Raw genomic sequence first — 144,179 nt, forward strand, 5'->3', positions numbered from 1 at the left:
AAAAAGAAAAGTCAATCTAGCCTCCATCCAATTAAACCAAAATTATAGTCATATTTAATTACACAGCAAGAATTTCCCTAAACTTCTATTATTATTATTTTTAAATTTCTGCTGAGCCCACCTTCTTCAAGTCATTTTAACATAAGAATTAATAGCAAATGTTTCAGCTATCAAATAGTCACAGATATTATTTCTCTTACAGCATATTACTTCAATTCAGGACTGACCATAACTCATATCACAAAGCAAAACAGAGTGGGATAGATCAAAAGAACAAAGGAGCTATCATCTGTTGTTTCTACAGGGACACAAGCTATGAGAAGTCATGTTATACCTCAAAGTAGAACAGCTGTAGGAGACATATGGAGCTTCTGTGGAAGAGAAGACCCCTGGTTCGTGGTGTGAGACCCTAATCAAAGTGATTGATGCTGAATAAGATGCAGAAATACAGAAGATACTCTTCTGAAGAGCATTGCTGTACAGATATGTACAAAGGGCTTTAATGTAGTGCCTGCATTTCCCCTAGGTTAAATACAACTTTGTTTTTTATATTGGCCAAAATTATCTTTCTTTCTGTAATATAAAATATCCAGTGAAATGGAAAAAGATACTTGTATCTTTGTCATAATCAGACATTTATCTTTAGAATGATACTTATTAGTGTTTTCAAACAAATAAGCACATCAATCAGAAATGTGAAATTTTCCCCATGAATGTTTGTGAATGCCTCTTTCTTTCACATTTCAGCATTATTATTTTACTCATTGTTCATATCCCAAATATACTTAATAGACATAACACGGAAGATAAAAATATAATTTTAAATCCTGGACATTTAAACAACCAATACAAATGGCTAGTTATTGTACCAAATCTACATAAAGAAATTATAAAAAGTGTCAGGAAACTACCATTGTAGTGACTGTGTACCATGGCTTCCATTTCCATTTGTAAACATTGGTACTACTGCTATATTTAGGCTATACTTAGGCTTCCATAAACTCTGTTATTCATAATGACCCTTTCCAAGAAAAACTACAGACTGGAAGTAAATCAGTTATAAAGTAAGTATAGTTAAATAAGGTATGCTTCAAAATATACCACATTACTCCCAAGATTCTGACTTAGATACTTCATTAGATTATGTTGCCGCACTTATATTCCATTAGTATCGATTATCAAAGACTCACAAATATACATGCCTAAGATGAGTTGAGTAAGCTACAGTAAGTAAAAACAAAATAGGTTATAAATCAAAAGAGAAACAGATAAATGTGCAATATGAATATCATGATATCATCATTTTTATTTTAATTACGGGAACCTGAAGACATCTTACTAATGAGCCATCAATTTACTTAGACATAATAACTAAGAAGTAAAATGAGATTCCTTTGGTACTTTAATTGTACTGATGTGCATAGGGATGCTAGGATAGAAAATGACCCATGAGCATAATTATTGGAATTACAATTAACATTCTCATATCAGGAGCACACATTTTCTCATATTAACATGAGGATATGTGGAAGTGTATCTTACCAGTATCGAAAGTGTTAATCAGTTAATACCACTGTATTTAATAATACAAAATGATTTGATAATTTGTATAGAATTTTGAAATAGCCTCAAAAATGCTGAATCAAGGTATCATGACTATTATGAAATCCCTCTTTGTGTCTAAAAATTAATACCTAGTACATAGATTAAAAGAAGAACTAAATTTGGTGACTATAATATTGTGCATTACACAAAAACCTATTAGATTTACTCCTCTGTTATTAGTAGTAACAATAAACATTATACTAAGGTATTTATTAGAAACTTAGACATTTTAACTAAATTAGCACACTAGTAGTTTATTGATACAAAGTTTTGTGATAAATGTAACCATGAAAAAATATACATGACTTTTAATATTAATAATATACACATTTATTATTGCTAATAAGCAACACATGTGTCATATTGATCTATTGTAAATAACACAAAGTTTCAATTACACTAATTATGTTTAGGTATAAGACTGAAAAAACATCTAGGTTTCCTGGGCTTGAGACCTCAGCAAGTAGAGGGAAGCAAGAAGGTGTGCTGCCATGGGATAGAAGAGTGTGTAGGGGAGGAGAATGGAGAGCTACCATGGGCTAGGGGCCAAGCTGGTTGGAGCTAAGAGCAACTCATATGAGATGTAGTAAGTAATAACTTGCATTAGGGATAGGAGGTTGGTTCTAAAAGCATGGAGGTTGGGCAGCTACCCAGATATTGTGCTGCATAAGGAATATTTTAAGAAACAAAAGACTAAAAACATCGAAATGGTTATAGAGACTGATCAAAATATTTCTTTCAATGTGGTTTGCAGACTAATATAATAAAAATACACCAAACACATCAACTTATAGCAAAGAAAAACATGATTTACCAACATATTTTTTCTAGGTTAAAAAGGGAAAGATCTAGATCTAATGGTAAGACAACATTAAATGATTCTTTGAAAGAAACTTATTTATGTAAACTTAATTAACTCCTGATTTCATCTCTATTACTTACTCAAAGGAGTTTGTTTAAATTTGCTCAAGGTAATTCATGTTAAGGTTAAATCTATCCTAAAATATGCATGAGGAGTCATGGACAAGTATTTAAATTAGAATACCAATTTTATTTAAATTAAATACTAATGTTAAAATGTCAATCTAATAGAGTAATGATTCATAAGTCATGTACCTTATTTACACAGCCAATGAATCTTAAAACTTAAAGGATCTATAATGTCAGCTCTTTCATTTTTAACTTATTAGTCTTTCAGAAAATTTTCAATAATTAGACTCTTACAATTTTTAGTAGTTTTGATAATGGGATAGCAAACAAATAGGAAATGAAATGGTTGATCAAAATGCACGAGACATATCACTATTTTGAATCATATATGACATACATGTTTTGTCTACTAAATGTAATGAGCAGCACTTTAGCTTAGGATACCCATTATTATGTGTGAGAAGAGGTCAATATTACCTCAGTACTATAGAGTATGCTTGGATAAATTTATTGATAGTCATTGTTTCTAATCATAATGATTGGGTAAAGAATTAGGTCCGGCTGTGGTAGCACACGCCTGTAATCCCAGCACTTGGGAGGCAGAGGCAGGCAGATTTCTGAGTTTGAGGCCAGCCTGGTCTACAGAGTGAGTTCCAGGACAGCCAGGGCTACACAGAGAAACCCTGTCTCAAAAAACAAAGCAAAACAAAAAACAAAACAAAACAAAAAAAAAAAAAACAGAGAAAAAAAGAATTAGGAACAATACTACATTGCACTAAGTCTTTTACATTTCCACGATGAAGTAGTATACATTCCTTGACAAAAACAGGTTTTGGACATTATTGAATTATATGACTATGACTATTACTATATGTCTTGAATAGGGATAAAATTAATCCATATTTTAAACAACACAGAGAAACCATGTGAAAAATTACTGAGGACCATTCAGATGTCTCAGCATATAAAGGCACCTACCATCTAGCCAGCTAACCTGAATTTGATCACTTAGACCTAAAGGGAGGAATTCCTAAAGGAAGGAATTGTTTTCTGTAATGTTTTCTCTGACAATCACATGAAGGCTGTAACATGTAACCCCCAACACTAGTCTAATATTTTTTTTTAGGGTTCACAGACTTTATTCGTTCAACAATGAACAGAAAAGACAAAAATAAAATGTTAACTATTACTTTGGGAGTGTCAATTTAGACGCAAAAGCTACCCTTGGAAAGCCTAATATTTTCAAATAAATAAAATAAATTTTAAGAATACACTTTAAAATTCTTCATGGGGATCATCAATGAAAACAGAAATATATATTGTATTTTGGTTTAAAAAAACAGAAATGAAAGATTAATTACTCTGTGTTTTTTTTTTAAAATCTCATGATTTAATAGTATTATCAGAGTTCTTTCTTGTAACACTAAATATTTATAATTTAACAACTAGGTGGGGTAGAATTGCTATTTAAAATTATTTCCATATATACCATAGCATTTTTATTCATTGTATTGTAAACTTCTTTTTTTGTAACTCAGTGTTATTCTTTTATTAGCATGTATCGATTATATATAGCACATTTTAATATGTAGATATAATGTATTTGATAATATCCACTTTCTTTTTTTCAATTCTTTTTTTATTATTCGATATACTTTTTATTTACATTTCAAATGATTTCCCCTTTTCTAGACCCCCCCACTCCCCGTAAGTCCCATCAGCCCCTTTCCCTCTCCCTGATTTCCCACCCAACCCTTCCCACTTCCCTGTTCTGGTTTTGCCCTATACTGCTACACGGAGTCTTTCCAGAACCAGGGGCCACTCTCCGTTCTTCTTGTACCTCATTTGATGTGTGGATTAGGTTTTGGGTATTCCAACTTCTAAGAGCATGAATAAGCATTTTTAAGGACACTATCTAATAAGCCATCAAAATTTGGTGTACTCTTGTTTGGGTTATTTTTATTTTTCCTAGTTTGACCCCAGTGACATTGATTCCTTGCAATTCTGAGTATATTTGTGGATAATGGCATTGCATTTGTTCCTTAATTTCCACTCTTGGAAAAATTATTCGGTATGCATTGCTTTCTCTCTTGCTACATAGAGTGTTTTACATGGAACATGTTCTCAAGACAAACAAGAACTCATTTAGAGTTCAAAAACATCTTCTGTGAGAACTGGAGAAAGGATCTAATGAGAAAATTCATAGAGAAGCCCAAGCCAAGGAACATCTCATAACATATTCCCAAATTTTATCGCCATAGCTGTCAATGAAAGACTGAAAACTCCTACAGATACAAGAGGTTAAGCAAGTAAAAATGACATTCAGTATGGGTCTGCTCTGGACCTTGAAACAGGAAAAAAGGACATTATTGGATAAACTCACAAATTCTGAATGAAGTTAAGGTTACTTGACAGTCCCACACTCATGCTACTTCCTTATTTTTTTAACGCATTAGAGCTTTATAAGATAAAAACATGTTGTTAAGGAGAACAGGAAAAATTATGTAAGAACTCTATAATAGCTGCACTGTTTCTGTGTTCAAGCAAAAGTAATACAATTAATACAGTCTTGAAGGGTAAACTATTAAACAATTGTTATACATCAGATAGTTCCAGTCACATAATGAAGCTAAGAAGACATTTCCTTGTAGGAATAGATTTGTTTGTTAGATATTGTGTTCCTCATGATAGAGAAGAAAAAGAGATTTTAAATTAATTACAAGGAGGTACAGGGCAAAACTATGTAGGTGTTGTGAATTTGAAAGACTAAAGTTCAAATGATTATAGACAAATCAGAACTGCTGGCATTCATTCCCACTGTCAGCTTATCTCATTGGACCTTTCCCAATCATCTGATGAGGTGTGTATTGATCTTCTCATTTTCTGCCATTAAAGACTCCAGTTATTCTGCAAGGAATTATTCATTTTCTTTGTAGATAATTAAAAGTCAAATGCCTTGAACTCCTAACAAGGAGAGAAGATAGTATCATGCCCATGTTTGTTTACAATATTTAATTTGCTGTGTGCAAAAAATAAAATAAATGTTTGGAATGAGATTGTCACCCGAGAGAACATGCTTTATGAAGTTCCAGTAAATGAATATGAAATCTTTGTGGGATAGAGTTGACCTTCTGGAAAACTGCTTTATCATATGCTCTAAACCTGCATGTAATAATATAAGGTGGCAAATTGATTTTTTTAAACAAAATTACAGTTGCAGCAGTAGTCTTATAAAGAATAGAAGAGAGATTTCTATAAGACTCTATGACAAGGAAAGCTTGTATTTTAATACTTCACAGAGGAAGTATATGAAATTTTGTAAGTTAACATCATTGAGTAGGCATTTTTTAAGTATATACTGAGTCTTTTTGCCTTCTTTTTACTTACACACAGATCCTAAACTCATATCAATACCCCTGAAATCAAGATATAGCATAAGAAGATTGTTGTTTAACTTAGAAGCATCATTAAAATTATGGTTCATAAAATTATAGTGCATTATTAAATTAATGGCACCCTACATTTGATAAGAACAAATGACCAATTATTTATGTTGGTATATGTATGTCAATGCCATTATATTTAACACCATGAGAGAGTGACTTATGAGAAATTCATTGATGCATATTATACATATTAATGGCTCCTATTTGATTATTTGCAGATAATATTCCATAATTTTGCATTTTCTTGAGTGTTTTAAAAATCAATAAAGTAGAAATTGTTAAAACAATAAAGAATACTCAAGACATAAAGAATGCTGCATTTTCTCAACAAATATACCAACTAGCTTGAAAGTAAATAAAATATGTGCTTGCTAAAATTAGAATCATATTGACTGGCATGTGTAAAATCCTGGAAGTTTCTCCTTGAGCACCAGGAAACTAATATACAGCATCTGATATCTATACTCAGAGATTTTAGGTAATTATCACTGAAATAAGTCATTAACAAATGGAAGCTTTGGAAGAAGATTCTAACAAAATGTATTACTAGAAATTCGAGAACCCTCATGCATTAATAGTTGTATGGTAATTTAATGCAAACAACAAAATTACTTGTCTGGTTGCTGTGTACTAATCATTGCATGTAACTATATTATTTATTTAATACTTTCATTATTAATCACTTTTTAATATAAGATATGGACAGGAGGACAACACATTAATATTATAATATTAATACTACAGAATGATAACAAACACATATTAAACTAAAAGTACAAGATCCTTTTCTCATAGGAAATGGTAGCTTTCTAGGAAATAGGTCCATTGGGAGGAGTGTGAAAGAGAAAGGTCCATGCTTATGTAGTTATAGTACAAGAGTGGAATACAATAAATATGCAAAACAGGGTTTATTGTGTAAGCTTTTCTAAGAGGGAAAAAATCAAAGGAAATGTCCACTTAAATAAGTTGAGAAAGCTTAAGGAAAAACAATGTTCAGTTTATGCTGTAAAGGTTATAGGGGCTGCCTACATTTAACATTAGTTAAGCTTTCTGGTCACAGGTATCATTAAGTGTACACTAACTACTGTTCATGTCTGACCTTTTTTTTTTAAGTATTAGCTCTATTTAGCCTTCATCTCAAAAATTTCCCTTTTATCAGATACTTTTAGTACTCAATGTTCTTTCCATCTGAAAGTGCCTGGAATAAATGCATCTGTAATTCTCAATTTGTTCATTTTAATAAATCCTCAGCCATAGCAGCAGTTGACAATGTGAGATCTGTATTGTAGCACTGCTATCGACTCTTACTGTGTGCATTTTTAGCCATAAGTACAAGACATACCAGTGACTTTCTAAAAACCTGTAAAGTCAATTAATTAGAAATAGTGGCAGTCCTATGGTATCATATTGTCATTATTCAAACAGCTGTAGTTTGGCTTGAAAGAATTTCACTGTGTAACTCCTTTTCTTTGTTTAGTTTTGTACTGTCATTCTCCATTAACACATCATGTAGAAATAGGCTTTTGTGTGGAACATCCCTTTTGACTAAGAATGCATCTGAAATAAAAGACATTCTGAAAAATAAACAAGCAGATTTTTAATTTTCTATTCAAAGGTATTAGCTTCCAAATAGTAATTACAAGGGACTCAAAGCACATGAATGGATGAGAATTTGCAGGCTGTGCAGCAGATCTCCCAGACCCTGCCATCCAAAAGTGTATCTTGTTATACACACCTCAGTCTGTCTTAACCATACTGGGATTCTTGACCTCTCAAGTCAAATGCAGTTTTACCCCTTGTCATTAAATGTTAGCAAATGATAAACCAGGACAATGTTGATTCTCACTTGACCCACTCATTCTTATATATCCTGTCAAAGAGAAAAGTTTCTTTTGACAATAGAAAGCCTTCCTCTATGTTAAGATCATCATAATCAAATATGATTCAGTTTCCATGTTCTAAGTTAGAAAATAGAGAATCTGATGATGCTACATTTGTATCTGATAATGTTCATTGAGGAATTGAAGTTGGAAGAAATAATTACCAGTAAATTTGACTCAGGGAAGATATTTTTCTTAGCTCTCTGTCCCTATGTAGGGGGATTGACTTCTTTAAGACTTGATATCTTTATCTATAAAATGGGGTGATTTGTTGTGTGCCTTCTACCCTTTTTATCAGCCATTTTCCACAAATAAAGCATGATACTTTATAGTTTTTTAAAAGTAATAAAGGAAAATAGTATCTTAGAAAAAGGATGAGCTACAAAATTATAGAAGGCTTTTAATAGTCTTAAATAATATAGAGAAAATGTCAGCTGTCTTGTATTCTGGGGACAGCAGTGGAAGGAAGTAATCATTTATGTGAAGGTCATAGGTAGATATTGTGTGTTCTGCAAAACCACTTAGTCATGCACTAGACTGGCTAGACTAGCTGGGTAGAAATTCCTGGGATCTGTTTGCCTTTCTCCCATGGACCCTTGCCCAAGAGTTATAGACAACCTGGATCTTGTGCTTTTTTTTTTTTTTTTTTTTTTTTTTTTTTTGATTTTTCCAGACAGGGTTTCTCTTGAACTCAGAAATCCACCTGCTTCTGGGACTAAAGACGTGTGCCACCACTGCCAGGCTCTATTCCCTTTTTTAATGCAGATGGTAATGATACAAATTCAGGTCTTCATGTTTGTAAAGCAGGCATGTTATCCACTGAAATAGCCTCCCTGAGCCAGCCTATGGTTTCATGATAGCTTTATAAGTGAATTTATGCATGCAACAAGAAAATACATCAAATAGAAATACATTTAATTGGTGTTTAAACAACTAGCAAGAACTTGTGTAAGATTATATTACTATTACTCTGTTGGCTGCCATTTTGAGAGACTACATGAGTTAAAATGTCTATTGAAATTTAAATGAGATTGAAGGCCCAGAATCTATTAATATTAAAAACTACCTAATTTAAACAGAATATTAGACTATGCTTGATGTTAATATCCACATTGCATTGTTTTAAAACTCACCTGTTTCATTAACATTGTAGTCCACTGTGAAAGAAATGACATTAGAGTCTTTGGACCATTCAACTTTTCCTGCTAGGGTTTCATCTACCACTATCATTCTTTAACACTGCATGATGCTTCTAGTGAGCAGCCTCTAGAGGGCGAAGTAATCCCTTTATATATAAGTATTTTATTTATCACATACACACATTTCCACAAACACAGCCCCCTGCAAATAGAAAAGCCATATGACAAATAAAACATAAGTGATCTTGTCATTCACGAGGATAAATCTGTTAGCTAGTCGGGGAAGCAATTCATTATCACAGTTAAATTTCCACTGTGAGTGTTAACAGGTATCTGGACTTACTGTATTTGCTTTGTCCAAGTATAACAACAAAAAACTCTTCTGTGTGGATAGTGTCAAATTCAGTCTACCTAGTACCATGTGATACTATATAAAGATTACTAATATGATCTTGGGAAGTACTTTTCTATTACTCTGGAGAAAGAGTATCCAAAAAGGCAAACAAAACAATTTTATTATTGTTGGTGCATAGACCAAAAGGGTCTCTTGGATTGGCCACATATTAATTATATTAGGAGAAAAAATAGAGCAATGAAATCCTTTTTGGCTTGTTTTTTTATTTTATTTATTTTTTAAACTAAAACTGGAAGGATCATCATTAGTATCTCTGAAATGATCTCTGTACTAACAAACTCCTCAGATTAAAAATAGAAACTTCTTTCAAACTTCCATCTGGATACTACTGTAATTAAACGCTTTGTCTAAGTCAGCTCATGAAATAATCTTAACACTGTCACATTGTTATAACCCAGGGGAGATTTCTGTCACCAGAAACACTCCAAGCTCCAGAATGATAACACAAACATGATACTGTGGGAGCTCCCCTGAGATGAGCAACCAGCATAACAATTTATAAGACCTGTATCTGCCTTTGATTCCTTTGATCACCCTATCATCAAAATCCAACAAACCATGAGATGGTATAAATAATAATAATAATTAATAATAATAATTAATAATAATAATAACTTATTTAGGTCACAATACATCATGTTGAAAAATTTAGTTTTATGATCCCATGTGGAAGCAAATTTATTTTCATTTTCATTTAGCTATGTTTGACTTCAGTGAATTTCAGAAGAGTTTGTATTCAGAGATGAGTCAGGCTAATGAAGGCTATTGGAGTTCTGGCTTGACCATGTTTCAGAAGATAGAAGAGAAGATCTGGAGTGAATGAATTCATCATACACAAGTGAAAAGATGCCACACAGAGAGAACAATTTTTTGAATGACTAATACCTTTTATTTTTTCCAAGCTTTTTATTTGATATATATTTATTTACATTTCAAATGATTTCCCCTTTCCTGGATCCCCCCTCCCTGAAAGTCCCATAAGCCCTTTTCCCTCCCCCTGTTGCCCAATCTAGCCCTTCCTGCTTCCCTGTCCTGGTATTCCCTGACACTACTTCACTGAGACTTTCTAGGACCAAGGACCATTCCTTCCTTCTTCCTGGGCATCATTTGGTAAGTGAATTGTTTCTTGGGTATTCTGAGCTTCTGGGTTAATATCTACTTATCAGTGAGTGTATACCATGTTTTTAAAATACTGTCAGGATTTAACATTTCCTAGCATTGATTCTATGTAAATTTTAGACCTTCGACTAAAAAGAAAAACATTCTCAAGACTAAAAAGGACATGAATAGCTATATGAGGCCTTGCCTTCGTTTAAACCCTGAAATAAGAGAAAAGAGAATGAAGGAGGGTGGGAGGAAAGGAAGAAAGAGAGGTTATTTTGAATATTAAAAGAATGAATAGAATTTGAAGAACAGTGTCATGGTTTGAGTATGAAATGTGCCCACAGGCTCATACACTGATAAGTTGTTTCCCATTCAGTCATGTAATTTTCAGAAGTCCTTACATGTTAGACGGTAGTATTTAGCTGGAAGTGGCTTTGATTACAGGTCATGCAATTTCAGCAGGTATACTTTTGGAAAATACCTATTTCCACCCTAGCCTAGCTCTTGGCATTCTCCCTTCTTCCTGTCCCACCATGAAGAACTCTGCTCCACCAAGCTTTCCTCACAACGACTGACTGAATCTTATGTACTGGTGAGCTGAAATAACTATTTCATCCTTTTAGCTGTTTTCTCTTTGATATTTGGTTTTATTGAGGAAAAAAAGTACTTGATACAATGGGAGATAAGTTTTTTCAAGGATGAGAAGGAAGCTGATGTTGTAGAGAAAAAGTGCTGCAGTAAGAAGATCAGAAATTAATTTAAGATGCAATGGCATCTTAAATTAATCTTTAAATCTTACAGTAGCATTTCCATACCTTATCACTTAGTTTCTGAAAGCAAATATGCTAGTGTTACTTGGTAACCACTTGGATTTCTTTTAAATATCACACATTATACTGGACTGCTATACATAAACCTTGAATAGAAAAAGGAACTTGATTGATGCTTATAATCTTTTCTTCAATATAACTTCTCATTCAAAAATTCTGTACACACACACACACACACACACACACACACACACACACACACACACATATATATATATATATATATATATATATATATATATTACAGTTTTAAAGAGTGTTGAAACGTATTTATCTATTAACTGGCACACAGCATATATCTAGATATACGTATTATACCTTCAAGAAATCTATATTTAAATGCTATAAATGAGAATCTTTAAGTAGGGAATTTAAGACACTTTTCCAAAATTATAATCAGTGAACTAATTTGTGTCTACCTTCAGAGCCAAGATGAAAATGTCTTTAATGATTTAAGAATCAATGTTACAGGGGCAAGTACCAGTGAGGGCTAAAGGATTTTTTTACTTCTTTCCACACAAAGATAACTGATTGTCTTCACAAGGAAGATGTTATGTGAATTTTTGTAGTACACAAGTTCAATTCAGCTTCAGTTTCCAATCACATCAGATTCTATAGAGTTAGAAATGCTGGAACTATAGTGTGTGTGTGTGTGTGTGTGTGTGTGTGTGTGTGTGTGTGTGTGTGTTCTATTTCTAGGGATGAACATTAAAAGGTATAATATAATTACAATCCAGACCTCTGTTTTGGAGAAATGTGAATTTCATATTCATTATAAGACACTGTAATTTAGGTTTGATTTGTGATCTATTTGGAAAGACTACAAGTCAGATGATACTTTCTTCCATTACCATCCACTCTTTAATACCATTCCACAAAAGAAAAACTAGAAATCGCTTATCTCAGATCAATGCCGTGGAGAATCATATGTGAAGTTCCTTTAGAGATAAGGCTACAGAATCTCCAAATTTAGATTAGTTTTATATTGTGACATTAGTTATCCATTTACTATATCTAAAGGAAACTATATATTAAAAATGTTTTCCCCTGATACATCATTTCTTCTTAGCATACTATTCTTATTTAATGCCAAATCTATGTCTTCTTCCCATCCGATACATAAATGAAGATAAAATTGATAATGCATCTTTAAAAAAATCTTCAAGCCACACATATCATTATATTTAAATTGCACACTTTGTTTTTCATCTTTTCTACAATTGACACAAGCAAGAATCTAAGTTCCTTGGGAGTAGGACAACTTTTTCTTGATATTTAATGATGTTTCAGAATATGTTGTGTCTTGCATAGGACCCAGCAAAAAGCACCAAATTAAATCAGAGGTAGAAGTAGCAACCAGATTTCAAAGACTGCAAAAATGAAGATGAAAATAAATTATCTCATAAGACTTTGGATAAAGGTTATTATTTGAATTTAGTTTATGAATTTCACTGAAACATATGCAATTTTATGTGAAAGAGATCTTACTTGTACTGAAGCATACATGTATTCATCATGAGTGAATGAAGACAACCACCGTGACAACTATGTGACACTAAAATATTTATGCTTCTTTAGGAAAGAGTAACATACTTATTTCTGAGGAATATACATATACATTTAATAAGATGTTGTCAAACACATCAAACACATGGCTAAAATAATTTAAATTGTCTATAAATACTATACCAATGATAATATATTGAAAGGAGAAATTTTTCTTACCATAGCAATGATGTTTATACCTCTATACAAACTATTCATATACAGCAATTAACAACTGAGCCTAATGCTAGTATACTGTTGACCTCATGGAGTCAGCTTCGATTAAGTTACTTCTACTACACCTTTTCCTTGGTATTTGACAAATGATACCATGTCTGCTGTGAGTATACCCTGTATTTCATGCCATTATTTAAAGTCAATGTAAGGGTTTGTTTTCTTTCTTGTCATTCTATTAGTGAGAAAATTAAGTAGATGCTCATAAGTAAATTTTGGAAGATGTACATAGTAGTGAGGGAACAATTATAAATTTGTAAGTCTAGTAAATGTACCTGGTAAAAACTAGTACATATACACAGATTAAATCCAGGACATGTAGTGTGATCCCTGGTTCAGCAGCAGCAACACCAGAGAGCTCATTTTGAATTCAGAATCTTCAGCCAAGTTCCATCTTAATATCAAATTTTCCAGTGATCCTTATTTACTCCAAATTTTTAAGAATCAGGAACTGTAAGTGAAGATCACATCCCTGGGTCCAGCAGGAACAGCCAGGAACTGTCCAGCAAAGGCTGTGTGACTGACACCTATTGATCACCTCCTTCCTATACAGATGTATATAAGAAGTTGTGTTTGCAGCCTCTGCATTAAAAGTATTTGTGAAGAAAATATCTATCCTAGAATAAAGGAGACTCTCTCTCTCTCTCTCTCTCTCTCTCTCTCTCTCTCTCTCTCTCTCTCTCTGTGTGTGTGTGTGTGTGTGTGTGTGTGTGTATGTGTATATATGCACACAAACACACACACATGCACACACACAGAAAAGAATAGAATATCATTTAGAAAATCACATTTTCTGTTATTTGTTCTGACAGATTATTTTTTTATTTTTTTAATCTTTTTTGCAGTCCAGTCTTCATCCCACTCCCAGTCTGGTCTTCGCTCTGACTGTTCTACATTTCATACCCCATCCCCCAGTCTCCAAGAGAATGTTTCTACATGCTACCCCCACCCCACCAGATCTCCCTACTCCCTGGGGCCTCATGCCTTTTGAAGTGTAAGTGAATCTTCTCTCACCAAGTCAAGACCCAGCAGTCCTCTGTTGTATATGTGTTGGTGGTGTCATCAGCTGGAAACAGACCATATTGTTGAAAATGTGATTTTCTCATGTCAGCTGGTGTATGCTGCCTGGTTGGTGGCATACAACATCTGATATAAGAAAATCACATTTTCAATGATATGGTCAGTTTCACTCATTTCTTTATTCCACTAGCACTCAGAACTTCGCTGAACACCAACTAGGATGACCTGTGGAAGATTTTAATTTGGTAAAACTGAAAAAAGCCTGAAGTATCTATACTTTTAATATCCCAAAAATCATCTTGACGCAGATTTATAAAAATGATTCACTGCTTATATTTTTTCCTGAAAAAGGAACTGATTTACTTGGACATTCTAAGAAAGTGCATTGTAACTGACCTATATTCTCTGTGTTTGGCTGCTAAACTATGGTACCCCAATATACAAATTGTTGTTTTCAGGTTTTAGTTGTCAATTGAACTACCCTGATAATCTTGTGAAGACTGTGGCATTTGGGTTTACTATTTAGTCCATTATTGTTAATGATTCTTATAGGGTGTTTTTTTCTAAGTATTTATATCAGCTTCTGAAATATTTTTGAATAAATTTTACTGCATAAAATCTAGAGCATAGAAAGAGAAGCAATGCTGAGGTGACTTTCTTCCTCTCTTTCACTTGAGCTATGCAGAATATTTTTACCTTCCAAGGCAATATAGGAAGCTTTCCTGTCAAGAAAGGCACCTCAAGGATTATTCAAGTTTGTACCGAAAAAGGAAACAATTTCAGGTGAAATGTAGTGTTTAATAGGTGATATTGACTGATTTTAGAATGAGACTTTCAAAGAAGTTGACTGAGGAAACACACCAGAGGTAAACTTGGCAACTGATTTTTTTTTAAATAGTAAACATTCTGGAATAATACATGTTTACTCTCTCAACATTCTGTGTTTTTCTTTGACCGGTGTCTACTTGTTAAACACTCTGCTGTGTTTTTTCCTAAAAACTATATTTGTTAATATATTATATAATATAACTACACAATTGCAAATTATACAAAATGAACAAATTCTGATTACAAATAAAAAAGTTGTTTATATAGAAATTGAAATGAAAAATTTGAAAAGCGTGAACTAAAGTGAGTCACTGAGACAAATTAGTACTATATTACTGTGGATGAGTCAACTCTTAAGGATAGGAAAAAATAACACATATCATATTCTGCATATAACTATCAGAATAGTCTATTTATTCCATGTTAAACAAATGAAAGTAGAAAGTTTAGATGTATTAACAAAGAACTTTATAAGACTTAGAATTCTATTAATAAAACCAAAGTGGAAGGAATACAATAGCACAGGACAATTTTATCTGAAAATATGTACTTGTACATTGAATTAAATGCCTATTAAATATACTATAATTTAACTTTTCTAGCACTAACTAAATAGCCAAAGGTTTGGTTATATTAGTCGATTAGACTCTGAAAAACTTCAACAATGTATTTTTGAAATTTCGCTGGACATCACTGGGGAGAGTATATTGAGTCATGGAAATAGTATCGATGTTAAAATAATGTTGTATGTATTTATGCTTGCTTGATATAAGTATTTGCCTAGATATATGAGGAGAGATCAGTGTAATAGAACAATGTATAAAATTATAAACACTGAAATGAGAAAGATTCTGCTCTTTAGTTCACAAGCCTGCAATGTAAATTATCTTATAGTTATACTTAAATTTTCTAATGTGTTAATCACAGTAACATCCTATCATTACAAAATGAATCATTAATTCATTTGGAGCACACAAACAATGAAAACATTAGTTGATTCAGATAAAAATTCCTTTTTAGTACAATGCAACTTCTGTAAGAGAATCTCATAAGAAATGAGAATACATTTAATCAGTGAAAAGTCACTAGATATGGACTGATTTTGTCCACAATAAATTTTATAAATTTTAATTTTAATTTATTGTTGTTGTTGTTAAAATAGTGTGTCACTAACATTTGCAGGCTAGTTGTCAACTCACTCTGTAGCCATTTGAAAAGCCTTGTGCTTGTGCTTGTCTTGAACTTTTCCAAAAGCAGTTCAAACTGCAGACCTCTAATTCCATGTTAGGATCAGGGAGTATCACCCAAATATCAAATACAAAATGCCATTGTAGCCTGATGAAAATGCTTTAAGTGATTATATTTGTATATGAAATATCAGCTATATGTATATGTATATGAAATATCAACTATAAGCCCTAATATAGATCTGATTCAGGCAGAAAAGTTCTAACAGACTCATTCATCTTTGTATCAAGAAAATGTCCTTAAATAAGGGCTATTGTTATTTGTATCAGCAACAGCCTTTGTTACACAATAAGGAGAATTTTGTACCTCATATTCAATGTTCAATGTTCTACAATAGCAGTTTTAAAATTCTGCTCCAAATAATATGAGAGTCGGAATAAATATTTATAGATATAATGTGCAGAAGGAGTTTGGTATTCAAACACTTGTAGGACAAGGTGGATGTTATGAATATTTCTAGAAGCCTCAGCATGGACAATTTGAAAGTTTAAGGTTCTAAGTTTTTCAAGAATGGATTAAATGTAACTGCATTAGCTGTTATTTTTTCAACATTGATTTCTGAGCCATTTACCAAGGGATACTTTTAATAAATTGTAGAAAACTGGCATTGTTTTATGCAATAAGATTTGATCCACTGTCATTCATGTACTACACTTTAACCAATATAATTAAAGTAGATGAGAAAATTCAGTATTTTACTGGTGGTAACATTAAAAGAGAATGAAATACAAATGCTTACTTAAAAGTAATAATAAACTAATCATATTTATCATCCTATAAAGGCTTTAAATTTAATAATCTCAAATTTGATTAAAAGGACCTGTCAAATTTGACAATATTCTCAAGCAGTATATAAGATGTGTAAGACTACAAAAATTAACACAGATTTTTTCATAGCTCTTTTACTAAAAATAGGAAAATTGTGATTTTTAATTCATATTTGCTTAACAATTGTCACAAATGATAATAGTTGCTGCTTTGGTTGTGTTGTTTCTAATGTTATTGGCTGTGTATTCTCTACTGTTTTAAATCATCTCAGGAAAATCTACGGTTTTTTTGCTTTCATCTTCAGTTGCTGCAGAATCCCTTCTTTAATTTGCCACAGAAAGAGTAACACAAGTATTTGAGCATTTTATATTTGTGAACACTGTAAAATAGAAATATTCTTTAGTAGACCATGCTTTCCCTCAACTATCAGTAGACAATATTCTTTGGACTAAAATGTGATCATTCTTCACAGTTACATAGATGCCAAAGAGGAAGTGTTGACAGTTTCTGTCTCAAGTCTTCTTGAAGCTAATAAGAGACTTGATGCCAACTTGGCAGCCTGAATACCCTGTTGGAGAGGTGATGAGAGTCCCTGAGTCTGGGTGAGAAATTTGGACTGGCATCTGGGGGAATTTCTACAGAAGGCACTCAAATACAGAAAAAGAAGCTATATTTCAAATTGTTAAAACACAAAAATATATCATTTAAACATGACATATAAATGACAGGAAACTTAGATTTATACTATGGCATGTTGAAATATTTGTGTTTAATGTTTGTTATATGAATATTTCAATCACCTTCTAATGAATATAATGTAGTTATGTACATTAGCCTTATTATAGCATATTTTTCTTATATAAATGGTAAGAAACAAATATTTTTTTTTACATTCATACATTAAAAATCACATAAAGTATTCTTCAGTCTGTTCATAGATTTGTTATTATTGTTATATATTTAATTTACCTGAAGTTAAATATAGGGTGTTCTATGATAAAGAGATCTTACTTTTTCCTTTCTAAAGTATATTATTTGTCCTACTGTAATTTCAAAGTAAACCCTGTTTCATTTATAAAACAAAATTTTATGTTGTTTTTTCCTTTAAATTTGTTTGCTTTCTTTACCCTTCATCATAGCTATCTATAGCTAACACTTTTTTAATTATTAGAAATTCAATATTATAATGGGAATTTGCTATTTCATCATTTTGAAAAGTGAACATTTTTATTATATCATCATAGTTACAGAAAGAATTGAAGAAGGTAAAATAATCAAAGCCTCGAGCTTTTATAATTTCACCAGCACACACTTGAACAATTTACAGGAATTAAAGATAAATCTTAACTAGTTTTGTTAAACTAGTTTAAATGTTAATCAAATGCATGACATAGCAATAAATCAATTTCATGTAAAAATACTAACTAAAAGTATAATCAATGATTTTGATTAATTCCATGAGCCTCCTTATGATACTGAATAGTTATAAGTTGTTAAGCTAAAAATTAACTCTTAAAATCCATGAAGCATTCTGCTTATTTTAAAGCAAATGCCACAATTTGGATATTTATTAAGTACAACTATTTTTTTTTATTCCAGGCTAATAGCATTTAAAAAAGGGTGTATGAATCATGAAAAACTGATTGAAAATATAAAATATTAACTAAAATTCTCCAAATGAAATCGATGATACACAGTCTCATTCAAATATATTTATATAGATTTCTGAGATTTCCAAACCCAAGTTAGTTTGCCTTGTTTTTCTCAGTAGGAATTAATTTTATTTATCAGTACAGTTATGTTAATTTTGTATTATTTGTTATATTCATTAAGTATGATGTCCTTTGTGTGTTCCAGGATATTTGTATACATGCCTTCTTTTCTCTCCCTGCCATTACCCATTCATTCCTATTTGGACTGCTCTAGGTCAGCAATTTTGCACAAGAAGTCAATTTTATATGTTCTCTGATGTACATGCTATGTATACAATTTGGAAGTATTTCTTCTTAACTCCTATTTCTTGTTTCATAATTTTAATACCATGAGAAATTTTATGAATGATGCTTCTATATCTTGTCACTAGTACTTTACAATTATTCTATACTTCATAATAAATTGGGTTAAAACAGATATCTCACTTAATGTTACTACCTTCAAAGCTTATCTTTAATGACTCAGTTGATTAAATAACTTAGCGTGTTTGTTACAATTAATGTTTTGACACCCTTTGTGTTCAAGAATATATCTCCTCTCTCATATTTTCTCTTTAAACTGTGAATGGTAAGGTTCTTCAGAGGAGATGTCATGTGAATATTTATTTTGTCAGTTTCTTTTATTGATAAATTATATATATTTTTGAATTAATATACACAATAGGGGACATTATGAAATGAAGTCAGGTATACCTTGTGTTCTGCAATTTAAGAAGAGATAAAAAAGTAAACGTAGATATGTGGATTGGTGGAATTTATAAAATAAGTAGGTAGATATAATATGGAATTTTATTTATAGAGTTATAAGTTAGAAGAGACCTCAAGTGCTTTTGTTGTTTTATTTCCTTTTCTTTCTTTCTTTCTTTCTTTCTTTCTTTCTTTCTTTCTTTCTTTCTTTCTTTCTTTCTTTCTTTCTTTCTATCTTTCTTTTTTTCTTTCTTTCTTTTTCCTTTTTTTCCCTTTCTCTTTGTTCATTATTTCTTTTTCAGAAAAGGTAGTAGGAAGGCAGGTATCCAAAAAAGAAAAAGGAAAAAGGAAAGAAAGAAAGAAAGAAAGGAATGAAGAAAGAAAGAAAAGCAATTATTCACAATGCTTGACAATAGCTGTAGGCAAACAGGTGAAACTGACAGCAAAATACAAAATTAAAGCCTTCAGTATCTTAAAAGTGCATCTTTGTGTTTCATCACAATGGATTCTGATTAACTTAGCATAGTGAAGGATACAGGAATTTACATAGAATGTTATATGGGGGGGTTGAATGAAGAGAACATAATGGCAGGAATGATAAAGTTATTGAATAAAAATAATTTAAAAATAAAACATTCTACATAATAGAATTATATTCAGCTACTAAGAAAGCCTTCATGAGTTTTACAGACACATGGCTGAAACTAGAAAATATCATCATGAGCGAGGTAACTCAGACCCAAAAGGACATGCATGGTATATACACATTAACAAGTAGATATTAGCCAAAAAATGTACAGAATACCCTAGATACAGTCCACATAAGTCAAAGAGGCTAACAAGCAAAGAGGCTCAAGTGAGGATGCTTGAGAGAGAGAAGAAAGCAACACAGGAGGCAAAGGTAGTGAGGGACATGGATGGGAGAGGGGGAGGGGAACGGAAAAGGAGACCATGATTAGATATTTGGGGGATGTCAGAGCAGTCCTGAGGACCAGCAAAATGAATCAAAATATGCAACCTCTGGGTTTGGAGGGGGTGGCAGCTCTAGAATGTACCAGAGACAAGTGAGGTAAGAGAATCAGAAGAGTCAAGGGAGGGAGGGACCTTAGATGAAATGCCAAACACAGGGGAGAGGGAACTTACAGAGTCCACCTCCAGTAGAAAGACAGGGCATCAAATGAGGGATGGGGTTGCCATGCCACAGTCAAAAACTCTGACTCAGAATTGTTCCTGTCTAAGAGGACTGCAGAGACAAAACTGGAGAAGAGACTAAGAGACAGGGGATCCAGTCACTGGTCCAACTTGGGATCCATCTCAAGAAGAGACTTCAAGACCTAACACTATTGCTGATGCTATGGCGCGCTCACAGAGAGGAGCCTAGCATGGCTGCCATCCAAGAGGTCCAACAAGGACCTGACTGAGACAAATGCAGATACTTACACCCAAACAATGGACTGAAGTCAGCGACCCCTGCAGTTAAATTAGGAAAAGGCTGAAAGAAACTGAGGATGAAGGTGAATAATGCCCTCAAAACATATAGAGCAGAATGCCTGTTCTGGCCTCAGTGGGAGAAGGTGCACCTAACCCTTTAGAGGCTTGTGCCCTCAGGGATTGGGGAGGTCTGGCAGGGGGAGGGGTGATAGGGACATGGGTTTGGAGACAGGGAGAAGGAGGAATGGGATGAGGAACTGTCGCAGTCTGGGGAGGGGAGGAGGAAATAACTAGACTCTAAAAAAGTAAAAGCAATTTTAAAAAGGAATATATAATAAAAATTAGTTTAAAGAATCACTGCCAGTTTCATGTCATTTAAAATTATAAAAATATCATTTTCAAATACAATATCCAGCATAAAGAGTTTAAGATAGTCATTGTATTTAGTTTTACAGGCCAAAAGATACATTACTAGTTATGCCATTCACATTATATGTTATGTGAAATATCACCATCAAAATTATGCAATGCAAAGCCTCCATAGACATGAACAATACATTTCTAAAATATACAATATTGAAAAAGAGATAAGTAATACCTTGTTTTAACCTCTTGTTTTTAAATTATTTTACAATTCATACATGAGTAACTGTATCAATTACATCATTTACACCTCTCCAATTTTCCCTGAATACCTAATATAATATTTATTAAGTGCCTAACATTTTCTACTTACTGTATTTTATACATGATCACCATATAGACAAATATATTGACAAATAGGCACACATGAGGGTAGGGAGTGAGGACTTATATATTGCACATACCTGTCTTTTTAATTTCTGTTGTACTTATGAAGAAACTTCACTTTGGAGAATTTCCATAACATTTTCAGTGCTACATAGCTAAAATAATGTATTCTTTCATTCAATATATAATGAACAACTAATGTGTTAATTCCACTCTCTCAAACTAATAAAACAGAAGAAAAGTATTTAAAGGAAAGACAGTAAAATGGGAAGTCTAGCCTGGAATAGGCTTAAGAAGTTAAGTCACTTGTATCTAATGAGAACTGTATTGATCTAATGATCAACTCACAGATGATTCTTACAAAATATGATGGCATTTTCTTATTAAATTATCTTTACTATCTTCTATCAGTGAATAAGATGGTTAGCAGTAGTCATTCACAGTTTAGATTCAGAAATTATCATTTCGTAAACACTATGCGTCATGTCCTTGTTTTGATGCCACTTCTCAAGAATCTGTTTATACATCAGTATAGATTAGAAGTTGAATGATGAAAATTATAAGGATATGTAAATGTTCATTGCTTTATTAAAATCTTAACAGGTCTACAATAGCAGTCCTCCATCTTTGTGGGAGATTTTTACCTTCTTGTTCACTCATTTATAATGCAAATAAGAAAATAAAATAGAAATAAAGTATTTCTTAAAAACTCAAATTGTCATGGGCTTTTGGGGATAGCTTTTAAGAATGCTTAACAACTTCTTGATCTGAAGTAGAATTGTCTTAATTTTGCTGAACTATTATCTGAAATGAGTAGTAACAGTTATGAAATAAAAATAAGTAATTCGATTTGTATATCTAAGAAGCTTTGCTTCTGCATCCCAAACAAGCTTAACATTATGCTATTTGTTATGTGAATAAGTAACATATTATTGCTTTTATCAAGTGTAAAGAACTAACAATACAAAATTTAAAATAAAACAATGTATAATTATCGAAAGTTAGGAAACACCTCAGAACTTTTTGTCCTTGAAACATAAAATTAAAAGAGATTGCTAGCTTTAAACACTTCATTTCAAAACAGACTCAGTATTTTTCTTATAAAACTCAACTAAATATCAAAATATTTTTTAACATGTTAGAACTGAACAGCAAAAAACTTAATGGCAGGAACAGAGGAAAGAATATGATGTCACAAATGAGACTTTATGAAAGTGCATAACTCAGTCAAAAGCAGTCTCTGAGATTGATTCTTGTTAGTACTCTGAATTAGCATTCACCTTGTCTTTGGCTTTCTCCTAACTTTCTCTTTCTCCTGAACACTTTTAATTCTTTCAGTAGGATTGTTTCTAGAGCTCTATATAATTATTATTATGCTCCAACTACTCTCTTTGCTAAAGCTCTTTATTCCTAAGCAACCATGCTTGAAATTTATATTCAGTCCCTGAAGACGGAAATGTAAAATTCAAAATGTGGAAGTTTTAATTTGATCTTTTTTGGTCTCATATTGCCAAATTCACTAATATCACCACCATGTAACACCTAAAAGAATTTAATCTTCTATTTTAGAAGCTAACTCATACAGAAAGAATATATTAAAAGACTAAAATGAACATTTATTCAACTATTTCTCAATTTCAGAAAATAAACTAAGAAGCACGTAAATGGAATATATTATGTTTTCATGGTTCAAAGGCTCAATAGAGTGAGAAATTTAGTTCTTTCCAATCTACTGACAATTTATTTTGGTGTCTATTCTCATTTACCTCCATCTCACAGAATTTTATATAAATCATATGTGAGTTATCCATAATTCTAAAAATTTATATACTTAGAATTAAAATGTATTTTAAAAATAGTAACTCACCAAAAAATCAAATATATATATATATATATATATATATGTGTGTGTGTGTGTGTGTGTGTGTGTGTGTGTGTTAGTAACATCATGTACACAAATAAGATACTTGATAAAGTTAAATACTATAATAACAATCACATTTATAAAACATTTAGTGGAAGATATTTGAAAATCAAATCTTGATTATTATCATATATGAGTTTGCTACACTAGAAGCTTACTTTTGTGGCTTCTGGTTATTAGATAGTAGTAGAAGCATTATATATCAGCTAATCCCAGTTATATCAAACTAACAATAGAGCTAACAATAATATCATGTGCTTTTTTTCTTCTTCAAAACCACAAGGAATTTTGATGTAACTGTAGTCATTTTATGACTTTATCCTTTTATTTTCTCTTGTTAAAGACAAAAATGCAAATTTAATCCAGAAAGCTTCCAGTGATTTGTTTTTCTAGGAAGAATATGCTTTGAAGTGTTTATAACCTTTGGGTGAGAACATGTGTCCCTCATCTACTAATTTTTCTTAACATTTCATTTCGAAAATGATAATGGAAATTGGCAACTTTCCCTTTTCTTTTTTCTTTATTTTTTAAAAGTTATTTTACTTTCATTCCCTTCAGGTTAAGCCAATCATTAAATTTCACAATGGTTTCTGGCATAAGAGAAGGAAGGTGTCATTCAGCATGATAGAGGCTGTGGTGGGATTAGCCTGAGAAGGTGAAGCAGGGGAGGCCTCACAGAAGAAGCCTGAGGATCACAGACTGTCCCCAAAGGCTTGTAGGAGATGTTCAGGGAGCAGGAGAGCTGGTATGAAATTTCCTAGGCAGCTTCCAGCTTTCACAGATCAATAAGGCCATCCCCTGCTGTGGCCAGCATATTGGCAATCAGCTCAGCTGCCTTGGAGTCACCCTCAGCAGAGATGATGCCTACAGCCTTCTTCTGCTGCTCGGCCTTTTCTGCCACAAATCTGGCTCTCTCTGCTTCCTGCTGAGTCACCTGTTTGGATTCTACTGCCTCTATGATCTCCTTCCCGAAGGTCAAACGTGTCAGGGACATGTCATCCAGGATGAGTCCAAATGTTGCTGCTCGCTCTGTGAGGTCATAACTCACCTGCCTGGAGCCCAGCTCTCACTGGGTAATCGATGCCCCAGCATCGAAGCAAGCCACCATGTACTTGATCTCTGTGGTGATAGACAGCAGTACCCGTTCATCATTGTTCTTGCTTATGCTGGCATAGATACAAGGAAGCTGGCTGGCCACCAGCAGGAAGAGGATGCAGAGTGAGAGGTTGACATTCTGTAGTTCTTTACTACTGTTGATGACTGGTACATTCTATGTTTGAGAGCCGCAGGCAAAGATAATTAGTTTCTGTACCTAAGGGATGGGAAAGTGAGTCCCTTCCCCTACCAGAATATCGGATACTTCAGGGAATCAGCTAAAGATGGCGTCTCTGTGCTCCACATCTACATTCTAGAAAACAGAGTTCACCATTCCTCCTGCAATTGCTAATGCCAGGCTGAACTTTCCAATGGACATAAACACTTTGGCTGCCATGACTCCTTATGTGACTTCCACTCATGACTACTTTCACTCTGACCTCCACATGAATTCCCTGACCCAAAATTGTCCTTTTGGTATGGTGCAGCAGTTTGCATGAAATAAACAATTATTTGGAATACTTTTTTTTTTTTACAAATACAAAGTGAAAAGTGATGTAATTGGGCATCTTTCCACAGTTCTCTTTATTTTTATGCACCATGTGTTATTAAAAACAGACAGAAGCAGTCACTTACTTTTTGGCCATCAAACCATCTACAGAATTTTGATTTAAATTTAAGTATAACTGACTCCCTTATAGGCTGATTTCAAGACTGATGAATTTTGATGCTGTCTATAATTTGCTAATGTTTCCATGAGAAGAATCATTTTTTATTCATCCACAAATTATTAGATTCTTGCACTGGCAATATATACTATATTAAAAGGTTATTGGTATAGATTCTCATAATCTATTGTTAAAAAACAAAGCAACTTTATGTTATTACAGTTCAGGCAATATGGCACTATGAAACTTGCTTAATGAATGAACTCAGTTGCAATCCCTAGAACTCACATAAAAATGAGTTTAGTTTAGTCTTTGTAATCCTAAGAATGATGTGGTGAAATAAAGATGCAAATGAATCCCAGAAGCTTACTGTCTGGGCATAATTACTTACTCAACATAATAATATGAACTATGGGAATTTGAAGACATTGCTAGAGTTGGATAGAGAAGAAAGTTCTTATTGTAAAGGGTATGGTGGTGAGAATGGGTTTTTGTCTGAGTAAATTTCACTTAAGAGGTAATATTTTAAGTAGAGTCTAAAAACAACATAAATGTTAGCAAACAAATTAGAAAAACATGGTTTAATGAAGATAAGTAATTAAAAATTATAATTTAAAGATTTATCAAGATATGTGGACAACACCAAAACAAGTTATGTGTTTGTGTATTTGTGCTTATTTGTGTGTATGTGTGTGTGTGTGTGTGCATATGTACATGTTCTTGAGTATGATTAACATGTGTGCATGGACATCAGAGGAAAGCATCTGGTGTTCATCTAATCTGGCTTTCATAATTTTGAAACAAGATCATCCATTGGCATGAAATTACAGCACTGAAATGACAAATCATTTAGGCTAACCAGCCAGTAAGCTTTGAGGATTCACTTGGCTCTGTCTCTCATTCCATCATCCTTAGGATTACAAGGACTTGGCCAGTCTCACATTTTATGTGCATTCTAGGAATTGCAATTGAGTTCATTAGGTACGTCTCATAGCACCTTATTGACTGAGCTATATTTTTAACCCCTCACTGTATGTATTTGTTGATTCATCTTCATGATGGGCATCATAAAAACTCAAAAATTTCATAATAATTAAATGAATGTCAAATTAAAGGTTTTTCATTTACTACCAAACAACAAAGAGACCCTGAAAACCACACATAATATTTAGGATTTCAAATTGCCAGAGTCAGTGTAGTAATGATATTTATGGTCTGAGTAGGGGATTATTCAGTTGTCCAAGTAAGACATTATTAACAGTTTTGGAACAAATATTGCACAACTGTGTATACAAACAAGAAAAGTGGAAATTTGCATTTACTTATACATGAATGCTAACAATAGTGGTAATTATAATAACCATCAAGGGAAAACTTCCCAATAAATATCAACTGATAAATGGAATTGGTAATATGTGCTCAGCACATAGTTTCAGCATGAAATATAGTTTAACCATAGACCTACCTAAACACAGGTATAAACTTTAAAGGTGTTGTTTTAAATGGGAGAAACTTGGCAAAATTAATTTGCCACAGTACATAGCTCCATTCATATGGAATGGCCATAGTAGGCAGATCTATAGGAACAAAGAACTGATAAGTGATTTAATGGTTCCTCCAGGAAAAGCAATGTAAGTGAAAAAGGTATTATGATAGATAAGATCTAATGGTGTAGTGTTGATTTAAATGCAATAAGAATAGTCTAAATTTAGTTTGAGTTGATGATTGTGAAATCATATGGACATAATAAAAGTTTTTCATTGTATACTTTTACCAATTGTATACTATGAGCATTATTTCATAACAAACAGAATGAAATTAAGTGGAGGGGATAAATGCATAGTAGAAGAAAATTAAGAAAATTAGAACATTCTACTAATAAACCAACACTCAAATATTGCTGTACACACATATGTATATACAATGTAAGTGCACATTTTACACAAAAACAAAGGTAAAGGAGTAGAAATGAAGGAACAAAGAATAAGGAAGACAAACTTAAAACCAGAAGAGAAGTGGCAGGCAGTGTGACAAGAGTGGTTGAATAAAATTTCAATACTAAGAAATGTATACTCTTAAATGAGACATTTGTTTTGATTTTTCTCACATGGTTTAAATTTAAATATATTTCTGGGAAGCAAATAACTCATCACTGATTTAGGTAATCTTATAATTTAGCTGAATACAGCTGATATTTTTCAAAGTAAAAACTAAGATTTACTTCAAAAAATTGCTCTTACAAACAATACAAATCAACATAAAGCATAAATTTCTCAGAATGACATATTTGGGTTCAAATTTGACTTCTTTCATTATTTTTTCTCTAAATTTTCATGAGAATCTAATGACATGCATCTGACTGAAAATATATAATTTATATGCTCTTTACCAAGCAATACGAAATAACTAACAATATCTGACATGGATAAATCCATGAATTCATGAATTCACTCTTTAAAATTATTTGGACAATGAGACTTTAGGACGCCTAGGATTTAATTAGTTTTGTGCTAAATTCTCCAAGTTACTAGTTTTCTCGGGTGCTAAATAAGGAGAAAAACTAATGTCATGTTTTGAAAACTAATTAGAACTTAGAAGAGAAAAACTATTGTTCTCTCTGGCTCTAATTAAAATATTCACCTGTTTTACAATAGGAAATCCACAAAATCACCCATATGATATGTACTATAATTGTGATTGCCTTTCATATCCACTGTAACTTATCATCTTTTGCATAAAACATAAGAGCAGCATCCAAAATTAAAATGACTGAGGTTTCAAAAGAAAGCTTTTCAAGAACTCTGTTTTAATTTGTCTTGCAAGAAAAGAGTTGGATGCTTACTTATTTCCTATTTGCAGAAGCAATATCAATCCCTTTAGCAAAAGAACACTGCTACATTTATACCTGGTATGCTCTCTTTACACTAATCTATGCTGCTTCAGCCCACCTGCTGCATTGTCTGTCTTTCTCAGTACACCCAGAAAATTTCACAATGACTGACATTCTAACATATTATATTATATTTCTGTAAAGAAACATGATATATTAAATATGAAGTAATATAATAGGTATAATATGCATATAATAATATACAGTAGGAAATACCTAGATCTTTAACATTGCAAATATATATATTTGTGTATGTATTTTGCATTAACATTTAAATATCTGATCATTTACACAGTTACTTACTTTGTCACTTCCAGATTAATGACAGTCTTTACCCTAGGATCTAGACAAGAATATAATATATTTTGACAAATGATTAAAGACACTGAAGTCTTTTTTTATGGTAGTGTCAACTGTCTTCTGGGATGAAATGGAAAGCTTCCATCAGCAGTATTTTTTAGTAACACCCTTTTGTGGGATTCCCTTACAAATTTATAAAGTAAAAATAATAAATTGATTATGCTAACAAGTGTGAGCTGCAATGGACAGTTTACTGGGGATAATATTTTGTTTATAAATCAAAAATTATGACAATGTTATATCAAAATCAATAGGATCTTATTTCTTTAAAGTCAAAAGTTTGCTAATAAGGTGTTAAACCATTGTGCCTTCTAATATTTTTAAGAAAGATATTAAATTTTTCATCAATAAGTAAATGATTTATTAAATTAGGTAGTTTTGTTTGCTTGCTGTGAAAGAATGAAGAAAGCTATAGATGTGTTTTGCTAATTGAAACACTATTTCTATCCAAATGCCCCATGATCTGGTACTCTCATAACTTAAAATAAGTAATGGCAAACCTCTGAGAGGACAGCTGGATCTGGGTTTAGTTAGAGAACATGCACCTAATCCTCAAGAGACTGGAGGTCCCAGAAAGTTTAGATGTAAAGTGGGGTAGGGAATGTGTTGGTGGTAGTGGGTACATTCTTGTGGAGACAGGGTTGGGGAGGAGATATGGTATGTGAAACAATAAGAAGGTGGGTGGGGGATGTAAATAAATAAATAAAGTTATGGCTAACATTCATAGTCTTGTGTTATATTCATATTTCCATTTGATATCGAATGTAGTTAGAACTTAAGATTATCTTAATATTTTGGTTTTATGACTTAATTAATTTAATTCTTTTTCTGAATGTTTATTGGTAAAAGTCATGGCTTGTATTGAAGCAAATAGAAAACAAACAAAAAACAAAACTATATGCTAGTTCTTGAGTGTAGGTACAAGTAAGGAATGAAATGAATAAACACCCTACAAATTATACATGTAGAAAAGAAGGGGCTTCAGGAAGAAACACCAAGTAAAAAGGTGTAAATTTTATCTTTCTATGGCACTAATGCATGCAAGAATGACTGTACTTACATAAATAATACTAACATGTTTTAAATATGTGTAGCTCTTAGAAGAAAACATGTTGAACATTTATGCTTATTATTTAAAGTAATGCTTTTCCAAAAATAAGAATAGTATGAATAAGCTGCAGAATTAATAGCAATGAAAAGGTCATCAAATTCTGACATATCTCTGTCAGATCTGATAGTAGCATTAAATGGCCAGCTTTTATCAGCAAATTCTACAAAAAAATTATTGGTAAGTGACTTTAACCTTTTACAAAAGGTCACTGTCAAACATGGAAAAGGATGAGACATTTTGAAGTATTGACCCCAGATCTGAAATGAAATAAGTTAAAAAATGAGACTATTCAGGTTTTAGATCTAATTTCATTTTAGATTCAGAGGAAATTTAAAATCTCAGGTAATAGACTTCCTCCACAAAATCTTCTGCAATTTAGTTGAAGAGAGTGTCTTTCTATGGAAACTTAAGATCTGTGTTCATCTCTGGCACCAGTTCATTGATTTTATGATTCACACATTAGTCATGTGGAAGTCAGCTTGCTACAGTAACTCACGTGACATACTGGCCAAATACATTCTACAAATTCTGCTTTGTATTAATTTACTTAGATCTTGGTTCCAAAATGTTTGGCACCTTTCATTATAATGTACTTCTTCCATTCACTGCTTGAAAACACATATTTATATGTTTACTGATTCTGTTATTAAAACAAAAACAAAACAAAATAAAATAACATCCTTATATTCTTCTTGATTTTCGAGTTTTAGGTTAGTACTCATCCATCTCTGATCTGTAGAATATTATCTATACATGATTTAAAATTGTAATTTCATATTCATCATAAACAATATTTTCCACTCTTCAAGATGTGGAAGAAATAGTAAAAATAATTGTCTCATATAATATATTCATAAATCTGATAGGATGGACTTTTTTAATATATTCTTGTACATAAGAATAAAAGTTATGCACACAAAAGATAATTATTTATTATATAGTATATTTTAATTTGTGAAATCAGGGGGAGTATGACAATGAACCCTCAAGAATGAGATTCATTAAATTTATATAGTTTATCGCCCATATAGGAACACTTAAATGTCTCATAAATGTCATATTGAATTTTATCTCCACTCCTATCTGCCATTGTTACTTTTTGGTTGCTCCCAATCTTGTTTTCAATACAGTGATCTACAAACACCCAAACAATAATCTTGAAAATCTTATTAGCAACCTCTAGGTTATTACACCTAGATCTGTTTGAAGAACATGACAATGTAATAGCAAATTAAAGATATAAATCACACATCATAAAACTTGCATTTCAAAAGTGCACACTTCATTGGTTTAAAATATACGGTACTTTGGTATGAGAATTATCAGTGTCTAATATTAAAATATTTCATTAGTCCTGTTTTAAACTCAGGGTATACTGATTCTTTTGGGTTTCACTTATCAAATGTTTACATTGCAGTTCATAACACTAGCAAAACTTCAGTTATGAAGGAGCAATGAAATAATTTTTTGGGGGGGGGAGCATGTTACCACAAAGAACTGTTTTAAAGAGTTTTAGCATTAAAAAGCTTGAGAACTCTAAAAACAAATGTGCTCATTAGCAATATTTTTTATACTTCAAGCCCTTCAGCATCTAACACTCATGGTATACTTTGTTTCTTTGTAGATTTGTGTCCAATATTGGCAGGGGTTTTTATGTAGAATACAAATACTCACCTTTATTTCTGCTTGTCTGAACTACTTTGATGATCTTGAATACATTTCTGACATGTAGGCAGTTAACAGATATTTTTTTCTAAAGCTTGATTCTGAGATCGTACTTCTGAGGCATTATCATTTACCTGCACGTAAAGTGTAAGTTGTTTAAAATGGATTTGCTATTCAAAATATTATGCTTGCCTGCCTTAATTCACTTTAAGATCATGGAATGATGATTTAGATTCTCCAATGCTGTAGGGTGAATGCTTTCAGAATACCCAGTGCACATAATGTCAGGTCACAAAGATGATAAGATCAATCTAGTCATACTTCCCCTCTGTTAGCTGATAAAACTTCTAGAGTATATAATGACTTCAAACCATATACATACATACATACATACATACATACATACATACATACATACATATATGTATGAATCAATATTGTATCAATTAATTAGCATGCAAAGTCACTGAAATTAATTAAATGTTCTTAAACATAGTTAGATTTCATAAGGAAGACTGGTCTGATTATAAAACATATCAATTGTGCTTGAAAGACTTGGTTTTGTAACTATGCATTCTGGCTCACCCATGACTCCAATCACCAGCAACTATTAGCTTCCTGCCAAATATACAGGCATTTACTCAAAATCAACATCCTGGACAGGCCCAGAGGCAAACTAAAGAAGTTCCAGTCTACCTTCACAGATGTTCCCACTGTTCCTTTGCCTTCCTAGCTGCAGATGGTCCCACAGACCATGGACAACATCCAGTTTTCCCAGGACTTTATTAGCATCCCCAATAGGTTCCACAAATAGAAAACCATTTCCCCAAGTTAGTAGGAATTAGTCAGAGAACACAAAGGGCTGATTCCTACCTCACCATCACCTTTTCCTAGCTTCTTATTTTTAATTAAACCAAAATGGAGGAATGTTAGAATTTCTTCCTGGTTCTGCCCAGCAGTTACCTAGCAACAGCGAGGTTAGAACCTGCCTAGCTATAAAAAGACTGTTTGGCTTCTCCCTCTCTACTTCCTTCTCCCTCTTCTCCTTCTCCTCCCTCTCCCTCTCTCCCTGTCCCTCCCCTTCCCCTTCACCTCCCCTCCTTTCCTCCCTCCCTCCCTCTCTCTCTCTCCCTCTACCTTTCCTTTCTAGCTATCTCCTCTCTCTCTCAAGCTTCCCCCTTTCTCCATCTTCCCCCTCTGTCCATCTTCTTCTTCTCTACCTATTTTTCTTTCCACATATGTCCCCACACAGACTCTTACTCTCTTTCTCTATCATCTCTCTAATTTTCTCTGCCCCCTCTTTTCTGCCCCTACCTACATCCCCAGATCCCAAATAAAATTGCTTTTATACAAAAAATATATGGTAATTCTTTATCAAATGAACAAAACATATACCATTATAAATATCAGTATGAATAGATACTACAAATCATCTATATATGTTTGATTGTGTGTGTGTATGCATAAATATCAGAATTATCAATTTCTAAAATATCAATACTTCCTATTTCATGAAAGTAGTATGGGTTGTCTTCATCACAGAGTTGAGTTATTATTTCAAATGTGGCTTTTACTTTTACTGATTTAGTTTTGTATAGATTTAAAGGTTTTTTTTTTTTCATTATAACACCCACCATGGCTATGCTGACATGCTATAAGAATCCTACCTAACAAAGCATTTGAGTGTGGCTTTGTAAACCTCTGTTGCAATGGAAAATAAAGCAAATGTATTTAAAAAAAAAAAAAAAAACCTTATAAAAGAAAGCCTCCTGTTGCTATGGTAATGCTAGTTCCTAAAAGCTTAAAGAAGAACCTCTCTTCTTGGATTCAACTGGGTTCTGACTTTGGATTGGTGATACTCAGATGATTAAAGGGTTTCAAGAGATGAGTACTTGATATAAGCAGGAAAAATTCCACATCCATTTTTAGTTTACAGAAACGGATTGTGAGCTTACAAATCCACTCTCAAGTGATTCGCTGAGGCAGCAAGGAGGGAATGGTAGTGATTCACTAACCATTTCAGATTTTTCTTTTCATTTTTCTTGTGTAAAATGACAAGAGAGTGCAACTGCATATATATATAATATATATATATAATATATATATATATATATAAAATGCATATATAATATATATATATGTATATATATATATACATTGAACTATTCTCTTTGGCTGTAATGAGTTCAAATTAATTGGATTGTTTTTTGTTAGTGTTGACACAAGAGAATCATATTAATTTGACACCAGTGATTAGAACACAATACAATGTTGATTTAATATCACACATCATTTACAATTCCAAAATATTCAAAACAATGGACTATATTATTCATGTTTTCCAATTCACTACTAATTCTCATACAATAATTATCTTACACACACACACACACACACACACACACACATATATATATCCTTTACAAATGTATTGAAATGAATATAATATATAAACCTGTTTTAAGTATCTGAGGTATATTAAAACTTACAATGCTAAGAAATAAAACCTACTGTAGTAGTATAATGTCTTAACCACTATTATCTTGAATGACTTATAAGTCCATTTGTAAATTTAAAAGTACATTATGTAAGTAAGAAGAATGAATGAAAGCAAATTATCATAGCATTGTACTATGATGAAAATCACTACTTTGTATCCTAACCTAAATATACAAGTGTAAGTGCAATGTTTCCCATGTGATCACATTTAAATAATATCTACATATTTTTGGGTAATAAAGTATGACAGAAAAATACCCATATATAAAAATAGTAAATCTATTCTGCTTACAACAGTCATAATCTCTATGCTAGTAGTCATTCCTGAAGGCCTTGTTAAGCTTTTCAAAAACAACAAAATACCTCTGCTTCCATGTTCCCTATGAACTACTTACTAAATTTTTTTCACTCAATATTGTGTTTGTTTGTCACTGAAATCCATCTGCCAGCTTCCGGAGATGGTGCTGTACACATTTTGATTACTTAACACTAGACATGAGTATAAAACATATGTTTAATTAATAAATGTATATAAACAGCATTTAACTCTGTATTATCAATTTTATATATGCATGAAAACTTTAGCATTCATTATTAAAAATTCCTGAAGACCTGAAAATGAGTTGTAAATGTATATATTTTATTCATCAGAAAGCAAACTGAGTTTTTGACATACATATGTATATATATATATATATATATATATATATATATATATATATATATACATATATATGTGTGTGTGTGTGTGTGTATGAGTTTAAGAGTATTAGGAGTAAAAACTACCAATTATTTTAATGACTCTCTAAAAGTATCAACTACTTTTGATTTCATTTTCCTCAAAGTACAGAAGAGAATCTTCACCTATTGCTTTAAAATGATGGGGTTTTTTAACCCCTATTATCCCTTTTGCCTCATGTTTCCAAGATAATATTCATTTTATTTTTCATGAAGCTGAACTTAGGATGCCTTACAAATAATTTGAATAATTTTTGTGAAACCTCAAGAATATTCTTGAAATTGTCTACATGACTTTTAGAACTGATATACAGTTAAGGCCTAACTATGACATATTTCTTAGACTTCAGCATCAGTGGCCACACCAGAATCACCACCAGTATCCAACAAACCTGTGCCTTTTTAATATAGTTCAATTTTCAAACACAAATCGCTGTGTTAATCAGAAAATGTTTTCAAATGGAGCAAAAGACTCACTATAAAATTTCAAACTCAAATCTCCAGTTTAACTTTGACCTTTACATTTTAGAATGGTTATTATAATTGCCATTATAACAAAAAATAATTGTATTTTAATGGACAAGTTACACTTCCAATGTACTGTATAGTCTTTAGGCACTGAGTCAGCGATTCAGTAATGTTGGCTATAGTTTAGCATCAAGCAAAACCAGTTTCTTTAGAGTTCAAACACACACATCCATATGCATAGGTCAAGCAGAATTTAATATACTACATCTGCTCCTGTGATTGTTCCACTTTTAAATAAAATGTCATTCAAAGAGGGTTCTCCCTATTCCCACAGGAGTTCTTAGAGAATTCAGAAAACTCTTGGGGAGAAAGATTACTTATTCATGCATGCAGGGTTCCTTTGGTCATCTTAGATTTGATTGACATTAGCTGCAACTGTGTCTGTCTCTAAAGACTTAAATATTCATCAGAGCATAATCATGACATTTAAATATCTAAGCTTCAGAATTTTCAAAGCAATTCATTTTAGAATAAATGTAGTTTATTTTACATAGATGGCATAAAATAATGATAAAGTAGTTCATTTCTACAAACTTCACTTTGAGAAACATTGCACATTTATAATATTTTTAATTTATCCTACCAAATTTTTGTGGGCTAATTTTACCTGAAATTTCATAGATAACAACTATAAGATCTTAAAGTAAGGGTTTATGTATGATTCTTTTATAATATATTATCACACTGTAATTTCATATATAAATTAAAATTTCATGAATTCACCATATATAAAAACAAAGTTTAATTAAAGTACATTCAGACAGTGTTTTCAAAGATAATGGGCAATCATGCTACAAGCAGACACAGAAAGGCTAAGGAAAAAGGAAGGTTCAAGGCAAGATGCATGAATCTCCCTAGAGATGAGAAATAGAATAGATATCACAGGTGATATCTATTCATCCCTCAAGTGGACTGAGGACATGTGGAGATTGGAACAGGAGAGATGAGTCAGCAGAGGTTGGTGATATATGTAGGAGGCAAAGTAGAACTATAGTGCAATGAAAACTCCCAGGAATCTATGAGGGTAACCCTAGAAATTGGAGATACAGAGCCTGAACTGACCAGCTCCTGTAACCAGGAAAGACTTCCAGTGGAGAGACTAGCATACCAAACCAGCCACAAGATCTTTGACCTATAATATATCCTGCCTACAATATATACAGAAGTAAATGTGGAGCAGAAATTGTGGGAGTGGCCAACTAATGACTGGTCCAGCCTGAAACATATGCCATAAAAGGGAGCCCATCCATGACAGTACCTGAAGGGTCAAGAACCGAGGATGGATAGTCTAGAAATGTTGGATAGAACCAAACAAGCCAGAATAAAATCCCCACAATATAACTCCAAAATACCCCTGAAAAACTGAAACAAAACTAAAACCAAACAAAAAACAAAACAAAAATAAACAGGCAAAGAAATGAAATGATTTCTAATGATAGTCTGCTTGTAGACAGGAACCTAGCATAATCACCACCTGAGAAGTTCCATTCAGAAAGTCATGGAAACCAATGTGGAGTCCCATGGCCAAACATTGCGCAGAATTCACCGAATGATATTGAAATGGGGAAGCGGTATTGTAAGAGACAGAGGGGCCATGGATACCAAAGAAAACACACAGAATCATCTAACCTAAGCTCATAGTGACTCACAACATCTGACTCAACTATGAAGGAGCTTGCATGGCTCTCATTTAGGCCCTCTACCTGTTGTGCAGGTTGATGTTCTTGTGGACTACTAACAGTAGGAACAGGGGCTGTATCTGACTCTCCTTTGCCTGCTTTGGGGACACTTTTTTCCTCCTGCTAGCTTGCTTCATGTGAGCAGGGTGCCTAGTCTTATTGCAACTTGATATGTCATATTTGGTTTCTATCCCTCTGAGGCCTGCCCTTTTCTGAAGGAGGAGTAGATTGGGGTTGGGGAGAACAGAGGAAGGCAGGATGCACTGGAAAGGAGGGAGGGGAAACTGGTTGGGATGTCATATGTTGTAAATGTAATACTTAAAATAATTTTTTTAAAAAAAATTATCGAATAAAAGAATGGTAGGGATGGACATTAAGTATGAGTATATACATACAAATACCCAAACATTTTTATTATTATATATTTCTTTGAAAGTTATAGAATTTAATATAAAATGGAGTCATGCATGGGACATGCATATCAGGTAAAGGGGCTGCAGGTAAAAACAATCTCTCATTCAGTATATAGACATGTTGTTTAGATAAAATATCATATGCAAAGTCATTTTCTTCAAAACATAGATTTGGAGTGTTTCCAAATGTAGAAATTGATGTTGTACACTAAGCTCATTCACATGTAGCTCTGTATGAACATACTCCTTAATTGCTTCTGGATTAAAGATATAGATGTGTAATAGAACTAAAAAGATCAATTTTTAAGGGATGCAACCAGTTTCTATTGTTAGTCACTATATGACAATCCTTTCACAGTCCATATCTACAGAACACTTATGATTATACTACAAAGTTTTGAACTTAATTTCATATCATTGATGTTTGACCATTTCCAAAGGAAAAAAGTTTTGTATACCCTTTATATATTCTATGAAACAGACTCCTTTCTCATCTCTGAAAATGTGGTTTGAACAGTCATGAGATGCAGATTTCTAAACGATAGCAGTATCTTTTCATTTTGTTAAAAATAACATTGATTTAATTGTGTATATATTTGTGTATATGGAAAAATGCCCATGTGCCTTAGCCCATTTGCTAACAACAGAGGACAACTTGCTAGAGTCAATTCTCTCCTTCTACTATGTAGGATTCAAGATTTAAACTCAAGTATTGGTCTTGGTAACAAGAACTCTTCCACACCTAGCCATTTTGACAAACCAAAATATTGATACTTAAGATAAAGAATGTCAAAACTTATCCATTGTAAATCCTCATATTAGAAACTTAATTCTTTTGTTTTCATACCTCTCATGAATTCTTAAAATACATGAACATAATTTTGGTCACTTTAATTTGTTATCAGTGACAATAGATAGAAAAATCATCTTCTAAGTTGTCTTTTCACTAGCCACAAAAAATTAACCTTTCATTAGTTGCTACTTTAAATAATATATACATTGTTATGTCAAAACATATAACAGACTTTGTGCTAAAAATGCACAAGTCAGAAATGTTACAAATAATTTCATGATATTTATCTAAAGTAAATTTTACAAGTAGCACATTGTACTTTTGTGGAACACATATCAATTGCTACATGCAGAGTTCAATTCCAAAGTTTATTACAACCTACATAAAACATTTTACAACACAGCAAAATGAATGGGCTTCCTTTTAAAGCACCCTTTAAACACTTGATGTATGTTTTATTACTATTAAGAATGGATAAATATAGGAATTTTATAAATATGTAAATGATATAAATTTGAAGTACCAAAGTATTTGAAGTTGAGCCCTCCATTACACCTTTCTTTGTTGCCGTCAGGTTTTAGAAGTCAGGAATAAATATTATAGATGTTTTCTTATGTATAGAAAACTAACACATTGTATGTTTGAATTGAGACATTTGTGAAAACTTCAATTAACACACACACACACACACACACACACAAATCATATCCACAATGAAAGTCTAACTAAGGGGTGAAAAATTACCAGTCCAATACTGACCAAGCTAGAAAGAAAGACCTGTCTTTGTGCCAGGATCTGAGAAGTTTTATAAGAACTCTATTATCAACTTACTTCTCAATTATGGGTCACTTCATTTATCAATTTCCAGAAGTAAAACAAAGAGAAAAAAGTACCCTGACCAAATCTTTTTCTGCTTACTAATCTATTTCTGGTGTTCTTATGGCTTCCACTCAACTGTAAGTTGGAGAACTGTGAAATAAGCAATATTTCCTATTGACCCTTCACACAGAGAAGTTGACATTATAGGAAAAAAAAGGGAAAGTTGACAGACTCATTAACAATTATTCTATACATTAATAATTAGAGTTGAAATGTGACTTTTATATTCTTCTTACATACAAGAGTAAGACTAAAATTTTTAAAAGTGTATCAGTGACTTATTGAGATACAGTCCATTTTCAGTGTCTCATATTAGAGAATTTATTCCCCCCAAATGATGTCTTCAAGATCAATCTTATAAGTCAGACACAAAAAAGAAACATACTATACAACTTCTATTGTATATGAACGAAGTGGATGCTTTTTCTGTTGAATTTCATACATTGAATTTTAGTGAACACTCAAAAGTTTTTAATTAAAACATGCATTTACTCATCGATAAATCTAAGTAAGACAAATGTAAGCTCTTTGTCAATGATACATTTGGTTTTAAAATGTTCAAAAATTCAAATGTTCAAATTCTTGTAGCTACAATAGAAATTACTGTACTATAGCTATAATGAAAACACTGGAAATATAAAATTGTGTTCTGTAATTGGTTTATAAAATTATCAACATTTAAAGTTTACTTTTTAATAAAAGAACTGGTAAAATACAAAAGACATATATTTCAAGGTCTTGAAGGAAAATGGAGTATGCATTCTTTCCACAATTTATTGAACAGAATTGAAAAACGGAAAATTTATTGAACACAATTTTCAAAATTGAAAAATAATTACATAAATATCCCTGAAGAGTGTAGTGTCTACTTATTATATATGTTTGTATATTATATATTATGCAACTACAATTATACATACATGTAATAAAACACTATAATTTTGGAGTTTCAGTATGTTTCTCTTATCAGCTATTTTTATTACTGGGAAACCTAAGGTATAGTTTGAATAACATTTTTAAAAGCCATGTGAAACTCCATCAATAATAAATATTCTTAAGCAGGTATGTGAGTACATTTTTTTCTATTTATTTATATATAAGATATTTATCTTAATAAAATTATTGGCTGTATGCTATTAATATTTCAAAGTAGGACTTAAACCACTAAGAGACAGACTGAAGAAATGATTTAATTTAACAAAGAATATATGAGTTCACAGCTTAAACCACTGCTTGTAACTCTATCTGATATGTTCTAAGTTCAAAAAGTCAAATAGGACACACTACAAAACATGATTTGGCTCATTTCAGTGTTGTAGCATGATGAGAATATCTGTACCATTCATTGCCTTTAGAAGCACTCACAGCAATATCATAACTAGAATTTCTTTCCCTTAACTGGAATGCCTCAATAGGAGAATATGCATCTAGTCCTCCAGCAACTTGATATTCCAAGGTTGATATCCCTGGAAGGACTACCTTTCTCTAAAAAGAAAGAGGGTGAGACTCTGAGGTGTGGAGGGAGAAAGCTACAATCACAGATGTATAAAGTAAATAATGATATTAGTGAAAATATTTTGAGGATGCTTCCAATGATTTTAACAAAGATTAAATATGTGTTTGTTTGCTCTCTTTATGAGTTATACCCCCTTTCTTTCAACCAAATACTCGAATTACTGCATATGTTGACTAATGGTACTTCTATACCATTTTGGTTTTGCTCACTGCCTATACATTTACTTTTCTTATGATAATTTGAGTATTACAAAATATATTTTTCATGACATGTTCTTTACCTACTCTTGTACATTTTAAAATCTGCAAAACATTAAAATATATGTTGCAGAGCCAAGTTTCTGGCAACTAAGTCTTATGAGTCATTTCAGAAGATGGGGCAAAAGGATTGTAAAAGTCAGAGGCACAGGAAGTTTGAAGTGAGATTTTGTATTTCTAGAAATGTCAAAAGGTATACCCATAAAATTTCATTAACATGGCTGCCTAAACATGACCTGAATGAACACAGAGAAAATCTCCTGAGATTTCAACCCTCTATAAAGAACTAGGGACAACTGAAAATGTATTATGTGGGAGAAATGTTTTTCCCATGAAGAGTTTATCAATTATATATACAATAGCAAATAATCAGTACCATAAACATATGGTTACAAGTAACATAAAGACTGAAAAGGTTGCAGTTATGTGTGCACAGACATAGATGTTTATGACAAAATATATAAAGATTAATGTGACAACACATATGATAAAGCATAAGAGAGTACATTGGGAGAATTTGGAAGGAGAAGGGAGAAAAGGACATTATATGATTATTGTATAATCTATTTTTTAAAAAGAACTTGCTTTCTTCTTTTGTCATCTTTAGATTTTTGTATAAGAGCATATGAAACCTTTTAATTTCTATGATCTGCTTCTGTAATTTAAAATTTCTGTAAAAATACAGAATTTAAACAGATAACTTTATTTTCCAATATAGTAATATGCACTGATTATAATCATTTTAATCCTACTATACCTTTTACATGAGGACTGCTTACAGAGTATACAATTTTGTTTAGCTAATTTACTGAATTAATAGATATTATGAATACTATAATTTACAATACTGTCACATTAGCATATAAGCAATCAGCTTTCTGTCAAGTATATTTTCATTTTCAATTAACTGAACCAATTAGCATGTGCTGAGAGTGTAGAATTAAATAAAATAACCATGTTTCAATTTATATTTGACCTCGTGTAAGCACATAGAGTAAAACTGAAGGAGAACCTGGATTTACTTTAAAATCATTTTGAAATCATCCTTGAGGCACATTTTACACCACATAATAGAAAATTGCAGAGGTTATTCTCATTGGTTTCATTAATTTTTATCTTATCTAAACACAATACTATCACTTTCATTGTCTAAATATTTACCAAATATTTTATACAGTCATTCAAACTCATATTGAATCTACTTTAAAGGCCAAACCATTTGTGAATATTTGCTGTCTCATTTTCTGTTTTATTAAAACATATTTGTATCTTTTGATACATGAAGGTAGTCTCCGAACTCATCAATAAATAAAATCCTACATTTTTATCTAGGGCATCATCACTATTTATGCTATGAGGAAGATCTCACTGTATTTGTGAATTCTGTTCTTTTATACAAACTGAACTTCGTGCCTGGAGTGTCTTTTCTTACATTCCTAGAAAAATATTTTATAAATTAAAAAACCTGCATAATACTAATCTCACAGGACTAATCTAATTTCCACTTATCTTAAAATCACATTTAATAATATTTAAGTCATTAGACTCTTCCTTCATGGCAAAATTCATCTTTCTTCATTCTCCTTTCTGTCTCAAGCAGTCACATGATTTTCTTGCACATTGAATATGTTCAATTGATATTCCAACAAATTATAAATGTTATCAAACGATAAAGAGTGAACATGAGTGAATCTGTGTGTTTGTGTGTGTATGGTTGTGTCTGTGTGTAGTTTGTATGTGTGCTTATGTATACAACATTACTTTCCAATTTTCTTCATTTTGAGAATTAATTATGGTAGTTAGGAACTATTAATTTGGTTTTAGGTGTACATGTGTAGGACTCTGTGAGATTATTTGCACTATTCACATACAGGTGACAGATTTGGCCAGAAATGTCAGATACCCAGGAACTAGAATTTTAGGTTGCCTATTGTGGGGACCCAGTACCTCTTCCAAATAGTCTTCAACAGAATAATGTGCTCTTAAATGCAGAACCCAGGTTGTAAGTTTAATAACATTACCCCTCAAAGTAAAATAAAATGCATACTCTCAAATGTTCTTGTTATTTTGAACAGTTTTCCATTTTTATAGTCTATCTTTTAACTTCATCATTTTCTGTAGAAATTTACAAAGAAACAATTCATCTAATTCTATCTTCTACAGAAATTTTAAAAGATATTGAATAAATATAAGTACTTAAAGTATTTTAGGAATCAGGTGAATCTTTTATATAGTTAATGGAATTCAACAATGTTCTCCATTATTTTCCTTTTAAGTATGTCTGTGTTTGTGTGTGTTGTGTGTGTATATGGTTCTTTGTGTAAATACATATATCATAAGCTTGATTACTGATACATCCAGCCAGTAAAAATTACAAATTATTACAAATAGAATATGAGTTGTACATATAGCCCACCTCAGGACCTCCCTCATCACTATGCTTCCTTCTTGATCTATAATGCTGACTGTATGATTTTTGTAGATTTATATAAATATAATAATGTAATTCTTTATGTCTTTCTTATTTTTATTATGCTTTAGTATGGATTTTAACATTTTCATTGTTAATATTTCTCTATTGTGTAAATTAATTACAATTTTATTTGTTAATACTGATTGATATTTAAATTTCTTCAGTCTGTCAATATGAGATACAATGCTACCAAATTCATCATATAATCTAATTATTTCAAAATTTGTAATTAATGTCAATTTTTATTCAGTGTCCACAAGTCATATCAAATATATCTTGCTTAGATGAACTTCTAAATAACCAAATATTTAAAATACACTCATTTAAATGTTTTCTATGTAGTTAGAAAAAATAAAATTCACTAAGGTCACATTTACTATAATATGATTGTCAAATTTCTATATAAAACCGAGCATTTTACAATTACAATATTTTACACAAATAAATGGTAATGGGATTGATATCATAAATCTCTACGATGTATGCATATGGTTTTATAATTACATAAGAATACCTAGGCCATATACATACTTCGTGAACTTGTTACTTCGAGAACTATATAGTAACCTTCTTATATCTGTGCATCTTATTGATGTGCTCATTAATCTCTCCCTAAGACCATTTCCATTTCTATTAATCAAAGAACTGATTGTTCTCTTCATTAAGTGGGGGCATATTTGCTAGTAGTTGGAAGTTATTGCAGTGTTGCAAGTTGCTTAGAGTGAGTGAATTTTCGTTTATTTTAGCAAGAATAAAAGGGTCCAGATTAAATAACATTGGACAAGCACTGAATACTGAGTAAAGATTCTCAAAAATACTATATAAGTTATCAAGTAACTGTACCTTGTTTTAGTAATTGTCCTAAGACACACCAAGATTGTGGAGCTAAATATCACAAAATGTCTGTGACACTGTTCTCTTCCCCATACTAGAAATGAAGATGATAATAAGATAAAAAGGGCCAGGAAATCACTGTGAAAAGGAGTCATTTATAACTACAGGTTGAATGAAATAGATGTTGAACTTGAATATCAAAAAATTATACCAGACAGCATACTCTAGCCAAGGCTCCCGACACATACTCAGCAGAGGACTGCCTGGTCTGGCCTCAATGAGAGAAGATACATCTAGCCTTCATGAGATTTGAGACCCAGGACCTAAGGGAAGCCTGTTGGGGAGTAGGAGGATGGAGACATTATCTGGGAGACAGGGGAAGCAGGAATGGGATGAGGAACTGTTGGAGGGTAGACCAGGAGGAGGATAAAGAATTGGATAATAGACTGTAAAAAATTAAAGATAATTATAAAAAATGAAACCTATATAAAAATGAACAAAAATTGTGAACATAACCCCAGGGGCACTGCACCATGCATAAAATTCTAAAATTATAAAATTGTGAGAACCTGAATTCAGTCTCTAGCACCCACATAAAAATACAGTTTGGTGGCACACATTTGTCATCTCAGTGCTGGAGGAAAAGTAACAGATATATACCTAAGGCATTCTGGGTAGTCAGTCCAGCCAATCAGTGAATGTCAGCTATAGTGAAAAGACACTATCTCAATACATAAGGTGGAACACTGTAGCAAACACAGTGTGCCCAATATTAATAGTTACATAAGCAATACAAAATATATACGTTTCAAGTTGGGTTCAGAATAAAAAGATAAAAATACATTAAAGTTAAAAGAAACAAGGAAAATAAGAGTTTTAATTGGTCCAGATATTATGCTGTCATAAATATATGGTGACAGGGACAATGTAATAAAAAAATAGACACTACTGTAAAACATGGAAAAAACAGTAGAAACAGTAAGTATTTTTAATTATTTGATTTGGAAGCAATCTAAGAAGCTTCAAGCTATCATTCTGGATTTCAAAGCAGAAGTAAGAGAAAGACAGAATGAAATAATGTTATAGAGAGGGGACTGTACAGCTAGGAAAAACTTTCTTTCATTTCAATGGTAGAAAGTTCATAATTATGAGCATGTCTTGTTTTAGAGCTCTAACAGCCTGCTTCCTTCTATGTACCCAAAGGGTCAAGTTCATTATGTCTGTAGGGACTTGGAATGCTCACAAATAACAGTGGTCATTAATCATTCTGGCTAAATTCTTGAGCAAGCGACAGAAAGTTATGAATATGTGTAAAATTCTAGACTTTCCCTATAGTCATTTTAACTTTCTTCTTGACAGATAAGTCTAGGAATAAGTTTGCTTTTTGATGTGAAAAGGAGGCACAGAAAATGCATGATTTGTCTTTCATACCATCAATCTTGAAAGCACAAAACACTGCAAGTTTCACACATAACACAAAAGATACTTCTGAGCCATTTAACTTCCACTTGGTTGTTGATAAAGTGAAATAGGTCAATTCTTTATAGAAATACTCATGTGTTTATTCAGATAAACACCCTCACTACAAACGAAAACCTACTGCTTTACAAGTTCCAGACTAGGTTTGAAAAAACAATGAATATTCATTTTAAATCAGTATGAAGTTTATGCAAAAGAAAAGCCCTAAAGGTAAAGGATAGAGTCGACTTTATAAACTTACTACCTCAAAAATAAAATGGAAGTTCAATCCTTCTCTCTTTCTCCATGCATAAGCTTAAAAAAATCAAATGTAGAGTTCTCTTTAGAAAGTAGAAGGAGATTTGAAATGACATATTGGACAAGGAGAATTGTAGCTGTCAAATGACCAAAGCTGGCAGCAATAATCCTCCTTTGCCCTCCTTTTCAATCTAAGAATTGTGTTGAAGTTTACTTTCTTTTGGATGAGTGCCATTTTCCCCCTGAATAGTTTCAGTTGTTATTTCTGATGCTGGGCCTCAAAGGTGAATGTTTTAAAGCAATTAAGTCATCCTGAGTGGAGAAAAAGAACATTGGTTCATTTGTTTTCTGTCAGTTTAGTTCCACAGAAATGGTTTTACTTCACTAAATAAAATAGACATTGAAAATAGCCAATGAAAAAATTACTCTCAAATGGGACAAGTTTTTCCTCTGGAAAAAACCTAACTAAAATGAGGGAAAGGATGGGTATTTTTTTGTCATGACAACCTGTTCATTGCAGAAAACTGATTACTTTAGCCAAAGTAATCATGAACTTTGGAGTAGAATGGATGTGCACCATCTGCATCCTTTCAGTGTCTTGAAGACATCTTTAAAATTGGCTTTGAAACTGAGTATATTCCCATACAGCCATGTGTGTTTACTATTATTTAAACTAAGCCTCGTTGGGGGTTTAGGAATGATTTAGGATTTTAAACTGATTTGATATTTTGGTTGGGAAACTTAAAATTGTTAATATGAACAAAAATATCAAAGTACACATTTCGTTTTCCTTTTTTATCTTTATTCATTTTTTTACAGTCCGGTTATGCCCCCTCCTGCTCTGCCCTCCAACAGTTGTTCCTCATACCATTCCTCCTGCCCCATCTCCAAGGGGATGCTTAGACCTCTATCCCCCTCTACAATCTGCCAGACCTCCCCACTCCCTGGAGCTTCAAGTCTCTCAAGGGTTAGGTGCCTCTTCTTTTACTGAGGCCTGACTAGGCAGTGCTCTGCTGTACATGTTTCCAGGCGCCTCTGACCAGCTAGTATATCTTTCCTGTTCTTTTTGAAGTGATAGGTCCCTTTTTGTGAGTGCTCCATAGCTAAACAAAATGAGTGCTCCAGAGTTAAACATCATTAGTCATTAGGGAAATGCAAATCAAAGCAACCCTGAGATTTCACCTTACACCAGTCAGAATGGCTAAGATTAAAAATTCAGGAGACAGCAGGTGTTGGTGAGGATGTAGAGAAAGAGGAACACTCCTCCACTGCTGGTGGGGTTGCAAATTGGTACAACCACTCTGGAAATCAGTCTGGTGGGTTCCTCAGAAAACTGGGCACCTCACTTCCAGAAGATCCTGCTATACCACTCCTGGGCATATACCCAGAGGATTCCCCACCATGTAATAAGGATACATGTTCTACTATGTTCATAGCAGCCCTATTTATAATTGCCAGATGCTGGAAAGAACCCAGGTATCATTCAATGGAAGATTGGATGCAAAATATGTGGTAATATATACACAATGGAGTACTATTCAGCCCTTAGAAACGACGAATTCACGAAATTCTTAGACAAATGGGTGGAGCTGGAGAACATCATACTAAGTGAGGTAACCCAGTCTCAAAAGATCAATCATGGTATGCACTCATTAATAAGTGGATATTAGCCTAGAAAATTGGAATACCCAAAACATAATCAAAAGTTGTACAAGAAGAAAGGAGGAGTGGTCCCTGGTTCTGGAAAGACTCAGTGTAGCAATTATGGGGCAAAACCAGAACAGGGAAGTGGGAAGGGGTGGATGGGAGAAAAGTGGGGAGGGAAGGGGGCTTATGGGACTTTCTGGCCAGAAAAGGGGAAATCATTTGAAATGTAAATAAAAAATATGTCAAATAAAAAAAAAAGGGACCTATCATGACTGCACTCCAGAAGACCCAACAAGCAGCTGAAAGAGTCAGATGCAGATATTTACACCCAACCAATGAACAGAAGCAGCTGACCCCTGCTGTTGAATTAGGGAAGGCTGAATGAAGCTGAGGGGGACCCTGTAGGAGGAGAAGCAGTCTCAATTATTCTGGACCCCTGGGATTTCTCAGACACTGGGCTACCAAACAGACAGCATACACCAGCTGACATGAGACCCCCAACACACATACAGTAGAGGACTGCTGAGTCTGTGTTCATCCAGAGATGAAATGGTAAAAATGTAAAATGGTGTATTATTTATAATATCCCAAATCTGAATGCAAACTTAAATGAGGATCAAATGAAGAATGGCAAACATTAAACCATACATCTCAGCCGGGTGGTGGTGGCGCATGCCTTTAATCCCAGCACTCTGGGAGGCAGAGGCAGGCAGATTTCTGATTTCGAGGCCAGTCTGGTCTATAGAGTGAGTTCCAGGACAGCTAGGGCTACACAGAGAAACTCTGTCTCGGAAAACAAAAACAAAACAAAAAAAACAAAAAAAACAAATAACAAAAAAACCCACATACATCTCATAAAAATATTTCATACTTCATACAATACAACATGGATGAACACTAAAATCATTATATTAAGTAAAATAAACCACACACAAAAGACAATATATGATTTCTTATGTATGAATTGTCGATAACATGTTTATTCATACTATTATAAAGTAGATCAATTAGCTGTCTGTGGGTGAGGCAGGGAGCAGTGTTTTTTTTTTGGATAAAAGGGAAGTTTTAATTATTTTTTCAAGTGTTCTTTAGAGTAAGAAGACAAATCTTGTCGAGTTCTTTGTGGTAATTCCTTTAAAACTTTGTGGGTTTGCTGAAAACGAATTTTCCATTAGAGTGCTTAATTTTATGAATGCTTGAATCATGACATATTAAATAGATAAAGATAGAATGAACCTTTTCCTAGCTCATGAAAGTTGATGAATTTTATACTAGAGTTTGTGTCACCATGAAGGTAGTTTATAGGAGATGTATCCGTTGTTTTGATTTTTCTAAACTCGGGTTTCTACATTTTCCCTCTGGGATAATGTCTTCTTTTCCTTCCCTTTCCTTCCTTTCTTCCTTTTTCTTTCTTTCTTTCTTTCTTTCTTTCTTTCTTTCTTTCTTTCTTTCTTTCTTTCTTTCTTTCTTTCTTTCTTTCTTTCTTTCTTTCTTTCTTTCTTCCTTCCTTCCTTCCTTCCTTCCTTTCCTTCCTTCCTTTCTTTCTTTCTTTCTTTCTTTCTTTCTTTCTTTCTTTCTTTCTTTCTTTGAATTCCAAGAGATCAGGTAGCTTTTTCTGATTTTCAGAACATTGTACATATACAAAGACATATACAAAAACATCCACATAAAATAAGCAAATGCCTATTTTTAAATTATATATGTAAGGATAAATATTTGAATCATATATATATATATATATATATATATATATATATATATATATATATATGTAACTTATTTTATATAAATTCACTATTAGGACTTTGGACAACAGTCACATATATCATTTACTTGAGCCTATACTTGAGGACATCCTGGCTTCATATAACTTTAGAGTTGGTAAAGTTTGCATACAGAAAGTCTTCAATGGATGTTCACTGCCAGTATGGATGGCCTCTGATTCTACCTATCTTGGTTCTCCCCTAATAACATTTTATTACCATTTACAGCATCACTGTTATATATTGGTCCAAAGATAGCAACAAGATCATAAGTAAGAAACTAAACTGAAAATAAACTGAAAAGAAACAATAAGCACATGTCTGCTTCACTGAAATAGGAAACTATTTAGAATGGCAAGATGTTTTATTTTGTTTTATTTTAATTCACATTTAGGACAAAACCCTCCTATCCCGATCAAGTAAGTTTTATCAGTGATAGGATTCTTGATTTGGCTTTAAAAATTTTCTCATTTCTAATATAATGAGGTAATCTTATTTTTGATATGATCACACAAGGAGTAGCTGACGAATTTGGCTCAGGAAAGAAACACACTCAAACAGATTGAAGAAATTTGTAAATAGTTCCTAAAACAGATTAATGCTATATCTATTCACAAATCAAATGACTAACAGTTTAGAGAACTGGGAGCTCACTTTGAGAGTTCTTTGTTACCTGATATGCACATTATATTTCAGGACATAAAGAACAATATCAACAAATAGGTGCACTTAAGAAAATGTAAGAATGTATAAAATTATTGAATATCTTGAAATTATTGCATGCTTGATTTATTTGACATTCACTTAATATTTCATACATTTTGACATAACTAAATAGAAGTGATTATTCAACTGTAAGGTATATTACAATAAAGTAGAGCTAACTATTCGTGTATTATTTGGAAGACATATTTTTAGAAATAAATTTGTTTCTTTTTCAGATATTTATTACACAAAGAAACAATGAGAGGATTAGAAAGACTGATCTTTGATTAAATTTTACATTCATTTCCCATGGACAATTTAATAAATTACTTTAGAACACATCATTTTGTATATACAACTTTGCCTAAATATTTATAATCTGTTTGATTGCTTATATAAAATGCAAAGGTCACAATCGGTAATTTACAGTAGGAATCATATATCTGTTAAGGATATCTCTAAATGTTCTCTCTTTCTGTTATGATCTTACTAGCATGAACAAAGAAAGAAAGAAGTTACAAAGGTTTAAAATTAAATGGTTGGTAATGGCCACAGCAAAAGCCTGAAAAACAGATGCTTTCATTGTAGCTGATAAGATGCACTGAGATAGTGCCATAGCAACAGATCACAAAACCGTGGACTTGTAACCAGCCATTCTGTTGGCCAGAAATCTGTGAACAGTTGTGATGGCTCTATCCCAGGGAACCTCTTTCAACTGTAGAAGTTTGTGACTAAGGTAATACAATGATACATATTCCTGTATAAGAATTGTGTGAGTGCTTGAAGAGTGATCTATAACTAGACTCAAACTCAAAGTACACACAAAAGAACAATATTTGACCATGTGAAAATTGCATCACATACCAAATATCTCCAACAGTTATTGCTTTCAGGTACCCATTTTTGTTGTCCAAATATTTTTTTCTCTTACAGCTCAGTGAAATAACATTCACTGTTTTGTAATAAAAACACTCATTGATAATTTAGAGATGTGATCACAGATGTTGCAGGAGTGATAATCAACCCATTCATGTTGACTTTTTTAGATATCTCTTCTATGTAAATTTGGGTACAGTAGTTCTCCAAGATGAACACACTGGCTTCAGAATAGGGTTTTGAAAACTCTCTTCTTAAATGCACACTGGCTAAAGGTAAATATGCTTAGAGTTGAATTAATATTTCTTCCTAGTTTACTGATCGCTAGTACCTAAGTATTTCTTTCCCCTAAACATTTAGTAGTGAAAGATACGTGGGTGGAAAGTGAGACATTGTCCCTGAAGTGGCTGCAACTTCATGTATACTCCCATGCCCTGAAGCTGTGAAATTCTCCAGCCTGCTTGGAGGAGGTCCTGATGGAGCTATATGTGGGGGACAGTGAGAATGCCAGATGGTGGTTTGTGAGAAAATCTGGGACCAAGGCAGTCTGCCAAATGAACTGGAAAAAAAAAAGATCACCCAGAATATATCTCCCCCACACAAGTGAATGGGAGATGAATTAGGAGCTCTCTTCCTCATACAAGTAAAAATCTTTCATGCATGTTTTCACCACATGTACAACTAGGAAAAGACCAGTTGTAAATATCTTAAGAGATTTGTAATGCATACATTTACCTTATCTGCATTTTGTTTTTTGCTTTGTTAAGCTGATAAAGAAGCAGCCCATTGATAAGAGGAGTCAAGGCAAACTTAAAAATAATGTGAAGGGTAATTTTTATATTCAAAAACAAATGAGAAGACATCAAGAAAGTACTTTTTACCTGATTTGTGAGTTAGAGGAACATTTGCATTGTATTGATTGCTATTGTGTGTCTTTATCACTTTTATTGTTTGCTGCAGTATAGCCCTTTGAAGGTCTGCCAAACCACTGTGGCTTGCTCAAAAGCAGGGCTGAATTTTAATTATGCTGAGCCAAATAGACACAGAAGAGTTGAACTTGATTAGACCACTTGTCCTGCTCTGCACACAGAGGGCATTCTGCACACTTATGTTAATAACTGACAAAGTCAATTCATATATTAGTTGAAATTATAAAGATAAAATCACCACTTGTCAACATATTCCTTCTACATGAGAATTCCAGTCTCCTATTTTAATTTAATAACCTAGGGAAGAATGCTGAGACGTTTAGGTAGCCAGAGGGGATGTGTGTGTGGCATAATATCTTGATAGCAGTCATATTTTTATTGCCTTGGAAGAGGCTGTATATGAATACATTAATTAAGATTCAAAGGAGGATGATTCATGCAAAGGATTGTGTGTGTGTGCATGAGTGTGTATGTGTGCGTATGGGCATGCATTTGTGTTGTGTGCATGTGTATGCATTTTGAGTATGATGTGTGAATATGTGTGTATGCCAGTGTCTTAAATTTATTTTCAAATTTTTTTTAATCTAAAGATTAGTTTATCCCATGGGATAAAGGTACAGGTGAGATGTCAGAATTTCTTAAACTTTTATTTTATTTTTCCCAGGAATGCTACAACATGCAAATTTGTTCTTTCCGCATAACTAGGCCAAAATGTGTTCTCATAGTAACTTCTCCAATTTTCCCATGGAGCACAGGGGACCAAGTCTCTGACACATCCTGGTTTCTGTAAAGCAAAGAGCCATTAAATTAACTTGGCTGCTAACTTTGTATAGGAGCAACTTCCAGAGGAGATTTTTAGACTCTGATCAAATCCAAGAACAAATGACAAAAAAAAAATCAAAAATATAAAACAATATCAAAACCACTTTAACAATGTGTATATGCAGTTTCAAAAATAACCTTGTATTAATCCCACATTCTTATATGTGCATATGTAAGATGGCTAATAAACAGAGACTAAGTTACAGATAATACGTTAATTAAGGAAATATTTTCTCAATATATTTAAAAGATAAGGTTTTAACATTGTAACTGAACTTTTCATATAGGACATGTAGTGCAAACATTAGAGTGTCATTTTCTTTGATAAATCAAAATTACTAAGCCCCCTAATAGAATTTTGTCCTTTACTTCAAACATCTTAATACCAATTGACTACTTGTAATCCTAAGAACATAATCCTTCCCTCAGGACCAGTAAAGAAAAAACAAAGAGATGTTCTTGCTGTGCAGCAAGGCAAATATGGAGGGGTATTTTTGCTCTTGTTGTTATTGATTTGGAAAATATGGCATAAAGTTCTCATTTTTGTGAAAAATAATGTGTTCATACGACCCTTCCTATTGCATATTGTGACTTCGCTTATCTACTTGAGAAAAAGGAGAAAATGGTTATATGATGATACACATTAAATGGAGGTGTGTTTTCATTTTTGTAAAAAAATAGACCATTGCCAAAAAAATAAGTTGGTTATAGAAGAAGATCATTCTGAATACTACCTATGCAGTTTTCTAAACATGTTATTTTCTGTAATGTTCTTATTGAACCTCAATTTTACTAGATATAGAATGGAAATTTAAAACATTGGTGGAAAAGATAATATATAAGAAATATTACAATAAATGTCTACAAAATTCATTGTGTGAATATAAATTATTATTTTATTTGCTGGGTTTCAATAGACTAATGATGATTGAAAGATATTTGTAGTCCATATACTTTACCATCACTTTAGATAATGTTTAATATCCAACATTTAAAAAATGATCGTCTCAAAACAATATATATACCGAAATAAAGATGTATACATTTATTTACATATGTAGGTTTTACAATTTTGTATTAGTGTTTTGCCTGCGTGTATATCTGTGCATCATGTGTGGTTCTGTTTTCTGAAGAGTTTAGAAGAGTATGTCAGATATCTTGGGACTAAAGTTGTAGTTTGTGTACAAATATGTGTGTGCTAGGAATTGAACCTGCCTCCTCTGGAAGGGCAGCCAGTGTTCTTTTTTTTCTGTTTTTCAATAATTTTATTTTTTTCTAATTTTATAATTTTAATTTCCCATAGCACCTTGGCAATGTTGAAAACAATACAAATACAAAGATGCTCATTTTAACTGTTTATCCAGGAGTATGTGTCACACCATTTGAGGATGGAGTAGAATTTTAAAAACAGAACAAATCTAAGCTATGGACAAAACAGAAGCCAAATAACTGGTTCTGACATGCTACTCCCCAAACATTTAAGAGATGCGTCACTCAATGGACACATGAATCAGCTGGAAAAAACAAAAACAGAACATTGATGTGTGTATTGCTTTACATTTCTAATCAGTATTCTGTACTATACAGCTGAAAACAGAATACCTTGCCCAGAGCTTACAGACATCAGAGTCACACCTTTAGGACTGTGCAATGTGTAATAAGACACAACAAATTGTTAGCTTTAAAAATAAACATTGTTATTTAATAATCAGGTGACTCTTAAGAGATTCAAAATATCCTAATTCAGCTAATAAAAACTTAAATGCCCATGCATATTCTTCAAAGCCCAGACTAGCTACTTAGTATATGCCAAAGAGTTTAAAGTTAAGAGTAAGAGCCACCAAAGTATAAGGAAATATAAAAAATTAGAAAAAATCCATCACGGGGTGGGGGGCAGAAAAGGGAAAATCATTTGAAATGTAAATAAAAAAATATATCGAATTAAAAAAGAATCATACAAAAGAATAAGGGAATGAGACAGGAGAATCTGTCTTAAGAATATATATATATATATATATATATATATATATATATATATATATATATATACCTCAAAAGGAATATACTGCTATTTATCTTTTCCATAAAAAGCCAGAATGATACTCTTAAAATATGGTTACTATATATTGCCAACACAAGCATCAGGAACTGAACCCCAGTGCTGTTCAACTCTGTCAAAGCAAAACCAGTGAACATTTAAACCAAGAGACTGATTATTAAGGCCATGCATAACTAACAAAACTAGACATAGTACTCCTAATTCATAAATAATATTTTCTTGTTCGCTAAGTGGAAGATAATAACTTAATTCTGCCCCTAAGTCTTTTCAAAGCCAATCTGGTTATTTAAAAAAAAAAAAAAAAGGAAAGTGAAATGCAGCCAGTGTTCTTAACTATTGAGCCATCACTCCAACTCCATAAAGAGTGTATTATATGCTAATTTTATAACTCACATAAAGTTACTTACAGATTCACTGGAATGATTTTGTAGCCACTTACATATTAGGAAATAAAAGGAGCTTATTCTTAATTTTCAAGGATACATTTAATATCTGTTATACAGACAAGGATTTATGATAAAAATTTGGTATGTTATAATGTATGATTAGTTGTTTCCAATACTTTTTGAGATAGGTCTCGTCATGCAGGCCTAACTCACTTGGAATGCTCTACATAGATCAGACTGACCTCAAACTCATAAAGGTTCATCTGCCTTTGTCTCTGGAGTGTTAGGATTAAAGTCATTCACCAACATGCCTGGCAGTTGTTTCCATATATAACTTAATATTTGCTAGATGGTAAATATTGTGCATAAGGCAAATAAAATATACTTACACTCTTATAAATAAAAATTAAAATAATTAAATTTGAGTTTCCATATCTTGAAATATGTTTCAATAATATTATAATATGTGATATTTGGGATTGTCATTTTTCTTCTTAATGTAGACCTGTCTATTTGTTTATGATAAATGTAATGTTCTTAGGCTTACCTATAAATATGGAGCATACACAGTATTTGCAAATAGAATATATTTCATATTAATAGCAGCATTTTCTTTTATTTTGAATCCATTTCTACAAATACTAAAATTTTAAAAATATGTTCATTAGGTGAGCAAAGATATTATTCAAACTGAGTTTTCAAGTGATATTCAGTACCTCCATGGAACACCTTAATAAACTTATTTCAAATTTCTTATTCAAATGTGAAAAGGTCAGACACAAGTTTACCAAAGGCAATGTAGGGAAGTAATATATTATATATAAAATATAGTCCTGTATTTTATACTCTATCCAAAATTCATGTTTATATTTGATTGTCTTGTAATTATATTAAGATTTATGTATGTGTAAAAGATGTAGTTCAGTAGTAGGATGCCTGAGTAGTGTGCCTTAGATCTTTAGTTCAACCCATGGCAACCATTAAAAAAATTATAGTAGAAATTAGGATTCTTTAATTGAGGCTATTTCATAAGTGCTCAATTCTCATGATTGCATTAATGATATTTAGCTACAAAATCAAAATCTTACACCTAGCCTTTTGCTCCTTTACAATGTGAGGCCCTCTCAGATGTAACATTGAAATAAAATGGCCTTCTTTATATGCCAGTATGTTGATCGTGAATTTCTCAGTGTCTAGAATTGTGAAGAATATATTTTTCCTTATAAATTCAGACTCTGGTGTTCTATTAAAGCAATGTAGGATAGATTAAGGCCGATAGACTTGTATCAAATTAAAGTCTACAAAACAGTAAAGATCATCTTTATGCATTTGTGATACTCTGTATTTTGTGCTATGAATTTCACAAAGGTTATATATTAATAATAACCATATCCCTCAGACAATCACAGGAAACACACCTCAGGGTCAAAGACAAACACTACCTTAGAGTAAAAGGCTGGAAGACAATTTTACAAGCAAATGGTCTCAGGAAACAAGCTGGAGTAGCCATTTTAATATCAGATAAAATTGACTTTCAACCCAAAGTCATCAAAAGAGACTCTGAGGGACACTTCTTGCTGGTCAAAGGAAAAATACAAGAAGAACTCTCAATCCTGAACATCTATGCTCCAAATGCAAGGGCACCCTCTTTCATAAAAGAAACTTTATTAAAACTCAAAGCACACATTGCACCTAACACAATAATTGTGGGTGACTTCAACACTGCACTTTCCTCAATGGACCGATCAGGAAAACAGAAACTAAACAAGGACACAATGAAACTAATTGAAGCTTTGGACCAATTAGATTTAACTGATATATATAGAACATTCTATCCTAAAACAAAAGAATATACCTTTTTTTCAGCACCTCATGGTACCTTCTCCAAAATCGACCATATAATTGGTCACAAGACAGACCTCAACAAATATAAGAAGATAGAACTAATCCCATGCCTCCTATCTGATCACTATGGAATAAAAGTGGTCTTCAATAGCAACAGAAACAACAGAAAACCCACATACACGTGGAAATTGAACAATACTCTACTCAATGATACCTTGGTCAAGGAAGAAATAAAGAAAGAAATTAAAGACTTTTTAGAACACAATGAAAATGAAAACACAACATACCCAAATCTATGGGACACAATGAAAGCAGTGCTAAGAGGAAAACTCATAGCCCTGAGTGCCTCCAAAAAGAAAATGGAGAGAGCATACATTACCAACTTAATGACACACCTGAAAGCCCTAGAACAAAAAGAAGCTATTTCACCCAGGAGGAGTAGAAGGCAGGAAATCATCAAACTCAGGGCCGAAATCAATCAAGTAGAAACAAAGAGAACCATATAAAAAATCAACAAAACCAGGAGCTGGTTCTTTGAGAAAATCAACAAGATAGATAAACCCTTAGCCAGACTGACCAAAGGGCACAGAGAAAGTATCCAAATTAACAAACTTAGAAATGAAAAGGGAGACATAACAACGGAAACTGAGGAAATCCAAAAAATCATCAGATCCTACTACAAGAGCCTGTACTCAACACAACTGGAGAATCTGGAGGAAATGGACAATTTCCTTGACAGATACCAAATACCAAAATTAAATCAGGACCAACTAGACCATCTGAACAGTCCCATAAAGCCTAAAGAAATAGAAGGAGTCATAGAAAGTCTTCCAACCAAAAAAAGCATAGGACCAGATGGTTTCAGTGCAGAATTCTACCAGACCTTCAAAGAAGAGTTAACACCAATATTCTTCAAACTATTCCACAAAATAGAAACAGAAGGAACACTACCCAATTCCTTCTACGAAGCCACAATTACGCTGATACCAAAGCCACACAAAGATCCAACAAAGAAAGAGAACTTCAGACCAATTTCCCTTTTGAACATCGATGCAAAAATACTCAATAAAATTCTTGCCAACCGAATACAAGAACACATCAAAACGATCATCCACCATGATCAAGTAGGCTTTATCCCGGGAATGCAGGGTTGGTTCAATATACGGAAATCCATCAATACAATCCACTACATAAACAAACTCAAAGAACAAAACCACATGGTCATTTCATTGGATGCTGAAAAAGCATTTGACAAAATTCAGCATCCTTTCATACTTAAAGTCTTGGAGAGAACAGGAATTCAAGGCCCATACCTAAACATAGTAAAAGCAATATACAGCAAACCGGTAGCCAGCATCAAACTAAATGGAGAGAAACTTGAAGCAATCCCACTGAAATCAGGGACCAGACAAGGCTGCCCCCTTTCTCCTTATCTTTTCAATATTGTACTTGAGGTACTAGCTCGGGCAATTCGACAACATAAGGAGGTCAAAGGGATACAAATTGGAAAGGAGGAAGTCAAACTATCATTATTTGCAGACGACATGATCGTCTACCTAAGTGACCCAAAGAACTCCACTAGAGAGCTCCTACAGCTGATAAACAACTTCAGCAAAGTGGCAGGTTATAAAATCAACTCAAGCAAATCAGTGGCCTTCCTATACTCAAAGGATAAGCAGGCTGAGAAAGAAATTAGGGAAATGACCCCCTTCACAATAGCCACAAACAGTATAAAGTATCTTGGGGTGACTCTTACCAAACATGCGAAAGATCTGTATGACAAGAACTTCAAGACTCTGAAGAAGGAAATGGAAGAAGACCTCAAAAAATGGGAAAACCTCCCATGCTCATGGATCGGTAGAATCAATATAGTTAAAATGGCCATTTTGCCTAAAGCACTATACAGATTCAATGCAATACCCATCAAAATCCCAACTCAATTCTTCACAGAGTTAGAAAGAGCAATTATCAAATTCATCTGGAACAACAAAAAACCCAGGATTGCTAAAACTATTCTCAGCAACAAAAGAAAATCTGGGGGAATCAGTATCCCTGACCTCAAGCAATACTACAGAGCAATAGTGTTAAAAACTGCATGGTATTGGTACAGTGACAGGCAGGAGGATCAATGGAACAGGATTGAAGATCCAGAAATGAACCCACACACCTATGGCCACTTGATCCTCGACAAAGAGGCTGAAAACATCCAATGGAAAAAAGATAGCCTTTTCAACAAATGGTGCTGGTTCAACTGGAGGTCAGCATGCAGAAGAATGCGAATTGATCCATCCTTGTCTCCTTGTACTAAGCTCAAATCCAAATGGATCAAGGACCTCCACATAAAGCCAGACACTCTGAAGCTAATAGAAAAGAAACTGGGGAAGACCCTTGAGGACATCGGTACAGGGAGAAAGTTTCTGAACAGAACACCAATAGCGTATGCTCTAAGAGCAAGAATTGACAAATGGGACCTCATAAGGTTACAGAGTTTCTGTAAGGCAAAGGACACCATCAAGAGGACAGATCGGCAACCAACAAATTGGGAAAAGATCTTCACCAATCCTACATCAGATAGAGGGCTAATATCCAATATATATAAAGAACTCAAGAAGTTAGACTCCAGAAAACCGAACAACCCTATTAAAAAATGGGGTACAGAGTTAAACAAAGAATTCTCACCTGAAGAACTTCGGATGGTGGAGAAGCATCTTAAAAAATGCTCCACTTCATTAGTCATTAGGGAAATGCAAATCAAAACAACCCTAAGATTTCATCTTACACCAGTCAGAATGGCTAAGATTAAAAATTCAGGAGACAGCAGGTGTTGGAGAGGGTGCGGAGAAAGAGGAACACTCCTCCACTGCTGGTGGGGTTGCAAATTGGTACAACCACTCTGGAAAGCAGTCTGGCGGTTCCTCCGAAAACTGGGCACCTCACTTCCAGAAGATCCTGCTATACCACTCCTGGGCATATACCCAGAGGATTCCCCACCATGTAATAAGGATACATGCTCTACTATGTTCATAGCAGCCCTATTTATAATTGCCAGATGCTGGAAAGAACCCAGGTATCCCTCAACAGAAGAGTGGATACAAAAAATGTGGTATATCTACACAATGGAGTACTATTCAGCCATTAGAAACAATGAATTCATGAAATTCTTAGGCAAATGGATGGAGCTAGAGAACATCATACTAAGTGAGGTAACCCAGACTCAAAAGGTGAATCATGGTATGCACTCACTAATAAGTGGTTATTAACCTAGAAAACTGGAATACCCAAAACATAATCCACACATCAAATGAGATACAAGAAGAAAGCAGGAGTGGTCCCTGGTTCTGGAAAGACTCAGTGAAACAGTATTTGGCAAAACCAGAACGGGGAACTGGGAAGGGGTGGGAGGGAGGACAGGGGAAGAGAAGGGGGCTTATGGGACTTTCGGGGAGTGGGGGGGGGCTAGAAAAGGGGAAATCATTTGAAATGTAAATAAATTATATCAAATAAAAAAAAAGACAAAAAAAAAAGAGAGAAAAAAAAAACAATGATTAACATTGTTGGCAATATGTTTCTTGTATTCAGAACAAGAATAATAAAAGAGAAATTAGGTGCCTTGCTCCCCTCTGCTACCTTATCAGATTTATTTTAATTTTTTAAGATTTGTTTATTATATGTAAGTACACTGTAGCTGTCTTAGACACACCAGAAGAGGGTGTCAGATCCCATTACAGATGGTTGTGAACCACCATGTGGTTGCTGGGATTTGAACTCAGGACCTTCTGAGTGCTCTTAACTGCTGAGCCATCTATCCAGCACCAGATTAATTTTAAATGATTGGTTCTTGAGCAAAACGGAATAGCAAGAACCCTTCAATTGAAACTATCTAAATTATCCTTTAGTTATTTACAAAAGTATGGTGTATGGTAAAATTTTAATAAATGTTTCATGCATGAGAATAACTAGGAAATTATAAGGTAAGGAGATGACAAGACTGAAACTCAATCACACACCATAGACTGGCTTGATAGTTAGACACTCAAATGTGGTAGAATGAGCTACGTGAAAGTATTGGCACCATTCAGTTATCTAGCATCATTGTTAATTAAGAGTTTACTTTTGAATGCTATGGAATGGTGGATTTGAAAATACATCTGCCCTCTTATAAAATAAAAAAGTCTATCAGGATCATGACACTTGTAATATGGAACTAAATGCAAAACATTACCCAAATCTGAACAATAGAGACTTAGACTTGTTTTGGCAGTGGGAAAATGCTAACAAAAAGGAATGTATTGTAAAAGAGAAAAGACAAGAAAATATTCGTCTATCATAGATCTGAAAATGTCCTCACTACAACTTTAAACTTTTGGCAGAAAAGTTTTGCTAAGGATAATATTGGTAAAAATGAAATAAAATAAATAATTCTACATCAGTTAAAGGATTTTAGTAGATAATGGTAAGTTCTTAATCTACTTTAGGGAATCTAATTCTGATTTGTACATAACAGAAAAGATACATGCGTGTACTTAATAGAAAATGCAATTGGTATAGTTACATATAAACAAAATGCTAAATGATAACAAACTTCACATATGTTAACACATATTTGACTTGATATATGTATATATTACATTGATCAGTAGTATTTAATGGTATAGGTATATAATCTAACAAATTAGCATTGACACTAGAAGTGAAAATATCAATTCTGTGTGGGGCAAAAATGAGAATGACAGAGAGATCAGGTTGTTCACATTTGTAAAACAACCCATATAAAGCATTGCAGGTGGGAGAATAGAACTCCCTCCAAGTGATATAGACCCATTTGGAATCAATGAATCACTCATGGCTCTCCTGTGAGTCAAGATGATTTGCATGTTTGGAGACTGTTGTAGAAAAAGCTAGTAAATTACATTATATTAGCTGTAAGTGTCTGCTATCTCATTCATGGAAAGATGAACATTTCTACTCTACACACTAAATGTTCACATTGTTCAAATGCACTGTAATTCTATGAATGATCTGAAAATATCCATCAATCAAATCCAATGAATGTGGAATACAGAGAAGTCTTTCACTAGTGATAACTTACATTTCATGTGGTACATTGGAAGCTTTGGGTAGTTTTAGCATTGGATATATTTAATAAGACTTTTATTAACATACTGAATTTCTTCCTGTTGTGTTTCTGTACATAAGAAGAAAACAAACAAAAATCCTAATGCAACAACAAACTTGTTATCTAAAATTTACATTTATATTTTCTGCACAAAAAGTATCTTGATGAAAGCATTAACAAATAGAAATACTTACACGAAAGAATTTCTGTGTAAAATCAAACTAAAGCTACCCCACAGCAGGTAGCATTCTTTCCCTCATTTTCTGGAGACATTAATTCCTGCCTGCCTCTCTATTACTTTGCAGCGCAGAAATCTTGCCACTCCAAATAGTTATTAAAGTATTTCTTTCATGACCATGACCTAATATTTCACTGAGCTTTGTACCTCAAAATGTCAGGAGCCATAATGGGACAAACTAATATACTAGCAGGTGATATCCTTAAATGGCCTGCTTTGAATTATTATATAATCTGTGACAGGTGAGCCTTCATTAAGCAAGGCTGTGAGGGACTAATTTTAGGAAAGATTCCTGCTATTAATATGCTTTTCCTGTTATTATTAAGCATATATAATAACCAATAAGTAATAGCACACCCCTTTGAAGCAGATCTCTGCAGATCCATGAAGATACACTCTTATAGTGATGCTATGCAGACAAATAGATGACTCAAGTTTTAATAATGAGCCTACAAGAATTCTTAAAATTATATTTATGATTATTAAGCTCTTTTATGGTGGGACTGCTATTAGGTATTTTTCTTATAGTCAAAACTGCAATGAGAAGTCTGCCAGTCTCCCAAGTGTCACAAGTTAATTGCTCTTAGATGGCAACCAGACTTTCTTCAACTCAGAGCACATTCTAAGAAGTTGTAAAACAACTAATCAAAGGTCATAAAAGGGAATTAATGATTTATTATAGGTGCTAAGACAGAAGGTAAAATATTGACTGTGTTTATCCATACAAAACTTCATTAATAACTTAGTTATGGTTTCAAACATTCTATGAACCTGTGGAGCAGATAAGTGATAAATGTTTAGCTAGATAATTACTCCTTATGGAGATGCATGTAAACATTCTCAGTTGTACACTTCTATTTCAATTTATGACTTGATATTTTGTGTGAACTTGTGATGAACTTTGTAACATGTGATCATGTATTCTGAAAGATGTTTAAGGGCTGAGGACAAAGGGAAGAGTTAGAACTGAGGAACTGAGGTGAGGATAACTGAGCTGAGAAAGGAACTAAACTGAGGAGAATTATTTAGTCAGAATAGAACAAGATTAGAAGGAAAATGCAGAGTGGAATAACTTAGAAACTATAGGTCACATAAAATAACTAAGAGAACAATGTGTAGGATGCAGAAAGAAAGAAGATAAAAGAAGATGTTGCAGAGAGCAGAAGGAGCAGGCAGGCTTCTCCTCGCCATGGGACAGGACAGGTTCCATGGTAAGCACAAGACAGGCTTAGTCTTATTAAAAGCTTTTTTTTTCTTACAAACATGGATTTAGTTCATTTAGCATTAAAAGGGTGGAAGCTTTTTCTTTCTCAATGCAATAAATATGGAGTTCTTTTTTCATCCAGAATGAATGAGTTCTTTCTGCACGGGTGCTTGATCTTTTGCACTATATGCATATGTAAGTGTGGATGTATATGTATGTATGTATGTATGTATGTGTATATATGTATATAATTGTGATAATGTATGCACTTGTGTGCATAGGTATGTAATTGTGAGAATGCATGCAAGCTGAGCCCAGCTGAATTTGTGTGGAAATGTATAAATGAAAACTCTGTATGTTTGAAGCTGTATGTATGAATATATGTGGGATTATGCATATTCACTTATGTAAAAGTTTTTCTTTCTGCTAGTCTTCCCCTTAGCCTGACAAGCAAGAGGCATCTGGACAATAGGGAAAGACTCTAGCAACTAATTCTTTACTTAATCTCCTGCTGTTTTATGATGAGTTGCTAAATGCCTGAGACTGCAGTCTCCAGCTTCAGAGGAACACAGAAGGCAGGTCAGGTACATTAGCATAGTAACTTATACTTTGATAAGTAAACAGCAACCCTAAATTTCCCTTAAGACAAAGTCTTACCCCAGAATTTCATAACAACAACCTTACACCTGCAAATGCTCTTCCCCCTTCCACTGCTTCAAGAAGAACTGACAAGGAGAACACCTCCCGCTGGGTCTGGCTCCAGGCATCAAGGTATCTTCTTGTCTTCCACTTTGCCTTTCCCTGAGGCCATACTCTAGATGTTTGTAGCAGTTTAGTTTTAAGCCCTTTACCCTAGATTCTATTTATCTGGCTAATTCTGGTAACTATTGCAATAAACTTATACTATTATCAAGCCTTGTAATACAGTTACCTGATAGGCTTCCCTGATAATTCCCTTCATAGTTTCACTTTGTCTTACTTTCAATTCTGGTGCTCAGTTGGTAAACCAGATACTACAAACCACGCATACTTTGCCCACATTTCTTTTATTGGGAGCTATGGAGAAAGGCACATAAGTATTCTAATTTGGCTTACTTTAAATTCATGACAACTAACTTCAAGTTGACAAGTGGCCTAACCTTAAATCTTAATTACCATCAGATTTATCCGTGTACTGGAGAATGGTTTTAAAACACTGAAGCATGACATAGTTTCATGATTCTGCATTAAGTTGTCTTGGGTAGAAACTACACATTACAATTCCAAACGTGAGGACATTTCAATGTTTCAAAACATTTATTCATTATCTAGATTACTATTTTATTATTTTCCTTTTCCTCCAACTTGAAAGTTTTCCTCCCTTCAGTCAATACAATTGTGTCTCATGTACCTGATAACTGTGAAGCAGTAAGCAGAAAAGTCTGATCCTATTACACTTCCCCACACACAGCTGCACTGATGCCCAAAATCATAGTTTACCAGCTTGTGTTAATTACAAACTCTGCCTATGTCTCTAGATCCACTACTCAAGGTCAGATCTCCAGCAATTAGTTCTCCCTCTTGAATTATCCCGCACTCCTCCTCTACATTATTTCCATGAGCATTTCATGCACTATTATTTTCCTTTTTTAGAAACAGCTTCTCTTGACTCCATTTCCCACCCACAGTAAAAACTCCATTTCTTTGTTGCTCTTAGGGGAGTAGGGGTCCAGAAAAGGGGAAATCATTTGAAATGTAAATAAAAAATATATCAATAAAATAAAGAAGTGAAAATAGTTCATCCAGAGGAGGGTACTCTGTGTTACCTCCATTTGTTCTCAACTCTCTCTCTCTCTCTCTCTCTCTCTCTCTCTCTCTCTCTCTCTCTCTCTCTCTCTCATTAAATCTCTCTTCGATTTTGTATCTATTGCCAATATTTTCTAAGGTCATGTCTTAGGTCACTAAAAGCTCAAGGTCACTAAAACTATCAGATTGGTAAATCTAATGATCAAGTCATGATTTTAAGCTCTGACAAATCAGTAGTCTACCTGACACCTTAGAGAAGCTTACCAGTAATTTCTGACTTTTCACCTAATTAATGTTTAGCATTTTCTCCATTTTACTTGATGACTTTCTATTACCAATATAAGCATTTGGGCCATTATTATTTTCTTAATTGTAAATTTACTTGAGATTTATTACTAAATATATCCAAAACTTTAATGTGAATCAACCTCAGAAATTGTTCCTTTTTCTATTTCTCTTGGGATGCAAATGTAAATAAACATTCCATGTATGTTCATTTATCAATATTTATGTCTGTATTTACATTTAACCTGATATTTACATCCTTATTGCCCGTATTTCTCTATATGAAAATATGCCATATCCATATACTATATATACAATAGTTGTCAGTTTTTAAACTAAACAGTTTTGAGGAAGCTAGGTAGGAAATATCGAAAGAATTAAATCCTATCTTTAGGATGAGAGTGAACACTGAAGAGGAAAGTAGCATAAACTGAGTTTCTTAACCACTCTGATTATAAGGCTAATCATTCATTAAACTTAGAAAGCAATGTTCATTCCTAAATGGGCTACACTAAGGTGTAAAATAGCAAGCATTAAAATGTAAGTCCTAAAATACATACATTGCTGGTAGCAAGGATAATGCTTAAAGGTTATTTAATTGAAGATTTGTGAAAAACATTTATAAAAGTATATTCTATCTAAAACTTTATTAGATACCACTTTATTTGCATTTCAAATGTTATGTCCTTTCCTCCTTTCCCCTCCTAAAATCCCCTGTTCCATTCCCATTCCCCTTTCTCACCAACCCCTCTCCCACTTTCCTGACCGGGCATTCCTATACAATGGGGCATCAAGCCTTCACAGGACCAATGGCCTCTCTCACTGATGTTTGAAAAGGCCATCCTCTGCTACAAATGTAGCTGGAGCCATGGGTACCTCCATGTGTAATCTGTGGTTGGTGGTTTAGTCCCTGGGAGCTCTGGGAGTACTGGTTGGTACATATTCATGTTCCTCCTATGGGTCTGCAAACCTCTTCAGCTCCATGGGTCCTTTCTCTAGCTCCTCTATTGGGGACCCTATGCTCATTCCATTGGATGATTGTGAGCCATGGTTATTTTGATCCCCCTTCTAAGAAGGACCAAAGTATCTACACTTTGGTCTTCCTTCTGGAGCTTCAAGTGGTTTGTGAATTGTATTTTGGTTATTCCAAACTTTTGGGCTAATATTCAGTTATCATACCATGTGTGTCCTTTTGTGATTGGGTTACTCAGGATGATATTTTCTAGTTCCATATATTTGCCTAAGAATTTCATGAAGTCATTATTTTGAATAGCTGAGTAGTACTCCATTGTGTAAATGTACCACATTTTCTATATCTATTCCTCTGTTGAGGGACATCTGGGTTCCTTCTAGCTTCTGGCTATTATAAATAAGGCTGCTATGAACATAGTGGAACATATGTCCTTATTACATCTGGAGCATCTTTTGGGTATATGCCCAGGAGTGGTACAGCTTGGTTCTCAGATAATACTATGTACAATTTTCTGAGGAAGTGCGAGACTGATTTCTAGTGTGGTTATACCACCTTGCAATCCCACCGTCAATGGAGGAGTGTTCCTCTTTGTCACATCCTTGCCAGCATTTGCTGTCACCTGAGATTTTCATCTGAGCCATTCTGACTGGTGAGAGGTAGAATCTCAGGATTGTTTTGATTTACATTTCCCTGATGACTAAGGATGTTGAATATTTCTTTAGGTGCTTCTAAATCATTCAATATTCCTCAGTTGAAAAATTCTTAGTTTAGCTTTTGTAATAATAATAATAATAATAATAATAATAATAAAGTATATATATCAAAACTTTATCATGTATTTATAGCAATGGTAAAGCATGCAGATTTTACTTTGTTAGTCAATGTAGAATTCTGAACTGTTCATAAACAGAAAATGACTATTTTAAATAGATCTCACAGAAAATATGACTAATACTCTGGGTAGAATGACAAAGAAAGTTGTTATCAGATTATTTTAGCAGATCAGATAAAAATAAACTGCTCTAAAAATGAGTTTCAATCACTACCAATAGAAAGGAGAACAGAAATCAATATATGCTGATAGAAGAATATTGACCAATAAACATGTGGTAAGAATTAATTATGCTAACTGTGATATTTGAAGCAAAAATGAAACTTCAAAATGATACCAAATTCTACATGTTAATTATATTAGGTACTTAAATTTGACAGGTCTCAGTTTTCTGCCAATTCCTATGTTGCGATTATTGCATATGGTCTCAGTCTTATCTCCCAAGACAGAAAGATTTAGGTAACTCTTCCAGTGAATCACATGTTAAAATTCTCAATACTTTTCAAACACACAGACACACACACACAGAAACTTATGTGTTATTGATCATTCTGCCAAATCCCAGGTTACATTTTTCTTCTAAACTTAAATGATTAATGAATTCTTCCAAGACTAATGAGCTCAATAAAAGAGCAATCTAACATTGCTCAATAATTTGGTACTCTACCCATGTATTAATGAGAAAACACAGCCATTCATTGATTATTTCTAATGATATCATGGTGCCTGAACACCTGCAGTCCTTGTCTTGCTCTTGTAGGTCATTGGGAATTATAGATTACCTGCTAGAGATTACAAAGGAGAACCTTGAGTGGCAGTGACATTTATACTCCATTTGACTCCAAGCAATTGCTTCATCAAGTATTCTAAGCTTGTTTTTAAAACAAAATAGTTCCTTTTTGTTCTGTCCAATACTTTAAAACTATGTACAAGAATAAACTCAACTTTAACAATTTTATGTACTTGAAATGAAAACTATGTGGATAAACCAGGGTAGAATGAGGCAATGGAAGAAATCCTCTCTTTTAATGGTCATTGTATTTTGTATAAAATATAACTTGGAAGTTATAGGAATAATTGTTTTAAAAAAGCAATCCACCATTAGAGTCAATAAAATAAGTAAAATCAAGAGCCTTATGAAAATCTTCAGAAAGAACAAAGCTTTACTATACTTATAATTCAATATTTCCTTCCATTATAATTTTTTATCCCTTTGGATAGGCAAAGTAGAAAATATATATCACATATAAATATTCTGCATGCATGGTTTTAGGCTCATGCTACACGGTTGAAAACAAATTAGATAGCTTCTGGAGAGGGTGAAAAATTCAACACAGAAAATGCAGAAAAAATACCTAGTTTTATTATTATTATTTTATTTATTTTTCTTTATGTTTATACTCCAGATTTTATTCTCCTCCCAGTCCACCCTCTAACTGTTCCACATCCCATAACTCCTCCCTTCACCCCTTTCTCCATGAGCATGTTCCCACCCCACCAGAACTCTCCACTCCCTGGGGCCTCCATTCTCTTGAGCATTAGGTGCATCATCTCTGAATGAACACAGACCAGGCAGTCCTCTACTGTGTATGTGCTGGGGGCCTCATATCAGCTTGTGTATGGTACCTGGTTGGAGGTCTAGTGTCTGAGAGATCTCAGAGGTCCAGGTTAGTTGAGACTGCTGGTCTTCCTACAGAGTTGCCCTCCTTCTCAGCTTCTTACAGCTTGTCCCTAACTCAACCACAGGGGTCAGCAGCTTCTGTTCATTGGTTGGGTACAAATATCTGCATCTGACTCTTTCAGCTGCTTGTTGCATCTTTCAGAGGGCCGTCAAAAACTACCCCACCTGGGACTCCATCCAATATATTGTTATCAAACCCTCACAGTATTGAAGATGCCAACAATTGCTTGCTGACATGAGCCTGTTAGAACTGTCTCATGAGAGACTCTGTCAGTGCCTGACAAATACAGAAGTGGATGCTCTCAGCCAACTATTGGACTGAGCACAGGGTCCCCAATGGAGGAGGACCTAGATAAAGGACTGAAGGAGCTGAAGGGGTTTGCAGCCCCATAGGAGGAACAACCATATGAACCAACCAGTACCCCCAGAACTCCCAAGGACTAAACCACCAACTAAAGAGTACACATGGAGGGACCCATGGCTCCAGCTGCATATGTAGCAGAGGATAGCCTTGTCACACATCATGGGAGGAGAGGCTCTTGGTCCTGTGATGGCTCATTGCAGAAGTGTAGGGGAATGGCAGGACAGGGAAGCAAGATTGGGTGGGTTAGTGAACAGGGAGAGGGGGGATAGGATAGGGGGTTTCAGAAAGGAAACCTGAAAACAGGATAGCATTTGAAATGTAAACAAAGAAATAAAAAAAACAACTAGCTTTTTAAGGGTGAAATTTTTTAGGAAAAAATTAAGAACATGTAACTCACTGCTGATCCTGTACGTTGTTTCTCTTTCATAAATTTAACATCAAATAAATAGTATTTACACTATTGTAATATTCAAACTTTCATTGTGCAATGATATACTGCGATGTTACAATCAAGAAGCAAGAATAATGAGAAGATTCAATAGAGAAAAATGGAGCTTTTAACTTCTAGTATTATTGTCATTGTAGGTGATAATATATAATCTTAAATATTTGTTGAATCAAGGAATGTTTATTTAATAAGTTCACTATTTCTTCAAGGTATACCTAGTTAGTTCATTTCTATGTTCTTACAAGGAAATAAATTATACTTATACACTTTACATTTAAATTTACATGTAGTAAATAAAAACAAATATTTTAAAATATGTGTTGGAATAAAGTTTAAAAAGTCAAAGTAAATGCCTTTGTTTATATTGCTATAATATAATTATATTCTCAAATATATAAGTTATGTATATATAATATATATTCTTGATTTTATGAAAAAATTAGCACTTAGGAGGAAAGTAGATTATGTTACTACTGTAAGAATCCAATAGTTACATTTTTATGTATTTAAAAGCCTATACAAGTTTATAAACCTAACAAACATTAAAAATTAACGTTCATCAATTGCTAGGATTAAGAAATAGTATATAGCTATTGAAGTATATTACAAATCCCAACACTAGCCCCAGATACCTACAGTAAATAAAAAATATTTCTGTGTAAGAGAAAGCTGGCTCCTAACAATGTTTTGAGAATCAGTATTTCCTTGAATAACCAATTTACATTTCCAATTCTCTTGAGAAAATCCAAGGAGTCATTTTTTGAAATTGCACAATTGTACAATTTAGTAACATTTCTAAAATATCACTCTTAAGCTCAAATATACATTTACTCTGCAGAACTGTTTGGCTATCAATATATTCAACATATTTTAAATGAATAAATATGTTAATTCTAAAATATAGCAGCTTTACACTCAGCAATATCTGACTTAAATGGCATTGGAAATAATGTGCTTCACTCCTCAGTGTAATATGCAATCTCCATTCATTAGCACAATATGTTCTATGTGTTCCTGATACAATAAAGTATGAGGTATGCATGGCCTGTAAGATAGACAGACTGCTTTCATTACTGAAAACAAGTAACCATTGTGTTATTGCTATAAAAAGGTTCCTGTTCTTCGATAAGTCTATTGTATTGAAATAATAGCATGCATTTTCTCCATAGATGCAGATTGGTATGCCTATCCAGTCATCGTCCCTCCATATGTGTGTACAGATACACACCTGGACATGTATAAATAGACATGCCCAAATAAATTTAAAACGTTAATAGAACCTTGAATAAAGAAAGAGCCACAGGTACAAAAACTACCTGTGTAATATCAGGCAGTTAAGATGTGGTAAAACCAGGCTTCCATAGAATGTATAGAGCATATAGGGACCCACGAGGTACCTAGCATTATTTCTATAATGTCTTTATACCTGATGGCACTTTATGTGTGCTTGCTAAATTACCAATGAACTACATTTCATTAGCTAACTCATTCTTCTACACAGTAATATTTAACTACTGACTTATAGAATTAATGGCTCTTGACTAAAGACTGTCTATAAGTGAAATCTGTGCCCAAGGTAATTGAAATTGCATTTGAAATAAATTTTGAAACTAGAAATTCCCTTTTGCTTTTTTTCTTTTAAAGAAGCAGATAGCATGGTGTCTCATCTCCTAACCCTCAGCAAAATCTAAGAGATGAAGGCAAGAAGCTACTTAGAGTAACTTGGGGCAGACTTACCACAGTGACCAAATGTACATGATCTCTCCCTAAGACTTAACATTTCTGTTTGATTCTTAAATGCTAGCTTGTCTTTATAAACATTAAACTGCAGTAATGATGTTTTTATTTCTCTTAGGAATTTTTTGGAATTTATTGTTAGAAATGAATTGTTATGAATTTATTTCTCTTAGGAATTCATTTTAGGTGAAGTATTTTAATACTTAAGTACATATTAAGTAAACTCATTAAAATGAAGCTGTGCATTATTGCATGGCAATATTTTCAGTTAAAAAGGTTTAATGAAATAAGCAATTCTAGTCATTAGGTGGTAGACTTGAACAGTGGAACTCAGGAAAAGTTTGGTCTAGGTGTTTAGACATATAAGGAATGAGATAAATCTCAAAGTAATAACCCTAGAGGATAAGATATTAAAAGATAGAAATGAGGGAAATGTTATTTACTAGAGATAGAAAATGATTTAATTGCTTATATTTCCTATTGGATTAAACAAGGTTTAAACAAGAAAGTTGTGATGTGAAACTTGTAAGTTGATATAAGTGTAAAACTCAAATGAATCCATACATGAGTCTAAATTCTTAATTTGAAATTGAATGTCTCTGAAGCTGATAAAAGGGGGGGAAGCCTAAGAAAATGTCTCTGGACATGACTAATTCACTCTAAAGAAACTTAAATGGTCACTTAACTAAGGCATAACTAGACAAATTCCAGTTGAATGAAACCACTAAGTGGCATGTATCAGCCAATCCTCATTTTAGTAAAGAAGAAAAAGAAATTTGAACAGTCAGAACCCATTTAAGTGTCTACAGAACTATACTAAAACCATTTTTTATGATCACTTAATTGTAAGAGTTGCTAATCTCAGGGGGGGGGAAATTTGGCACTAGGTTCTCTAATCTTGGCTGTAAATTTTCTATTACAGTTTGATGTAGATTTTTATCTGTTAAGCGAGTTGCACTGGGTACAGAAACAGAAAAAAGCAATTGCCCCTTTAGAAATAAAAAGCAAAAACAGATTAATTTTATTAATATAGAGGCTGTAATAGAGGGCAACAGATTCTGAGAATTATAGGATAAAGCATAGGGCTAAGGAATTCTAATTAATGGGAAACAAATTAGAGGTAGCTCTAGAGTACTCCAACACAAAAAGCTAGATGTAACAAACGAATTATATTTTCAAAATTGCTAGATAACAGTTCAGTCTTATTTTTCCCTTTATTGAAACTATATAAGTGTTACATTCTTAACCTCAAGAATTATGAATTTTGCATTAAGAGATAACTTGATCATCACACATTGAGTTTATTAATAAAAGTCCTGTATTTTGTTTTCAAATAGGTATGTATACTTACTATATATCAATTAAAATAAAGTTAATTTAATATTAATATAAAAGTTTTTTTACGCATTCAACAATTGAAGTTATATCAAGATAATCAGGATTGCATTAAAGATACAATGCATAATGATATATACACAATAGACTTCAAGTAAAACTGAAATTCAGATTCAGCAAACTCTTCCAATAAAGTCTTAGAAATGGATAATGATAGAGCTGGCAGAATAGTCATATCTTGAAGGTTATATAAGGCAGCATCAGGGCAACAATGAGCATGCACATATATTTTTAGGAAGAAAGGGTCATCTGCTTTCTACCAACAGTTTCACATCTTTTCAGCTTTCATAGCTGCAAACAGAGCCTGAACTTCTCTAGGCAATCTTAGAATTCTGTCTTTTCCTTGAATGAAAAGCAGGAAAGGAGTAGAACAAGAGTTCATAAGTAACTAGTCAGGTTTTCTAAAGCATAATCAACCCTTTCTCCAAAAGAACAGAAAAAATGGCAATTATGGCTACTGGAAAGTTTCATTAGAAACCTAATCATAAAATACCTGGTTTTGCTCTGAACTGGGACGAATACGGATGTGAGTTTGAAAACAAAAGCAAGATATCTGTATATATATAGGCTGTTATGCATCCCTCCCACATCATTATTTCCAAAGAATTACAGTTTTGCTTGTTTGTCTTGAATAATGCCTTATATATGCTTTATATATAAAAGGCTCAAAGTAAACCTTCATCAAATCAATAAATAAACTGTTAGGAGAAAAGGTTACTTTTGTTTTATTCTTCATGATAAAAACTGTATCGCTGACAGTCATCTTTGAAACTAGATATACTAAATAAATTCATGACTAATGAAAAATTAAATCGTACAAGAACACAACTACTGAAAGTACATAGATTGCTTCATCATTTTTCACTTCCTTAGTACTCACTTCTCTGATAAGCAGATATTGTTACCTAAGCCCAATTGAAAGGTACACTGAAATCAATGCCAATCCTATAGGTAGAGAATAAAATGATTGAAAATAAAATCAAGGACAACCCTCTGTGGCATTATGCCAGTTCAGTGAGTTTTGAAGTTTTGAAGTAATCATTAGAGACTACAAAATAATTCCTCAGGGTAGTTTTCCTTACTATGTAGGAGACAGAACTGAAATAAGAAAGAATGCTTTGTTCAGTTAAGCAAATTCCCTAATGCAAAGATTCTTTTTTTCAGATCTTCAGACACTAAATTATGAAGGAAAGGGGTTCATTTCCTTGCAAACTGAAGATCCCATGCAACAAATGGTCAAAGTGTAATTTGCCTGAGATTCTACACTTTACAATGCAGGCACTAACTTCATAGTAATACGTTTAACAAAATTTTACTCATGTAAATCATAATTATATTATCATTGCAGGTCAAAAATTATTACATGAGTTTTTAAAAAGAGAATATTAAAGTTCTTTCTCTGCTTATGTTCTAGAAAATGAGAGATAAATGAATACAGATGGAAAAGAGAATTGTATCTTACCTTTTTATATATCTGTAATGAGCTTTACATTTGTAGCCTATGTGAATTTTGTTTACCTGAGCTATAAGGGAATGAACATCCTTTTAAAAGTGTTTATAATTCTTTGTCAATGATCAGATTATAGAACCAAGAAAAAGATAAATTTTTGTGCTGTACACATACACGTACAAACACGCACACACACATACATACACACACACAGAGAGATTGAGAGAGAGAGGGAGAGAGAGAGAGAGAGAGAGAGAGAGAGAGAGAGAGAGAGAGAGAGAGAGAGAGAAGGGCAGAGAGAGAGACAGAGAGAGAGGAAGAGAGACAGAGATAGAGACATACTGAGATAGAAACAGAGGGATATGCAAAAAGAGAAAATGAGAAAGACAGAAGGACACAGAAAGAGATAATGCCAAACATTTTCTTCATATATATCATTATGTTATCAAAATTTAGAGAAAAATAAAAGACTTGTGGAATTTTTCTAATTTATTTTGTTATATTAATACATTGTGAGAAAATATCTTTATTTGGATAAAGGGTAACGATGCTTTGTGGCATTTAAAACTGTATAGCAGTAAAATAATTTGGAAATCTCTAGGAATAAAACAAAGATATCATTTTCCTACCCAAAATGACTAAGTAATTTATACCATAGCTATTTCAAACAATGTGCAAAGATATGTTAAAAACAAGAAATTGTGGAGAGTGTCTTATGTCTGAAATCCCGGCACTTGAGAAGATAGGCAGGAATATTTCTTTGAGTTGGGGGAACTATGGTATACTGAGTAAAAGGAAAAATGAAGGAGAAATGTGGTGGAGTACTCTTCATAGAAAATACATTTATAACATTTCCCCATTATGACAATGAAGAAATAAATGGTAATTACAATTATCACTTAGAAAACAGACATGCCTCGAGTAAAGAAAATTTATATATACAAAATAGATGGACCTGATTCATGTGGGAAACTTTCCAAGTACTGGTCTGATCAAACAAATAATGACATATATCAGCATATGTGCCAAAACTGTAAAGTCTTAAATGTTTTTATTTCCTGCGGAGAAAATCATTGTAGTGACTGAAGTAGTAGAAGTATTGTTGGATTTCTTCCTTCATACCATTTTTTCCTAATGAATTATTAAACATTATCCCATATTGATGAAATTAAAGATGGTTAAAATAGTAAAAAATATGTATTACTGATGATATTATCTTTAAATATACATTCATGAAAATATTTCCTTCATATATAACTAAGTAACAATTACAAGACATGAAAAATATGGAGTATAATATATACAAATCTATGTATATATATTCTGTAGGCACAAATACACAGAGAAAGCTGTCTAGAAATCTACATACAAAATATACATTATTTAAGAATAAATCTACATGAGAAGCAGTAAGAAAGGTGAAACAGGTTTAAGTGCAGCTAGAGTTTTTATTTTATTTTGGTACATAACTATTTTTATAATTTCAATTTATAAAGAACATGCACTCCTACCTAAGCATTAAATTTTTAGGAAAGAAAATTTAAAAGTTGAGGTTTTTATTCATTGATATGCAGAAATGATTTGATTATATTTCTTCAGCACATACTTTTAAAATATTAGTTGTATTGTGGATGCCAACAAGTGCTTGCTGAGAGAAGGCTGACATAGCTGTCTCCTGAGAGGCTCTGCCAGTGCCTGACAAATACAGAGGTGGATGTTCTCACCCAACCATTGAACTGATCACAGGGTCCCAAATGGGGGAGCTAGAGAAAGGACCCAAGGAGCTGAAGTGGTTTGCAGTCCCATAGAAGGAACAACAATATGAACTAACCAGTACCCCCAGAGCTCCCAGGGACTAAACCATCAACCAAAGAGTACACATGGAGGGACCCAAGGCTCCAGCCACATATGTAGCAAAGGATGGACTTGTTGGACATCAATGAGAGGGAGAGGCCCTTGGTCCTGAGAAAGCTTATTGTCCCAGTGTAGGGGAATGCCAGGACAGGGATGAGGGAGTGATTGGGTTGGTGAGCAGGGGAATGGGGTAGGTAGGATAGGGGGCTTTCAGAGGGGAAATGAGGAAAGGGGATAACATTGAAATGCAAATAGAGCAAATAGCTTTTAAAAATAAAATAAAATGTCAGTTGTTAAAAAGAAATACAATGATATAAATATATAGGAATTAGATAACTGTCTACATAAGAAGAATTGACATGGTTAATTTAATTTGTGCATATTTTACCACAATTAAAAATTTAACAATATTTAATTTCTTTTTGTGTGGCTCTATACAGAGAGCACATAATTTATGAATGTTTTTGTCTTATGCCATGTATTCTGGGATTTTACTCAATTATATCAGGATTAGCGGCAAATGCTTTTACCTACAGAGGCATTTCACATCACTAGTTAAATCTTAAAAAGTATAAGCAGAGTTTGACAGATATGATACAGAAGAATAATTAGAACACCAAAGTTTTAAACATTTTTTAGCGTGGTGGAGTAGTATCAGTTGAAATCAACCATATCACTTATGAAACTATTAAAACAGCAGCAAGTCCTAAATTTGCATATTTAATTATATTTACCTAGAAAAGGGGTCTCCAGATGGACTTTCCTAAAGGTAAAATGGCCTGATCCCAGCTGCACGAAAGAAAACTCTAGAACATATATCTCATTAATTTTAATCAGATGCTACTGCACTTAAATTTGTTAATTTAAAAAAATAGTGTTGATTATAGTTATATGCATATACTATGAAAGCAAAACATGTGGAAAAAAAACTGTACAACCATAGAGTTGTTCCTCAGGGGAAGTCAATAGTTTCAATGCTGTCCCAATCAGAAAATATTCTCAGATTGTTAAGTGTCTTATGTAAATTTTGGTATTTTTTACGTAAACTACATACACCCCTTCAAAACATTTTCATTTTATTTAAATATTAGAATTATTGCTAAGTATTCCTGTTTTATTGGTGTTTCAAAAATGAACTTAAATTCCATTATAGCTAAGTATGCTGATTTCTACAAATATAAGATGCAATGACTGGTTAATTAGGAGATGAAAATATTTATGTCTTATTTAGAAGAAAGATAGTATACATTTTTCTTTATATTTAATTGCAAATCACAGAGTTTTACAGCCACCTTTATATCTGCCCTCATAGTCTTAGAAAATGGTAATGGCCTCTACCTTGAAACTATTATCTGTTTTATTTCTAAAACACAAATTACAACTAGCCCATAGCATTTGAAATTATATCTCTGGAAAGCTTATGACTTAGAAATTCATATACATGTATTTTTTAATTGTACATATAGGAGATTAAAAGACATCCACATGTAATCATATAATCAAAACCTCAGGAAAGATTTCACTGAAATTAACCTTATACCAAAGTTGATTTTACAGAAGAAGAGGCTGTTGTTGACAAGATTCAAGATTTTGAGGGCCTTGATGAGCCACTCACAAAGATTATAAAACAAAAGGATATAGCAAAAAGTAAGAAGATATTTAAGAAAATACTGAATAGCAATACACTGCATTCTTGAAAATTAACAACGGAATTAACTGACAAATATTGACAAACATGGTAAGCTTGTGAATTGATGCATATGTTAATTGGATCTATTTGACAATTCAAGGATGCTTATCTGAACGAGAATCTCAGCTATTCCTTTGGTTACTATGAACCTTCTGGGAGACAGGAATGGAAATACCTGGTATGTACTCACTGATTAGTGGATATTAGCCAAAAAGTACAGAATACCTAAGATACAACACATAGATACAAAGCAGTAACAAGCAGAAAGGCCCAAGTAAGGATGTTTCAACTCCACTTAGAAGGGGGAAGGAAATAATCATGGGTGGCAGAGGAAGGAAAGGATCTAGGTCGGAGAGGAAAGGGGGAACAGGATCAGGTATGGGGGGGCAAGGGAGAATCCCAGAGGGCCAAGATAATGAATGGAGATGATCAGCTTCAGAGAGTGGGAGGTGAGGGGACCCTCTAGAAAGTACCAGAGACTCAGAATTGAGGGACTGAGGATTCACCAGAGGTGACCTTAAGCAAACACCCCAAAGAGAGGGTTTCAAATGTAGGGATAGGGTTACAAAGCATCAGTTAAAATTCCTAAACCAGAACTGTTCCTGTCTAAAAGAACTGTAGGGACAAAAATGGAGTAGAGACTGAAAGAAAGGCAGTCCAAAGACCATCCTAATGTGGGATCCATCTCAGGGGAGGACACCAAGGTGTGACACTAGGATGCTATGAGCTGCATACAGACAGGAGACTGGAGTGGCTAAACTTTGAAGGACCCTACCAGATGTTGACTGAGACAGAAGTAGCTTACACCCAACCACTAAACTGAAGTCAGGGACCACTGTGGTTGAATTAGTAGAAAGTTTAAAGAAGCTGAAGGGGAGAGCAGCCATATAGGAAGACCAGCAGTCTCAACTTACTAAAACCTCAGGGTGCGCCCAGAGACTGATCTACCAACAGGAGTTTACATTGGACCATCAGAAGCTCCTAGCACAAATATAACAAAGGTTTATCTGGTCAAACTTTACTGGGAGTTGTGCCTAATCTTGGAGAGACTGGAGGCCCCAGAGAAGGGGAAGGTCTGTCTGGCTGAGGGGAGAGCACCTGCTTGGAGGCAAAGGGGAGGAGGAATATAATGAGGAACTCTGAGAGGGTGACTGAAGGAAGCTAACAAACGGAATGTAAATAAATGAATTAATTTTAAAACAGAATTTAAAACAATGCTTACCTATATTAAAAGACCACATTGTAAGTGATATATATATATATATATATATATATATATATATATATATATATATATATAATCTTCACTGGTATAGAATTAAAATTTAGGCTTTATGAAAGTTATCATCAATAGGCTCAACATAAATGATATATTAAGAAAATCAATGTAGTTAGGATGGTGTTATTGAAATAATAAAAATGCGTTTGAAAACCATGCAAATGAGTGCTATAGAGCAAAAATTCACAAAATTATAAAATCATTATTAAACATTTATAAAAATATTAGATTCATTTTAAAATATATTTCAAGCTCAGATATAGTTAATGAAGATTTCAAATATATCAGATGAGAAGCAATTCAACCCAAGATAAAAATATATGAAGTTTTCATTCTTTCATGTGAATTCAGTTACCTGTTCATAATTTGAAATGATGTATATCTAAAGTATATGAACAGATATCTTATTAGATGAAAACTAAAAGAACTGAAAATGAACAAAAACAAAATGATTACAAATTATAAAACAAAAATGGTTACAAATTATTAAAGATAGAAGGAAGAAACAAAAACAATATGGAAAACAGCACAGATTTCAGAGTTAAATTTCCAAAAGACATCTTTCATTTATTTAAAACAAAACTCCCCTCAACTCCTCAACACAAACTATTTTAAGTCATGTCTCAGATACATATTCTTAGTAAGAATCAGTAATTGTCATTCCTCTATATCTATAAGTTCCATAACCCTGTATTCAAGAACAGTTATAAAATATTTTTAAAAATGTATCAGTAAAAAAGATGTACAAAAATGCTGTAATTATTCCTACGTAATACAAATCTAACATTTAATTGAGAGTTTATTCCGTATTAAGAGATAATAGGTAGGTTAAAAGTATGTAGGAGGGTGTGTTTATAGACATAAATACAACACTGTCACTTATAATGTGCCTGAACAATCCCTGATCTGTAGTGGGTATGGATTGTCTAGAAAACAATACATTATAGCTACCAAGAAAGTGTCTTTAAGTACTTTAATAGGTATAAAAAAAGAAGCAGGTCTATTGGGTCTATCCAGAACCTTTGATTGATTTTTTCCAACATAGTAAAATCATTTGCAACTATATTACAAATAATAAGAATGCAAGAATTCCTCTATAACAAAGAACATTTGAAGATCATTTATAGATTTTGAGTAATTAATACAGATACGTTTTAAGTAGTGACACATATTCAGTGTTCATGTGGCTTATATGAAAGCACAACACACTTTAATTAAATGAGTAAATACAAAAAGGTAAATAGAGCAAAAATACATGACTATAGGGTGCATGAGTAGAAGTAGAGGATTTGCTTGACATTGCTTATTTTAATCTGCTCAACAATGTCCAATTTTACTTGTTATTCACAGGCATTTTACTGTAGTATAGTCTAAATTTCTTCATATTTTTTCAGTTTATTTGAATTCCTTGCATTAATATTGTATAAAATGACAATGAGTTTGAACATGTTTAAATAGTATAAACATGGAACACTTGTGCATATCAGCAATTTCAGAGGTAGGAGAATTTTAGAAAACATCTTTCCAAAAGCCTCTTTTATTCACAAGCAATAAAATAGAGTTTGGCCTTGCAGTTATAAATGAGCAGAATAGAAATTCAAATCATGCTTTTCTGATCTAGTCATGTTCCTTGATGTCTTTAAATATTTCTAAATTTCTAAATGTTATCATTTCAAGAATTCTAAAATAATGTGTACTATAATTCCAATTATTTCTTAATTCACAAGTAATTTGCAATTCTTTGGTTATGAGCAATAGTCTGGCATTAACAACTGAGTGAGTCAAATTTTCAGGTAATCAATGTGTCTGAGGTAATAAATAACTCTATACAATTAAAATGTGACTACATTTTTATAACCTTACTTAAAGCTAATATTAATACTTGATATAATTCAATCTCTCCTTGATGAATCAGTACAGCTTTATATGTGGAAATAATTTAACACACATGATTTAAAATATTAACATAATTATTGATTAAACCCTTGGATGTATGGAAACAAATAGTTGAGCAGTGCTAAACATAAAGGAAATTCTCCCCCTCTCTCTCCATCCTCTCTCTCTCTTTATTATATATATATATATATATATATATATATATATATATATATGATCTACATTCTAAATATTTACTCTTAGTCAATAGTTGCAAGCAAACTTTTTCCCCTACAATAGAAAATTTAAGTAAACATTGCATGATATCATCCCTGCATTCTCAGTTCTGTGAATGCTTAAGCAATAGTATTAGAACTCAAGGTTATCAAGAGCTATATAGTTTATTACAACTAGAGACACATAAAACAGTGTCTCACAAAATAATACACTGCGCACGCGCACACACACACGTGCACACACACACACACATACACACAGGGCAGCTGAAAGAGTTAGATGCGGATATTTACACCCAACCAATGAAGAGAAACCAGTGACCCCTGTGGCTGAATTAGAGGAAAGCTGGAAGAAGCTGAGGAGAAGGGAAATCCTATAGTATGACCATAAGTCTCAACTGACCTGGACTCCTGAGATATCTCAGACATTGAGCCACGAACAAGGGAACATCCACCAGCTGATATGAGGCCCCCAACATATATACAGCAGAGGACTAACTTGTCTACCCTCACTGAAAGAAGAGGCAAGTTACCCAATAGAAACTTGAGTCCCCAGGAATAAGGGAGGCCAGGTGGTGTGGGAGTGGGGTAAGGACATCCTTTTGGAGACAGTATAGAAGAGTAATGGGAAGATGAACAGTCAGAGGGCAGACCAAAAGGAAGATAATGACTGAACTATAAAAAAATAAATAAGACTACTAATAATTACAAAATAAAATATAAATATTTAAACTAGTTTGTTCAATCCCTCATCTGAAACATGCTATTCAAACATCTAACACCCAGCACTCTTAGAAGACATTAAATTATAAAACATCAATTTTTATATAACAGTAATTTTGAAATTATAGTTGGCAAATTTTGTTCCATAAAGATCTAAATAGTAAGTATCTTTACCTTTGTACAAAATAAGGTTTCTATAAAATCTGTAGTAGTTTGAAGCAAGCCACAGCAAATTCATTAACCAAGGATGTGGCTGTGCTACAATACAAATTAATAAAAGTAGCCATCAAGACAAATTAGATTTATGGGACAAATACATGACTACATAGCTGAGCAACATTCTGCTGATATTCAAAGTATCTGTCTACACACTATGAATGAAAATACAAAGGCTTATTCATATTGAATAAAGAAAATGATAGTTTGCCAAATAGGATATTTTCTATTAGTTTTGTTTTAATATTCGGGAAAGACAAACACATATCACGGACAAAATACAAGGGATATGTTTTTAGATACCTCTTTGGAAAGTCATCAAAATGTTCTAGTTATCAAAAATAGAACAATTTATATAAGTCTATTAGAGACTAATTTTGTGGTAAAATATTATTAGTCATAACATGCATTCATGTATTTCATTTAAGCATGCAATGAAATTGTATTGTATGACCTTTGTGTGTAATGCTATAACAGCTTTTACAGGAAGGATTTCTAATACTGAAAATGCTTCAAGTTGATTACCATCCCACTGGTAGAAAATTAACCTACACTGTCAAGACTATTGTTACCCATTGAAATGTTCCAGAGTTCAACACTACATCTCTCTGCAAATAGGAACTCGAAATGTATCTTGTGGTTCTCTATCTGTATGGGAAATAATTCTCATTGTTTTCTAAGAACTGGGGAAGGAACTTTGAGTGCATATCATACTGGGATAAAAAAAATGGTATGAGGAAAAGAAAATTCTCATAACTCCTCAACTGAGGGGACTTAATTAAAGATACATGTTAGATGTTATATACTCAATTGGAGGCTTTTTTATATGGGGAGCAAGCAAAAAGTAATTCAATATATAATTTTAATTCTTAATGAGTAAAGTTATAATGAACTATAGTCATATTTCTTGTTTTTATTTGATCTGAAACAAACTTAAAGTTTACACCCATTGATAAGCCTAAATAATTGATTGCTAATTTACAAAAGTAGTATTTCTTCTGATAAATAATCTTTTGAAATTAGTGATAAGCTAACTTTGGATGTTAATTATTCATTGCTGGCTAGGTCATATAAAAAGCATTAGAAAACTTTCACTGAAACTGCATTGTTTCACCTATTTTCTTCCCTCATGCTAGAAAGTTGTTTTATTTACTTTTCATTTCTAAAACCGACTCCATCACTAAATTTCTGGCACAAATGGTATGTTCCTCATAATGGTTACACTAAACGTTATAACAAACATGATTCAACTGTTTTCTTGAGGACCTCTTGCTTTGAATTTTATTAATCAATTTATGTATGTAACTATAGCTGTTAGCCCATAGCCATGGGAACTGCAACCTAGAATTCAACCAACAACAAAACTGAGTCTTACTGTCATTATTTCCTAAGGAATATAGTATTACTATACAACCCTTGCAAGTAAGATATGTGTAGATTCAATGTCAACAATCTTCCATTTTATAAAATGTTCTTGATTGACAGATGTTTCTCCCCTTTCAGCTTTCTAGTGTCCAAAATTGTTGAATGGATAATAGAATTGACATTGATAAATATGCATTGAACTCTGTCTGATTAAAAAGACAGTGTGATAAATACAAGAAAATATTAATATGTATTTCATTAAGTGTTATCATGACCATGTTCATGACTAAATCACATAATAGAGTTCATCTAAATATATGGAAACAGCCATTACAGAGCATACTATATTGTAAAAACCTGAGAATGGAAACTCTGTCTTTATGCCCTTAACCTAATATAATGGCTTGAACATAACAGGAGCCTTATAAATATTGTTTGGTTTGAAATGTAAATATATAAGAGATAACATGTGCTCTGGAATTACTATATTCTGAATATAAGTTCATTGTTTTCAATACTTTTTGGCTAGCCTGAAGACTTAAACACTTCAAGGTGCTTCCTGGAAAAATATTTTACAATATGTTTTCATATATTAGCACTTAGGAAAATACCAGAAAATAAAGCACCAATATAAAAATATGTAAAATCTCAAAATATATACTTAGTAGGAAACAGTACCTGATTATCAAATGAATGAGCAATATTAGACTGTAACATTCTCTAATGAAACTTGGCATGCAAAGGATATTTTACTTTACATATTATATAATAAATAATTAAATTTAGTATGTACTCATGAAAATAATATCAGAAATTAATTAGAGATGTATTCAGGAAGTCAGTCTTTATAAATTTGAATGTCAATATTCTATGCAAATTGATGATTTGGTCTTATCACTGAGTTAGTAATTTATACCTTCATTAGTTAAAAATATATGATATATATAACTTACATGGTCTCAAATATTAACTCACTAAGTAAATATTTGCATTAAAATTAGTTATAACTACCTATTGATTGAAATACATAATTCTCTATAATTTACTTTTCTAGTTATTCATAAATATGAATTTAAACATATGAAAGTAGATAATATAGTATACACATTCCAGTATTCTACAATTACTAATATTTCAAGTTCCCAGATCTTTAGTGATCATCCAAGCTACACTAAATAACTAACTCACATGTGTTCAATAACAAGTTTAACAAGAGATCTCCACAAAATGATATGTGTATTACTTAGCATGCATGTGTATATATGTGTGCATACAGTTGGTAAAAATTCTAGTCATAACCAAGTATAATTGGCTACCTAATAATTAGAATGGTATGCAAAGGCTTCATTAATTGAAAAGATTTAAAATGTTCACCAGAAACCTTTCATGTAGTACTGAAATTAATTACAATTCTATACCCAATATTAAATTAATGTTTCCACTCTAAAATGTAGCTAAAATTTAATGTAATTAATTTTCTCTTTGTCTTTAGTCTTCAATTATGACTTAAGATTGCTAAATATTTAATTCAGATATTTTCATGGTCTATATTTATTCTTTTAGTTAAATATATTATGCAATCAGAACCAAAACAAAAAAGTCACAAAACATTTTAATTATTAACATTATAATATAATTTCATATTGCACACAGATTTCTGACTATTTTATGAAACCACAACACACTGTCCAAATGCAGGCAAACAAATAACATTTTCAAATACATTTATATTCCAATGTGATCCATAATAGATATAAAATATGTTCATAAAGTAGTGCCCATACAGAACAAAATGGATTACAACAATACATTAAAGATAATTTTCAAACTGGTGTTGAATACTTTTAATTTGAATACTTTTAAAACACAAATAAAAGTTAAAAAATAGAACCAGCTCCTAGTTTGGTTGATTCTATCCATAGTTCTTTTTTATTCTACTTGGCTGATTTCAGCCCTGAGTTTGATTATTTTCTGCCATCTACTCCTCTTGTGTGTATTTGCTTCTTTTTATTTTAGAGCTTTCAGATGTGCATTCTTATCCCCTTGTAAAAAGCTCAAGTCCAAGTAGATCAAGAACCTCCACATAAAACCAGACACATTGAAACTAATAGAAAAGAAAGCAGGGAAGACCCTCGGGCACATGGCCACAGGGGAAAAGATACTAAACAGAACAGCAATAACTTACACTCTATGATCAAGAGTTGACAAATGGGACCTTAGGGAAATGACACCCTTCACAATAACCACAAACAATATAAAGTATCTTGGGGTGACTCTAACCAAACAAATGAAAGATCTGTATAACAAGAACTTCAGGTCTCTTAAAAAGGAAATAGAAGAAAACCTCAGAAAATGGAAAAATCATCAATGCTCATGAATTGGCAGGATTAATATAGTAAAAATGGCCATCTTACCAAAAGCACTCTACAGATTCAATTCAATCCCCATCATAATCACAGCTCAGTTCTTCATAGAGTTAGGAAGAGCAATTCTCAAATTCATTAGGAATAACAAAAAACCCAGGATATTCTTAACGAACTTCTGGGGAAATCAGTATCCCAGACCTCAAGCAATAGTGATAAAAACTGCATGGTATTGGTACAGAGACAGGCAAGTGGATCAATGGAATAGGATTGAAGACCCAGAAATAAACCCATACCCCTATGGTCAGTTGAGTAAAGGAAGGCCACTGATTTGCTTGTATTGATTTTATAACCTGCCACTTTGCTGAAGTTGTTTATTAGCTGTAGGAGCTCTATAGTGGAGTTTTTTGGGTCACTTAGGTAGACTATCATGTCGTCTGCAAATAATGATAGTTTGACTTCTTCCTTTCCAATTTGTATCCCTTTGACCTCCTTATGTTGTCGAATTGCCCGAGCTAGTACCTCAAGTACAATATTGAAAAGATAAGGAGAAAGGGGGCAGCCTTGTCTGGTCCCTGATTTCAGTGGTATTGCTTCAAGTTTCTCTCCATTTAGTTTGATGCTGGCTACCAGTTTGCTGTATATTGCTTTTACTATGTTTAGGTATGGGCCTTGAAAATCATTTGGAATGTAAACAAAGAATATAAAAAATAAAAATTTATAATAAAAAATTTTAAAGCTTCTCTAAGGCAAAGGACACTGTCCATAGGACAAAAAGGCAACCAACAGACTAGGAAAAGATCTTTACCTATCCTACATCTGATAAAGGATTTATATCCAATATATACAAAGAACTCAAAAAGTTAGACTCCATAGGACCAAATAACACTATGAAAATTGGGTACAGATATAAACAAAGAATTCTCAATGGAGGAATATAGAATGCAAATAAAAACAAATTTTAGATTCCACCTCATACCAGTCAAAATATCTAAGATCAGAAACTCAGGTGAAAGCAGATACTGGTGAGGATGTGGAGAAAGAGGAACATTCCTCCATTGATGGTGGGATTGCAAGCTGGTACAACCACTTTGGAAATCAATCTGGAGGTTACTCAGATAATTTGAAAGACCCAGCTATACCACTCCTGGGCATATACCAAGAAGATGCTCCAAGATGTAATATGGTCACATGCTCCACTATGTTTATAGCAACCTTATTTATAATAGCCAGAAGCTGGAAAGAACCCAGATGACCTTCAACAGAAGAATGGATACAGAAAATGTGGAACATTTACAGCTATTCAAAACAATGACTACATGAAATTCCTAGGCAAATGGATGCAACTAGAAAATATCCTGAGTGAGGTAACCCAATCACAAAAGAACATACATGGTATGCACTCACTGATAAGTGGATATTAGCCCAGAAGTTTGGAATACCTAAGATAAAATTCACAGACCAAAGGCAGCTCAAGAAGAAGGAAGACCAAATATAGATACCTTGGTCCTTCTTAGAAAGGGGAAAATACCCATAGGAGGAGATATAGAGACAAAATATGGAGCAGAGACTGCATGAAAGACCATGCAGTTACTGCCCTACCTGGGGATCCATCCCATTTACAGTCACCAAACCCCAATATTATTGTGGATGCCAACAGGCTCTTGTTAACGGTAGCCTGATATCACTTTCTCTTGAGAGGTTCTGCCAGCGCCTGACAAATATAGAGGGGGATGCTCTCAGCCAACTATTGGACTGAGCATAGGGTCCCCGATGGAGGAGAAAAAACCCAAGGAGATGAAGGAGTTTGTAACCTGTAGGAAGAACAACAATGTCAACCAACCAGATGCCCCGCCCCCCACAGTTCGAAGGAGTAATGCACCAACCAAAAAGTACACATGGAGGGACCAATGTCTCCAGCCTTATATGTAGCAGAGGGTGGCCTTGTTGAATATCAATGAGACGTGAGGCCCTTGTTCCTATAAAGGCTCGATGCCCCAGTGTAGGGGAATGCCAGGACAGGGAAGGAGTGTGTGGATTGGTGAGCAGAGGGAGGGAGTGAGATAGAGGGTTTTCAGAGGGAAAATGAAGAAAGGGGATAACTTTTGAAATGTAAATAAAGAAAACATCTAATAAAAATGGATCAAATAGACCATAACCCTCTGCAGAAATTTCCCCCAAAACACTTGCCTAGATTGCTCATTTTTTTCTAATGCAGAAAAAGCAAATATTTTGGCATAATAATTCCTTTTTTTTTTGGATTTGTTTTTTTTTGTTTTGTTTTGTTTTGTTTTGTTTTTGAGACAGGGTTTCTCTGTATAGCCCTGGTTGTACTGGAACTCACTCTGTAGATTAGGCTGGCCTCAAACTCAAAAATCCACCTGCCTCTGCCTCCTAGAATGCTGGGATTACAGGTATGTGCCACCACTGCACGGCATGCATAATAATTCCTTATGGTGTTAGACATACTAGAATTCATCTCATTGGATGAATTCTACCCTTGTCCTATTCTCACCCTACTGTTATCTTCAGAGTTTTACTCAACATCTTTAGAAGGAATGTCTTCCTTTTTCTAAATGATGATCCAGCAAATTTCCAGTAATTATTCTCTGAGAATGTAGAGAATATTCAGTAGCACTATTACAAAAATTAGTAGAAAGGCATAGGAGTTCCCTTAAAGATGATATACTCTATTGAATTTTTAAAAAGAACTCTATGTCAATTATGTAATCATATCCTTGGGCATAAGCTAAAAGAATATGATATATCTGAATTGTTTGGTATAATTAAACTAATATTGTCAATAATCTTGTAAACATTTATTTCAAAGAATTGTCTGTCTTTGAATGGAAACTAATAGAAGTTATGTTTAAATCATTTCATTTCTATGCCTCTTGAAATTATGCTAATGTTGAAGCAACGTCATGTTCACTCCTTACAGAGCATCTTTCTCTTCTACAGCCTGCTTGATAGCATCAGTTGGGATGCTGCTAGATGGAAGTTCTACTGAAACTTTGCTGAATGTGTTTCTTAAGTTTTTACTTTGTCAACTCTAAGAAAACATCTCAAAGGAAATTTTTTACAAGAATCACAAATCAAGGTCAGTCAGATGGTTCATTAGATAAAAGTGTTTGCTCTATAATCCCTGCTGCCTGATTTCAGTTAGAAGATCCAAAGTTTTTTAAAAGCAGATGTAGTTTCACACATTTATCATTCAAGCGTTCCTACAGAAAAGTAGGAGGTAGTGAACAGCCCAGAAACTCCTGAATTAGCTAATCTGCAATGTGCAAGGTTTAGCATGAACAAAAGAAATTTCCAGGCATCAAAAGCTTTGAGAAAGGAAAAGACAGTTTCAAAAGTTGTCTTATGGCCTCCACATGGACACCATTGTATACACATACCCACATTCATACACTTATCACACACCAATAATAATTCTAGTAAAGCAATTATAAGTACTTTTAAGTAAACAAGAAAAGCAAAACAATATACATACAATGGTCTTTAAAAATGTCAAATATATTGCATAGCTCCAGAGAAGGACTGAACTAATGTAAATATTGGCTGATTAAAGTGAAATAATAACTATCAATTCTTCATTCTAGCACATATTCACAACTGTATATTGGTTAATAGTTTCTACTTAAGTATTTCCATACTATGGATATAATTATGTCTGTTAAAATGATTAAAACTCTTTAGATATAAAATATTTGTTGATTTTGTCTCAGTTCTTTTGAATTTATAATGTAAAGAACAATTGAAAATAAAATAACACCACAAAAAGAATAAAAAGTAAAATATGCATGGTTCATCTTTCCCTGGGTAGTGAGAATCCACTTTTCTTTCATGTCTAATTAAATTATTTGTTCATGCAGTGTATTGGGTAATAATTAAGAAACAGTTCCACCCTGCCAAGCCTCTGCACCACTCCTTCCAAGTATCTCGTAAAGCATGACTATTAAACTTGAATACTGAACCAAATATATTTATGTATACAAAACTCCCAATTACATAATGCCAATTTACAAAGATAAAGTCTTATCCCATTTTGTAACCTCACCAAAACACCATAAATACATCTGAAGCCATCTGGATATCCACACATCCTCTGCTCTGCTCATCTCGTATACCAATCCCCTTCACTCTCTCTTTCTCTCCCTTACCTCCTCCTCTCCCCTCTAATCACTGACCTCTCACTGCCTCAATGTGAATGGATAGGAAATACCTTGCAACAATGCAGTAAGGTGTTTATGAAAATTTTCAAATACCCTAATTGGCCTTGTCATTAAAATTCTCATTCGCTACTAATATTGACCCATATAATTGACTAGGTATTTGAAACAGTACAAATGGCCAAGAAACAGCTAAAAAGGAGAATTCAACACAGTCAGAAAGGACTGGAAGAGAGTTAACATTCCTTTAGGAATCTTCGCTTTTCTTATTACATGTTGGAGCATATGAAATGGAATACTTGTGAATAGAAAAGCAAAAAGGCAGCAATCATTATTATTCTTTTATTGATAAATCATATTTATTTACACTGTTTAAAAATCAATTCAATTGAATTTTAAGATATTTTGGTTAAAGTGTACTCAATATTTTTCTCATGAATATATGTTATCTTTGCTGTTATTACTAAACCTCGGAATAATTTGATGTTTCTCATTTTACTTTTATGAGAATAGTAACTTGAGAGCTACATAAAATGAACATTCCAACATGCTTCATACTTTCAGCACAACTAATGAAAAGGTAATATGAGGTACTTATATGAATATAATTTTCTTCATGTTCAGTGAGCATATTTATCTTTTATTGTTTTCCTCTGTATTCACATAGTCTCAGTAAAGAGTGCTCTGTTTGTGAAATGTGCTGCCTCTATGTTGTGCCACTGAAACTGATTTGAGTTTGGAAGACAAAAGACAAAATACAACCTAAGTGTATAGCTAAATCTCAGGTCATTTAGTATATTTCTTTCTACTGTAATACTATTATGCATTCCTGTTATAGAATGCAAGAATTATCAATATTTATGTTATATTGCCTTTAATCATACCAAGGATATCTGAAGCCAAGCTACATTGATGAAAAAATATGATGGTGATATTGACATGGGATCAATAAGACTGTAGTTAATTGATTTTTAAAATAGTATTTTTTATTTTAGTTACACTAAAATGAGAAGGGTTAGGCATATTTGAATCTGTGAAGAATAGTGAATGTCCTTTACAGCCTCAGAAAAGTTTGTGAGGGTGCTAACCATAATGTTGATAAAAAAAATCCATGTCCTGACTGAGGTTGATGGCATGCACTTATAATATAAGCACTTTTGAGGGGCAGAAGCATGCAGATTTCTTTGAGATCAAGACCACACTGAACTACATGTGAAGTTTCAGGCCAGAAAGAACTACAAAATGAGATGCTGACCCAAAAAGAAAACAAAAATAAATAAAACTAAATCTATGAACAGAATATGAAATAGCCTTTATGTTCAGTAAACTGGACAAGAACATGGCAATGTTGCTCAGGAAATAAGACATTTTGTTTATTGCATAAGACCCTGATTTCAATCCCTAATTAGCCAAAAATACAAGCATAAATGGTATTTTAAAATTAGAGGCAGAAAAGACACTCTTCCTTATTAACTGAGACTAATTTTAGAGCTTCTTATATAGTAAGTAGTTATGCTGCCCATAATAGCCATTACATATTCCATTTGCATTCTTGTTTCATTACTCTTTATTTACTACATAGATGATTTTTACTTATTCAAATAACAGAAAGATAATGATCTTTGTCAGAGCCTTATGGCACGAAACAAATTGTGTTTTACCTTATATACACACAAAATATATTTTCACATCATGTCAAATATTTTTGGTATGTTTATATCACAGTTCAGTTTTCTGTTCTTCCTCATGTAAAAGAATACTTCCTTATAATAATTAAATATTAACAGAAATACAGCACAGATGACTACATGTTATCTTTGTTTACAATACTGACTTTAGTTAAAAACAATTGGATAAAAATAGGGTGTATTTCTTGATTGGTAATTTTATTAATTAATCTACATTCTTTTTTCATGATGTTTCTTATCAATTGTTTGGGAATTTCACATTATGAACTTCAAGCACATTCTCTTCTCAGTTCTCCAAGGTTTGCCCCCTGCCCTAACTTTATGGTCTCACCCCCTCCAAAAATAAAGAAGAAAAAGAAAAAAATGTACAATTTTTGTTGCCTACATACTCACTGGTATATGTTCAATATCCTGGTGACCTGAACCTTATAGAAAACTGAGTTCTTCTCCAACCAGGATCCCCACCAGACGCCATTAACTTTAGACCCCTATACTTACGATATTTTTTAAGAGTTGTCTTCTGTATCTTTCTGTCTAGGCCATTACTTTTGGGAGTAAGAAGGTAAGGTGACGGTAGGGGTTGTCACAGAAGACATCTCCGTCCCTCTGTTTTAACCATGAGTCTACAATCATCAACACCATGGCAAAAGGTACCTTCCTTGTCCATTTTAAGTAGTTGGAACACAGATCATGAACTTACTTACACATGGTTTTTGGAGATGCATGGACCACCGATATTTACATAGTCTTCAGTGGCAGGACAGATCACAAACATTAAGAACGCCCTCTGCCATAATATGACTACTGACCCAGACATGGCCCTCAGTGACATCATGGACCTGGACTTATATTCATATGAAGATCACATTATCAAGGTATCAGGAGTAAAGGAACTATACATCATTTCTGGGGATGTAGTAGCTTTGAAATTCCATGAATTCCGTACGTCCTAAAACTGGAAGTTCACTATGGAGCAATTTTAGGAAATACTGACTTTTATTCATGAAATGAGACTTTTAAAACAAATCGGCATGTATAAACAATCTAGTTGTATTCTAAATGTAAAATGTCATTATTCTTGAATAAACACTTGAGTACATTTTCATTGAAGAAGAATACATAGTTATGTCTCTCAACCATATTGTATTGCTTATTAAATTGCTCTGAATGATTCTAATACTGAGCATGTGTGATATGATGGATTTAAAAGTCTCAATGCTAAGCACAGACAAGCATGCAGGCTTAGTTTGCACTTAGACATATAAACTAGTGTACAAGAGCTTAAGTGTGAGTTAATATTGAAATATTTAGACTTAGATTATTTCATCTTTTCAGATTACTTATTTAACTTTTAAGCAAATTGATGTACTAAAGGCTTCAATTACTCTAGAGCACCATTTATGGGGAGATGTTTGGAGTAAAGCAACTTCCTGCATATTGGGCCTTTTCTAATAGAGGATGAGCATGCCATGGGATAAAAAGATATTAACTCAGAGTTTCTGATCATTTTGGAAGCTTAAATATAATCATTAAGTGTACAAAATCTCCCAAGAATAAAAAATAAAAATTAAAGTAACAAAATAAAGATAAGTTTATTCAAATGATTTAAACTTGTATAGAAAAACAGTATAGGACATATATATTAATGTTTTTTCCCTTTAAATCTTACCTGCTGGCAATAAAAAAAGCTGAATTGCAAAACAAAAAATGTAAAAACACTTATATACTCATTGGTAAAAATTAGAAACATTTAAAAGCTAAATAGTTCTTCCTCAAGGGATCCATGAAGACATTTTACTTTCACTATACTACTTTATATTTGGGTTAATTGTTTCTTTATTGCCAACACTTAAGATGAACCAGAACCAAAGCAGAGTATTACTTCTCTAAAGCAGCAATCAAAACAGAAAACACAGTTTTGCTTTTACTGAATCAGCAAGGATCAAGGCAAAGCTTAAATTCAATTTTCATTATTAAATTAGCAGTAAATAATGGCACTTTTTAAAACATGACAGATGACATGATAGTCTACTTAAGTGACCCGAAAACCTCCACCAGAGAACTCCTACAGCTAATAAACAACTTCAGCAAAGTGGCTGGTTATAAAATCAACTGAAGCAAATCAGTTGCCTACCTATACTCAAAGGATAAGCAGGCTGAGAAAGAAGTTAGGGAAATGACACCCTTCACAATAGCTACAAATAATATAAAGTATCTTGGTGTGACTCTAACCAAACAAGTGAAAGATCTATATGACAAGAACTTCAGGTCTCTGAAGAAGGAAATTGAAGAAGACCTCAGAAAATGGAAAAATCTGCCATGCTCATGGATCGGCAGGATTAATATAGTTAAAATGGCCATCTTGCCAAAAGCAATATACAGATTCAATGCAAACCCCATCAAAATCCCAACTCAGTTCTTCACAGAGTTAGAAAAAGCAATTCTCAAATTCATCTGGAATAACAAAAAACCCAGGATAGCTAAAACTATTCTCAACCAACAAAAGAAATTCTGGGGGAATCAGTATCCCTAACTTCAAGCAATACTACAGAGCAATAGTGTTAAAACCTGCATGTTATTGGCACAGTGACAGACAAGTGGACCAATGGAATAGAATTGAAGATCCAGAAATGAACCCACACACCTATGGTCACTTGATCTTCGGCAAAGGAGCCAAAAACATCCAGTGGAAAAAAGATAACCTTTTCAACAAATGGTGCTGGTTCAATCGGAGGTCAGCACGCAGAAGAATGCGAATTGATCCATTCTTATCTCCACATACTAAACTTCACTCCAAGTGGATCAAGAACTTCCATATAAAACCAGACACACTGAAACCAATAGAAAAGAAACTGGGGAAGACCCTAGAAGACATGGGCATGGGGGAAAAGTTCCTGAACAGATCACCAATAGCTTCTGCTCTAAGATCAGGAATTGACAAATGGGACCTCATAAAATTACAAAGTTTCAGTAAGGCAAAGGACACTGTTAAAAGGACAAAACGGCAACCATCAAATTGGGAAAGGATATTCACCAACCCTACATCTGATAGAGGGCTAATATCCAATATATACAAAGAACTCAAGAAGTTAGACCCCAGGGAACCAAATAACCCTATTAAAAAATGGGGTACAGATCTAAACAAAGAATTTTCACCTGAAGAAATTCAGATGGCCGAGAGGCACCTTAAGAAGTGTTCAACATCATTAGTCATTAGGGAAATGCAAATCAAAATAACCCTGAGATTTCACCTTACACCAGCCAGAATGGCTAAAATCAAAAACTCAGGAGACAGCAGCTGTGGGGGGGATGTGGACAAAGAGGAACACTCCTCCACTGCTGGTGGGGCTGTAAGATGGTACAACCACTTTGGAAATCAGTCTGGCGGTTCCTCAGAAAACTGGACGTGACACTTCCGGAAGACCCTGCTATACCTCTCCTGGGCATATACCCAAAGGATTCCCCGGCATGCAATAAAGACACATGCTCCATTATGTTCATAGCAGTCTTATTTATGATAGCCAGAAGCTGGAAAGTACCCAGATGCCCCTCAAAGGAGGAATGGATACAGAAAATGTGGTTTATTTACACAATGGAATACTACTCAGCAATTAGAAACAATGAATTCACAAAATTATTAGGCAAATGGTTTAATCTGGAAAATATCATGCCTAAGTGAGGTAACCCAGTCACAAAAGAATACACATGGAATGCAATCTCTGATAAGTGGATATTAATTAGCCCAGAAGCCCTGAATACCCAAGGCACTAATTGCATAATAAATGACTTCCATGAAGAAGTATGGAGAAGGTCCTGATCCTGGCAAGGATTGATCTAGCATTGAAGGGGAATATAAGGACAGAGAAAAAAAGGAGTGAGGTGATTGGAGAATGGATGGAGAGAAGAAGGTTTATGGGATATATGGGGAAGAGGGATCCAGGAAAGGGAAATCATTTCGAATGTAAAGAAAGAATATAGAAAATAAAAATATTTAAAAAAAAGAAAGGAGATGGTAAAGCATCACTATATAAAATTTTATAAATGATATTCAAATATATACCTTTGAGAATAGTATGTTAAATCATGATGGACTATATTCATTAGAACATTTTCCTATGTTAATTAATGTGCACAAAGTATGTATATGGAACTAAAGGTCTCACTATTTGAAAAAAGTAATTTATATTAATGGTAAATATGATGAGGCAGGGCCTATTTAAAATAAATACATATAGTCATAAAAACAACCTCAACATTATTAAAGTATTATACAGATAAAATCTATTGGAAAAATAATTTTATGTGGCTATAATTTTTGATAGGTAATAAAACATTAGATATTAAATAATAATTCAATTACATTTTAATTATTTTAAATTAATTTGTATAATTCTTTTCCAAATAAAATTTCTGCTTGATTTAATAAGATATACATCATTAGCTAACTAATTAGAACTAACTTGAAATGGGGTAGTTAAATATTTATTAATGACAGCTAATAAAATATTGCTATAGTTGTATTTTCTACTTACTAAGTTTAATAATGGAATTTACAGAAAATATTTTAATTAATTTAAAAGTGAAACATTTATTCCCAGAATTGTATTCATAATATGTTAAAATAATTTTGTTTGTAATGAAAAGTGCTTAAATTCTAAATATCTTTTTATATAGTACTTTTTAGGAAGATGAATTGGAAATAAGCCTGTAGTGTTTATTTTAGAGTTAAAAGTATTCAGTTTTCAAATTGCCTTACAATGTAAGACTCAGATAAAATTATTAGGATAAGGGGGATAAAGTCTCAAGTGTCCAGTGTGTTTTTATTAGTATGATAGCCACCATGAATGAAATAAAATTTAGAATGAAAAGGTTTATTTGGCTTACAGATCCCAGGTCACTGTCCACTGAATGGAAGGGAAGGAAGAAACTTAAATTAGGAATCTGGAGGCAACAACTAAAGAAGAGTCCATAGAGATATACTATTTACTGGGTTGTTCTCAATAATTATCTCATTTGCTATCTTATACAACCCAGGACAACAGACACAGGGATGGCACTGCCCAAGTGATTTGAGTCATACTACACCAACTATTGATCAATAGAGTGCCCTAAAATCTTGCCTATCTGAGTTCAAATTGATAGAAACCTAACAGCATAAAACAGTTATGAGAGTTCGTAAATCTATTATTATGGAAAGATGGAGTTAGGAAAGTCATTTATTTAATTGATTTCATATGAAGCAACTTTAATCATAAATCTGAATAGTGGCAATAACTGTGTAATAGTTCTCATTTGTTCATACACATTTTCACAAAGTCTATCCTGACAAAATATAAAATTATATGATAGTTTAGGTAATAAATATTTTCTTGGAAATCATGATATTTTAAATTGCTTTTGCAAAAGGAATTTCACAGTTAAATTAAAACAATATATTCAGGGGTTTATAGTTTTTGTTTTAGGTCTAGAAATAATCTGATAATCTATGCATGTAGTTCCAAAGAAATGAAAATACAAATTTCCTATATAATATAGAAAGTATTTGGTCCTTGTGATGCTGCTTCAAACAGTTGATGGGATGTTTAAGAGTGGTGGATGGCTTCAGTGTCTTTATATCACAGATTTATGTCTCAGAGGGAATAGTGGGACTCCCACCCTCCTTCATGTTTTCCTTTGCTCCCATTTTGCTGCCTAGGCATCTGCTGATTAGTTTTACTCTGCTGCACATGTTTATGATATGTTACTTTACTACAAGCTCAAAGCAACATGGTCAACCTATTATGTGTTGAAGTCTTCAAAATCTAGAGCTGAAATAAACCTTTTTTCTGTATGTAGGTAGGTAATGTTGCATTTTCTCTTTCATATGTAGTTGCAAGATATAAAACTTTGGATATGTTGCTTAAATTGGATTATCCATAGAAGGCATGAAACTAGCTCCAATCTTTAAATTGACACATGAATGAATAGCATCATATTGAATATAAAAATTGCAATTCTAATTCTAAATGTCATGTACAAAAACATTCCTGTAAATATTTAGTAAGAAACTGTCAATTGAACAATAAGTATAAAAAAATATAAAATTACAGAATTCACTGGTAATTAGGTTCAGCTAGAAATAATCATTCTGTATTAGTTAATCTGAGGTCAGATAGCAAAATGAAGCATTTACTATTGATACGTAGCCAAAAATCTGAAACTTTCAATATGTTGCTTAAATTGGATTATTCATATAAGTCATAAACTAGTTATAGTCCATAAGAAGATTTCAAGGCAACGAGGACACACAGGTGGTGTGAAGGGGGAAAGGGAGAAATGAGACAGGAAGTGTTAAATATGGAGGGGGATCAGAAGTCCTTATTGTTTACTTTTATACTCATAGATTAGGACATCTCTCAACTGTCATCAGAAGCTTCTTTTATACTGTAGATGAAGATCAATAAGGTACCCATAACAAATATACATTCAGGTAATAAGAGACCACCCAGTGCTAAGTGCTAAGTGCGGAATCTATATCACCTTCCATTAACACAAGGTTCAAGTACCACTGAAGAATACAAGAAAGGAAGATTGTATGAGTCACACCCCCTAGCCCCAATAGAGAGGAGTTTAAATATTTATCCTGTAGCAGAGGACAATACTTTTCCAGTATATCACAGACTGCCAAATAAAAATCCAGTGTTAAATATTCATTGACTATTCTGATAATGAGTTTCCAGGATCTTGGTTACCATTTACAACTTGATAGTATGAATGTGATAAAACCACCTACATGAGTCTCAGGACATGAAAAAATTAAGGTGCTATTGACCTTGAAACACCTTGCCTAGTGTCTAGCTTTCATAGTGCTGAAAGATTCTACATGTGCATCCAGGTGGTGGTGGCGCACGCCTGTAATCCTAGCACTTGGGAGGCAGGAGCAGGTGGATTTCTGAGTTCGAAGCCAGCCTGGTCTAGAGAGTGAGTTCCAGGACAGTCAGAGCTACACAGAAAATCACTGTCTCAAAAAACAAATCAAACAAACAAAAAAGATTCTACATGTGCTTATAGGAGAGAAAAATAATTGGCAGTTTTACCTAACTATGAACCCATGAACTATATGTGGCACTAATGTCTTGAATGTTATATGGGTATGCAACACTTTGTGATTGTCTGTAAGGTCCACTCCATAACATGGATTCATGTTTGGTGCTCTTAGATGAGTCCAAATCATATCATATGACTGGCTCTGGCTAGATCATAGGCTTTAGAAGAGCATATATATATATGCACATATATATATATATGCATGTATATATATATATATATACATATATATATATTATATATATATATATGTGCGTGTGTGTGTGCACGTGTGTGTATATACAGATATGTGTGTGGGTTTCATATATATGTTTATATATAAACACATATATACATGCTCTCCTAAATATATATGTATCCTAAATTCTTAATTTTATATGCAAAGATTAATATTTCTCTCAAACATCGCAGCAGAAATCTTCTCTTGCCATAGATATAAATCAATTCCAAGACCCACACTGAGTCAACTCTTAAGTGCTCAGCTCTAGATATATCCCTCTCCTTTAAAGGCTAATGTACAGATAGAGGAGACTATAAGATATGGACAATGTAGAAATCTGCAGTGAAACATTATATTCCATCCTGAACAGTTGCACACACTTTGGGAAGAAGAGTCTGTATTCTTAGGATCAGTGATATTGAAGCTACATATGTTCCACTAGATAGCCCCACACACATGCACATATAAGCTGCACTAAATAGACTCAAGGGTATTTAAAAAAGAGAAGTTTGAACAATAAAGTGATGAAAGAAACAAAATAGGTTTTAGAAGTGAAAATCTAGGAGGGTTGGACAAAAATGCATTTTATATACATATATGCATATATACATATATATGTATATGAAATTCTTAACTGTAAATAGAGTAATTCATGTTTAAAATTAGATATTGATAAATGTTGGGCATCATGATTTCTGCCTCCTAGTACAGAGATTAAATATATTTGCCACCACATTATGTTTATGATTCAAAATCCTAAGTTCAGATTAAATTTTTAGCATCATAAACCTTATTGTTTCAACTTAACATATGTAAGTCTTCATTATGTTACAGACAACAAAACCTACTAAATTTTGTGAAGATGAAAAATGTAATGGACCATGTAATTTGATGGCAGTTTAATATATTATAGAATTATATATTAATCATGTATTATATTCTTTCATATCAACTGGAACATCTAATCATGTGGATTACAATAAACTCTTATAGCACAGAAAATATTGAAGAATTATACAGTGAGAACCCATACTAACCTCCTCTAGATTCCACAATTAACACCTCATTATACTTGCATGATCATATATGTGCCAATGTTTACATCCTTCTGCCTATCACTCTACTAGCATGAGAACCCTTAGCCCATAAAAATTTCAGTAGGCCTACAAATTCTTATACATTTAATAATCATATAGCAATTCAAACTTCATATACAAAAGGAATATATCTTATACATACCACTAGAAGAAGTTCAATAATCAATGAAATTTTTATTATTTAAAGTTAGAATATAATTTGAAGTAAAGTTGAAAATGAATTATATTGTATAATCAACCTGCTCTTTCCTACAGAGATAACCCAAATGTTTCCATAAAAATCAAAGCAAATTTACACTTCACCATTTAATTTAAAAAGTTATAGGTCACATTTACCATGGAATATTTAAAAACCATATAATTCCACAAAGTATTCTCAATGTTTAACTAAAATTTGCTATTTAAATGTCATGAATTTAAATTCTAAAGGAATATACTAGATTAAACTTTTCAAATACAAATTTCAGGTAGAATCCACAATATAGTCTTTTACAATCAATTTACTTAATCAAGAAAAAAGTTAGACTTTTCTATTTGTCTTCTATAGGTTTCAAAGTCATAAAAGTAGATAAAAATAATAATTAAAGAACAAAGTTAAAGATGCTTTAAAAAATCAATCCCTTACAAAATTATTGTTTTTTTTAATTTCAGAAGAGTATTAAAGAGATTGACTCAGTTCTGAAGTAAATAAAATACTTAAATATCACAAATGATATAATACTTTCCAACATAAAAAAATGTTCTAAATTTCAGCAACAATGATGTTCTCTTTAATTCTTAGTTGATTAGAAGGAATCTAGCTGCATATACAGCGCTATCTATGGTATTTGTATCGTGCTGGGCATAGATATTTAAAGTTGATATTCCATGGGAAATGCTGATTTTGCTTTTAAGTGTATATACATGTCTTATATTAAAAGACATATATTGCTCAAAAGACAATGCATCATGTTGTTCTCATTTGAACTTATGAGTACATCACAGTATTGAATTGAACCCCTAGCAATTTGTGAGGGTGGAACAAAACTTGACAATTCAAATTCAAGCACTTGTACAAGAATCTGGGGAAATAGGGGAATGTATGTTACTCAGTGGTACCTCCTTAAATGAGAAAGTGAAGATTTTTAATATCAATTGACTATTGAGTGATTGTTCTATTTCAATTCTAGAAAAATTGCTAGATCCCATGTCTAAAAATCAGTAACAATATAGTTATTAAAAATAAGACACTTTCAATCTGCTTATACTATAAATATATATAATACTTGTTATATATACTACTGTTTACTAAATATGAAAGGGTATTTAGTTGAGAAGATACCCAGTTTGTATCATGAGATCTAGGATATGAGTTTGACTTACTCGAACTAAGATAAAAGGAAAAAATAAAATGAAATAGAGGAAGAAAGAAAGAAAGGAAGAAAAAAGAAAGATGGATGAATGGATGGATAGATAGATAGATAGATAGATAGATAGAAAAGAAGAGATAAGAAGAGACAAAAAGAAAAGCAAAAACGGATATGAAATATTTAAGGGCTACCATTTAGATGAGATCAAAGTAATACTAAAACTCTGTGGAAAAAGTAGAGTAGTTTTTCATTGCTGTAACTAGGGAGTCCTTTACTTCAACAGTAGCCTGGGTTTCACAGCAAAATCCTGTCTAAACAACCACAACAACAACAACAACAACAAATCCTAAAAACAAAAAACAAAGAACAAAAAAAAAAGCAGAGCATACAAATGAAAACTTTGAGAGGCAAAAATTGAATAATCAATTAACTCACATAGTACTTAGAGATTCCAATTTGTATTTATACATAACAAATATTTAAAATTGAACTCAATTACAAATGAATGAAAGACAGCAAGACTTAATTCATAATTAAAATCCCTTGCACATTTAGAATAATGAGACTTTAATGAATATAGTAGATTTTAACTTTCCTTTAAAATTTATCGAATTGAGACTATTTTTTCCTCTTACAAATGATATAGATGCTGGACTATATTTTCCCTTCTCTCACAAAAGTGTTCTTTATTCTTCACTGCATTTTTAGAACATAAAACATTAAAATAAGATAAAATAAAGTAAGATGGGAAAAATACTACACTATAATTTTCTTTATCATTGACTCTTATCTAAGCTAATATAATAAGATGCATTCTCAGAAGTTTGTGGTTTGGTTTGTTTTGGCTTAGCTCACTTCAAGAAGGCTTCTTCCCTTGGAACAAACAGTAAACTTCTGTTCATTGCATGTAGTTAGTGGCTGAAATGACAAGTTTTTTTTAAAAAAAAACTCAGTTACCTCTTTTCAACACCACTAAATTTTTCTTAAATTTGGGTCTACTCACTTTACTAATGAATTAAATGGAAAGTATTGAACCCAAAGTGTGAGTCAAAATCCAATGCATTTTCAGGATATTTTGCCAAGTAAATCCACAGATGTGACAGACCTCCTTCCTTTCTTCTCTAACTTCTCTCTTTAAATTATAAATCTAGAGCACATTTATTCCAAGATCAGCTAGCTTTATTTCAGTAGGTGTCTATAAATGGGTGGTTCATAGTGAGACATGGAAGGCCAAGGCAGAGAGGGGGCTAATGCAGTTCTTATTAGACAAGTATTTATTATGCATGGTCCCATGTTACCTCGGAGGGGAAAGGAATAATTGGTAGATGATATAACAAAATACAAGAGTGAATACTCTGAATGAAAGGCTTCCTGGTAATGATGGTATAGTAGAAGAGGAAAAAAAAAAGGTACCTTTGTTCCGTTGTTGTTATAGCAGAATACATTACCTTTATTAATTTTGCATTGCTGAGAACAAATGCCCAAAAGAAACGATTTAAAGTAGTCATAATTATTTTGACTGATGACTTCTGATAATTTAGCACAAGGTCACTTGGCTGCATGAATTTGGACAGGATAGAGGAAAATTGAGAGTGACTAGGACGATTAGGAGAAGAGAGAGGGCCGATTTGAGCTGGATAGCACCTGAGAACATGGTCCTACCTGCCTTCTTTCACCATCTCCCAATTAATAATCAATTGATTAGATTGAAAAAATTATGAAGAAATATATACTGAAACACTCTTGCAAACACACCCAGAGTCACAGCTTTCTAATCACTTGGGCTACTTTAATCTAACTGAAAGTCAATATTAACCTCTACAATACTCTCAGCCATATATATACTAAGTAAATATAAAGTACATTTTTACATTTTAACAATTGGATTTAATCTTGTAGTTAATGTATTATGAATTATAAAAGCTATTTCCTTTAACGTTCAAATAGTGGTACAATTTAATTAAAGAACTGTATGTGCTCACATTCTCTTTGAAATTATTCTGACTCATATCCATAGACTTTAAAAACTTGCTCTACTGCTGTTAGTTTTGTTTCTTGATGTATATGTGTGTGTGTGTGTGTGTGTGTGTGTATAACAGTTATTTAGGCAGGAAAAACAACAAAACAATAAATTGCAGCACCAAAATGTAAATTATGAAGGGAAAATGTTCATCTAATTAGAATGCTTTATTTTGTGGGTACAATATATAATGTCAGATAATCGTTTTTGTGTCTTTTTCATGTCTAATATTATTCAATTGCTTGAATCAGCCCTTTTACTAAATCATTTTATGATATGTTTTGTTCTTAGAAAAAAACTGCAAAAGTTTTATTGTTATCTGTAATTTAATAAATTCTACTCAGATCTCACCATTAGATAGCGAACTTTCCATTCTTCCTTCCCCTCCTCCTTTTCATCATCCTCCTGGTCCTCTTCCTTCATCTTCTAAGTGTCCACAACTGTAGAATAGCATCCCAATGACTATGTGCTAGAGTTTAACATTTAGAGACCTAGAATGTATTACTTTGCTAAGGTAACAATTCAGAAAGTCATAATCAAATCAGGGAATTTCTCATCCATAAGTGCACAGAGGGAATGATTCTATATGAAAAGTAACCTACAGAGTATGATTGTTTTGATTTATCATAACTACTACAGACCCATTAGTATTCAGTAATTTGGAAAGCTATGAAAGCTTTATTTTAGGTGCAGACACAACAATTTGATATTGGCCTATCAATCTTTAACACATAGCCTTGTATTCTGGTATGAATTGTTTTGCTGCAACACATTAGTAAATCGAGTATTATGGTCCTGATTTCACTATTATCTCTTTGTACCTATGTTATACTAGACACTAGCATCTAAAAGAAGGTCGAAGCTTGACCTAGAGTCACTCACAATTGTCTAAAACTGCTAAAGATGCAACTTTACTAGGACTTTTTCCTGGTTACTGCTTAGTGGCTAGAAGAGATGCTGATGATGTAGAAATCTGTAAAGAAGGTAAGAAAATAACTCATTTTACAGACCAATGTTTAAAAGCAGCCATTTTACTTCCTTAAGAGAAGCAAACATACAGTCAAAAGACACATTGTAAGCAACTGTTAACTGTACAGTCAAAAAGGTTACTTTACATCTTGAATATTTATTATGTGCAATTCATAGCATTTTCATGGAATGCCTCACACAAACAAGAATTTAATGAGGTACTTGCCATTATTATTCTTTCAGGATACGAAAACAAGCGTAGAAAGGGTAAATAATTTATTTAAGTGCAAATGGCTGGCAAGTGGCAGAGCTGTATTTCAAGCAAATTTTATTAAGCATCCATTTTTTTAAAAAAAAATTGTATCTTTGAGTTTTTAATTCTATTTTTGTTGTAATGCACATTTTAGCAGTTTCTCTTTGAAATTCACCTTTATGTGATGCTCCTTCTTAGGGAAATGACAATAACTTATGGCAGAAGAAGCATTTTTTCAAATAGCATTAATGCACTAATTGCACATTTATAAGCCTCTCTATAAACAGAGAGCAGTGGGTTGTCTCACTCATATAATGAGCAGAGGAGTATTGAGTGAAGGGATCACATTCAGATATATAATCTTTTATGAAATAAGTTAATAAGAGTTGAAATAGTGTATGCTTGATGAAATAAATTTCCTAAGGGTAACAGGCATTAACAAATGTTCAAGTATTGTTAATGTCGCCATAGACAGGAATATCACTTTCTCAGTTACTGAGCACATGTGGTGCTCTTTTAGTACCATTCACCCCTTTTACAGTAAAAAAAGGGTAAATGCATGTTCATGAACCTCAGCAAAAATGGCCTAATTTTCCTCTCATAAATATTCTTGATTCCTGTTCAGTAAATTAATTTTCTATAACCCAAATTAGGAAAAGATGTTAATTTCTTGCTAAAATTGTTTCTGTGTCTTTCTGTCATATTTCAAAGATGTAAAAGACTTAATGACATTCCTTCACAAAGGTTTTGAGGAGTCTACAACCTATGGTATACATTAATTCATGTTTGTGCTAGGCGTCAGCCCCAATAATTTTCCCTCTTGCTGTCTTTCCAATACAAGATCAATATTGTTACCAAAGATACTTTAACTTAAAAAGATACTTTTAACAGAAATCATCTACTCAAACCTCTGTTCCAAAAACATGGACACATTAATTGATGCACACACTTATTTTCCCACACTTGTCATATACATTGTTATAATTTCGTTGTCAAAATTATTTTAGTTAAAAATTTTTCATCTAATAGTATTGAAAGGAGATGTTTAATATTATAAGATAAGGTGACTAATACTGTTGTTGAAAGGAGGAAATTACTAATTAAAATTGTGACATTTGCCAGAAGTGACAGCTTGTCAAATTTACTGTCAATATGTTTAAAGAAAATATTAATAAAAATGCAAGCCACAAGTAACAACAAGAGCAAAATAGAAATCAAAATTTTAAAGTAGATATTGGACAGGTAGAACCTAGTAGTTTATGATTTAGAAAATAATCTCCTGTGTTTTGTACATTTAATTGGACTTGTTCAACAAAATCTAGATTAATAATTTCGATGATAATCATACATCTTATGAAGGGTATTTCAGTTTAAGAGATGAGTTGAGCTGTTGGATACAAAACAGTACAAAAGTATTTTATGGCATAAATTTTCAAATTTTAAATCCTTAAGAGTAGTTTCATATTTTGTACTGTAATTTGCAGAAAGTATAGATAGTCCATAGGTTTTCCTTTTTCATATGTCCATGTGGAAGCAATTCTACAATGATTTCTAACACTGATGCTGCATATCCTAAATGCAAAGCCATCTGAAAGGCTGGATAAACCATTAGTCATTTAAGGTTTGAAAACTGCTTAACATTAATAGATTATGCATTTTTATCTTCTTTTGTACTAAGAATCATTCTATATGGAACAGTCAGAGTGTGGACCTGGAGGAAAATAAAATATGAAGTTTAAAATAAATAAATTAAAAAACTAACTAAATAAATAAATAAAAAGATAAAAAAGAATATATGAACCTCTGTTTGAACCCCCCTTTATTGCAATGATAGAATTATGCGCGCTCAACAAATTTCAAGTGGGTATTAAGTATAAACTGAAATGAAACTCAACTATTTAGAATATTTTGGGGTTAAAATATTACCAATCAGGCAAATCCTGCATCAAAACTAAAATGAAATATTCAGCTTTATTCCAAGCTGAAAAAAAATGAGAATCTCTAGCATATGGAACAAAACCAACAATGATAGGGAATGTAATGTGCTATATTTTCCTTTGCTAAATCTTTAAATATTACTGAATCTATAGCTTTTGTTTTGTGTGTGTGTGTCTCTCTCTCTGCCTCTCTGTCTCTGTGTCTCTCTTGGGTTGGTATGTGTCTGTGTGTGTATGAAATACCATTTTGCTTTACTTTTTCTGTATTAAGAAGTAAAGCACATGTCACAGATACAGTTTTTCTTTGGGTAATGAAGACAACCTCAACCTTGTTTAAGCAAAAAAAAATAAAATAAAATAAAATAAAAAATAAAAAAAATAAAACCACACACACATGAAGACGAGGTTATGATCTTTAACTCCTGCTTCAAAGATGAAAATTTTCTATTTTATAATATAACACCAATGGTTGTCATCATCAGAAACAGCTCTAAGAAAATGAATTTTTCAGAAAGGAAAAAAAAATCAAAACCAAAAACTCCTAATTCAAATCTTCTGTGTTGTGATTTAAAGATTAATTAAGCTGTCCTTCTTTACAAGAAGTTTCAGTACATTTAGGGAAAACAGAATTACAGGTCTAAACCATAATTAGTTGAATCTGCCTGGAGTAGAACGGAGATTAAATATAGAGACTCACAGCCAGACCTTAGATTTAAAGTGATGGAACTGAGAACATTCAACTCTAAATGGGAGGTCTCCATCAAATCTTTCAGCTCATGCATTAGGAAACCACTTAGAAGTGGAGGCAGTGTGTAAGAGCCAGGGGAGATGAAGGAAACAAAGAAAATCAACACGAGTATAGCTCATATGAACTCACAAAGTCTGAAGACACATTCATAGAACCCAGAGAGGTCTGCATTTGCTATTGAGTCCTCTGCATATATATTATGCCTTCCAGTTTAGTGTTTTTCTAAAATTCCTGAGCATACAAACAAGTGAGTCTCTGCTTTCTATACCTCCTCTTGAGTTTTTCTACTTCTGTTGATTTGTTCTGTATAGCTTCAGTGCAATACTTTTCTTTTATCTTATGTTTTATTGGTTGGTTGATTAATTGATTCATGAATAAGTCAATGGATAAAAATCTAGCTACTATGGGAAAAGTTGCTAAATTAAATGGGAGAGGGATTCACATTTTTGCAGTGGAGTGACACTTTTGTATACCAACCATTCCATGGCAGTCCTCTTATCCAGGTGTAAAGGATCAACATATTATGGACTTCACAATTGCTTTGTGTGCTTTTATTCATTTACAGTTTGTTAGGGTTTTTTTTTTTTTTTTTGGTTTGATTTTGTTGTTTAATTTTATTTTGTTTTCATTTTTTTCTTTTTTGGTGTTGTTTTACTTTGTTTTTGAGAGATTGTTTTAGTGATTTTTTTAAAAATTTTTTAGAGAAAGAGCTTAAAATTTGGGGTGTGAATGAGATGAAATGAAAGGACTTGGGGGAGGGGAAGAATATGATCAAAATATATTTAAACTTAAAATTGTTTTAAATAATAAAAATGTTTAAAATGAATAAATAAATGATAATGTTAAAGATCCAAGGGAGAGAAAATACAACTATAGTTTTCAGACGTTAATTCATTTAAATTTCATTCAATATGTTAAACTCCCTTAGGTAATGTATCATTTATACTTCAAAACCTGGCTGTTACAATTATGTTCTGCCAATCCAAATTCCATGACATCATCATTAGCTGGAAATATGGAAATATGGTCCATATCTCTGGCCAAATGAATGGCAGCACCCTATAAAAAGCTCTGGAGGTGCTTTCTAAAAAGTTTGACTGCCACACTTCCTGCAGAGAGAAAACACAAAAGGCTATCTAGGGTTGATATCCCACAGGTATTTCCCACCTCTGAGTTTAAAGCATACCACTTTGGGTTTATCATAAACTCAGATGAAGAAAGGCCTCAGAATGATGCTGATATTTGAAACTTTAAAATGTAAGTGCATAGCTATAGACTTCTAGTGTGCAAAGTTCCACACAGTTCCAACCAAAGCCAGGATCTCAAGAAAAAATGAATTTTCTAACATTGTTTTCACAGTATTTCTGGTCTCAATAACCAAGATTTTGCAGGATCTGTTTCTGCTTTATATGATTATTCTAAGTTTTATGCATTAATCTGATTAAAAGAAGGAGCTCAATTCAATTTAATAACAACTATTAGTAGAAAAGAAATTTGGTGTTATTCACACAATCAGCTTTTGTTAAACAGCCCATGTTCTTAAGTAGTTTTTAATTTAATATTTTCATTTTATAGATAAGTAGCTTATTTCACTTATTTCTTTGTTAGCTACTTCAAATTAAAAGGTAACTAACATTTTTCTTTCATACTGTTCAGAAGTTGGTAGAGTGTTATTGTTTTTATTCTCAGTGGAAAATGAATGCTGAGCTTTGGAAAATATGCCAAAAAGCATTGAGTACTTACAAGGTGCCAGTTTATTGAAATTTGATTTTCATCTAGTGTCTCATTTAATTCCCCCAAATATATAATATACATAATCTAATAATCCCATTTGCAGATAATAAATAAATGCAGAAGACATGGTACAATGAAAAAGAATACAAACTTTGGAAACCTTGCTGGGATCAAACCTTGTTTGTAAATTTTATTACCTCATGTATCACATAGAGGAAAAAGTAACAATTTACTTCCTGTAGTTTTGGGAAAATCAATTAGCCTATATATGTCATTAATATGTAACAGTGTCTGGATATTATAAACATTCAAAACAATTTTATTTTCAACAACTCTTTCTCAAAAGTACAGTTAGTACTGCAGCCAAAATACAAAGAAAAATTACAAAACTTTGGACACTGTAAATTTCCTATTCCAATTATATTGTCCAAGGTAGATAAAATTCTAACCTCATTACAAATGATCAAAAAGAAATAGCAAATTACTTTTCTAATGTTAAAGCATAGATTTTTCATATTTTATATTTTGTATGTTATATTTTGTTCAAACAAATTAGAAGAAGCAAACAATATCTGTGTCCAGTGGTTAATTTAATTCATGAAAATTTCATGAAGTATATATCCTCACAGAACATACAAAGTATACCTCTTGGTAAGATTATGCATTTTTAGTTCAGTACAACTAGTACTATAAATATTTTTGCCAATCTCATTTGATTCATTTTGGTGAAATAAAAGTACTTAGTATTTGTGAGGGTTTTATAGATTCAAATTTTTTAATAGTAACTGTGCTATAAAAAAGAATAGGCATTTATAACTACTAAGAACTAAAAGATACAGTCTAAATATTGAAGGTTTAGGAATGAAATAATATGTAAAGAAATTCTGAAGCAATTTGTTCAATATTTTCTTTCCAATTTTTATATTTTATATTTTGTATGTTAAATTTTGTTCAAACAAAATAGGAGAAGCAAACAATATGTGTCCAGTGGTTAATTTAATTCATGAAAATTTCATGAAGTATGTATCCTCACAGGACATACAAAGAACACCTCTTGGTAAGATTATGCATTTTTAGTCCTTTTATGCATCTTTAGTTTCTTTTTTAATGAGAAATAAAATATAAAGTTGGTGGTATAGTTTAAAATTAATTGCTGAGGAAATTATTTACAATAACGAAATTGAGATCGTTAAATTTTCACAACACTAGATGGCTATATAATGAATGTTTGACACCTTCCAAATGATTTATGGCTCTTTCATATGTGTGGCCTCTTTTCATATTCTATGTTAATTTCCTAGAGTTAAGTTTTTGTGAGTAAAGGGCATGTTTACCTCATCATTGTGAAGTAACCCAGACACTCAAATGTCTGCAAGTCAGTTTTTCTCAGTTGAGAGTTGGCAAATTGTCTGATAGCATTACTTTATAAACATAGAACTTACATTATACAGCTAGACCAAAATTTCAGGCAGACAGAACTGCTTCATGAGATTTTCCCTGTGAGCCACTTAAAGGAAACAAACATCTCCATTTATCTGAGTCACTGGAGACACAATCCTTACCTTTTCCCCTAAGTATTCCTTTTGTTCTCTCTTCTCCCTGATATTATTCATCATACAGGATACACAACACTGCCATTAAAGGAGAGAAACTTGCTTTTTATGGGAAGAGATATCACTTCCTTATATTGAATCTGAAATAGCTTTTACAAGCAACTGTTCAGCTTGAGATTATGAGGTGCAATCTAAAATTCTAAGTGCAATTTAGAACTGGAAATAGCATGCATTGCTTAGAACGAAGTATCTACTCTTGCAATTCAACAGTTTATAGAGAGATTAAAGCACTGCATACATCCCCTTCTGGTATTGCAAGTTTTCCACTTTAATGTCAAATAGTCACCTGCCAAATACACATGGATCATGATTTAAAAGTGCTTCTAGGAAACTCTCCTTGTAATAAATTTTCAGTTGCTAAGTTTCTTTGCTCATCTTCTTGGATCATTAGATTGTTCTTTAGAACTCCACATTAGAAAACAAATCCATGCTACTGAATGTCATATTGTAAATAGTTGTTTTTAATAGTTTTAAAGTATCTGTCATGAAAAATAAAGTGAATATGGTAGGACATAAATCAATGAGAAATTTGCTTTTAATATAAAGAGCAACAAACAGTGCCTAATGGAAAGAATCAATAAAAACAAACAGAAAATTTAGAAATTATTAGTGATGATCTTCATTATCCAACATAATTTACAAAATAAGTATTCAAAAGGCTATGAATGTAATTCTGTTCTTAAGCCCTAACTATATTAGTACAGTAGTTTTCAAAGTTAGAAAAATAAAGATTTCAAAACAAAAAGTCAAGTTTTCAAACATATTTTACATTTATTTATTTAGTTAGTTAATAGATATATTCTTTATTTATATTACAAATGTACCCTTTCCTGCCCCCCCTAAAAATCTCCTAGCCCATCCTCTCCTCCCCTGTTCCCTAATCAACTCCCTACCACTTCCCTGTCCTAGTATTCCTCTACACTGTAGCATCGAGCCTTTCCAGGACCAAGGGCCTCTCCTCTCATTGGTGTCTAACAAGGCCATCCTCTGCTGCCTATGTGTCTGGAGCCATGGGTCCCTCCATGTGTACTCTTTGGTTGATGGTTTTGTTCCTGGGAGCTCTGGAAATACTGGGTGGCTCATATTATTGTTCCTCATTTATCTTGTGTGCATGCATGGATATACCCATGCCAAGGTATGTTGGTAGCAGAGGACAATATTCTGTTTTGGGTTGGTTTTTGTTTGTTTGTCCCTTCTTATTATATATTTTCCTGGAATTGAATTCAGGTGATCTGCCTTGGCAGAAAGGGTATATTTAAAACATAAAGATAAGCTGTTAAAAAAAAAAACAAAAAAAAACAAAAAACAAAAAAAAAAAACAAAAAAAACCAAACAAACAAACAAACAAAAAAAACAGGAAAGAGACCATTTAGTAGGAGGACTTGTACCAGAGAAATGGCCCAAAATGGAGTAATGATTGATTCTTTAATTCCAATTTAAATGAATTAGTGACACGTGTAGTCTGTGCTTTTATAGTATCAAATATATGTACCTATTTTGTTTGAATGGTAATGATAAAAATAATTAGGCACTGTTGTATGGAATGAACAGTTTCCAGGAAAAATATTTTATTTGTAAAATAAATAGTTGCATGAAAATTCAATTTAAGTCTTTAAGCTGCAACTGGCTTGACATGACATTTTGGACTATTGTCCTAAACTGTAAACTTGACTTATTCTCTATTTTGAAATATTAAAGACTCATGGAGTTAATTTCGTTACTATCATTCTCTCATGCAATACATCCTGACCACAATTTCCCCTGCCTCCACTCCTCTCTTTCCTCCCACCACAGCTCCTGTCTTCTCTAGATCCACTCCTCTGTTTCCATTCAGAAATAAACAAACCTCCCAAAAATATCAACCAGACCCCTCTGTCTGAGTTAACCGGAAACTGAAGGCTGGTTAACTCATGTGGTTACTTTATTTCAAATGCTTACTATATAGTTTTGGAATAACATTCATCCAATAAGGTTTATGAATTCATTGTATGGGTTAAAATATAATGACCCATTAGTATTCTATTCTGCCTCTATAAAATGTTTGGTTTACAACTGGGCCAAGGGAGTGAGCCTCAGTATCTGAAATTGCTTTGAGAAAGACCTTTGATGTCATCAGATATCTCCTCCCAATAAATTCTGTAACCTTTATCAAAATAAAACTATTTTCTATTGCCAACATGACAAAAACAAGACAAATTACATTCTTTTGAAAAATACTGCACGTGTTGTTTTAATGCAGCTACTCTAAATCTATTAAGCACTAGACAAAGATGAATTAGGGTTACTCATAAGAACACTTAAGCAGTCACTCTTATCTACATTACTCATCTGTCAAACTGCTACATAAAAACAAATGTGTTGAAAAACTGATTCCACAAACTTTCTTTCTTTGTTTCTTTCTTTGTTTGTTTCTTTGTTTGTTTGTTTGTTTCTTTCTTTCTTTCTTTGTTTCTTTCCTTCTTTCTTTCTCTCTTCCTTTCTTTTTTATTTTCTTTCTCTTTCTTTATTTTCCCTCTTTTTTCATTCTTTTTCTTGCCCATTATATGAAAACCATTATCTTCATTAACTTCAGTGAAGTTAGCTCTTTGATCTAATAGCAGGTTGGTTAGCTACGATTTTAAATCTGTTCATGTTACTGTGACATTGTATTGGAGTGTATAGCTGTGTTTGCTACTCTTTGCATATATTAAGTAGAAAACAAGTAAATATTTACTGACTCATAAAATTAAAATATTGGTGTAGACGCCTAGGTTTACATTTAATAATTATATCAAAAATTATTTTTGATGTAAAAATTTAAGCTTGTATCAGGAATATGTTTGGAACCCCATAGAAAGAAAAATAATATTAACCCACCAGACCCCCAGAGCTCCCAGGGACTAAACCACCAACCTAGGAGTACTCATGGAGAGACCCATAGCAGAGGCCCTTGTTCCCATGAAGGCTAGATGCCCCAATGTAGAGGAATCTAGGGCAGAGAGGCAGGAGTGGGTGGGTGGAGGAGCCCTCTCACAGAAGCAGGAGGAAGGAGGATGGAATAAGGGATTTCTGGGGGAGGGGAAGGGACCAGGAAAGGGGATAACATTTGAAATGTAAATAAAAAAATCAATAAAATAAAAAATAGTAAAAGGGTCAGTGATTGAAATGTTCAAAAATAGAAAAAGAGTTTAAAAACTCCTCTAATTTAAAAATTTCTAAATTCACATAGGTTGAATTAAAGGTTGCACAAATCAGCATTTTTCAGATATATTTATATGATTATGGAAGGCAACGGATTCTGTCCAAAGAAAACTGGATGTGACATTCAAGATAGGCATGTCCAGAAAAATATATACATTTCTCCTTACAAACCTATATGTATAACTTGGAGAATTATAAATACAATGATATTTGTTTCATTTCTTTAAAGAATGAACACAAAAATACAAATTTTCTGTTTGTATGATAGTAACTAATCTAATTATGTTAATGTTTACTTGAAATATTACCATCCATAGATACCAATTAAAAGCAACTGGGCTGGCATGATGACATATTGGATAAATACACCTTCTACCAAGGCTGACAACCTCAGTTTGATCTCCTGCTAATTTTACTGTCTACAAACATAGCAGAGAAACTTTATATACGTATATGTTCAGATACACTCATACATTCACACACACAAACTAATAATTTTCAAAAAATAAGTTACTGTTATAAATAAAAGAAATCATATTTCATTAATAGAAAAATTAAAATATAAAGACTAAGTTAAACGAATTAAGAAGGACTATATTATGACAAATCATACAGATATGAAATTTTAAACCTGGGATAGTTTTATATATATATATATATATATATATATATATATATATATAATTCCAGTTAGGATAATTTAGATTTTATTACTAGAAGTCTTCTTTATCTGATATATATATATATATATATATATATATATATATATATATATGCTTGATAAGATAGTATTAAAATATATGAGGTAAAAGAAGATGACAACAAAGGTTAAAAAGACAAACAAATTACAATTATAGTCAGAGATTTTAGCTTACATCTTTCAATAATGGATAGGTCAAGAAGACAGAAAATCACTAAGAATATAGGGGACCAAAACAGAACTATTGAGTAAGTTGACATAGTTGATATTTACAGATAATTTCATTCAACAACAGAAGAATACATGTTAATCTCAAGCTTATTTGGAATAGTTCCTAAAACTAACAATATTCTGTGCCATAAAATACTCCTTAAACAAGTAATAAAAATAAAACATGTGGATTATTTTCCTAATATAATAGAAATAAAAGGAAAAACAGGTTTTAAGAAATCTCCATTGGAAAAATTAAAATAATATAGTTCTAAATAGAATATACAAAAACATTCTCAAGAGAAATTAAAATATATTTATTTATAAATGATAATGGAACTACTCAAAATCACTGAAATGGGAAAAAAGTAATGGTTAAGGAAATTTAATGGCACTGGCTACACATATATATGTTTTTAAATCTAGAAAATACCAAACATCAGAAAAAGATAGTCCTTCAAAAAAGCAATAAAATGAATATACCAATAGGAAATGTAGGCCAAAATTAAGACAGTATTAAAAACAAGACACTGGCACCATGAATAGTAGCAACAAATATATTTTATTTATCCCAATAATTGGGAAAGTAATTTGAAATCAACTAATTTCGTTAAAGACATATACTCTTACCCAACTCATACAACGAATAGTTTCATGCTGATTAAGTAAATGATTAAATAGCTAATAACCTGGAAAATGTAAAATCAGGAAACTGCTTTTGAATTTGGTTTACAAAACAAAAGAAACATGAATATTTTCTACCTTTAAAATGTCAGTAACAATGATATTACAAAAATCTCGAATCTTAGATGAATACTCTACATAAATATATGTGCAAAAATTTTTCAGCAATGTATTATCAAGTCAAATTTATTCATCAGGATAAATATGGTAAATATAAACCAAGAACGAAGGTGATTTATTCTTGTTTGTAATTCTGGGTCAGTATTTGAAAATCCAATTAATACATTCAACATTAAAGAGCCAAAACAAAAAAAAAAGACATCAAAATTAACATATGGAAAAGTATTTTAAAATTCCTTAATTGCATTCATATTTTACATAATTGTATTTAGACTGAGTATGCGTGCAAGCAGGTGTACAGATCAGAGAACAATTTGAGATCATTATTTTTCTTCTTTATCCTTGTGGTTCCCAGAGATCAAACTGAGGTCATCAGGCTTGGCCGTAAGTGACTTTACTTGCTGAGACATCTAGCTTTCTCCTCTCGTCCAACATACATTTGTGTAAGGCAACAAATATGTATCAGAGGGATTTTGCTCAATGTGAAATAGAAGACCTACTCATAAAATTCCATTATGAAATACTGGATCCTTCTACACAAAACAAAATGTTTGTTTCCTAACCAAACTGATATTTGCAACAAGAGAAGATGATATACATTTCATGCTGTGATTTTTTTTCCCTTTTAGGTTCTCTTTCTATGTTTTATGTGAAACAGTTGTAGCATTGTTTATTTTACAAAATGATTAGAAATGCAATTTTGGGTACACATATTTGACTTATGTCATTAACTTTATAAATGTTTTAATTGATGTAGATCAAATTATTTATCTTAGTAATCTCACACACACACACACACACACACACACACACACATATATAGAGGTAATTTACTAATTTTACTAAATATTTGATAGGGTTGAAATATCTAGTATTTTATTGATTCAAAAATGTATATGAAGAATGAAACCATGGGACTGCCCTCCTCTTAAGCTTCTTCCATCTTTTTCTCAATTCAACCACATGGATCCCTGGCTTCTGTCCATTGGTTGGGTACTAGCATCTGCATCTGACTCATTCAACTGCTTGTTGGGTTGAGATCTCTGAGACACTGAGCCACCAACCATGCAGCAAACACCAGATGATATGGGGTCCCCAACATATATACAGCACAGGACTGCAGTTTCTGGACTCAGTGAGAGAAGATGGAGGTGTCCTTCAAGAGACTTAAGACCCCAGTGAGTGAGGAGGCCTGGTAGTGTGGGAGTGGATTAGAGACATCCTCCTGGAGATAATGGGAAGGAGGACTGGGATGAAAAACTGTGAACATCATCAAAACCTATGGCTAGCAAGTACATTGAACCTTGTGAGGGATCAATTGTTCCTGCTTTTCTAAATGGTCATGTCATCAAACATCCGTCTAAATATTTATTCGTTTTAACATTGGTCAGAGAAGCTTCTTGTTGCCTTGGCCACTAATTAATGTAGAGACTCATTACTACTCCAAGTTGTCAAAATAAGCAATTGTGAATGCTCAGCCATAAATAGAATATCCATCTCTATCTGCTTCTCTACAAACTATGAGAAAATTTTGGATGTTGGAGGAGAAAAATGTAAGAAATACATGATGGTAAAGAGTGCACTGAAATCTCTCAGACATGACATAACCTGTTGTACAAAAGAACTCAGGTCATCTGTCATTACTGCTCAAAGATTAGTGTTAAATTAAGTCAGTTAAAAGTGTAGCATGAATGAAGAAGTGGCTACTGAGAATCTATTCCAGCTGATGAGCTATTAGCAGTGGATGGCTGATGGAGGAGAGAGAATTATTCATTTTTTGGGAATATCTAGCTAGAATTAGATTGCTCATGACCCTGTAAATGACCCTACAGCTATGTACATATAGGCACCACTAGTTGCATTAAAATTAATTAATTAAAATGTAGACATAAATTTTGGAGGTAGGCACAATGGAAAAATTCTATGTGGGGTTAGATGGAAAGGATATGGAAATGGATATGGACAATATGTATGTGTTTATAAATTTCTCAAAGACAAAAATTAAAAATATTATTGAATAAAATGGGGAAAAGAAACATTGCTTTCATAATTTCACCTAGTAAGATAGATGACATAACAAGGAAGGCTACTTTTCAAAGATTATAACCACTGATAAGATGCAGAAAAGGATGAAGAATAGAAGAAAATTATATAGCTCTGGAAGTGATACAGGAAGAATTGAATGTCTAATAAACTGATACCTGGGAACTCATGAAGATATATAGACAAAAAATAGGGACAGAGTGTGAATAAGAGGGCCTAGAGAGGAAGAGGTTTGTGGATAAAAGGAAAAGAACATATTAAAACAAATCATCTTTGAAAATTGTATTATGTATCTACTACATTGCCTGCTACTTTTCAAAATAAAGTTGTTTAAATAGAGATATAGTAAAGTGTAATGGAATTTGTTTTCTGAAAAAATATAACTGCTTGCTAGATACATAAATTAACAAAACGAACATAAAACAATACTGAGTTAAATTTTATTTGAAGCGATTATTTATTCTCACATTAAGAATTTCATTCTATGGTATGAAAACTAGTAATGTCATAAATTATTCCTAAAAAATGATTCCACATGAGTGGCTATCCCAAATAAATTAATCTCTACTCTATATTTTCAAATGATTTAATATGAAAACTTCAAATGCAAACTTGGCCAATTGTCCTTTTCTTTTCTCACTATAATTCCATCAGACTTTCAAGTTGATTTTTATTAGAACCAGGATTACTTCCAGTCCCTCATTCAAAGACTGTAATGGTCTAATGCATTATAGCCCAATCAACTAGTCAAGTAATATTCTTAAATATTTGTGATTAAACTACATTCAGTCACATTTAGAATTTGTACTAAGTTCAGAAAACTTTAAACACAGATGCCACATCACTGGTTTGTTGTTCAGAAAGAATAACAACTTAGGGAAAGAATAACACAATTTACATTTACATATTTAAGTTTCTTTTCATGCAGCCAGAAACTGATTCCAATCTTATATGCCACCTAACTTTAGCATTTTAGACTTACTTAATACAAATAACAAGACAACATATTCTCCACAGAGAGACAGTAATCCTTAATTCCCAGTATGTGTCCATTTTCTTTCTCCCTTTAGATTCTATATAAAATGGGCAAACTTTCAGGAATGAATAAATTGTACACAAAGAACTACAAGGTCACTTGTTCAATGATGTTCAGAGTAGCTTTATTTATAATAGCAGAAACTGTAAACAACCTAGGTATCTCTCAACTGAGCAATGCAAAATGACAATTTAGTTCATCTACACAATGGAATACTACTCAGCTTTTAAAAACAAGGACATGGTGAATTTTGCAAGCAAATAATGGAACTAGAATAAGGTCTCTCTGACCCCAAATTACATGCATGAGAGGAGCCTAGCATAACTGTCCTCTGAGATGCTTCACCAAGCTGCCAGTGGAAAGAGATGCAGAGATCGACAGCCAAACAGTAGATAATGGAGCTTGGAGAGTCTTATGGAAGAGTTGGGGGAAGAATTGAAGGACCCAGAGAGGAAAGTAACTCTATAGGAAGACCAAAAGAATCAACTAACATGGACCCTTGAGGGTTCCCAGAGACTGAATGATCAACCAAAGACAGAGCACAGGCTGGACCTACCCCCCCCCCCATGTATATCACAGATATACAGCATGTTCTTTATGCAGTTTCCCCAACAACTGGAGTAGGGGATGTTCCTAAACCTGTTGTCTGCTTGTCTGTCTATTTCCTTAACTGAGGCATCCTTGTCTGGCCTCAGGGGGAGAGGATGTGCCAAGTTGTGCAGTGACTTGATGTAATGAGTTGTGGGGGGGGGGGGGATAGTGGATGGTAGAGGGTGATACCCAGAGGGGTGTTCCCCATTCTCAAAGGAGAAGGAGAGGGAGGAATGGGAGAAGAGCTTCTTAACTGGGTATATGGGGGAGAGAGGGTGTTATTGGACTGTATTATGAATAAATAAATGGAAATAATGTGGGGTTGAGTGTTTCATACTTGAGGACTATATTTACATCATTTTGATGCTTCAATTTTTCCTCTCCAAATTCTACTCTGTCACTATCAACTCCTTCTCAATTTCTTGACCTCTTTTGCTACACACACACACACACACACACACACACACACACACACACACACAGGCAAGCATGCACACAAACATAAGGATGCAGTCACACAAGCACACACATACACAAATTCAACATCCTGTCTCCATTTAGAGTTTCACATGTGTGTGTGTGTGTGTGTGTGTGTGTGTGTGTGTGTGTGCGTGTGTGTGTACTTGTGGCTGAATACATGGAATTGAGTAGCATTTCAGGAGGTTTATCTCTGGAGAAAACTTATTTTCCCTCTCAGTACTGAAGCTCTTAATCTAGTAGAAGGGCCTTGTGCAATTTTCACTACCCACATTGACCTTGTCATCCTATGTTGTCATTTAAACTCCCTATAAGAAGTATTTATATAAGAATTGAACATATAATTTAGATACTTAATTTCAATATAAAATACTTGGTTTTAATCCATTAAATCTATGATTATTTGACTATCTGAGGAGTTGTACACTAATAGATACACTGATGCTTGGTAGTGAGAGGCTGATGTAACAAATACCTACAATGCAGGATTGAATGGGGAAGAGAAGACCAAATTTAAGAACAATGATAAAAGATTTCATCTTACACCAGTCAGAATGGCTAAGATTAAAAATTCAGGAGACAGCAGGTGTTGGAGAGGGTATGGAGAAAGAGGAACACTCCTCCACTGCTGGTGGGGTTGCAAATTGGTACAACCACTCTGGAAAGCAGTCTGGCAGTTCCTCCGAAAACTGGGCACCTCACTTCCAGAAGATCCTGCTATACCACTCCTGGGCATATACCCAGAGGATTCCCCACCATGTAATAAGGATACATGCTCTACTATGTTCATAGCAGCCCTATTTATAATTGCCAGATGCTGGAAAGAACCCAGGTATCCCTCAACAGAAGAGTGGATGCAAAAAATGTGGTATATCTATACAATGGAGTACTATTCAGCCATTAGAAACAATGAATTCATGAAATTCTTAGGCAAATGGATGGAGCTAGAGAACATCATACTAAGCGAGGTAACCCAGACTCAAAAGGTGAATCATGGTATGCACTCACTAATAAGTGGTTATTAACCTAGAAAACTGGAATACCCAAAACATAATCCACACATCAAATGAGGTACAAGAAGAAAGGAGGAGTGGCCCCTGGTTCTGGAAAGACTCAGTGAAACAGTATTCGGCAAAACCAGAATGGGGAAGTGGGAAGGGGTGGGTGGGAGGACAGGGGAAGAGAAGGGGGCTTACGGGACTTTCGGGGAGTGGGGGGGCTAGAAAAGGGAAATCATTTGAAATGTAAATAAATTATATCGAATAAAAAAAAGAATATATCGAGTAAATAAAATAATTTAAAAAAGAAAGAAAAAAAAGAATAATGATATAAAGTTCCCATTATTAGATATTTTGATACATGTGTCAATTGATTTTTCTTAGTATGTATGTAAAACCATTCATCATAAGTTTTTTGACATATAGTTCAGTATTCTTTCTTCTTTATAAAATAATATTCCTTTGCATTGCTTCATATTAAATATTAAATACAGTTTTATTATTCACTATTATATGGAAGTTTCTGGAAATTCTTATCCAGTTAAACATACCCATCTTAAGTCTTAATTTTATAGAAAAAAACATTTTCTCTTTCCATTAGAGGGCCCTTGTTGTAGTCTTAATTTAATGGCCCTGTTATACTAGGTTATTTATATATACATTGCAGAAAATCTTTTTCACTAGAAAAGCTGAAAAAAATGAGGAAAACACACATAAATTCAACATTTATAGTGTGTTCCAGAAACAAAATGATTAAAATGTCTCAACTGAGCACCTAATTTTCTCAGTTTCTAAATGAGAAAGCATCCACAAAGTTCAGGATCTTACCAGTGACTGCCTGCCTAATAGGACTTTGCATGAGGACTGCCTGGGTTCCAATAACCGTGCTTACAGAAATCACACATTATCTAGAACTGCTGAACTTGAAACACAAGAAACTGGTAATAAATAGAAACTCAATTTCTGACTCATTAGCCCAACATTACTTGGTAATACCCATTTGAAAGATTTCTGACTAGTAATTTACTACCCTCTTAGATATTTTCAATTTAAGATAAAAGATGATCAAATTTTACTTGACATTAGAGAGCAGCACAACTTCAAAATTGTAGAAAGCCTTTAGCCTCTTCTCTAAGAGCAGATGCCCATCTACTGAGGTTTCTAAAATCCCTAGGTGTAGCTGACTGGTTAAGAAATGAAACTAACGTTGCCAATAGGCTGATTTGTGATGGAATCAGAAATGTCAAGCTTAATAGTATCACCTAACAATTTTCTTGCTTATGGATGCACCTAATAAGATGTGATTTGAAAAGTAGTATAGAAGCTACAATCTCTTCCACACAGGGAATGGTAAAGAATGCCTATTTTCAGAGAGGAGAGTAAAAGCAAATGGATATGTGGAAAACATGTAGAAGTATTTGTTTAGCAGTTGTCTATTTCCTTGCTGTTCAAAATGTCCCAGGACTTCTACTAGTAACATCACCTGGAGACATGCTAAAGCAGCAGTTTCTGAAGATCCTCTTTCTACTATATTAACATCTGAAGTTTCAACATGAATTTAAGTGATTCTTTTGAACATCAAATATTGAAAAGCACTGCTTTTTCATCTGGATTATAAAAATATGATCAAGCCAGAAAAAATAAATATCTACTTACAAATGAATGAAATTGGAAGTCTTTTAACACCATGTACCTCAAAACAAGCCGTAAGTTCAAATGTAAAAAATTAAACTATGACAATCTCGGGATGAAATATAAGAAAGCATTGTGGCCTTGGGTTAGGCAGTATATTAGTATAAACTAAAATCAAGGAAGATTAAAATATGTAAATGAAAATCGGTAGTTATCATCTGTACTAATATTATAAATATCTTGACTTCAGAAGATTCTTTATAGAGAGTGAAATAGGAAGCTAACTTAACAATGAATAGTATTTGTAAATTATAACACATAATGTTTTCCTGAATATGTAAAGATTTCAAATATTTACAAATGTAAAATAATTAGTGCAGGCCATTGGGAGGGAATTTCAAGGGAGGAAGACAGAATGCTCTAATATAAAGGTTAAGAGGAAACAAGAAAGGATAAAATAGGACAAGATAAGGCTGGCTGTGCATAATAGAAAAGAAAATTTGAGAGGGATGAATAATATTAAAAAATCAAACCCATGCCTAAGCTTATTACTGTAGAGTCTTCTTAAATTATATTTATGCACACACACACACACACACACACACACACACACACACACACACACAGAGTTATCATAAAAAGGGATAACAGTGTCTTACTAGATACCAGAAGCAACAAGAAGACATGCTCCAAGAATGGGTATCTTCTCCCATGTTGTAAACAAATTATGTCCTAAAAATGCCCCCCAACATTGCAAGTATTGTTTGTGCTCTTGGTTACTCTCTAAAACTTCATGGCAAGACCGTACTGTTGAAGACACCACATTCTTAAGTCTTACAACTTTGAGAAATCAATTTGGTTCTGACCAGGAAGTAACCTTACTTGTTAGGTTTCATCATTCTGGATGATGCTATGCATACTACTGGGAGATAGAATCATTAGTTTCACCCAACCATGAACGCCTGTGAATTACAATAATTACTGGTGGGGCATAGCATGCCCACTGACTGGTATAATAGTAGCCTGAATGTTCATTCAGAATGGAAGAGATGTGGATGCCAGGAGAATTAGATGAGAGAGGATGAATACAAAACATGTTGTATCAAATTCTCAAAGTACTAACAAAATATTCTTATAATGGTAGTAATTCTTTTATAAATTGCTGATTTGAAACACTCCATGTGATGAAACCTATAGGTGGCAACATTTTTGATCCATGAACCTACCATTAGACAAATCACTGACTCTACATAGAAACTTATTTCTACTATTCCAGTATATGGACACAGTACTAAACAGACATCTAATGGGTTATTGCTTTGCAAAAGATAACTACATCTCTTGACACTGATATGAAATGCTTTTATTTTCAGTAAACAGTGATTATGAGAGAAACTTACAACTGCTTAAAAGAAAAGAGTAAGATTCTACAGAGTGCTCAGCCCTAAATGGAACATATATATAACCACATGTCTCCTGCTCAGAGATAAAGGAAGCAGGTGAAGAGTGTGAGAACCAGAAGTTACAGATAATTATAAGGAGACTGTGTCTTTTGGACATACAAAAACATAGCTGCACATATGAACTCACAGGAGTATCAATAACATGCATAATGCATGTATAAATATTTCAACGTTTCAATACATAGAAAGTCCCAGCATGAAAATAGGAGGTGGATATAAAGTCTACCTCCTTTAGTGAAGGAATTAGTAGTAATTGATACTTTAGGGATAGAGAATGTCCATTTATTTAAGACTATATCTCCTTGTAACTTAACCACTGTCTGGTAGTGGAAGGTGACACATTTAAATATATTTGGGCAGTTCATATTGGTTTTGATTGATTTAAAAAGCATTCTTAGTGCATTTCATTTCATTTTTTAACATATTTATTTACAAAACTCAGACACTATTGTGGAGACCAACAAGTGCTTGCTGACAGGAGCCTGATTTAGCTGTCTCCTGAGAGTCTCTGCCAGTGTCTGACAAATACAGAAGGGGATGCCAACCATTGGTCTGAGAACAGGGTCCCCAATGTGGAAGCTAGAGAAAGAACCCAAGGAGCTGAAAGGGTTTGGAGCACCATAGGAGGGACAACAATTTGAACCACCCAGAGTTCCTTGGGACTAAACCATGAATCAAAGAGTACACATGGAGGGACCCATGGTTCCAGCCACATACGCAGCAGATGATGGCCTTGTTGGACATCAAAGGGAGGAGAGGCTCTTGGTCCTAAGAAGGATAGATGCTCCAGAATAGGGGAATGCCAGGACAGGGAAGCTGGAGTGGGTGGATTGGCGAGCAGTTAGAGGGAGGATGATGGGTTTAAGGGATTTTCGGGTGGGTGGGAGACCAGGAAAGGGGACAGTATTTGAAATGTAAATAAAGAATGTAGCTAATAAAAAACAATCTTTCATAGTAAACAAAGTTGGATGGCTAGGGAAGAGATGTGGATGCTGGAGGAGTTGGAGGAGAGAGGGGGAATACAAAACAAATTCTTAGAGCACTCACAAAAATATTTTTAAAGCAAAAAATAAAAAATGAATTCCAAAAATTTGATAAGGATGCAATTAAATTTTAAAATGCCCACAGATATGAACAGATCTTCAAAAAAAATTCTAGTAAATAAATATTAAGTGTATTAAATTTTATTTAGTATTATTAAGGAATAAAGAAATGAAAAAGTAACTATAAGGGCATACCTTTTCACAAACAAAGGTGACTATCGTAAAAAGTACCACAAGTGTTAGCAATGATGCAGAAAAATTAACACCTTCTTATAGAGCTAATGGGGAAAATGCATCTGTTTTTAGTTCTGTTTGTTCCTCGATTTTATATAGCTTATAATTGAGAAGCTCCTCGAATTTACACACACACACACACACACACACACACACACACACACACATATATATATATATCATAAAAAGAGAAAAGTGCTACTTTTTAGAAAGACATGCATATGTATGTTTGTAACAGTGTTTTCCAGTTAAAAAAAATCAACAAACTTGTTTGTATCACTACACATATGCAGTCAAAATAATTGTGTTGCATAGCTGCATAACATAAGGTATTATCTGCTTATGGTTTTTAATATATTTTGATGCATCTATGTATAATAGTTTCAAATATAATTGCTATAGTCTATTTTGCTTTGTTTAATATTACTAGGAAAAGAAATATTTTTTGTTTTTTTTTTGATTTTTGTTTTTGTTTTTTTGGAGACAGGGTTTCTCTGTGTAGCCCTGGCTGTCCTGGAACTCACTCTGTAGACCAAGCTGGCCTCCAACTCAGAAAACTGCCTGCCTCTGCCTCCCAAGTGCTGGGATTAAAGGCATGTGCCACCACTGCCCGGTGAAAGATCTTATATAATATTTCAATTATTTGAAAAAATTAGATTCTTCTCATAGTTCCTGACAGTATATATATATATATATATATATATATATATATATATATATATATATATATGTGTGTGTGTGTGTGTGTGTGTGTGTGTGTGTGTGTGTGTGTGTGTGTGTATATATATATATATATATATATATATATATATGAAGAATATATATTCTCCCATACAATAAATTCTGACTACAATTTGCTCTCCCTCTCTCTTCTCCTCCCAGTCCTACTCCACCAACTCCAGTATTTTCCATATCCTTCTTCATTTCTCTTCAGAAAACAGCAGGCCTCCCCGGGATATCAACTGAACACAGCCTAACAAGATACAATAAGATATGAGACACAAACACTTAAAACAGACCTGTAAGAGGAAAAAGGTCCCAAGTTCAGACAAAAGTCAGAGACAACCATACTCTCCCTTTTAGGAGTCCCATAAAAAACCAAAGCTAACAACCATGAAATATATGCAGAGCACATAGAACAGACACATGGAGTGTCTCTGACTGCCAGTCTATATGTGCCCTTAAGATCCCTGCTTAGTAGACTTTGTGGGTTGTGTTCTCCTGGTGTCCTTGACCCCTGTGGCTCATAGAATCTTATTCTTCTTCCTTAATATACTCCTGCCTAAATTGGTCCTCTTTGTATTCTGCAACATAATTCTGCAACTATAGGATTAGCAAAATTATATTTTCAGATTTCCTGTTTATTATTTTCTTGGAAAATATAGTCATTTGCAAATAATATTTTTCCATTGTCATGAACTAAATTTTCTATTTTATATATATATATATATATATATATATATATATTAGAAAGCATAGAAAGCATATATATATATATATGTTTAGTCAAAAATCATCTTGTAAATCTTCGACATCAATGCTTGTTAATTATATTTTAATTGGTCATGCCTACAAGTTACATATGGCTGTTTAGTCAAGAAAATAATGAATGAAAACTACTAGTAGAAAATCAAGTCTGGTTTTCAAAAAAGATCATAAGCTTTCACAAATTCTTTTGACTGTTATTTATGCATTACAATATTAACATCTACAAACTACAGCCTAAACAAATGAAATCTGAGAAGTCTTAAGCTCTGTCATAATAATACAATGGATAATTCTGCACCAGATATTATGACAGGCTTCATTTAAATAACAAATACACAACACAATTTGTTCAGAGTCTCTGGTGGTAGGAATAAACATATCTCCACAGCTCTTTCAACCATGATTTACAAACTGTTTCATCTCTAAAATTGTGATTACCTTTAAATTTATGAAAATAATTTCAGGTGACGTATATGACATATATATTAATAACACATGAATTTGTTGTTTGCACATAAGTGTGAACTGTGAGTAACATTATCTATATGTTAATATTCCACAATATGAAAGATTCTAAAATGATCCTCAAGTATTCCATACAAAGAATACTTAACATGTACAAATTAAAATGATTACATCCATTCACATAACAATCTCAAAGAGTGCTTAGGAGCTGGGCAAAATGATTATTTGTTTCTGGATTGAGGGACTAGCTCTTGTAGACTTACACTGAAGGAAACCAAGTTGACAACCTAATATTTTATAAAGAACTTTACTATTAAGGTTCACTCAGAGTGCTGAGGGAAGGAGATTGCTAGCAGTAGGTCAACATGTAGAAACATAAATACTATGATATTGTACAGACTGAGACTCAGTCTCAAAAATAGTAGAACATTAGTAGAATGGGTCTGCCATATCAAATATTTTATTTTTAATTTTTTCATTCAATGTATTCTTTATTTACATTTCAAATGATTTCCCCTTTTCTGGGTCCCCACTCCCTGCAATTCCCATAAGCCCTCTTCCCTCCCCCTGTTCCTCCATCTACTCCTTCCCACTTCCCTGTTCTGGAATTCCTCTATACTTTTGCACTGAGTCTTTCCAGAACCAGGGGCCACTCCTCCATTCTTTTTGGACAACATTTAATATGTGGATTATTTCTTTGGTATCCCAAGTTTCTAGGTTAATATCCACTTATCACTGAGTACGTACCATGATTGATCTTTAGAGACTGGGTTACCTCACTTAGTATGATGTTCTCATCTCCATCCATTTGTCTAAGAATTTCATGAATTCATTGTTTCTAATGGCTGAATAGTACCGGGACCTCATAAAATTACAAAGTTTCTGTAAGGCAAAGGACACTGTCAAATGGACAAAACGTCAACCAACAGACTGGGAAGGGATCTTCACCAACCCTAAATCTGACAGAGGGCTAATATCTAATATATACAAAAAACTCAAGAAGGTAGAAGCCCGAGAACCAAATAACCCCATTAAAAAGTGGGGTACCGGGCTAAACAAAGAATTTTCACATGAAGAACTTCGGATGGCTGAGAAGCACCTTAAGAAATGTTCAACATCATTAATCATTAGGGAAATGCAAATCAAAACAACCCTGAGATTTCACCTCACACCAGTCAGAATGGCTAAGGTCAAAAACCCAGGAGACAGCAGGTGTTGGCGAGGATGTGGAGAAAGAGGAACATGCCTCCACTGCTGGTGGGGCTGTAAGATGGTACAACCACTTTGGAAATCAGTCTGGCGGCTCCTCAGAAAACTGGGCACCTCACTTCCAGAGGACCCTGCTATACCACTCCTTGGCATATACCCAAAGGATTCCCCAGCATGTAATAAGGACACATGCTCCACTATGTTTATAGCAGCCCTATTTGTAGTAGCCAGAACCTGGAAAGAACCCAGGTGTCCCTCAACGGACGAATGGATAGTTTATCAAATATTATTCAGCAACATTTTTTATTATTTAAATGTAACAGTAATTGGGAAACACATTTTATTTCAGCAAGGTCATAATATAATTTGGGAAAAATATTTTTTTCAATAGAAAAATGAGCATATGCTACACTATAATACAACAAATGAATAATAGAATGTTCTCCATAATTTTCTCTGGTATTTTGAATACTAGGAAACTTAACTGTAATATATCACTCTCTAAAATACTCAGAAAATAAATTATTCTATCATTTCCAACATCTGCCTTGATACTCAATCTTACTTAATATTTGCCAAATATAAAGATATAATTAGAAATATTTTATTAGGAAACTTGGGGTAATTAAAATCCATGAAATTAAAACACACACTATCAATGCATTCTGAGAAAAATATTAAATACATGCTAAAAATGTGTGAGGTTTTCAATCAGATCCAATTAATATTGTAGAGAAATATTCATACCCTAAAGACTCTAAGTATATAAAGCTGGGGAACCATTTAAGCTAAGGTATTTTATTTTTCTGAACAGAGTGAGGATTTAATGGCCTTTCATGGGTTTCTTTCATCTATACTCTCTCACTTTGTGTACCACTAAAGCTTAAGAAATGAACAATGCAAAGAAAGCAAATTGTATTCATGTAACTATCAGAGTTTGTAGAGATTCAGAAGAAAAACAAAACAAAAGAAACAACGCACATCTAAATTCAAGTACTGTCCTACTACTGCTGTATTGGAACCAGATTGCTAGTATAATCTATCCTATTTAAGAAAATATCGAGGATTTATAACAGTGGGAAAGGAGTACAATAGATGCTGATAAAAAAGCCTCTTTCAGCATAGAAGTGTCTAGCCTAAGGGGGAAAAAGAGCCAGAAGTCACTAGTTACTGTAAATTCCCTGTAGGAAAGCTTCCATTCAATGAATGCCTCCTTTTGAAGGGTGAACAAAAGGAGTGAATCTATTAGGAAAGGTAGGAGAAACTGTAGCCAAGTACTAAAAACCCTAAATAAGACATTACTTTTTTTTTTTGTCTGAAGCTGGTTTCTCCCTTAGGCAGCCTGCTTAATAACTTGAAAGTTGTTGAAGAGAAAAGATTAGTAAAAAATTATGTCTTCAGCAAAAGAAGATGCACAGATAGGTGCTTCATTCTAGATATCAACTTGTAATTTCTACAATACTCTTTCAAATTCACACAGAAGATTTTTCTTTGCAAATATATTATAGCAAGTTCTTCATATGCATTAATATCAAAAAATATTTAATGTTAATAATGTATCATTATAATACTGTATTACCTCTCACCAAAACACATATTCTTTCACAAATTTATAGGTATGGAACTTTCAATATATATTTTCATTTAAATGTAGTTTTTCTTTATCCTCTGAGAATAGTGTTACTTCTCCAAAACACAAATATCCACCTATATTCTAGTATTTATATGAAAGTAAATTAAGCATTAATATAGTGTTTTAGTACAGTACTAATAATACTAACAACATAGAGAAATATTGAAATTTAATATCATTTTATCTGACCTTGAAAATCATCAAAATAACAGTCTCCAAGCATAACCTCAATAATAAAAGTGTGTGATTTAAAAAAATTTTGAAGTTGCTATAAATCACTTACTCCTTTATCCTGAATCTTATATATATGGTAATAGCAAAACTTCACTCTACAAATGTAACATTGCTATTCATAAGATAAGTCTGACAAGGTGGTTCAGCAGGTTGGTGAGACCTTAAGCATGAAGACCCATATTAAACTCATTCATGGAAGGAAAAACGTGACTTTCAGAGTTTTTTTTTTTTTTTCTTATTTTCACGTGCATTCATTGCCTGGTGTGCGTGTGTGTGTGTGTGTGTGTGTGTGTGTGTGTATGCCTGTGTGTGTGCCCTCCCCAAAACAAATAAATGTAAAAAGATAAAAGTATGTAGAAAAAAGGGTTTTATGCATTAACTACTCTAAGTCCCAATTTTCTCTCAATGGTAGCAGAAGAACCACAATTGAAACTCAGTTCTCTAAAAACAAACAGTTTCTAAAAAGACCACAATACTAAAGAAATGTCTAATATTTTATTAGTTTTAAATAAGAGAAAAGAATTAAAACAAAACTTAGACTGTATCCTAGTGAGGAAATAGAAATAAAAAACAGTTTATAACAAATTTTGCATAACTGATTCTATACATGAGTGTTCTTATTTCAGTAATATCTCCAATAATGTTTATCTCCATAATTCTAAAATTATTTCTTCTATTCATGGTGAACATTGATAAGAATTATACATATGTTCATGGTGCTGAATACAGTAAGAAAGTTTAGTATGTATTGCCTTATATGTTTCTCATTCTGCTTCATCCTCAGAAGCCCAGCTATGGTCTAGCAGAAAATGTAATCAGTAGCAAATATTCTCCTCATAACACTTTTACTAAAATGAACTGAGGGCCATCACCCTGTGCACAGATGCTGACTGCCAATCAAATGAACCTTCTGAAATATTAAGATTAACTTGTTTGTATGGTTTTCACCAATGTGTGTGGCACATTACATTGGCACAAATAATTATACAGGTTTTGTAGACATAGCACATCACTTCATCATGATCAAGATCAGAACCTTACTGCCAATTATTATTTTAAAATGAAAGTACTCATCCTTAAATCACTAAACAATACTGAAAATCTTTATTTATTTCAATAATATATTACCAGAAATTAGTTAAAATTGAGATTAGTAGCACTATTCAGTAGAAATCTATTATTTATATATTCCTAAATTATTGATACAGGGTAAAATACAAGTTTAGAAAATTATTTATGATCTTAATAAATATGACCATTAAAATGTATAACATATTCAAAATATACTCTTGAATAATCCTGAAAGCAATTATATTAATCATAATATTACTCATATTATTTTTCACCACATTCCTTCCTGGATTTGCAAGAAATTAATAAGAAAAGCTTTGAAATATGAATATTATATATATTATTACATACATATAAATGGTGCAGGGCAATACATATCAACTTTGATGAATGTTACCATTCTAAAATGTCATAGTGAAGAAATACTGGATGAAAGCAAGATGAATAACCTGCTGAGCAAACTAAAATCTCTCCATGTCTGATGTCAAAATGTTCTTCAAATCTCCAAATTCTTTTCCTTGGGCTCTTCTCCACTCTGCTAGTAACTTTCCTAGGCAGGTATACCACAGTTCTGGCATAACATCGTGTGGGATCCATGATAATCTTTATGGCCTTTGCTTGCCTCACTTCTCCATCTTTGCCTTCTGTAGTAGCACTCTAGGCTCAGATTGACTCCACTCCATTGTACTGCTGCTCTTGTTAGTCATCCCAATGTACTGGCATGCCCAATATTATGGGGTCTTCTACTGCAACTAGGCTTCACCTGCAACCTTTTATAGGCTCTCTTCATGGTAACAAGCCTCAACTTCTTTGCATGACTCTTTTATTTCTGGGCAGTCAACTGCAGCTAAGGATACACTTCATCAATGGACTTTCCTGGCATTTTACATTGACACGGCCCAGCTGCTCTCTATGACAGCTTAATGCCTTCAAAACCAGTACCATTTGGGAGATTCTTACATATTACCAATTCTGGCCGCTAGCAAGTTTGTTTCTGGAACACTGTTTCTTTGTGCTCTCAGAAAATACTTTCCAGAAGATCTCACAGAAGTGATGCTGGTCTCTTCTTAATCATGGCTAATTTTTAGCTCCATATAGCCAGCATGAACTGTTCTAGTAACCCCTTTTATCAGAAGCTTTCTGGTTTCCACCTGAGTCACAAGGCCAAAGCTGCTAAGTTCTGAAGCTTCTTAGGGCTGAAACTTTGTTCAGTTGTTCTATTACATCATCACCAGCTTTCTAGTTTCCAATGGATATTATTTACTGAATGGTTGTCCTAGAACATGCTCTGTATATTGACTTTGAACCCAGTGATCTGCATCCTTCTGCCTCCTAAGTGCTGGAATTTATGGGGTTTTCTACCATGCAGAGACCTAAACTTTTCTCTACTTGGAAATTACTCTGTACCCATTCTGGCCTGAAACTCAGACATATGCTATCATTTATCTCCTGTATCTAAGCTTTTCATGGCCACTATGCCTCAAGATATGGTTCAAAAGTATGTGCCATCCCATGTCAAGGTCTGGATCAAAAGTCTGTGTCTTTCAGCCTCAAGATCTGGATTGCAGGTGAGCCTTCCATTTTTGAATTGTAGTTCATTTAAGATTAAAAAGCCCAAATGAAACCAATTAACAGGTATTAATAATATATAACATGATATAACTATCATTGGTTCAACTGCAAACATCAATAAATTTAGTTGGGTGGTTAATTACATTTAATATACTTGAACATAAGATTTAGCTCAATTACACATCCTGGTGCCCCTTTAATTTTTGAACCATAAGTTTTTAAAATTTTCCTTTCTAAGTTTGTTATACTTAATCCAAACACTCCTCATAAATGAACCACTGAAAAAACTCTAAGCTGGGATTTTGAGAAATCCTTTGCTAACATAATGAATCTGAATCTATTCTCTTTAGCCTCAGGCAGACTCTTCGGACATGGGGAAAAAAGCAGCCACATTCTTCACTCAAATATCACAAAACAGTCTCTAGATCATATACTAAAAGTCTTCTCCCCTGAAACATCTAGAGCCAATCTCCTACAGTTCAAATCACCCTCAGCAACACTGTGCTCCATGTTTCTACAAGTATTGCACTTTAAGCCCCACTTAAAGCATTCAAGTGCAATCCAAAGTTCCAAAACCTACATTCCTCCAAACAAAATATATTCAGGCCTATCACAAATTTTCCCCAGTTCCTGATACCAACTTCTGTCTTAGTTAGGGTTTCCATTACTGGGAAGAGACACCATGACCAAAGCAACTCATAAAGAATAACATTCAGTTGAGTTGGCTTACAGATTCAGAGGTTCAGACCATTATCATCATTGGAAGAAGCACTGCAGTGTCCAGACAGACACATTGGTGGAGAAGGAACTGAGAATTCTACATCTTGAACTGAGGGCAGCCATAAGAAGACTCTCTTCTTCACTGAGCACAACATAAAAGCCTCAAAGTTCACCCTGACACTGACACTCTTCCTCCAACAAGGCAACACCTACTCCAACAAGGCAACAGCACCTAACAGTGCCACTGGACCAAGAATATTCAAACCACCAATATCAAAATAACAAGAATTACCAATTGCTGGTCATCATTATCTCTCAACATCAATGGATTCAAGTCCCATATAAAAAGAAACAGGCTAACAGAATGGATACATAAACTGAATCCATCACTCTGCTGTATACAGGAAATAAAAATGATGGAATTACATCAGAATAAAGGACTGGAAAAAGTTTTCCAAGCAAACACATATAAGATAAAAGCTGGAATAGACATTCTAATATTTAATAAGTATACTTTCAACCAAAAGTAATCACAGAAGAGGAGGAAGGACACTTCGTACACATCAAAGGAAAATCCACCAAGAATACTTCTTAATTCTGAACATCAGTGCACAGAAGGCAAGAGTAACAATATAACTAAAGCTTAAATTCCATATCAAACCTTGTATATTAATAGTAGAAGACTTCATAATACCATTCTCACCAAAGTACAGATCATCAGGACAGAAACTAAACAGAGAGATAGCTAAACTATCAGAAGTTATGATTCAAATAGACCTAACGGATATCTATAGAATATTTCACCCAAACACAATAGAATATACCTTCTTCTCAACACTTAAGGAATCTTATCCAAAATTGACTATAATCAGTCACAAAACAAGCTTTTGCAGATATGAAAATATTGAAATAACCCATTGCATTATATCACCCATGGAAACTGAACAACTCTCTACACAAGGATCTCTGCATCAGGAAAGAAATGGAGAAATAAATTAAAGACTTTATTAAATTTAATGGAAATGAAGGCATAATATACCCAAACATGTGGGACACAATGAAAGAAGTGCTAATAGGAAAGTTCATAGAACTATGTCCATAAAGAAATCGGAGAGTTCTTGCATTAGTGATTTCAAAGTTCACTTTAAAGCATTAGAAGGAGGTATAGAAGGAGGAGGAAGAAGAGGAGCAGGAGGAGAAGGAACAGAATTAGAAGCAGAAGCAGAATGAGAAACAGAAGATGCAGAAGAAACAGAAGCAGCATAAACATCCAAGAGGAGGAGATTTCAGGAAAGTAAGTCAGGGCTAAAATCAGTCAAGTAGAAATAAAGGGAACAATACAAAGAGTTAAAATAGTAAAAGTGAAAAAAACATAAGCTGGATCTTTGAGGCAATCAGCAGGATTGACAAACAAAAATTAACAAAATCAGAAATGAAAAGGGAGACATAACAATGGACACTATAGAAACTCAATGAATCATTAGGTCTTACTTTGAAAGCCTAGACTCCACAACAATGGGAAATCTAAATGAAATGGATGATTTTCTAGAAGATACTACATACCGCAGTTAAATCAAGATCAGGAAAACAATCTAAATAGACCTATAACCCATATCGACATAGAAACAGCCATTAAAAGTCTTATAACCCCTCAAAAAAGCCCAGGCCAGATGACTTAATGCAGAATTAGACTTTCTGGAAGAGCTAATATCAGTACTACTCAAACTATTCCACAAAATAGAAGGAACATTGCCAAATTCATTCTATGACTCCATACTCACCCTGATATCTAAACCACAGAAAGAATTACAAAAAAGTATTTGTAATAATTTTCCTTATGACCCTTGATGCAAATATGCTTAATAAAATACTTCCTAACTGAATCCCAGAACACATATAAATGACATCTTATACCATGATTAAGGAGGCTTCATCCCAGGGATGCAGTGGTGGGTATATCAATATACAAAAATCCCTCAATGCAATCCACCATATAAAATATTATAGAAAAAACCCATGTGATTATTGGTATCAGGATCTCTGAAACCCATGACATTACATAAGCACAACCCACACACTTGTTGCCAAGGCAAAAGCCACCATATTCCAAGAATCCACTTGGCTCACCTCTCACATTTGCCTGTGACCACGTCACCATCCATAAATAAAGGCCCCACTCATCTCTCTCTCTCTCTCTCTCTCTCTCTCTCTCTCTCTCTGTCTCTGTCTCTCTGTCTCTGTCTCTCTCTCTCTCTCTCTCTCTCTCTCTCTCTCTCTCTCTCTCTTTCTCTCTTCCCTCTTTGTCTTTCAGCCACCACCATGCCCTTCCCTCTTCCCTCTCTCAATAAACCACATGGAACTGTTTAGCTTGGTGTGGTCTTTCTGTAACCAGGTGATGGTCACAATAGTGATCATCTAATTAAATGCTGAAAAAGCCTTGACAAAATCCAACACCCTGTTATGTCAAAAGTCTTGGAAAGATCATGGATGAATGGTCCATACATAAGCATACAAAATTAACTCAAAGCAATCAGAAGCTTTCCCTTATGCAAACAACAAAGAGACTGAGAAAGAAGTTAGAGAGCACTGTTCAAAATAGCCATAAATAACTCAGTGTACTTGAACTAAGCAAGTGAAAGACCTTTATAACAAGAACTTCAAATCTCTGAGAAAGAAATTAATGAAGATATCAAAAGATGCAGAGGTCTCCCAGGCTCTTAGATTCAGTGTATTAACATTGAAAATGAACATAGTACCAAAAGCAATCTACAGATTCAATGTAATTGTCATCAAAATTCCAACACAATTTTTTCCAAATCTTTCAAGAACAATTCTCAACTACATTTAAAAAAATAGACTAGCTAGAACAACCCTGTACAATTAAAGAACTTCCGGATGTATCACCACCCCTGACTTCAAGTTGTACTACAGAGTAATAGTAATATAATTACATGGTATTAGCATAGAAACTGACAGTTTCTTCAATGGAATTAAATTAATCGAACTGAACACACAGAAATAAGTACACACACTTATGGACACTAGATGTTTTTCAAAGCAACAAAAACCATACAATGAAAAAGGGAGAACATCTTCCTCCAATGGTGCTGGTATAACTGCATGTTTCTGTGTAGAAGAATGAAAAATAGATTCCTATTTATCACCCTGTACAATATTCAAATCCACATGGAACAAAGACATCAATGAAAAACAGCATAAAGTGGGAAATAGTCTTGAAGTCTGTAATGCAGGAGAAAATTTCCTGAAAGGAAGACTAATGGTTCAGGTACTAAGATCAACAATTAATAAATGGAACCTCATGAAACTTAAAAGCTTCTATAAGGAAAAGGACATTGTCAATAGGATGAAATGACAGCTTACAAATTTGGATAAGATCTTCAACAAATCTATATCTGACAGGGGGCGAATATCCAAAATACATAAAGGAATCAAGAAGTTAGACACAAATAATCCAAATAACCCAATTAAAATGGGGTACATAGCTAAACAGAATTTTCAACACAGGAACTTCTAATTGCTGATAAACACATAAGAAAATATTCAACATCCTTAGTCATCAGGGAAATGCTAATCAAAACTATCATAAGATTCTACCTTATACACATCAGAATCTCTAAAATTAAAAACACAAGGGATAGCATGTGTTGGTGAGGATATGGAGCAAGGGTAACACAACTACATTGCTTGTGGGAGCACAGATTTGTACAACCTCACTTCAAATCAATTTGTTGGTTTCTCAGAAAAAATAAATGGGAATAGTTTTACTTCAAGGCCCAGCTATATATTTCAAGTCTCCTAGGCATATACCCAAAAGATGTTCCACCATTCCACAAGGACACTTTCTCCACTATGTTCATAGCATTATTTATAATAGCCAGGAACTAGAAACAACCCAGATGTCCCGCAACTGCATAATGGATAAGGAAAATGTGGAACATTTACACAATGGAATGTTACTCAGCTATTAAAATCAAGGACATGATGAAATTTGCAGGCAAATGGAACTAGAAAATACCAACCTGAGTGAAGTTTACCAGATACAAAAGTACATGCATAATATATACTCACTTATATGTGAATATTAGTCATAAAGTATAGGATAACCACCTTACCATCCACAGATCCAAAGAAGCCTAATAGCAAGGTGGGTCCAAAGGAGAAAATTTGAATACTTGTCAGAAGGGCAAGTAAAATATATATTGAAGGTTGATGGAGAGAGGGAAGGAAATGGGTGGGAAAGGGGACAGTAAGGGGAATGGGCTGGGTATGGGTATCATGTGTAGGGAGGACAGAGGAGAGAGAATAGTAATTGGCTGTGGGTCGTGGTGGCATATCTCTAGGATGTGTCAGAGACCTGGGGGTGGGGATGCTTCAGGGTGCTATGGGGTCAAATCTAGCTAAGGCCCATAGCAGTGTGGATCCTGAGTCGCCAGTTCCTGTAGCCAGTCAGGACTCCTAGAGGAGGGATAAAGAAAGCAAACCATCCACAAAACCTTCCATCTAAAATGTATCCTGCCTACCAGATGTGCAAGTACAAACTTAGAGCAGAGAAGGAAGGAATGGCCAAACAATAACTGGCCAAAATTGAGACCTACCCATGGGCAATCTCTGACACTATTAATGATACTCTGTTATATTTACAGACATAACTGACCTCTGAGATACTCCACTCAGCAGGCAGCGGAAACAGACACAGAGACCCATAGTCAAACCTTAGATAGAACTTAGTGTGTTTTCTGGAAGAGCTGGGGGAAGAACTGAGGGACCTGAAGAGGACAGGGACTCAACAGAGAGATCAACCTACCCAACAAACATCCTTCTGAGGACTCTTTCAGTAGAAAGGGACAAAGGAAAAGTACGAGTATTTCTTTGATCCTATGCAAAATATCACAATTTATTTATGAATTTATTGGCTTTGCCCTCAACTCAACTAGAACTGTCCCTTCCTGGATATTTTAGGAATTTTAACAAAGCTAAATTTGTTCCTTGCATTTTCTGAGTTGGTATCTTTAAGAAAGAATATTCTGGGGCTTTCAAATATACTATCTTCCTGCATTCTAGGGATTATAAACATTAAGTAGAAATAATGTACACTAACACTATTAATAAACATCATATATTTGGAAAAATATAACTGTAGAATACAAAGTGAAATCTTGTATTATACTCAACACTAACATTATAGTGATAATGAAGGTTCATTATGGGAGAGACAAAAAACTGAAACTGTCTCTATAGAAAGCTAAAATTCCAACAGCGCCACTCAAGAGACCTTCCTTACAAAGCTGATAAACTATAAGTCATGCTAAAGAGATAAGAGGGATAAATATTACCTTAAATAAATATTGTAATTTTCCTTTCTATAAAACCACTCCTTGTAGGAAAGTTGTTTATGTAACTTAATCAAAAACAAACAATTGATGATTATACATAACTGACTATCCACTTCTGAGTAAGTATGAAACTTATAACTGATTTTTACATATAGTAGACAAATTATGCAAAGAAAAGTCTAGGAAACCATATTTATTCTTGCTCATATACAGCAGAGATAAGGGCTCTATAACCTAGTGGTTCTCAACATGTCTAATGTTATGATTCCTTAATATAGTTGCTCATGTTGTGGTGGCAAAAACCATAGAGGTATTTTGTTGCTACTTTATAACTAAATTTACTGCTATTATGAATTGTGATGTAATTATCTGTGTTTTTAGATAGTCTTAGGTGAACCCTGTGAAAAGGCTGTTTGACTCCCTCCCTAAGGGGGCACGGCTCACAGGCTGAGAACGTATGCTCTAATCCAATAATTCATTTATATACATGACTAACTGGTAAAAGGCTGAAGTCAAATTGCTACATATACTGGTCCATTGACAGGAAATCCCTTAACTCTATGATCAGACCATAAAACCAAATTTGTAATTTTTCTTGCCAACAGTTAGAAATACTGTATTGGCTGGACAAAACAGTTAAGAATAAAATTGAGAAAGCATGAAATAGTTATATAGACATTTATGATTCCCTTCCAGGTGTTAAGACAGCATAAATTTCTACTTTAAATTCCTCATGAAGTATTTTCTCCTGAGGAACTTTACAGGGCTACAGTGAGAATTCCACTGTGCACTCTGGTAGATGACCTCCAAAAGCATTTGTGTATCATGGAACAGAGGCCTTGACCACAGCACCACATAATTTCTTTTCCTCTGAAAAAGATAAGATGACCAATGAAACCAAAAGAATGAAATTTTACATTTTTATTTAAGTGAAAAGAAAAGAAATGTTGTACACAGTTCAAAGGAAAAATCAAGAAGCATAAATTGTATTAAGATAAGTGAATTCAGCCTGGCAGTGGTGGCACACACCTTTAATCCCAGCACTTGGGAGGCAGAGGTAGGAAGATTTCTGAGTTCAAGGCCAGCCTGATCTAGAAAATGGTCTCCAGGACAGCCAGGGCTATACAGAGAAACCCTGTCTCAAACAACAACAGCAACAACAACAAAGATAATTGAATTCAACTAGAGGCAAAAGTTATTTAGCTTCAATTAAAAGAGAAGTCCGTGGAATCTCCATGCAGTAAGACAGAATTCACAGATATTAAATAGCTAAAAGGCAATGACATTTTTGTTTGATAAAATCACAAATCACAAATATGTAAAAACCTATACTCTTCCAATTAAATATATATGCCCAAAATTTTAATGATACAGAAATTAAGGTTCTTAAAGATAGCAATACAAACTGTCTGAAATGGTGATTGAGTTTAAGATTAATTCTTCCACTAAAATTGTTATTCAAATTAAAAATGTCCTCATATCTTCGGTTATTGTCCTTTTAGTTGTTTTTCGAATTACACATGCAAATTAAATACCATTCTTTTGCTAGATACTTCTTTTTCAGTTCAGTATAATAAGTTTCTTATCAATTAGGCATATTCAAAAATGGTATGTGGTATGGTTGTGCTGGAGTAAGACTGCCAATCTTGAAGCTAATCAAACAGAACTTGTATAACTAGTTCCTGACTTGGTTGTAAGGGATTTCCTGTACTGTGTAGGAGGTTAGATTCCATGACCTTTAAATTCTCTCACAATTCCATAGTCTATAATTCAGTGCTAGCTAGATGTCCTAATAGCACAGATTACTCTCCTTGGAAACAATTTAGCTTTATGACCGCATCACACTTTACTTCCCACTATATTTTATTTCATATAGTTCAAAACCACACAACGACCACAACCACCATGACAACAAAAAATTCGATCTGTAATTTCTATATATAATATGCTTATTTATATATGAACTGAATGTGTTTAATTCCCACTATAAATGTCTGTCAACAGACTGCAGAGAGAACTTCTCAGCATGATCTCACAGCATGGACCAAAGGAACAGAACAAAGCCTGCCATAACTCTTAAAAGCCAGAGAATCAGAGTTCACTTGGGAGGTGAATTCCCCCACAGTCAGGCTTTTGTAAAGATTTCAGCCTTAGGGCCTTGTTTATTCCTATCTTCTTCTGATTCAATCGCAGTATTTCAGATCGCAAAATGCATATGTGTTTGAAATTACAGAGCATTTTTCTCTGCCTCAATGTTAAATTCAGTAGCAATATTAAAGATTAAGTACCTTTATCCTGCAAGTGTACACGACAGCTTTCTAATCCTACTCATAAAAATCTTGAAATTTAGGAGTGAATAATGGGACACATTTCCACATTTTGGAAAATATTTTTCTAAAGAAAAATCTTAACTTGCTTGACATCTATCAGGTATTCATGAATTACTATATTACAGGTGTTAAGCTGAGTTAGCAACCACCTATTCCATATTAATGATTTTGTTTCAAAATCTTTCAGTTTTCATATATATTTTAAAAATATATTTTTTAAAATTCTTTTATAGGCTGACCATATACAAGTTCATTAGTTCATCCTTCCTTCTCGTTTATACCCCCTTTGACAATATATATTCTATATAATAACTTTATAGATGATTAGTAATTTTCATAAATCCCCCTATCAGACTTGAACCTTTGAAAAAGAACATTACTTGCATGTGGCATTATTTTTCATTTGCTGTAACAGTACCTTGCTTTCTAACCTCTGTAGACTTTAATTGTTGGAGATGCTTATTAACACAGGATATCATTGTGTAACATTAGCTACTATGGTTTCCTGATTTAACATTTTATGGATAACTTAATTTCTTTAGTGAAATTATCTTCTAAATGCAAATGGAAGTATATTTTTGAAAAACGTGTATAGATTTAAAATATAATAATCGTCTTTGCATAAATTATTTATAAGAAACAAATCATTTACTTCACCTTGATATCTTGGTTTAAGTTTTTATCGTTAGCACCCAAGTCTTAATTTCTGATCCCTTATTCAATGATGGCAAAATATTTATCATTTCTATGCCTTAATTTTTACTCCTGAATGATGAATAAGAATTATGTCACAAAGAATGAAGTAAAAATAAATGTTGAGTACACAGTCAAGGCCTAAACAATCAGTAGACGACACCTATGATACTGGAAAAAGCTCAGGGAAATTCTCAGATAAATTTCTGCTCCTGGAAAACAGCAATGGTAGAAATTTTACTTTTTTTTTTTTTTTACTTTTTGTCCTACCATAGGGACAAATGTTCCTGTGGATAAAACTCACAGATATCAAGGATGCCTTTCAATTCACACAGCCAGATCTACACCTTCTCATTTCTCACTCTCCATCTCATAAATAATTTCTCCAACATATTTCTGAGTTATTTGAATAAAGGGCCTTATGCAGTGGTTTCACAAAACTTAATTAAGGCCTCTCTCCTACATCTTGGTCTCTGAACTTCACAAATCCTCAACCTGAAGAGGAATATGCCAGTTTCTTAGGAGCCTCCTGAGAACACTGCCTAATGTTAGGATGAAAATTTTACTAAATCAATTGTCTAGTCAAGTCATCATGCTATTCTTTGATCCCATTTTCTATGCTAATTTCTTTCTAGCCTGTTCTATTGCTCTCTACAAAACAAAAGTTCCTTTTCCATCTGACCTTAGAAATAGATGTCATGTCTGGAACATTTCCCCTATTACCACATCCTCTTTTCCTCATTCTTAGAATAACCCTGGTGAAGAGCAGTGTTTCCCTACATAAGAATGATTTTGTTTTTATTTCATAATATCAGCATTCTGGTTTTAAAGTGCTATTACCTCTGATACTTTCATTGAAAATCATTTGAAAGCAGAGAGATGAATAACCATGATGCTCATGTTCATAACATTCACATTTTATCTACTTTATTAAACTAGGGACTTTCAGTTAGTATAAAGTCTTATTCAATTTCAAAATGAAATGCATGCAACTGTCAGCTTTGAACATGATGAAGCAAATTCCCTTTGAAGAGAAAAAGAACAAGTTTATTACTGGAAGGAATCATGTAATTATTGGATTCAAAATTGGAAGGTACCATTCGCTTTCTCAAAGAATTTCGGTGCTGCTAGATTCCAAACTCTTATATATATAACTCTTATAATATATATATATATATATATATATATATATATATATATATATATATATATATATAAAACTTAATTAACCCCATTAACGTTTTTTAATGCAGAGTTTTAAAGAAAGATATTAGAGCAGAGAAATCAATTGTTATAACATTTTATCCCTTATTTTGCTGAATGTTACATTAGAACAACTACCATCAAAGGCACTGCATGTATTAAATATGACATTGTGCAGCACATTTAAAGTGGATGGATTCCCTACTCAATTGACTCATAAGCCAGAATATGAAACACACAGAGGCTGACAGGATTCCAAAACATTCTATGAATTATTTAATAGTTTCAGTATTTTTCATATAAGAAGTGAAGCAGAAACATTGCAAACACAGATTCTGCTCTACTAAATGGATAGTCTTATTCTTAAAGTATAAAGAGGCTAAAAAGTTTGGACAATTTATTGCTTTATGAAAACAAATTCAAAACAAATATGCTTTTAGTTGAAACATTTCAGAGGAGCAAGTTTCATGTACATTTGTTCAGCAAAATCACCTCATAAGTTTTACATGTAAATTTAGAGTTTAAAATTAAATTTCAAATGCTCTCAAGTTAGAATCTATAAAAGTAGAGACTATAGATTTACATGTTTTTTGTATTTTAACAAATATGTCAGATGCTTGTCAGATGCCTTACTGCACAGAAATTACTGAGCTCCATTCAGGGTCACAAAGTAGTATTAGATTTTGATAATCTATAGAATGAGGATGCCATATTCTTTAGCAGTTCCTAAAATTCCTTTGACTTAAATAGGAGTCTTTCAGGAAAAATCACGTGTCACATAGCTGTTTTGCTCACCATATTTTTCAAATTAATAAAATCAAAATAAGTTTGAGGCTTCTGAGAAGACAGGATAAATATTTAAAATAAATCTTGTAGAATATCTTGATTTAATGGTTGAACTAGTTTATGTTGTCAGGTTTTTCTGACATCAGAAAATTGAGTGTGTGTTTCAATCAATAAGAATTCAATTAAGCATGGATATACAAATGAGCTGCAGCTTGCAGGATTTCCTGCTGCCAATTATCAATTCAATTCTGACCAGATAACCATTATCCATGTTTGTGAAGCCCAGATGGCAGCTTGGGTTGAGAGGAGGGAATCAGGTCACTGTGAGTCCGTAATTGGCAGTTCTAGGGTTAACCATGAGAGATTTGCC

At 33.2% G+C, this 144,179-nt stretch overlaps 1 pseudogene; it reads right to left on the minus strand.

Annotated features, from left to right (window-relative positions):
• Positions 1–24,112: 24,112 nt before the first annotated feature.
• On the minus strand, positions 24,113–24,988 carry LOC127674461 (prohibitin 1-like; annotated as a pseudogene).
• Positions 24,989–144,179: the final 119,191 nt, after the last annotated feature.

Source organism: Apodemus sylvaticus, chromosome X (genome assembly GCF_947179515.1).
Source record: "Apodemus sylvaticus chromosome X, mApoSyl1.1, whole genome shotgun sequence".
Classification (NCBI taxonomy): Eukaryota; Metazoa; Chordata; class Mammalia; order Rodentia; family Muridae; genus Apodemus; species Apodemus sylvaticus.